Source organism: Chroicocephalus ridibundus, chromosome 3 (genome assembly GCF_963924245.1).
Source record: "Chroicocephalus ridibundus chromosome 3, bChrRid1.1, whole genome shotgun sequence".
Taxonomy (NCBI): domain Eukaryota; kingdom Metazoa; phylum Chordata; class Aves; order Charadriiformes; family Laridae; genus Chroicocephalus; species Chroicocephalus ridibundus.
In genome coordinates, this window is record NC_086286.1 from 126,196,190 (window position 1) to 126,308,800 (window position 112,611).

At 46.9% G+C, this 112,611-nt stretch overlaps 2 protein-coding genes and 1 long non-coding RNA gene across 6 annotated transcripts; 2 read left to right on the top strand and 1 right to left on the bottom strand.

Moving 5' to 3' along the window:
* Nucleotides 1-5,862: 5,862 nt before the first annotated feature.
* On the bottom strand, nucleotides 5,863-25,383 carry LOC134513662 (uncharacterized). Of its 2 annotated transcripts, XR_010070485.1 has the most exons (4): nucleotides 25,005-25,383; nucleotides 22,271-22,372; nucleotides 13,065-15,094; nucleotides 5,863-12,843 (listed from the first exon to the last, which is right to left on the bottom strand). It is a non-coding gene; the product is annotated as an uncharacterized LOC134513662 (long non-coding RNA). The 2 variants fall into 2 exon arrangements; XR_010070484.1 differs by having other exon boundaries at nucleotides 5,863-15,094.
* Nucleotides 25,384-25,700: 317 nt separating this feature from the next.
* On the top strand, nucleotides 25,701-94,352 carry PINX1 (PIN2 (TERF1) interacting telomerase inhibitor 1). 3 transcript variants are annotated; one of them, XM_063330694.1, is made up of 7 exons: nucleotides 25,701-25,752; nucleotides 30,881-30,990; nucleotides 33,350-33,442; nucleotides 34,166-34,244; nucleotides 37,878-37,970; nucleotides 40,668-40,744; nucleotides 90,219-94,351. In XM_063330694.1, the coding sequence occupies exons 1-7, from the start codon at nucleotides 25,734-25,736 to the stop codon at nucleotides 90,813-90,815; spliced, it is 1,068 nt and encodes a 355-aa protein (XP_063186764.1). In that variant the 5' UTR covers nucleotides 25,701-25,733; the 3' UTR covers nucleotides 90,816-94,351. The 3 variants fall into 3 exon arrangements, with proteins under 3 accessions (XP_063186764.1, XP_063186765.1, XP_063186762.1); XM_063330695.1 differs by lacking the exon at nucleotides 25,701-25,752 and adding an exon at nucleotides 25,777-26,887; XM_063330692.1 differs by lacking the exon at nucleotides 25,701-25,752 and adding an exon at nucleotides 30,419-30,512 and having other exon boundaries at nucleotides 90,219-94,352.
* A 6,270-nt stretch (nucleotides 94,353-100,622) lies between these two features.
* On the top strand, nucleotides 100,623-105,763 carry SOX7 (SRY-box transcription factor 7). The gene is made up of 2 exons (XM_063330696.1): nucleotides 100,623-100,973; nucleotides 103,391-105,763. The coding sequence occupies exons 1-2, from the start codon at nucleotides 100,748-100,750 to the stop codon at nucleotides 104,296-104,298; spliced, it is 1,134 nt and encodes a 377-aa protein (XP_063186766.1). The 5' UTR covers nucleotides 100,623-100,747; the 3' UTR covers nucleotides 104,299-105,763.
* Nucleotides 105,764-112,611: the final 6,848 nt, after the last annotated feature.

Below are 112,611 nucleotides of genomic sequence, written 5' to 3' on the forward strand. Positions count from 1 at the left end.
GGTCCCTGACAGCGGAGGGGTATGAGGGCAGGATTTGGTCCCTCCTTCATGAACGAAGGCTGGGTTTTTCCTCTGGGCAGCATGTGTTTTATCAGGATCACAGCAGGCATCCCCTGGGTTTTCTCCCAGCTCTCTAATGGATGAATTTGGCTTTTAGTGGCAGCCATCCAACACTGCTGAAATAACGGGGTACCAGCAGCGGAGTGTGGATGACCAGCCCTTGCCACCATGAGAAACACCATGAACCTCCAGCATTGGCAATAAGCTCCATGCTCCCTTCCAGAAGCACAAACCCGCCGCGTTCGAAAGGAGTTGAGTCTGGCCGATGGATGTGATGACATCCAGGACCAAACATCAATGTGGGAAGCACATGGGCAATGGTCACACTTCATTTTCACGTCTCCTGCCCCCACCACACCTCTTACCAGTTTTCTCCAAGCTTTGCTTCTGCTGAACCACCAGAATGGGGACGTTTCCAAGCCTCCAGCAGGAACCGCACCACCACCATCAAAAGTCACTGGCTTTAGTGACCATTAATGGCTCCTGGGACTGACCTCCTTGCACTGGTCAATGAGGACACGTTCTTGTCTCTTAATGCCTGAAAAAATCTCCAGTGGCCTTTCCCAAAAATAAGACAGAGCTAGACTTAGACACACAGAGCTATCCAATTTCTTTGTGTTCTTCATCCCCAAGGGTCTCAAAGGGCTTTTCCTGCATAACACGATTGTACTCGTGCAGCCTGTAAGTGGCAGAGCACTGTTACTAACCTGCAGCCACCTCCGGGGTGAACCTGCCTGACATCTGCCAGCCCACGGCAACTCTATGCAACAGTCTAGTGGAAGAGGTGTGGATCGCACCTTCGGGGCAACTTTTCAAAAGTATAACATGCACAAAGCCCAGCAAAATCCACTCTAAGACCAGAGAGGACAGGTTGACTCATTTAATTTCCTTTTCTGCGCAGATCCCCTCTTTTTTTCTGTCCTCACACAATGTTGGGCGTTGAACTCTCAAATAACCTAAACTTTTCCAGTTTGCTTTCATCAGCTTTTTCTTTCCTAAAAGCTTTTAAAATATTCTTTTCGCACGGGAGAACAGGGAACAAATCTGCCCCTCCTCTGCTCCAGAAATGAAACAACTCCATCACTCTCTCTTTCCTTGCCTCCCTTCTTTGTACAAAGCTATTGGCCAATTAACTTTCAGTCTTCTCTGATCTCCACTACTTCTTTTAAACCACAGTTACATTCTGATTTTGCTGCTTGATGTTCTAACTGGTTTAAATCTGGACAGAAATAAACAGCCTGACATTAGGCACTGGCAGGAATCTTTGCTTGGCATGCAGATATATGCACTGTCCCGTGGCCAAATCATACAGCTTGATGGATGCCGACTTGTGGCCTTGATGCTGACTACAAATCCTGTGATTTGTTGCAGGATTGGCTGCATCTCTGAAAAGCTGCTCGTGGTGGTCATCTCCCCAGCTTGGTAAGCTTTGTTCTTACTTTGTTCCAGATCCAGAGTTTCTCCAGTCAAATGGTGGAATTGCCCAAACACTGGCTCTCTGGCAAGAGGAGGAGATCACCTGGTTGATGTTTCATGGCATGATGCTCAGTGGATCTTTCTCTTTAAGAGTGATTCAGTCAGTCCTGAGTCCTAAGTGTTTTTATAGAAAAGCTCCTGCTGAAATCAAGTGTTGCTTTCAAAGGCTGTGAGATCAGTCTACTTCAGACCCATCAAGGTTGTCCGTGGAGCATCCGCAGATGGAGGACATCAGTATTCAGTCTCTTGCAAGAGCCTTTCCTATTAGTCAAGATTTGCTTCTGCAAAGCTGGCCTTTCGTATCTCCAATGTGTCTGGGAGAAGATGATGTGCCCTATTAGAAAAGAGCTCATTCCTTGACAGGTGCAATCTGGAAGTATGCTCATGTAGTGTCACCTTGCCCCTTGGTCTATCTGCCTCTTTGCAGCCCCACATACATCGAGGGGAAGCTGGCTTTTAGAGCAGCGTACTGCAGAGAGTCAGCCTCCGATGGTCGGTCCTCCCTCCCCTGTCTCACGGCCAGCATGAAAATGTTTTCATTTGAGCAATTAACCATACATCTGATGTAAATTATCAGAGTCCCACAGAAATAACTGGAGCTATTCTGACATGCACCAGCCAAGGGCATGGCACAGCTGTCTACCAGCTGCCAGAAAGATGTTCATCGTCTAGTTGCCTACCAAGCTTTGATTTGCTCAACGGGAGCAGATATTTGCTCTATCTGGGGTTAGATAAAAACCCTCTTAAAAAGTATTACACTGGTTTACAAGCTGGGCACACTGCTTCCCTCACCCTCTAACCTCACCCTCACTGCCAACCCATTGGAAGAATCTCTCCGTATAGACAGACTTTCCCCTTCCTGCCCTTAAGAAGAACAAATCTTAAGACCAGCTTTAATTTCCATCCTTGAAACCAAATAAGCCCTAAACCCTGAAAATATTCAGCAAAGTCAATATGAGGCTGAGATTTTGCAGGCCAGAGCTGTGGATTTATGCAGGACTTTACATGACTGTTTTATTTCCAACGCAATAAAGAATAACCAACTTATTGTAGCAAACCTTGTGCCAGGTGCTATCTTCCAAAACTTTCTGCATGGGACAGTCTGCCCTGTATTTTCTCCACCTATCAGCACTTTGCAGAATGTTGGAAGGGAAAACACCCCCTTTGCCTCTGTCCCAGCAGGGGCGGATTGCAAATGAGGAAAACTATGTGGCTTTACATGTGTTTTTTCTCTTTCTTTTTCCTTCTCTCTTCCTTTTTCCTTCCTTTTCCATTCCTTCCTTCCTTCCTTCCTTCCTTCCTTCCTTCCTTCCTTCCTTCCTTCCTTCCTTCCTTCCTTCCTCTCTTCCTTCCTCTCTTCCTCCCTCTTTCTCTCTTTCTCTCTTTCTCTTTTTTCTCTTTCTCTCTTTTCTTTCCTCCTTTCTTTCTTTTATTTTTCTTTCTCTTTCTTTCTTTTTATCTCTTTCTTTTTCCCTCTCTCAGGCTCTCTCTCTTTCCATTCTCTTTCTTTGAATTTCTCTCTTTCCTTCTTTCCTTACCTCTTTCTTTCTTCTGAGATGAGGAGATAGAAGCTTCACTGGAAGCCACCAGATCTGTGAAAGCAAATCTCTTTGATCTTTCCATCATAGTTTCAAAGTTCAGTTGAGGGTGTTATTGTGGAGAGCCCATAGATGTCCCTTTGGAGATATGTATTGGTTTTGCTTTTTTCATGCCATAGAATCATAGAATCATAGAATGCGTTGGGTTGGAAGGGACCTTTAAAGGTCATCTAGTCCAATCCCCTGCAGTGAGCAGGGACATCTTCAACTAGATCATGTCACCCCCTCTCAACTTGTTTTTTTACCTCTTCTGGATTATCTCTTTCATTGCTGTTATGCCCAGCATCCTTTTTTGACCTTTAACAAGATCAGCCCTGGACTTCAACCAGTAAAATCAATGTTGATACCATGTCCCAGGAGCTCTTTTGTCTGTCTCTCCCACCTTCCGGCAGCCAGCCACGTGATGTCTTCTTCAGAGAGGAAATGCTACTCAGAGCAACAGACTGGCATCAAGGATCCCTGGATCCTCCTCTTAGCTTTTCCTCTTGCTTGCTCTCTACTTTGTCTTTGTGTGCCTCAGTTTACCCACCCAGGTATAATAGTATCTACCTCACAGGGGTGTTGTGAGGCTCCGTTACTGAGATCCTTCTCTGGAAGGTGGGGTAGAAATGCCCCCCATTCATAGATTAGCACGTCAGCCTTCTCTGTACAAACTCTTTCTTGAGACATCGGTGTTGGCAGAAGTCAACATTGTTATGAGTTTTATTCATTGCTTTCATCCGGTGCCAAGGTTTGGGGCATTTACAGACTCCCCGCAGGCAAGGCTGGATATGACATGTGGAGGAGATCCGATATGGGGAGGTCCGCTCTTATTCCCGAGATAGCTGAAATCACCAACACAACCATGGACAAAGGGGTTTTTACCTTGTCCCAAGCCTCCAACAACCACATAATCAACTCTTTGCCACCACAAGCATTCTGTCTTTGGATTGCCAAATCTCACTGGAGAATCATGCAAGTGCACATTTTGGCTGTACATGAGATGCCAGCGCTTTCTGTGACACAGTCCAGGCTGTCCTGCAGCCCCGCAGGAATGCCCAGGGAAATGTTTGCTGGTTGCTATTTGAAAGGATTCACAGAGAAAAGTCATTTTTAAATCATTTCTCTGCTTCGCTAGGAATTTAGCACCCTGATGCACACTCTCCTTGACCGTACACACTTCAGTCAATGGATTCGGGCTCTAGCAGACAGGATTTATGACACAAATCCCAGCAACTGGCACTGGAGGAGAGGAAAAAATTGTCACCTTCCTAGCCTACCCCATAGTCAGAGAAGGATGCTATTTTATCCCAAGGTTCATCTTAACCGGAATGAATGGTTAACAGGATGAGAACCATTCTGTCCAAGTGCAGGAATTCCTGCTACTTCCTTTAAGAAAGCTGGTAATCCAAGGACCTCCATTGAATGCTGCAAGAAGATTGGATTAGGACACAAAATGGCTAAAAAAACCCCAAAAAAACCAAAGAAAAAAAGTGCAAATTACCCTCCCAGAGGTGGAAAACGAGCCCACAAAAGACCCTTCTTGTGCACCACGTGAATTTGGTTAAAGGACAATAGGATGAATTATCTCCTTTCACCCACACTGGTACATGGAAATTCCTGGAGCAGCTTCGGGTGGGTCACCCTCACTGGAAAGCAGCACTCAGAGATCTTCTGCTTCATTTGCCTTTGAAAACTGAGTCACAAACTCAAAAATACAGAAGCGGAGAGCTTTAGCTAAGGTGAATCAAGTTTTCTGCACAGGGGAGTTGGATAGGAAAGAACTGTTCCATCCCTTAAGAATTTTTGTGAATTTGTTTTTCCAACCCACATGGAAACCTCAAGGCTAACAGCAAACATGAAACAAAAATATGCAAAACAAGGCATATGCCAACAAAAACAGTTTGGGTATCTTGGAGGGAGATTGTTTTGATCTTTTCCTGTTTGCATCCTCCTTTAAATTACCCAGCATTTTGAAAGGGAAAGCTGTTCTGAAATAATCTAAAAAAAAAAAAAAAAAAAAGAATAAAAATGTCAAAGAAGATATCCAAGAGGCTCAAATCATGTCCTTCATTCCCCCACGGCTCTGGTATTTTTCAAGAGGAAGCAACTTGAAGCTGGCATTTTCCAAGAAGTTTTAACTGTGACGCACTGGCTTTTTGTGTGGGGGAGAGAAAACAATTTTTCCAAACAATACCCTTCACATCCCTTGACCCTTTAGCCCACACATCCCAAACCTTTACAAGGGTCTCTTGGGAATGGGATTGGCTTTGATACAGGAGCCCTGCAGCAACATTCCGAGCGTTGCAAACAGCTTGTGATAGCCGATGCTCCCCTCGCAGGGTGGGAATGACCAGGTAGCCGAGTGGAGTTGGTCCCCATCAGCCCGCAGACCACCAAGGAGAACCACCTCAAGTCCTGCCTGCCCTTCAACCGAGCCAGGATGGGGCTGTACATCCTTTCCATGGTGATAAAGTCTTCTACTGCCTTGAAAACGACCAAACAAAGAAAATCCGCTCTTTGGTTTATGCAGTTTAACTCGCCGGCAGCAATACAACCCACAGAACCAGTAGCAGGCACCGAGAAGTTTTACCTAGAGGTTGGCAGGAAGATTCTTTTTAATATCATTTTTAATATTAAGCATGTTTCTTTTCCCCTTTTGGGTGAAACTTGGAAATTTCCTGGAAATTTGGAAAAAGTCACCATTACCCAAGAGGGAAGTCCATGCTCTCACGTCTTGCCCCAACAAGCACCCCGTCCATTGCCCCACAACGATAAGCACATGGCAGAGGTTAGAGGGACCAGAACAGCCCACGGCTGCGGTGACAAAGAAATAAGCACACTGTTGAGACTAAAGCACACGAACAAGCCTGCTCCGCGATCCTGATAAAACCCGCTGCCTAGGAGTCAATTCCCCGCCGCCTTTTCTCAAAGGTCCCGGACCCACGTTCACACTCCCCCTCCTCCCGTCCCGCTCTGCGATTTCTCCTCTAGACATCACCCCCCTCGCCCAGGCCAGGCTCACACCAGTATGTTCTGCTTAGCGCGGCTCTCGCCTTCACCGCCAACGAGAAACGGGTCTCTGCAGAAGGTCTGCAGAAGGTGATTTTCCCGGGAGCACCGATCGGGAATACCCCTGTGAGCCTGAAATGACCCCGTTTCAGCAAACAGGTCTACGTTCGGTGCGTGCTGGTAGATCTCCGCAGAAGCAGCTGACCAGCAGGCTGCTCCTGGCAAAAAAAAAAAAAAAAAAAAAAAAGCTGTTTTTTATTAGACCTGGCTGAAACGCCTGGAGCTTTGCATCAGATCTGGGCTCGTGCACTTGCCTCTTCCCTGTCCCATTTGTACGCTTTGATTTCTGAGCTGGTTTTTTTTTGGTTTGGGTTTTTGTTTTTTTTTTTATTTTTTGCACTGTCGGGAATTTTTTAAACCGTGTTAATTGTAGTCAGCTGCATAATGTTTGTTAGGCCTCTCCACCAAGCTCTTTAAATGAACGTCAGTGGCTGTCTTCCCTTGGACAATAATGAATGTATATATCGTAAGTGCAGACTATACAGAAAAGTGGCTAAGTCAAGGATCAGAGGGTTTTGTAAAGCCTGTTTATTTTTTTAAATAAGTTTGAGCATTTATATTTTACCACCATTTACGTGGTTTTGGGGAACCCAGATTGTGTCAAGATCTCATGCCAAAACAAGCCAAAAGTTGTTTGATTTCAACCTTCTCTTCCATGAACCATATTTTAAATGATACTTTGTCATTTTAAATGTTTTATTGAAACATGTACTGATGAAAAAAAAAAAAAACAAACAAAATGTCATCTTGACAAAAGATTTATACATGAATCAGAAAGTATTTATTTCAATTTTGTACCTTTCCATTTTAATACATTATAATGTATTGACTCAACTGAGATAATATAAACAGTTCATTTTAATAACATGTTTGAAGTGTGCTGTGTCTTTTTATTCTTTTTATTCTTTCCTTTCTACTCTGCGCTGGACACACAGCCTACGAAACCAAAAGCAGACCTGCAACATTTCAGCTCGTGGCAATCCTGAGTTTCTTTTAAACCAGAGCAAGATTTTGTCTTTAGCAGGATGCTCCAGGAAAACCCAATGGACACTGGGTCAAACCACAGGACGAGGTAGCCTGAGAGTAGAAGACCTGGTGGGTAAAGAGGGTAAACTACCCAAAATAAAATACCGTGCAGCTGGAAACGTAATTATCTGCCGGTGGCTCTAGGTGACAGGACCTCCCTGTGGAGTCCCCAGGTAGGGGATGGCACCACCACACGTCTGACGTGTGCACCGCTGCAAGGGAAGTAGTTTGCGTCCTCTGGCAGTGATGTGGTCCCCACATTGAGCCTACCCACACAAGGACTGTGTGCCTGACACCTGTCCCGTCCCTCCTCATCCCCACTCACTCAATCCATCAGTAAGGATTGACTGTCTCCTCCACCAAACCCCCAAATTCAACTCCTAGTCCTGATTTGCTTCAGTCATCTGCCTTGTCACCTCCTGCTCCTCCACACCCCTGCCCAGGATGGTGCATAAACCCACCACGCACACGGAGGGAGACGTCTCTGTTGCTGCCAATGAGCTGTGCTTTGGCTTCTCTGCTCCAGTTTTCCAGCTTCAGTTTGTCCCTCACCAACCCCCTGCCGAACCTAAACATGTGTTGAGCCCAGTTAATGGTAACTGACCCCTTGATCCATCACTTCATTGAGAAAGCCCAAGTACAAAGCGGGCTGTGCAAGCCGTCCTCCTTCAGACGCAGGTCTATCATGCAATGGGTACCTCTTGCCTACGGGCACGGAGGATGTGCCAGCTGTAAGGAGAGAAACTTGCTCGTGAGGCCTCTGTATTGGTGCTGGAGGTTGGCCTTGCATGGAGAGCAAATCTGCTTGTCACCACGAGGTAAATGCTGACTACATCCTTGGTTCTAAGGCACCATCTGGCCAGGTCCATGCTACCAAACTCCCTCAGCCTCCAGAGCAGGGTGGTAACATCCAAACCACCTATTTGGGATGGCCTATTCTAATTCCTGAGCCAAGTCCAAGGATTATTTGTGACATTTCCAGCTGACCTGGTCCAAAACTGTGCTAAGGAGTGTGCTCATAAACTTGTCCAGGAGTTGTTCAATTTACTGCTGTAGACATAACCACTGAGGAACATCATGACAACTTGTTGGACCGCATAGCACATGAACAACAGGGGAGGGTGGACACTCATTGCAGAGGCCCAGTGGGGTGCTGATCTCTGGTGACAGCTGCTGGGTATTATCAGGAAAAGCAGATAATATTCTCCATGACTGAAATACATAGCTGTTCCCCTTCAAGAAACCACTGCTCTCTTCATCCTGGAGAGGGTTTTTGTAGCAGTGGGAATATGAACGTGCAATTTCTCCACCCTCATATTTCAAAGTAGAATGAACTTCAGCACAGACAGACTCCAGGAAAGTTCCTCATCAAACTTGCCCAGGCCGTTCAAAATAAAACTGCTTTGTGCTATCGGTTCTGTGGTCAAACACCTGACCCCTGGGAAGTGATGGGTAAAGTGGGCTTCTTGTACAGCGATGTCGCAAAATCTTGGTGATTTTCAGGGCAACCAAGATGATTATGGGACTGGAGCACCTCCCTTATGAGGAAAGGCTGAAAGAGCTGGGACTCTTTAGCCTGGAGAAGAGAAGGTTGAGGGGGGACCTGATTAATGTTTACAAGTACCTAAAGGGTGGGTTTAAGGAGGACGGAGCCAGACTCTTTTCAGTGGTTCCCAGTGACAGGACAAGGGGAAATGGGCACAAGCTAGAACATAGGAAGTTCTGTTCAAATACACGGAAAAACTTCTTTACAGTGAGGGTGACAGAGCACTGGAACAGGCTGCCCAGGGAGGGTGTGGAGTCCCCTTCTCTGGAGATTTTCAAGACCCGCCTGGATGCAGCCCTGAGGGATGTGCTTTAGGCAATCCTGCTCTAGCAGGGGAGTTGGACTAGATGATCTCTAGAGGTCCCTTCCAACTCTGAAGATTCCGTGATTCCGTGATTCTCCAGAAGGTATCACCTTCATTTCAAGAAGTCCATATGATACAAAGAGAGCAAGTCATTCTGACACATCTGTCATAGTTTGCAGCAGAGAGGACTCCAGAGCTAGCCCTACGCAGCTGGGAAGGTCCAGCATTTCACTGCATATTAAAGAATACATTGTAGGAAGAGAGGGGTCTCATAAACAATGATAGCTCAAACCAAACTTCCTTCTGCTTCCTGGATGCTCTGGGAAGGATCTGAATTTCAGGACACTGCCAAACTTTCCTTGGAAGGCAGGTCTGGGAGATATTGAATGGAGAAGGACAAAGCGGGCGGAGGACTGTGCAACCTCAATATTACACCTAAGGGACAGCAGAGAAGAGAGCGCATGGGTTATCGGGAGGCATCTGGAAGAAAAACAGGTGAGGGTGGGCACTCACTGCAGATAGTTACATTTATTCTGACTCAAATAATCCTCTTGGATTCCTACATCTCTGCAAACCAGTCAAGGACAGGCACTTTCTACATTGCATCCACTCCTCCCCAAAGGATGGGGCAGGTGCCATCTGGAAAGATGGCATGAGTTGAGGGGAGCCCTGGAGTCCACCCTCGTCATGACTCTCTTTAAGAAAGAAGAATGAATCTTACAGATTGCTCTCCCCAAAGGGGGTTGCTGGGTGTGCTGGAGTCATTTAGAGTCAGGGGAAATAGGTTACCACCAGAAAAGCCACATTCCAGGAAAAGCTGACTTATTTTAAGGAAGAAGGAAACCATGTCTTCTGGGGTGGATGAGCAGCATACACTGGCTGTTGTGGGGCATCTTCCTCTGCTTCCCACCAGGAGGGAGGTGGGATTTTCAGCACAGGAGAACTTGTGTTGGGGATTGGCATCCATGACAAACTTTCACACCGTTGCCCTAAGTTTGCGTGAAGGCAACGCTTTCCAACCACTGTACCCTGTACCTCACTCACTGTGGCCCCACCTGTCCTTTCAGGGGCAGAAAGACACTTAGCTGAAGGGAGATGGACCACTCCTTTCCTACCCTCCGCTATAGCCAAGCACATGCCACTGACCGCAGGACTGGAGGCATGATGACCTGTGTGCTGCAGCACAGGTTGTGGTTTGGGTTGGGAGCTACCAAACCGCTCTCTTGGGCTTGCTTAATCAACCCAAAGATGCAAAGAGGATCTCTTCTTACCCCTCCATGCTCTCAGCTCCCAAGTTGTGTCAGGAAAAATGAGATTCCTGCACTTCTCCACGTACAATGACAAGTGTGGCTCACGAACACTGGGCAAATATTTTAGCAATGGGGTTTTGAGCCTGGGATGGGGAGGAGAAGGGAGAGAAGAGTGGGAGGACATAGGGATGAGGCCACAGAGATCCCAGGACAGTGGGAGAAGCTGTGAAGGGACCCTAGTGGAAGAGGTGCTGAAAAAAACCAGCCAGGATACCTTTGAGGGTGGTAAGGGAGGCAGAAATAAATGCCAAGGGGTTTTAACCCACACCGGGGCCAGACCAGAGCAGCAATCCTGGACAGACCATCTTTCTTCTAGCAGGGTGGGGAACAAACAGGTGAAGAAATTGCTTTACACAGCTATATTTCCTCCTAATCCCCATCCCAGGATATCCTTCTCGCAAAATAGGCTCCCTGTTCCCTTTCATCAACCTGCCAAGTTCCCTTTTAACACTTTCCTTAGTACTTTTCCCTGGCTTCCTACTGACAAACAACTTCTGGAGAGGACAACTTCAGCTCAGTCTCTAACCTGACCATTTTCTATGCTGTTCCTCATCTGCCTGCAGAGTGGACTCCCGCTATGTTCTAGTACCAGGTAGGTAGCAGTTGCCTCCACCTAGACCAGGTTTTCAATGTGAATTTTCTGTAGATTTGCCCAGTTTTTAGTTCTATAAGGAAGTTTTGGAAGTAGCTTTTTTCACAAGAGTTGAGGCACAGACCGGTGGAAAAGGTCAACATGGCTATGCCCAAACTGCATGTTGGGACTGACGCATGACATGTGCTAACTCCCTAGTAGCACCTGGGGATGGTTTGGCTCAGTGCTAGTAAGCCTGGGTTGAAACCATGTCTAGAAACCAAGGCCAGTTGGCCTGGGTTGAAACCATGTCTAGAAACCCAGGCTAGCTGGCTTGGGTTGAAACCACGCAAATAAGAGTAGAGTTACAGGGACCAGACATCAGCACCTTCATCTTCACAGAGAAGAAGGCCAGGCCATGATATCGTTGTTTAATTGAAGATCAGTATCTTTATACAGTGCTTGGGCACAAGGGTGGCTTCGAGATCTTACTGTGAGAGGATAAACAGTCTAGAAAACAAACCAGTAAGGAAAAAGTGAACAAATGGACTTCAGGCTGAAAAGGAGCATGAGGTGAGACACCAGGAAAAACTTTCTCCTGGTAGGATAGATCAGCACTGGGTAGGTTATCTGAGTGGGAGCTGAGCATTCCCAAGTGGAGATGATCAGAGGGCTGATACGAGGGTTGGAACACCTGTGCTATGAGGACAGGCTGAGAGAGTTGGGGGGGTTCAGCCTGGAGAAGACAAGGCACCATGGAGATCTTATAGCGGCCTTCCAGTACCTAAAGGGGACCTACAGGAAGGATGGGGAGGGACTCTTTATCAGGGAGTGTAATGATAGGACAAGGGGTAACGGTTTCAAGCTGAAAGAGGGGAGATTCAGATGAGATATGAGGAAGAAATTCTTTATTCTGAGGGTGATGAGCCCCTGGCCCAGGTTGCCCCAAGAAGCTGTGGCTGCCCCATCCCTGGAGGGGTTCAAGGCCAGGTTGGATGGGGCTTGGAGCAACCTGGGCTGGTGGGGGGTGTCCCTGCCCAGGGCAGGGAGTGGAACTGGGTGGGCTTTGAAGGTCCCTTCCAACGCAAACCATTCTGTGATTCTATGAAGGGGTTAGACACCCTTCAGTGAGGACTGGCTTAGACAGCACTGATCCTGTGCTGACCTCTGGCAGCGCCCGCTTTCTAAGTACCGCTGGGAAGGTAGACACTATTCCAGGGTTTTAGAGGTACACCTCGCCAGATTAAACTGGGATTTTTTCCAACTCCATGCCTAAAACTTCACAAAACATCTGATCGCGTGTGCATGTGCGTTTTACCTGTTTGTAAATCTCTCTTTCTCTGTAGAACAAGCTGGGACCCGAGTGCTGAGTTAAAGCAGAGATGTTCCTTTCAGGCAGAGCACTTTCCCAAGTGCTTCAGAGAAGCTAAGCAAGCAATGGTATTTACAAGCACTATTAGTGCTGCCGTTTGCCCTAGATGTGGATTTGAACACGTCTGTGGGATAAGTGTGCCACCATATGTTCCCTGTCTCATTGACCCTACGGTGAGTGAACAAATGAACGCTCCAGCCCAGCTCCTGTTTTACGAGGAGCGTGTGGAAATTACAAAAGTTTGCAGTGTTCGAAATGGAAATGTCCTGAACAACGTGGTGTTTCCTGGCTGCTTGGGAAGCCGCAAGAACGTGAGATCGCTCAGTCATTCGTTTTATTGTTCCTGTCGTAGCTCAGAGAGTTGCTGTATCCCAGTTTGTCACCCCACTGAGGTACGTAACAGGGGCAGACACGTGCTGGTGGAGCAAGCAGAGGCATGGATTCAAGCAGCCAAATATGCTGTCAAAACCAACTGGTTTGTTGCTTTGGGGCTCCACAAAAAGCACCATTAACCTGTATTCAGTAACATCTGAAAAGAAGAATGACAGTGTTAAATCAAATTGAAGGTCTACCTAACCTAGCACGTGGCCCGAGACAGTGGCCAAAAGCTGATGTGCAGGAAAAAGTGTAAGACGCATGGCAAGTCTGGAGTGATCTTTCTGTTTTGCATATCTCTTTGTCTGCTGTAATCATGTCTTTAATGACTTCCTGAGCTGGGAGTAGCAGCTGGACCATTGTGTTTAATGGTACCTTATGTGTCAGACCCCTTTTCAACCCCTGAATCCTTCCACAGCATCATGCAGCAATGAGCACCACGATGGAGCAGTTGTGATATGGGAGGGAATGGTGGCAACCATGAGGCTCCTGTGTCGGCACTGCAAAGAGAGAAGCTGGTAGGTTGATGGGGGTCTTGATTCAGGCAACTCCAGTGAGTCCCCAACATAGGAACAATGAGGCTGGGTCTGACCTCCTCATGTAGGGAAGCACAGGGTTTATTCAGACTCCCTTTGCCATGTGTCCCTGGGCAGCTGAGCGTGGAGGTGCATTCCCTCTGCAGAAAAGGCCCTGCTACTTTGCTTTGCTTGATGAGCACACTCACACTTCTCCTCTTCCCTCTGACCTTCCCAACCCAGGATGTAAACCTCGGGGACAATCCTTGTGACATTGGCAAATGGTGGCATGAAGCTGCCTGTCCCTCTTGCTGCTCCAGAGGCAGCTCATGAGCCCTGTGTTTGCCACGGCGCCCAGCTTGCTCATGATACAGCCCCCTAGTAGCAGATGCAAGGCCTGTAGCAAGTTCAACAGATCTCAGTGTGTCACCAACCCTATCATATACCAGTCCAAAACGAGATGGCTGCATCCACGTTGCTCTTGGGAATAATGGAGGATGGATGGAGAGCAGCCCTGAGGAGAAGGACTTGGGGGTGTTGACAGATGAGAAGCTCAACATGAGCCGGCAATGGGCTCTGGCAGCCCAGAAAGCCAACCACACCCTGGGCTGCCTCAAAAGAAGCATGGCCAGCAGGGCGAGGGAGGGGATTCTACCCCTCTGCTCTGCTCTGGTGAGACCCCACCTGGAGTACTGTGTCCAGCTTTGGAGTCCTCAGAGTAGGAAGGACATGGACCTGTTGGAACAGGTCCAGAGGAGGCCACAAAGATGATCCGAGGGCTGGAGCCCCTCTGCTGTGAGGACAGGCTGAGAGAGTTGGGAGGGTTCAGCCTGGAGAAGAGAAGGTGCCAGGGCGACCTTATAGCAGCCTTCCAGTACCTAAAGGGGGCCTACAGGAGAGATGGGGAGGGACCCTTTATGAGGGAGTGTAGTGATAGGACAAGGGGTAAGGATTTTAAACTGGAAGAGGGGAGATTTAGATTAGATATTAGGAAGAAATTCTTTAGTGTGAGGGTGGTGAGCCCCTGGCCCAGGTTGCCCAGAGAAGCTGTGGCTGCCCCATCCCTAGAGGGGTTCAAGGCCAGGTTGGCCGGGGCTTGGAGCAACCTGGTCTGGTGGGAGGTGTCCCTGCCCAGGGCAGGGGGTTGGATCTGGATGATCTTTAAGGTCCCTTCCAACGCAAACCATTTTATGATTCTAATTCCTGGCCTTTGTTGACTCCTGAACTGTGCTCGAGAAGATCAGCGCTGGTTGGTCTGGGTGAAAACTAGGCCAAGAACCATGCTGACAACTGACCAGTGTGGAGAACAGCTTTCCAGAGCCTGAGCCCAGATTAGTGTAGCAGGACTGGTGCAGTTAGTAAGTCTAAATGATGTGGCAAGAAACATCCTACACACATCCTCTGCCTTGCCCAGTCTAGAGGGTCACTTTTGCGTAGACAATTCTGTAGTCCAGACCTACTTACTTGGGGTATGTTAGGAATATGTTATTCAGCCACACCTGTTGAAAAGGGTTTAAATCCAGTTGTCACTGGGAACGTGGGCACTGCTGTAACTGAAGCTTCGTGGGTGTCTGTTTAGGTGGACTCATGGTTCCTTCTTTAACACGTGCCTCCTATTGAAAACGTACCTGGATTTCATGTACCAGGACAGGCTCTGAGTACTTCAAAGGCTGTTATTGTCACTTCCCTCCCTGTTTTCCTTACGTTTTCCATTCCCTGATGCTTGTCTTATCATGGGCTTCATGGAGGGATCCCGTTCTTCCAATCTGTGGAAAAGGGAAGGATAGGAAGATGGACAGGCAGTGAACCATAGTGGTGTCCACCAGACCAAGGCAGCTCCTCGCATTCCCCAGTCAATGTCAGTGGTGAGATCACAGCACACAGTTGCAACTGTAGATGAGAGAAAGGAAAACCAATGTGTAATTAAAGAGCTAATGAGCCCTTGTTGGCTATTTTTAGTACTCTTTTATTTTCCAGTGGTTGCTCAGACAGCCCCGAAATGACAGTACTGGGTCAGCCTTGAAAGTGCAGCTACACTTTGAAAAGCGAGCAATGTCCTTGTGGGTTTCCCTCTTTATATCTGTTCAAAAGCCCTAAATCTAATTTGCAGTGTTTACAAAGCTGAACCCTGCTGAGACTGTGAGCAACGCCGGCTCTGAAATCTTCAGAAGTAACCTCCATCCTGCCACGAGAACTTCCCAGACAACCAGGTCTAATGAATAAAAAGAGCCATAAATGGGATGCATTAAAACAGTTTAAAAACTGTTGCAGATCTATTTGCCTTTTTTGCCTTTTTTTTTTTTTTTTTCACTGCTGACCCCTGTTTGCTGCTGCTGGATTTTGACAAGAATCCTCAGCATATAATTTCTCATGAATAATATATCAAACACGCTCTACTGGGCCTGGCATTTTCTCCTCCTCATGGAAAGCGACAAACTTTCCTTGCAACTATTCGCAAATCCATAAGTATTTAATATCTGGGGCAGGAATGCTTTTTTATTTCAGCAGTTGCATATTATTATATATTATATATATATATGTATATTGTATTTTTTGTGGGTCCTGTTGAGCTGAGCCATTGGAGTTGCTTATGTTGCTGCCTGACCAGAGAAGCGATTCTTGTATCTACAAAAGTATGATTTGCTTTTTATCTCATATATGTGGTAAGTAACACTTGAACCTGGCTGGCAACAAATGTCTTGTGTCAATGAAACTTGCTGCCTAGCTGCTTCTCAGAAAATGAACACAATAATGGTTGGAAGGGAATTAATTTTAAATTGTGAACGAGCATCCGCAGGAAATCTTTTTTTTTTTCCCTTTCCCATCTCATTTTGAACAAAGCAAGTGAGCGCTTCATAGGATTAAATGAGGCACTTTAATTTGCAGAAGAGTAAACTGCACTTTATGGAGGAAGAGTAAATAGCACGGGATTGGTTTTGTGGTTAAGGCATTGCATTGGACCTGAGGAAAGATGAGTTCTGAGAGTGAATTCTAAATTGATTCATAAAGTGATAGACATGGAGAACGGGATGAACAGAAGGAAGTCACTTAGCTCCTCTCCCCATTCTGTGGTCAGGCCAAACAGTCCATCCATGAAAAGCGTGACCATCAGAAAAGACAACCCCGCCACCCCTTAGAATCATGGAATCATTTAGGTTGGAAAAGACCCTTGGGATCATCGAGTCCAACCATCAACCCCACTCTACAAAGTTCTCCCTTACACCATATCCCTTAACACCACATCTAAACGAGTCTTAAACACATTCAGGGATGGTGACTCCACCACCTCCCTGGGCAGCCTATTCCAGTGTCTGACCACTCTTTCTGGGAAGAATTTTTTCCTAATGTCCAGCCTAAACCTACCCTGCTGCAGCTTGAACCCATTCCCTCTTGTTCTATTGCTAATTACCTGGGAGAAGAGACCAGCACCAACCTCTCTGCAATGGCCTTTCAAGTAGTTGTAGAGAGTGATGAGGTCTCCCCTCAGCCTCCTCTTCCTCAAACTCAACAGTCCCAGCTCCTTCAATCGCTCCTCTTAAGATTTATTCTCCAGGCCCTTCACCAGCTCCGTTGCCTTCCTCTGCCCTCGCTCCAGCACCTCGATATCTCTCTCGTATTGAGGTGCCCAGAACTGGACACAATACTCAAGGTGTGGCCTCACTAGGCTGAGTACAGGGGGACAATCACCTCCCTCCTTCTGCTGGTCACACTATTTCTAATACAAGCCAGGATGCCATTGGCTTTCTTGGCCACCTGGGCACACTGCTGGCTCATGTTCAGCTGCTTGTCAATTAGAACCCCCAGGTCACTGATAATGTTGTCCAGAAAGAAAATGGTCCTTTTGAACCAGCAGGTTCTCATCTCATTAGTGACGTTTTAACACTGCCCTTTCCTCCTTTTTTATTTTCCCACAGTGTTGGTGCCTTTTGGTCATTCCCAGTTTCCCTACACGTGATATTTCCCAGTTAGAGTCTTATCTTTCTTACTGCTTGCTATCTCATCTTTTTTAAGATATTCCCCCACTCCAAAGTGATCAGTTGAGTTTTCATCCTGCCTTCCATGCTGCCTGCAGCCCTTCTGGGCATGGTACATCAACAGATGGTCTGTCCCACACCAGGTTGTTCACAGAGTACCAACAAGACACACGGTGCACCCATGCTATGGCGAAGCTGTCTGGAACGTAGGTCTGCATGCGGGCTGGTCCTTAAAGTCTTTAAAGACTGTATTTTTCCATAGGAATGCTCAACCTGGGGCTCTTTGAGTTGCTGCCTGTGGAAAGGCCAAGAGCAAATCCCATACGGGAGCTTTGTTGCGTGACTGGCAGCTGCTGGGTTGTCTGAGTCTTTGTGTGTGGGAGGATGTCAACCGCTAGGGTCTGATACCTCCATGTCACCCTGGGACCTCGTCACATGTCTGGGGCTTCAGCCTGGACCCATCCCACATGAGGCCAGGGAACCGTGAGGAGCTCCAGTCCTCTCCCATCTGTGAATGACTCCCGAAGTTCCCCATACCCTCAGCACTGAGGTGTGGACCATGCACCTGTGGCTCTTGGCTACATGAAAAACCTTGTTCCCTTAGCCACCAAAGCCAGCTTAGAGACAAAAATTAGGTTGATTTGTTGAGGGTTTGTTGCGAACTGTTCCCAGCAAGTCATGTTGGAGGTTTTTCATCACTCCGTTGTCCTTCAGTGGTGAAATATTGAATGAATTATGTAAAAACTTCTGCAGCATTTTCCCAGGGACTGGAGTCAAGGTAACTCACCTGTGATTCCCTGACTCCACCACTGTCCTCTTTCTCCCACGATAACAATTTGTGATTCAGACTGTTTCATGACGTTTCTCAAAATTTCCAGGCTGAGCTTTAACCCAAGTTACAAACCTCCCAGCAGACCCGTCAGCCCTCTCTTCCTACCCTCGAACCTGCACTGTTAAATTGCACCGAATATTCGCCCAGGATTTGAGGGAAGACTAAAAGAAGAAACATGCAAATCCTTCAGTCTCCTGACAACACTTCTCATGGGCTTGTTACCACCTCATCTATGTTAAGAACTGGCCTATTCTCCTCTTACCTCTCCTGCACTGTATTTACAAACCCTCTGTTTGCTGACTGTCGCACCCTTTCCTGCTGATTTTACCTGTAGCTGATGGTTTCCAAGGGTGCATCTGTCCAAAGACTCCTGACCAGTTTATAGATTTTGTAGTCCTGCTCCACACCTTGGTTTCCAGCCCCCTCCCCAATCTTATCTTCTCTCAGGTCAGCCTGGTTCTTAATGGTTTCTGACCCTACCTCCCCCTCTCTCTTTTAAATCAACCTGCCTGAGGCTGTTCCCACAGCCTGAGCTGCTGTCCATGTCCTTGGGATGCTCATCGTCACCTCACCCGTGGATTACACCATGGGACCTGCTAGCTCTGAATTTTTGGCTTCCTGACTGTCATGGTTTCAGTTGGGGTAGAGGTAGCTTTTTTATTAGCAGCTGGTATAGCGCTACATTTTGGATTTGGGATGAGAAGTACTTTCAATAGCACACCGGTGGTTTTAGTTGTTGCTAAGCAGTCAAAGCCTTTTCTTCTCCTCACACCGCCCCACCAGCGAGCAGGCTGGAGGGCACAAGAACTTGGGAGGGGACACAGCTGGGACAGCTGACCCCAATCGACCAAATGGATATTCCCTACCATGTGACATGATGCTTAGTGTATAAAGCTGGGGGAAGAAGGAAGAAGGGGGAGATGTTGGAGTGATGGTGTTTGTCTTTCTAAGTAACGGTTACATGTGATGGAGCCCTGCTTAACACCTGCCTGCCCATGGGAAGCAGTGAAAGAATTCTTTGTTTTGCTTTGCTTGCGTGCACACCTTTTGCTCTACCTATTAAACTGTCTTTATCTCAACCCACAAGTTTTTTTTCTCACTTTTGCTCTTCTGATTCTCTCCCCCCATCCCAAATCGGGGGAGAGAACGAGCAGCTGCATCGTTCTAGTTGCCAGCTGGGGTCAAACCATGACACTGACCTTCTTTGGACTGGGCCACTTGGGATGCTCTGGTGCCTGGCCTCACCTTGCCATGACTGCAGCTCAGAGCAATGCTTCCAACCCACATTCAGCACAGCCCAGCCAGGGAATCTGATCACCAAAATATCATGGAATCACAGAATGGTTTGGGTGGGAAGGGACTTTAAAGATCATCTTGTTCCAACCCCCTGCCCTGGGCAGGGACACCTCCCACCAGCCCAGGTTGCTCCAAGCCCCATCCAACCTGGCCTTGAACCCCTCCAGGGATGGGGCAGCCACAGCTTCTCTGGGCAACCTGGGCCAGGGCCTCACCACCCTCACAGCAAAGAATTTCTTCACAATATCTCATCTAAATCTCCCCTCTTTCAGTTTAAAATCCTTACCCCTTGTCCTATCACTACACTCCCTGAGAAAAAGTCCCTCTCCATATACATCAGTCATAACAAAAAAAACCAACCCACAAACAAAAAACCATCATGTGCTCATCATCATGAGTCTAGTCTCTCAGTAGCACCCGACTCTTTTTAAATATCTCCATGAGAAATGCAAGATGCTAGCTGCTTGACTTGTACATCGTATCTGTGCCTCAGTTTCCCCCCTCTACAAACCATTTCTGCTCTTTCATCTGCTTCCTACCTCCTTTCTGTGTTTGGACAACGAACTGCTTACAACCGGACTTCAGTTTCACATCCCATAAAGCCCAGGCTGATGAAATAACAACAGCAGCAATAATAATAAAAACGCAGTGAGCTCATGGAATAGAAGGAAAATCATCTGTATTTCTGTCTGCTGCCTCTTTTGCCCACGCTCCCTCCAGCGTTCCCTGCCAGGCACTGCACGCTGCTGCCGAGCTTTTCACTGGCCGCATCTCTAGGAACATCACCCCCTTGCCTTGAGCCTGTTTCTGCTCCTCGCCTGCCCCAGTAGCTGTTCTTTGAACCCCTCGTCTCCTGGCTGCGGGCACTCGTTCTGACATCTTTTGCTCCGTGGGTCAGACGTTGTTAATCTCTTGCTCCCTGCCTGGCACTTGATGGGCGGCTTCTCTGCTCCGCTAATACAGCTTTATACCAGAGCTCACCTCTAATCCGCGTGTTCTCTCGAATCATTGTCCTAAATCAAACCTGTCTTTTCGTTTTAAGGTCTCCAGGCAGTCCTTGTCCCTAGCGCTTCCATCACACCTCTCCCAGGACTCCCTCAATAAGCATTTCCAGTCTGGCCTCAGGCCATTATCACACAACAGAGGCTGATTTGCCTCACAAATGACCTGTTGCACAGCCAGGACTCACATTCTATTTCTTTACTTGCATTTCTCCTCCTTTTTTTTCCCCACTTCTCCTCTTTTCTTTTCCTGGTCTCCTCTCCTCTCCGTCCTCACATCTTTCGTTCATGGGGCATTTGAATGGAGCATAGAGAGAGAAAAATGGGTGTTTTGACTGATGCTGTTTCTTCCCCATATGAACTCGGGGGCGATGCATTCAGATCTAGACATCTCTTGCAGCCATCTTGGGTTAGGTCACCCGAACCTGCGAGTGCCTGGCTCCCCATCAACTCCGAGGGGGTTATAATATCATCAGGGATCCCATCTTAGTGTTCTTAGGTGGCAAGAGACCGGTGTAGAGCTCTCCGCAGCGTTAGCCCATCACTGGTACTGGTGGCTGCCCTTCTGCTGGGCATAATTGCTGCTCATTAGCTGGGAAATGTAACTCTCTCCCTCCTCCCTTCCATAGGTCTTCTCTCTGGATGGAATGGGGCCGGCAAGGTGGGTAACAGGCTCAGACGCGCTTGCAACCCTCCTCCGTTCATCTGCCGTTTCAATTCCTCTGTATTGTTGGCTCTGTTCATCCCAGCTGGATCTTCTCCCTCAGACCCAGACACTTCAACCTGTGAGCGGCATCAAAGGAATTCCCCAAAGCCCGTGGGGACCCTGGAGCTGACGCTGACAGCACAATGCAGGCTGCAGCCGCCATGCGATCGATAATGACGTGCCCGGAGGAAAATACCCTGCTCAAATCTCTGAGCCCTAAATGATCTTTGCTGTGCTGGCTGTCGGGAAACACCTCTTTTCAAGTAAGACCCTTGGGAGGAATCACTGGAGAACTCTGAATGTAATGCCCACCAGGCACCTTTATCGCTTTATTTTTCAGACGAGAGCTACGTTTCAACCACTCCAAGCACACTGGAAACAGGATTTCAGGATATTTTGTTAGAGGGCTATAACCACCCATATCAGCTGTTCTTTCTCTTGGAAGAAAATATATATACAAACCTAAATATATATGCATACATATATTTTTCTTTCTGATGATGCCAGCTTTTCTCAGGTATGTAATTGTGAAACACAATAATTGACCCTGGACAGAACCTTCCCCTTTTGTGAGTATTACCTCATTTCACTGCCCCTCTGCACATTCATGTATTTAAATGTTTTTAGGATCAGCACCTTAAACTACTAATTTGCAAGAACTCTGTCTCCATCTGCGTAGAATAATTTGGACCTTGACCTCAAGACTACTGTTAAACAAATCCAGTCAGCAATAATTAAAGCAGGTACGATTTTATTTGTGTTTTGAGCTGTGATTCTTTGCAAGCAGGGGCGTGAGACAGATTTGGAAGTAGAAGTGCTCTGATGCAGCCAAATATTAAGTTTCAAAAACAAACCAGACACAAATTTCAGCCTCAAGAAACAAACCTCAACCTCCAGGCATCCTTTAACAGAAATTACTTCCAATCTCCCACCTTCAGTGATGTCTTTATAGCACAGCGAAGCTGACTCAAACGTGTGCAACCCTGCTACCTATTGGAGCAATAAAATATTACACTCAGTATTCGGCTAGAAGACTTAACACCTCTCCAGAATCAAAAATGGAAGCAGAATTTGGCTAATGTGAAACGGCTCACACAACTGACCATTCAGACACACAATGCATGGATGGCACTACAATTTAATTGAAGTAAAAGCGACCTCAGAGGGATAATTCATAGAAATCACTATTACTGCCCAGCAGGAGTAGTTTGTTCAGGAAACACAGATAAAAGGATGACGGACGGGAGGATACATCACCTTATAGTTCAGATCCAGGTAACAGGCAAAGAGCAGCCACTGCTGAGAATCCCTGGATGGTGACGAAAGGGGAGGAGGATCCCAGTGGGCGACCTGAGAGCACTAGAAAGCAAACAGGGTGTCAGATTGAGAACTAGCAGAATCACAGAGCTGGTGGTGTCGGGAGAGTTCCTCTGGCCTGTCCTCCCTTCGGAAGAGAGTAGGGCTGACGGGATTCAACTAGAACTATTCAGAGAATCCTCTGGGTGTCTAAACTCCCTCTGATTTAGAAGAAAGACGGGCACCAGGAATTCAGGTTACAGGCCCACTTTGTACGCAGTTATGGAAGGTGAGGTGGACCTTGTCCTAGACGGCCCAAGCAGGTCTCTGCTGTGTATGAACTTTGTTAGGGCAGGAAAAAAGAAAACAGAAAGAATGGTCTTCTAGGGTTGATTCTGATCTCCAGGGAGCTCCTCCTGGAGGAAAACATTAAGTGAAAGCTTGAAAACTACTATATACCCAGTTATTTCCAGGTGCAAATGATGGTTCTTCTTCCTAAGGCAGAAAGAACAGCCATAAAAACATTGACAGATTTCAGGCAGACCTCAGGAAGCTCAGAGAATGACCAGGCAGTCTCTTAGGAGTTTGGTTTTCAAATTAAAGACAGTCGTTCCTTAACCTACTGCTAATAAGCACATGAATGCATCACACATCTGCAAGCCAGCAGACAAGAGGCAGATGCACACACAGACATATAGTACAAGCATAAGGGACAAAATGAAAAAAATCAAGGCACTGAATGAGATACAACCTGCAATTGCCAAGCTTTATATAGCGCGGGAGGCATAAAAGAAAGACTGAAGGCAAGGCTGACCCACTACACAGCAGAGGAAGCAGGGCGTGATTCATCCATTCAGTCTTCCCTAAAAGGATTAGATGCAATCAAGTGGCTAAAACAATTAATGAGAGAGGAAAGGGGAAAAGATATCTCTCTCTCTCAGGTAGCGAAGGGTTGGGCCGCTTTGTTATTAAGCCTGATGAATGTGGCAGAGAGAACTGGCAAAATAAGCCTGGCGAGAGCACACACTGTGAGAATTTCTGATGGCTGGATATCAGCTTAGAAGACTACAAAAGGACCAGCTTGATACCCTTCTTTAAAGGAGGAAGTGGGGCAGTCAGAGCAGCCAGTTTAATAAGAACTGAATATAAACTATTAAAAAAAATCAACAAGCTATTTGCAAGTTTATAGACTTGCCAAGAACAAGCTCCATCGTATCAGTCCAACTTCACTGATTGACAGAATGGGTCTTACAGAGGAAAAGACACAGTTAACGTTTCTGTTTTCTTTGTTTATAAAGTCTTTAGAACAGTGTTCTCATAACCAAATAGGGAAATGCGATCTAAATCAAAAAGCACAGAAGCAAAGCTGAACTGGGAGAGCTGTAATCCAGTTGCCATCCAAATGGAAAGACTGATGGAGAAAGAGTCATGGTCAATCTGCTCTGATCCTGGTAGGACTCATTACGCCCACTAATGACCTGACTTAAGGTATAGAGTACACTTCCGACACGTGCGGGTGACTCCAAGCTGGGAAAGACAGCAGAGACACCAAAAGTCTGCAATTCAGAACAATCCAACAAAACGGAAACACAGAAGAATTGATTCAGTAAGGGCAAAAGACAGGATTAACAGTGTGTGAACACAAAATATAAAACCCTTACATAGCACTTCTCTGAAAGGGAGGTTAGAGAACGAAATATTACACTCAGGCGCAAAAAAAAACAAGAGAGGAGACTGGGGAAGCAGCCTACAACTCCAGTTAAGTGCACTGAAGAACTCAGCAGCAACACATGTCCTGATTTACGTGTTGTATTTCAAATTAAACAACTGAAGAGTTGTTAAAAAACAGAAAACGTGAATGACTGGGGGCTCCAAAATGTGATCTGCAAGAAAAGACTGCTAAATAGGGGTAGTTTGATTCAGCGAGTAAAGATCAACAAAGTGTTGTGCAAAGCCTTCAAATATATAAACTCTGTTGCAGAAAGGAAAAAAATATTCTTCTTTCCACAACTAAGGTGGGCAAGACAAGAAGCACTGAGCTGCTATTATAGGAGGGAAGATCTGGGTTCATCACAGAATCTTCAAAAATCTTGACAAGGAGAATAAATGTGCAGTTTGCCTGAGGAGGCTTCGAGTTGCTGCTGTTAGACAGTTTTGACCAGTTATATAGCAAGAGATGTCCTGGGACACGATCACGACAAGTTCAGCTGTATTACAAGAGGGCAGGCAGAGAATGGTGCACAAGGCATCTGAGGTCCCCCCCACCGCTCACCACTCTTCCACAACAAGCACTGATCTGGGTAATTTCATAGAATCATCTAGGTTGGGAGGGACCTTTCAGATCATCAGGTCCAACCACCAGCCCAACACTGACAAAACCACCATTAACCCATGTCCCAAAGCACTACATCTACCTGTCTTTTAAATACCTCCAGGGGTGGCGACTCCACCACTTCCCTGGGCAGCCTGTTCCAATGCTTGATAACCCTTTCGGTGAAGAATTTTTTTCTAGTATTCAATCTAAACCTCCCCTGGCGCAACTTGAGGCCGTTTCCTCTTGTCCCATCGCCTGTCCCTTTGGAGAAGAGACACACACACCCCCCCGCTACCCCCTCCTTTCAGGGAGAGAGTCGTCTCCCCTCAAGCCCCCTTTTTTCCAGGCTGAACACCCCCAGCTCCCTCAGCCGCTCCTCACCAGACTTGTGCTCCAGACCCCTCACCAGCTCCGTTGCCCTTCTCTGGACACGCTCCAGCACCTCAATGCCTTTCTCAGCGTGCGGGGTCCAAAACTGGACACATTTATTGGAAGTGAGGCCTCACCAGGAGTACAGGGGAGCGATCACTGCCCCAGTCCTGCTGGACACACTATTGCTGATACAGAAACGCGGTGATTTCAGGGACACTCATCCCCCTCCCAGGATTAAGGCTGCTCATCCCATTCCCCCAACAAGCGCCCCCTCACAACGGGCTCCGCCTGTAGGGACCGTGAAACGCCCTGAAGGGCCCCGCCACCCACTCGCAGCGGCTTTAGCAGCCCCGGAGCCGCCCGGGAGGAACCACCGCACACCCCCAACAGCGACCTACACTCTCTGAGGAGACAGGGGCCGCTGTAGCCTCCCTCCTCCCGCCCTCCCCGACTCTGGTGCCTGCAGAAGTGCCTGTCTAATATCCGCCAGGAAACGCATGAGAATAGCCCCTATACAACAGAACGCGTCTTTTGAGATCTTTAGTAGAATTTTAGCAGGTTCACACCCTCTGTTTCCGCTCGGGTGGCCGCTGCGCTCAGCTGCTTCGAGACTTTTTGATCAGGCATTTCTCTTGCCGCCTTTTTTTCTGCGCCCGAGGTGGCAAAAGCCCCCCTGCAGGGATGGGGGCGGTGGCGTCTCCTCGTGGCGCGCCGCGGAGGGAAGGAGGACCCCCCAAGATGGCGATGCTGGCGGAGCGTGAGTGCTGCTCGCCGTAGGGAGGAACCGCGATGGCGGGGCTCGGGGCGACCCCCTGAGAGCGGGGGGGATCGGGGAAAGAGCCGTTATCCTGGGGGGCGGCCCCAGGCACTCCCCGCCGCACTCCTTGATGGGGCCGGGGCCGTGCTGTCCCTCCCGAGGGCGGGACGCTGGCGGGTCTCCGCAGGCCCCGGGTAGCGGTTGGTGGGTCTCTGTCGCTTCTCAGGGCGGGAGACACGCACAGGATCAGCGGAGATGTCTCGCAGGCGCCTTTAGGGACCACATTTCCTTTCAGCGCCTCGGTGCTATCTCTGCGGCCGCGTGTTAGAGGGCGGACACCCTGAAGCCTTGGGGCAGGGGCTGTGTGGCAGCCAGGCGGGACTCGGGGGAGCCGTGTGTATGTAGGCATTGGTCTTTTGATCGCACCCGGGGTTGGTAGTTGAGCTCATCTCATTCTCTTGTCTGTACAGGGGACTTTAGAGAGCAGGTAAATTCTGGGTTGGGAAAGGTGAAAATGGGATGTACGGGATTTTAGGCAGGTGCTTCAGAAAAGGCAAGTAAACCCACTGAACTCACATGGCTGTCTTACACCTTTTGTGTAAGAGGGTTGCTGAGTGAATAATTTTTAAAGGCTTTATTATACGCAGCCTGATAACTTTGTTTAACCTTTTCCTGGTATTGGAATCCAATGGAGCTTCACTCTTACCTCTGAGGTGACCGAGGATTTGGGCTTGCCGTATCTAAAGCAATTGATTAAAACATTCGATGTTTTATCCTGACTGGTAACTCTTGCCTGGGTAAAGCTCTTCAGTTCAGGAAATAGAACTCTCTCGGGGTTGGACAAAGTGGGAACAAAAAATTCTGCTGCCTTCTCTTCCAAGTTAAAGATGTGTTTCTGTAAAGTAGCCTTTGCTAGTAAATGTAAAACTGTTTATGAAACACTGAACTTCTCAAGGGTAGATTTCTATGTAGCAGGACTAATATATGCTTGTGTATGATTATTGTTAATGTTCTTAGATGGTTTCGGTAGGCTTGCTGCTGTCAGCGCCTAATGAATTTGTTCGCTTAACTGAAGGAAAGATGGACCTAAGTATAATGACTGACTAGAAAATACAGTTTCCAGTGGGAAATACAGGTGTGAATTGAGGAAAGCAAAATTGTGTTTACATATGTAATTCTAATTATTTTTATCAGTTCTGATTATTTTAGATGTAAACTTTGTTACCTTTATTAATATAATTTGTTGATTTTTTAATTGGACATTGCGTGTTTCAGTAATCATGGAATGGTTTGGGTGGGAAGGGACCTTCAAAGGGCATCTAGTCCGACCCCCCTGCACTGAGCAGGGACATCTTCAACAAGATCAGGTTGCTCAGAGCCCCGTCCAACCTGACCTGGAATGTTTCCAGGGATGGGGCATCCACCACCTCTCTGGGCAACCTGGGCCAGTGTGTTAACGTAGCTTCTGTACGTACTGCATTGTGAAATAGATGCCTTAAAACACTAATCTGGTTGTTGAGGGCCACCTCAGTGGAGCTGTATGCCTTTGTTCATCACCTTCAGCTGCAGTTATAATTGTGAAGCCATGTTGCACATGTGCATTTTTGTTTGCAGTTCCAGATCAAGTTCTGATACTCTTATTAATATTCATCCTAAAATATAGTTGGGGGAAGTAACTGGTTTTACTACGGTAGTGAAAGCACGTGCATTTCAGAGCCTTAAAATAACTTCTTAGTGGTGCCCAGTGACAGGACAAGAAGCAGCAAGTGCAAACTGAAGCACAAGAAATTCCATCTTTTTTTTTTTTGTTACGATGGTGGCCAAACAGTGGAACAAATTGGTCAGGGAGGCTCTGGAGTATCAGTCTGTGGAGATACTCAGAACCAGACTGGACTCGGTGCCGGACAATACGTTTAAGCAGGGGGTTGAAGATCTCAAGAGGTCCTTCCAACTTTTGTGATGCTGTGAACTAAACTGAGAAAGGACAAACTTGATCATTCTATGCTTGTGTAGGGTGAATTTTAAAAACATGTATCAATTGCAGAAATGGCCAAAGACTTAGCTTTTATTTTTCACCTTAACTTCTTTTAACTTTTAATAAACTTTGATTAAACTGTCTATCTTATTGATGCTTATCTGGGAAAAAAAAATTACATGTTAATGATGGGTTTCTTAGCTTGGATTAAAAATAAAATCCCTTCTGTGGGCAGTGTATTTTTTTCACGTTTGTTGGAGGAATTTAACCTGTTTATTATTATACGTGTTATCACCATATATGGGCACACAGCGGGGGTTTGGATGGGAACTGTTAGGGAACTTTTAGAAATGATACTTAAACACATGCTCCAGGCCCAGAATTAGTCTTGGTAAAAGAGTTTAGTAATTGATCTTTTTTCAAATCGTAGGATATCTGAGTGAAGAAGTATCTAAAGAAATTATGCTTTTCTCCACTGGATGGTGCTGCTTGCCCAGAGTTGCGTTATTATCTCTAGCATCATTTTATGAGCAGCCCAGAAGATTGGTGTCAACTTCCGAGATGAATTTTTTAGATGGAATTTTTTAGCTGCTGTTTCCTTTCTTGCTCTTAAGACATAGGTGAACGAACATTTCTGATAAATTGTTGACTAAACGATCTTCACTGTTGTTTGTTTGGAAAGGAGAGATGATTTTATGGTTGTTGTATGTGGCATGAAGTTGTTCCTGGCTTTCTTACATACTTCCCTGATGAAGATGTAAGCAAATTTCTTTATTTTCCTGTGTCTAGTTTACCATATCTGAAAGTAAGAGTGTGTTAACCTTGCAGAAATGCGAGGATTAATCCCATAATGGTAGCTAAAAGGCTTGAAATACTTGGATTAAAAGTGCTGGGAAAGGGAAGGTCTCTTAAAATTTCAAGCTTGAGAAATCTCTGTATCAGGTGCCTTTGTGTTTTGTTACCAGGGTCCTCCTGGGAGTAAAACATCTTAGGGCTTCTCTTCAGAGACACATTCAGGAAAACTAATAGAAGTTAACTTTTAAAGTGGATTAGTTGAACTATATCAAACAACTCAATTTGGAAGTTAATTTAAATTCACACATTCAGTTGACACGGATTACCTCCACTGTGTACACAAATCCTTAGATATGTACGGTGGCTTTACAACTCTAAGAATTGCACTGAATTTAATTTTTTGGGATTTGCAAAGTCACCACCTGGGGAACTAGTTACGGAGGCTATAACAGAACATGGGCATACTTAAAATGTTGTAGTTAGATTTTAAAAAAGGCATTGAACAGATAGTTTTTGGTGACTTGAGTGAGGGCAAGTGGTTGTTAATTGAGAGATTTTAAACAAAGGGACAAATAAAGAAATATGATTGAAAAGGAGGGCTGCTGCTCAGCTTGGCAGCATAACCTCTATGAAATTGCTGCTTTTAACAGCCAAGGTGTCCCCTGTTTTTATAGGATTTAGCTTTTGCTGCGTAGCTTGATAGCTTTTTAGTTCATTCCCTCTGCAGACCACTGGAAGGCTGCGTCCTTAGAGATCATTTGCATCTTGGATATGGGGTGATGACAAAGCATGTTAATTGTTCCAGATTTTGAGCCATTTTGCCAAGGGAGCCAGAGTTTTTGTTCTCCGTGGGGCGGCAGGGAACCCTAATTTGCTCGGATGTTTAAAATCACAGCCCACAGTGACGCTTTACCACCTTTAGTTAGCAGCGCAGGCAGGGCTTGTAGTGGATGCTTCTCTGAAGACTTATCTACTGGAAATAAGTTGTTTTCCTGTAGAGCATTGAACCAACCGAAGGCTGTGTGGATTCCTCTCACAGCACTCAATCAGTTAACCTACTGCAAAATCTTTTTTTATGGACTGCTTGGGGTTTTCTGAAATTCTTTATCAGGCTATTACTTTTTATGGGGCTGCCACGCAGCACCTATTTTGAGCTTCAAAGCTTGGGAAGTATGTTAAAAAAAGCCACCATCATGCATTCTGACAATATTAGTTCTTCTTTAAAAACGAAACAAAACTAGGCAAAAAATGAATCAACCATTCCTGTAATATTTTGTCCCTCTGGCCCAAATCCTAAGTGTTGTACTTTAGGGAAAGATGACTTCCTGATTATGTTGAAAGCGCCTCAGTGGACTTGGCTTCTGACTGACTTCGTGCGGCCTTGGGTTAATTGGTCATTTTTGATCCACCGTTTCCCATCGTGTTTAATGAAGTTTTGTAATCTTCCTGTCTCCCATTCTTTGTTTGTCTTGTTTATTTAGGTTGTCTTCCTGCGTATGTTTAGGTGTACACTTAAAGTGACTGGTTAACTGTGCTAGCTTTTCTTCTTTGATTTCAATGAAGCTATTCCTGATGATAGAGGCAAGCGCACGCACATGGGCCTGGGGGACTGTAGTTTCTTTAGTTGTCTGCATAGGACAAAAGCGCCTTCATTCTCGTTTGAGTCTCTTAACACCTGCAATAATTTCCGGTGACTTTTCAGTTTCCGAATAAACCATTTTGTGGCGAATCCAAAAGCTGAAATCCCACTGGTTTTATGTTCTGTAATTCAGTTTCTCTGGTCATTTATGTTTGATTTTTGATTTGGCTTTTGTTATGAAGGCAAATATTAAAACTTCTATGTTATGGTTAAAAGGAAGACTGGCCAGTGGATATTGTCCAGAACTGGGAAAACCAACACTGAAGTCTCATCCCTTGTAGATTTCGTTTTGAAGCCAGATGTAAAGCGAAGTTGGAATAAATATGGAATTTAGGCCTCTACACCTAAATGGTAATCCTTAAAGCCTTCCCTGAATTGCAGCCCATCCTTAGGGACGACAGCTTCCATTGCAATTTTACTTTGGCATTCTTCACTTTAATAAGTAACATTTTCACTGGTCTTTTTTTCCTGATCTAGTGGGAGGTGTCCCTGCCCATGGCAGGGGGCTTGGAACTAGATGATCTTTAAGGTCCCTTCCAATCCTAACAATTCTGTGATTCTATAATATAAGATTTAGTAAATTAAATTCCCAAAGCGTGTTTAGTCTGGCATAAGTTCTGGGATTTTTGCAATGAAGATCTTTTCTTGAATTGATATAATACTGAGAACACTGTGGAAATGTAAATAGAGCCTGTTTGAATTTTTCCTTCCTGCTCCAGCCCGTAGAAGGCAGAAGTGGTCTGTGGATCCACGGAATAGCGCTTGGAGTAAAGATGACTCTAAATTTGGCCAGAAGATGCTGGAAAAGATGGGCTGGTCCAAAGGAAAGGTACGATCTAAAGGAGAGTTGTCTAGCTGAAGGGTAGAAGACTGCTGGGGGCACTCTTCATGTCAGTTTTTAAAACCACCACGTTCTTTCTATTTGATTTATTCTCTTAAACACGCAGAGAATTTGAGCGATGTTAGATTTTTACAGTTTGTTACAAAGGTACTCGTTTGCTTGTGTTTGTCCTGCTTTCCAGTTTCATTCCTCTCTCTTTGAGGAGGTAACGTCCCCAAGGGAGAGCAGGAATTGGCACATGAAATCAGGTGATGGTAAAAGGCTTTAAGTTGCCGTTATACCCTTGGTTCTCTCCCTGGCTTTTGATACTGTTTAAAGCAACTCCAGGACCTGCTTTAATCTTTCACCTGTTTTTAAAGATTACTTCTGTCTGTTCCTTGAATGGCCAAAATGCAGCGTTATGTGAGCTGTATTTCTTCCCAGCTCCAGCCTGTACCCGTGGGATGAGGTAACTGGTTCCTTGCACTAAGAATAATCTCTAGGTCAGTGCAGACAGCTGCAGACTTCTCAGCTGCCCCTTAAAAGCAGTTTAACTTCCACAAAGGTGTCTCAGCAAAGCTGAGATTTGGGCCTGCATGTCAGCGTGTTTAATGGAATGAATGCATATGCGAACCCCCCACAATATTTATTTAATTCTTCTCCTAGATTTCCTCTCCCAGCCTTTTTTTAAGAAGAATAAAATTAGGACTATTCTCACGTCTGTTAATATGTTAAAACTTAGAAAAATAAGCCTGCTCTTGGATTTCTCAGCATAGCTTACTGTTGCCTCGGTTGGCTTGCAGTCAGCACATATAAATCTGTCTTCTGAGTGCCTCTGATTTCGTGACCAAGCAGTGGTACCTGATTCAAAGGCTGCTGAAGTCAGAGAACTGGTATTGGTTTCACTAGGCTCTAGACCAGACTTAAAAGTATGGAGTTGAGTACTGTCTTTTTATGTAAATTGTATGCATATGTGTTTATGTGTGTAAGATTAAAATAGATATGTGAACCACAGTAGAAAAAAACGCTGTTAAATGTTTTGATTGTATTTTAGGCAACTGGCTCCTCTGACTATAGATAACACCTTTGCCATTATGCATACTCCTTCTGTCAGGGTGTGAAAGGAAGGCCTTGTGTTGTTTTCTGTCTGTCACCGCCCCCCACCTTCTTCATGACAATAAATTTCCTACTTGAGCTACCGGACCTTCCTTTACAACAGTTACAGCTGTACGAGAAGGATTTATCTCTTCATTCCACTGCAAACCCAGACAAATAGAACCTTAACTTGATCAAATTAATGGCCAAAAGCCCATCTGTGCAGTGAAATTAAGCTGCTTAACACTAGTCCTGTTATTAGTTGTATTGGAATTGGGTCACGGCAGGATGTGTAGCCAAGTGTCCTGCTTGCTTCCATACTTGTTTTAATTAGCAGAAGTTTCAAGGTAAATTGCCCACCCCACTGACCAAATAAACTCTACTGGATTCGTAATAGCAACAGCCTTTTTCAAATATGCCTCATTGCTTCAAATAGTAGGTATCCACAGAGCTTCTCTCCACTACATACATGTTTACTATAGCCATAGTGAGCTGATAGCTAAGAAGCTGATGATTTATTACTGGTGACCAATTAAGGAAAAAGTGGGTAGATGCTAGGAATAAAGTTTTAAACCAAATGCTTTGTCTTTTTTTTTTTCCCCCAAAGGTACAGGGAGGATGAAAGATAGTTAAGATATTAAGATAGAATATCTTAAGAAAGATAATTCTAGACCTAAAGGTTGCATCCCAGATTTGAATGGTTATGTTTTTGAGGGTAGACGAACCCAATGTTTATTTGCTCCAGTATCTTCATCAGTTTATTAGTGTGTATGAGATGGAAGAAGTTCTTAATGTCCTGCTAGCTCCAGTGTGACCCTTCCCCTCCCGCTTCCCCCCTACATAACTTCATTCTGTGTTGTACGTTCTACGTGGCATCTGTCTCACAGCCGTTATGCAGCTGCCTTCCCAGTCACGGAGGTATTTTTGGTGAGAGGCATGTTCTTTTTATGTAGCGTCTTGTTTTAAAATTGTAAACACTTTGGACTTGCCTAGGAATGTCAGGTGGCTTCCCGATTAATCACCCAACTACTTAATGTTGTTGCTATTTTAGTGTTCATAATACTTTGCTGGAGGCTTAAGTAGTAAATTAAAAAAACTTAATATCTCATGTGTGCTAATGCCTGCGAATGAATTCAGTTACAGACAAGCAAATAAATAGTAAGTTGTGGTTTCTTGCTGTATTTCATTGCAGACTGTCTTACAGTAGAAAAGCTCTAGTTGCTTAGTCACTGCTGTAAAATCCTTAAATTTTTTACCATTAAATCTTCCTTAGGGTCTTGGGGCTCAGGAACAAGGAAATACAGAACATATCAAGGTTCAGGTGAAAAACAACACGCTGGGGTTAGGAGCAACCATCAATTACAAGGTGAGCACGAGACCCAGGTAAGGAAATGTCTCCCATTTCAGCTAAAGCACAGTCTTTGTAGTGAGACGTTAGTGAAATCCGTCGTCCCTTCTGGTGGCAGCATGTACCTGTGTGAACCTCTCTGCAGAAACTCTTGACCTGGCGTTTAGTTCTGCTTTGTTGGGTGTTTTAGGAGTAAGTATCTGCTTGGAAAGGTTACAGTGAATTCTGGGAGCAGCCTCTTCTAAACTAGGATATTTTTTTTTTGGCTTCCAAGCAAATCTCTGAAATACTTGCTTTCTCCTTCTGCCTTCTGTCCCTTTTCCTAATACAGTCACCTTTCTGACTGGAGTTCAGGTACACAGGCAGAGCAGGACATGGTCCTAAAGGCGCTTGTCTCATAACCAACATCTTTAAGTTTGTTGCTGGAAAAAATCACACTAGTGTTTCCTGCCTACTTTTGAAAACATCTTGCGCAGACAGGAGACACGCAGAGCCAAGAGCAGCTCATTATTGTTTAAGGACTTGCAAACACAACCCTTATCTTTTCTGCATTTTGGAGTGACTGTAGCGAGCTGTTAGCGTTGCCACCTGTGGAGCTTCTGAGGGTCCCTCCCACCAACAAGGATTGAGTATATACAATTAAGTTACTTCTTAGAGTGCAGAGTCTTAATATCCATTTTAGCAAAACTTCTGTTTGTTCTGAAGACTTTCGCCTTATATTCACGTGGGTGATATTTACAGGACAACTGGATTGCTCATCAGGATGACTTCAACCAGCTTCTGGCTGAACTGAATGATTGCCATGGACAGGGTGAAACAGGTAGGTTCATGCTTTGCTCAATCAGATGCTGGAAGCTTAGCAGAGTTTCCATTCTTTGTCTTTAAAGGCTAGCTGAGGCCCAATCCTCTGGGCTGCTAATAGTCTCCTTGCTGAGGTTGACGACTCGCCTTTCTTCCCCTTCTCCCCCAAAATCAGTGGGAGCCGAAGGACGTGTTGGCATCCGTGACCGTGCTCAAGTTTGTTTGATCTTGGTGGATTGGTTTTTTTCTCAGTCAGGCCTCTATTAAAGGTTTTTTCTTGGGGAAAGTAGATATAAAATTTTGAACTTGTTTGTTTTATCCAGGACCACGACATGGGGGACCTTTTGCTGGGATGTACTACAGCAGCATTTATTTCTTTATGAAGCAACCAGAGCCGATGTGAAGGCTCACAACACAGTCACTCATCACTGCAATGCGTTTGCCTTCCTTTTACTAATGAACTGTCACACCTGGCTTCCATGCTCTGGTGGTTTCTTAAATACCTACTTTTCCTGTCCTTAGAGAGCTGCTTCTTAGCTTTTGACTCGGAGTTATGCATCTCTGTTTTGAGTGTGGTGTAATGTGATTTTTGTAGAGCACACAAGTGGGGAAACTGCACAGCTTTCCCAAAAGGGCTATTTATAAATAAGTCCCTTAATTTTGAAAAGCTTTGTACAGTTTGACCTTGATTTGTAAAAATGAAGGTATGCAAAACGGGTGGGTGTGACCTTACAGATAGAATTGTACGTGTCAAATGGTTTTTCATCTCGTCTTTAGTTAGACTCAAGTTTAAACTCTGATCTTATATCTAAGATATAACAACTCTGTGGAGTGCTGTTAAACCAAGGGCTCTGTTTGGACACAGCAGCCTGTCCATGTGCTGCTCACGGTAGAATCGCCAGATTAGTGAATTTAGCAACTATTCATTCATTCATTCTTAACATTTGAGCGCAGAAGGTTTTCTAGGAGAGGAAAGGTAGAAAGAGGAGGAAAATTGTTTAGGAAGAAAGATCAAACTTGCCTTCTAATGTTAGAATACTAGAATTAAAATTCTGAACCTGATGCAATTTTTTTTTTTAATTCCTATTTAAGTTATCCTTGTGCATTGGAGCCCTAATCATGGTTTGAGGCCGCACGATGCTAGGTGCTGTTGTTAAAGTCCTCAAGAGGTAGAATAGCATATCGTAGGGAAATTCCAAAAGTTCCTTTCTACCTTTATAACTAAATCCTGCCCAAGTTCCAACTTGAGCCATGGGAAGATCAGTTAGGTGTAACTGGTGGGAAACCTGCAAGCTGATGAGCAGAGAGCTGAAACGACTTGCCCAAGGACACAGTGAGTCAGCACAGAGGCAGGCTCGTTGAGCAAGGCTGTCTTGTTCCTAAATCTGCGCAGTATTCCCGGGGTCATCTGCGCTAATGCAAAGTGGCCCCTGAAAAACTTATTTCTCCTTATTTTTCTCCATTATGTTTCCTTGACCTTTTTAGGAGCTGGGACAAGAGTTTTCAATCGCTGAGGACAAATTTTGGGTGCGCATTGAAAATTCCCGGTCAGAATCGTGTTTGGTGATTTGCGGACTGCAAGCATTGCTCTGAAACTTGTTTTTTTGGCAATTGTTTAAGCTGGCAAAGCTCATCCAGCTAACTCTGCCTGCAGCTGTGCTACAGGATCAAATGTTACGTTACTGGCCATCGTCCAGTTTCAAATTGCATTAAAAGTCAGCTGAAAAACTTCATTGTTCTTAAATAACTGGTGTAGTTGCCAGAGTTGGATTGCAATTAGAGATCGGGAAGGAAGGGCCCCATGGTGGTTAGTATGCCAGCATTCAAATACCCTTGATGTACATCGTTTTAGCTTTCTTTTCTTTTTTTTTTTTCTAGCTGAGCACCTAGTGAAGAGTTTTGATTCCTGGCTCTCTTTCTGGGATACTAAGTGATGGTGATTGTCCCTTTGCCGTTCATAAAATGGGGCAACGATGTGCTGGTCGTGTCTGTAATATGCTTTGGAATAGTCATCTGTATCAGATTCGCGGTAGAAATGACACATGGCTTTATTGCTATGACTAAATTGCTTTAAAAAGGACATTGCTATTCCTGCAGTGCTCGCTCAGTTTGTCAGAGGATTTACCGGTCGCTAGAAGACACAGGGATGTACCTGCCTGTCCAGTGCAAGTGCCAGCACGTTTCTGCAGTGAAATTCCTCCTTGAAGGCACAAGGCGGTGCTGCTGCCCCTTTCGCTGTCGGAATGAAGTGGAGAGGAGGAAGCCCTGTGGCAATCCTTTGTGTAACGTTCCCTTCGCTACAAGTGGATGGGAGAGCAGGCTCAAAGTGCCTCATCCCTGGATATTTTAGTTGTGATGCTTACTTTCCCCATAGACCCTTTTTATTGAGGGTTTTCAAGTTGATGCAAACTTTCTAAAATTGGGTTTGCTGGTCCTTCCTCTTCTCCTTAGGGCTTAGAGTATTGATGGAAGAGTAGATCTCAGAGTGCTTTCTGGTAGTCACCTCTCCCACTGCGGGCTGCCGATTTCATTTTTAGGTCAATGACTCTATCATCAAGTGCCACTACCTATCAAACAGTGACGTGCTTTAATTCCAGTGTCAGAAAAGCTTGGTCTGCAGAGCTTTCAGGGGTGGGAGCATATGAAAAAGGTGACTCAACTTGGCCCTGAGGGTATGGGTTGATTTCCTTACCCATCCCGGTTGCCACTGGGAGGAAAAAAACCAACTCAGTGGAGTAGCCTTTTCCAGAGTTACAGTACAGAGAATCCTGTGGTGTCTATTTCTTTTCAGGACAGGATAATAAAGTAATTAACCAGACAGGAGGTTACCTCCTCCTGAGAGTTTTTTGTAAATTAACAGGTTCTGTGGATGCAAAGAGTATGTCTGTACCTGTAAAATAACCTGCCGCGGCACAGGAACTTGATATCTCTACTGCTAGCTAGACTAATCCTTCACATGGTTTTGACCTGCACAAGCTAACGTTCTCCCAAACAACTCCTGAGTGAATCTGGGACTCCAGAGACCATTCCCAGTGGCCAGTTTACATGCAGCCCCTCTTCTGGAAGCGAGGAAAATTAAATAATATGGATGTGGCAATTTCTTCTAACTGGCCTCAGGGACAGAAAAACTCTGCCGCCGTTTAATTTCCTTACATAGATGTATCAGACTATGTCCAGTTAGTGGCACTTCGTGTAGTGTTAGAAGTGGAAAGCCTGTGTGATGGGGTTTTTTTTTTCCCCTTTTTCTCTCTACCCAGTCGGGCTCAGTATTTTTGTACTATTTCGTACGTCTTTCTCAGACTCTGGCATTGGAGATGTTTTGTAGCAAACAGCACGATAAACCCTGACTTTTCTTGCCGTAGAAATGGTGTTAAATTAGACTTTGCCTTTGACCTGGAGTACCTGTATCTGCCATTTCAAATTGCATTGGACTGGAAATGGGGAGGGAAGGAGATGTGGCCAAAAAAATCAAGCAGTAACATGTCTCGGACAGAACTTACCATGCTTCCTTCAGTAATATATTGTGATAAGTTGTTGAGACTTGGTTTTGAGAGAGAAAGTTAAATACACTGATGTTTGAATTTGGTGGTTAGAGTGCCTCTAATAGGGTTGGAACCTGTTTGTTTGTTGTTTTTTATTTTTATTTTTTTAGAGTCATCAGTCAATAATCAGAAGAAGACATTCAGTCTTGAGGAAAAATCCAAATCTTCCAAGAAACGTGTCCATTATATGAAGTTTGCAAAAGGTAAGAGGCGTTTTGTTGTTTCATAAGCTCTAGCCAAGATTAGAGGGGAAAAAAAAACCACGTGTCAAGGTGATCTGTTGCCTTCTAGGGTCTAAATTTGGCAAATAAAATCTTGGTTTAGAAATACCCCTGCAGCAACTTATTTAAAGCTACAATATGCTGTTCCTCTTTATTTTGGACAATTTTGGATGGCTTCAGGCTGATATTGTTGAATAAAGCAATTTGTATCTGAAGGAACCATCAGCTGAGTAAAGGAACTGAATATTCTGAGTGATCTGTGCGTGGGCAGGGGCTGGGAGGGGGAGGAGGAGGCAAAGGTGATAACAGAGTTGCTTGGGCATCTGCACTGCACTATCCCCTGCAATCTCCAATAACCCCTGCTAAGGGATCATGTGGATAAGATCAGCGATCAGATTAAACCTGAACGCAGGAAGAGGAAAGGCCTCTTACATCTATCAGGTGGTTTATTGGATAAATCAGGACAGCGGTTGGTGGCCACAAAAACTATATCAAGAACTCATGGAGTTTAGTAATTTCTTTCTTGAAGTGATGACTTTATTTCAGCAATCCCTTGTTTTGGCTTTTGACCATTGTTGAATCCCTTGCTCTGTTTCTCTGTTGGTTGCGTTCCCCTTGCACACACTCGTGTGTGTATATATGTTTTTCAATGTATGGATAGGATCAGTCTCCAGAAATGGCTAATTTATTGTACTTAAAGCTCTGTGTAATATTTTCTGATAACAAATGCCTCTGCTAAAACAGAAGCAACTGATGTCCGAATAGAGGCCAGATTTTGATACTGGGGTTTGGATTTTTTGATTAAATAATTCAGCCTAGAAGTCAAACGTGTTAACGTGACCCTGCCACTTTACAACACTAAACAATTAAATTGGTTCAGGGCTTGCAAGTACAGAGGCCGTGGCCTGTTTGAGGTAGTAGCAAAGAGGATTTGTTTTGATTTGGATTTAACCTTTTACTAAATATAGCAAAAAAAACCCTGTCTTTTGAGCATGTAAAATATAGGCTTTCGTATTAACAATATCCCTTATTTGTTTGGCTGCAGTGTTTCTGTAAGGTAGGCCCCTGTTTGATTGTACCCTCCGTGGTCTAAAACAGGGAAATTGTCCTTTTTCAGGGAAAGAGGAAAAGTTATTTGAGAAAGGCTGATGTTGTTGTGGCCCTTGTTGTTCAAGTCCGATCCTGCTTCCTTTTAGACTAAACAAGACGAGCTCACACAAAAGCGGGAGAAGGGAGCAGCAAGGACACAAAATGCGGCTTCCGTTTCTGGTGCTGTTTTGTGGCCTCGCTGCTGGAGGTACATAAGCACCACACACAACCTCAGCAGCCACGCTTGGAGCTGGGAAATACACACCGATGTGAGATTAAGGCAGTGGTTCCAATTGCTTTTCTAGCAGCCGTTCCACCGTGATGCTGCAAAAGGTTTGGATTGGCAGCAAAGTTGGTTTTCTGTTAGAGAATGCAAAAAGAGCGGAGAGAAGGCATGGAAAGAAAGCACAGGGCCAGGGGAGGAGCAGCAGGGTTGTAAGTGTTGTGTCCCAAGCCTTAGCCAAGATAAAGCTGAAAACAGCCACCAGTCTCGTCCAGCTTGCTTGGGTAAAGACATGTAGAGGCTGCCCAGTGAGACACCAGGAGGTTGGGTCACCCTTTCTCCTCTAGGTTGATGTGTCTGTTTACCCTCTTAAGGATCCTGAGAAGAAAAAACAGGTGGAGTAGTCAGATTTATTTCGTTTTTTGTCCACTACAAGTGCTTAGTTTCACTTTGAGGTCAGCAATTTTGGAATCAGAAAATCAAGCGGAGTAAGACCCCAGCCGACTCCTGATAAGTTGGCCTACCAGTGTTAATTTGGTTTCTCTAACTTTTGCTGACTTTTTTTTTTTTTAAAGAATTTTCTGAGGCAAGCTGTGGACAGCTCAATATAAAGGCTTCTGCACTGTGGAATTGGCTAAACTTTTGCTGGCGTCTCAGAATATCACATCGCACCTTTTTGCGTCCCCCTCCCTGCTCCGTGTCTGATATCAGCCACGCGAGAGTCAGAGGGGAATGATGGTCCTGCTGGAACCCGGAGAAATCTTTTGCTTCACCCTTGAAATTGTTTTGAGTTGGAATAATCCGGTGTGTTGTGGAGATGGAGGTTCTGCTTTTCAGAAGCAATTTCATGAATCAAAGAAAAGTCCCCACTGAGTACAAATGGGTATTTTTTTTTTTTTTCCACTGTTTGGAGGAGCTCTAGGTCCCGAACTCTGTCAGAGATGGCAAATTCTCATGAGAATCTCAAGATGTGCAGCTTCTCCTTGAACTTCTCTTGTGTGTAGGAGGTTACAAGTCTTCTTTCCCTTTAGCGTAGTGCAGCCTGCTTCCCTCATCTTGCTATGACAATTGCAGCGTCAGGAGAGGGAAAACAGGCTGTTATTAAATATTTCCCTGTGGGCATCCACCAGCAGGCCGCGGTTGTCTCCTCACCAGCCTTTCCCTCTACGCACACACATTTCCTCCTGTACGTGAGCGTCACAGTCAGCTTTCGTTTAGTGTCTTTAACATTCTCCTCCTGATTTTTTTTTTCGCCTCCAAAACCAATTTCTCTACCTCTGTGGGTCACAGTTTGTGTTATCAAAATGTACCTGTCATCACCAGATGTGAAGGTTGTGGGTTTTTTTTCCTCCCCTTACCCCTTTCAGGTAAGGATCTCTCTTCGCGCAGTGAAGATGACCTGTCCTGCATATTTGGCAAGCGACAGAAGAGTATGAAGACACAGGTAAACAAGAGGCTTCACCTTTCTCTTGTTTCCTTGCATATTATTCCTTATAACAAAACCATATTTAAGTATCTTTCTGCTAATGGGATTACCATACGCCCGTCGAGAGCAAGGGGTGGTGTTCTGCCTGTGAAGTTCCTGTTGTTTCTGTGTGAAGGCTGCAGGTGGAGCGCTGTGCTCTGAACCGTTAGGCAATAAGAGTGGATTTAATACATATTTAATACACATTATTATGATGTAACTTCTTTGGAATTAGGAAACGTCAGTATTTTAATTTTACACTTCTTACATCACAAAGTGGATAAATTTTGCTTGATCTGAAAGATCCATAAATATCCAGAATAAAATGTGACATTGAGTAGCAGCTGTCCAATCTCAACAGACTGCCCTTATGTTCACAAGAATTGGGAAGGGCTGAACAGCTGCAAAGCCTTGCTCGTCTCTGAAGAAAGGATTCAAAGATGGCTTGAACACTGATAAATATTTTACGAAAAGATTTTTCCCCAACTTTGTGTAATGAGATCAAGGTTTGTACGAGCATTTATTGCATGTACGTATTCATTAGCATTTTGCGCTTGCAGAGAAGAGTCCTGCTATATCACTACATAAAACAACAAACTTATACTACGTAATGACTAATGCGTCCAGAAGAATTCTTTGGAAAAGATAACATGTGGAAAGCACAAATGAATACGTTGCAAAATTGCCCTTGTTGGTTCAGAGGTCTCTGAAGTCTCTTGTAGTGAGAGGGGAAGATGGGGCCTGAAATTGAATAGTAATTTCTGAAATTCCCTGGCACTTGAAAATCGCTCTGTAACTTCACTGTAGGCCACTGTGAACTTTGGGAGGAGAGGAAAAGGGGGAAGAACGTGCTAAGAGATCCTGGATAGCAGTGACAGTAGTAACATAAGGTTTGTAGCTGCGTAAATACTAGGCGGAATTACAAGGGAGCTTGTAAAGAACAAATAGTGATCCACTGGGGATTCTTCACTGGAAAAAACTCTTACTATAAAATAAAGAATACTTCAGAGGGATGTCTTGAATTGAGCGGTTTAAAGGACTTGGTCTTGCCATTATTCCATATAGTGTTATAATTTCAGTGAATGTGCTGTAGGTCTTAAAGTTATTGGTAGGACAGAGAAAAATGTCAAGTCTGTTTTCTGAGTTCTCTAAACTACGAAAATGCAGTTAATTAAACTGGGAGGTTAGATGAAATTTAAACAAATTAAGAACTGTCCTGTCTTGTCCGCCACCGTGAAAAACAGTACGAACCTTTGTTACAAGTCCCACGTTTTGGCTTGAAAGGTAAGAGCTCGGGAGGAGGCCGTCAGCCACAGCAGAACCCATCTCACCATTTATTACTTATTACTGTCTTGTAATAAGCATTTGGGGGGCTTCAAGTCCGTGAGAGGTCTCAAATGCTGTAGGTAAGCTTGCACCATCGGAGCCCCTTGATTAGCACTTCTCATCACCTAAATGTGTCATGGATCTACGTCTTAGCTCCCTTGCTGTCAGATCAATACGAAGCAAGACAAACTGGGATTTAATGCAAATCAACAGTGCTACGGTTAAGGGAGTAGATTTTGCCCACCCATGAGTTGTCCCAAACAGTTCATCTTGTTTTCTCTGCGTGTCCTGCATCTTTTGAAAGTAAAAATAAGTTTGGAAAGTGCTGTTGTTGCTTCTGGGACTTAATCCTGGAGAGCATTTGTTCTTTTGTTGATAGACACTGCAGATAACGTGCGTTTATGGCTGCTGGTGAAGGGTATGTAAGTTTGTGCACGCTTTTGCTAATTCCTTGACTGATGCGGTGGTTGGCTGTTGGCTACTCTGCAAATTTCCTTTTCCCCCTCACCGAACGCTGAGCTAATGGTTCAAGGTTCTGGCAAAAAGTCACGGGCTGTTCCCTGTTATGCACCCAGATTTCCACATGCAAATACAGGCAGGAGGTAATGTAATTTGGAGCTGCATTGTCGTCTTCTGGCCACCGTCTGCTGCTAAGCAGCCATGGGGACAGAAAGCCAGAGGCAGCACAATTGCTTCCCCCACCCCCCCGCTCCTTTTCTTCATGGATCAGAGATCTGTGGAGTTTGCACAGAACAAAAATGCATTGCTCAGGCCCTCCAGCTCTGAGCAATTTCATTTCATTGCACCCATGAACTCTCATGATCCCTTTCCATCATGTTCCAGAGCCTGGTCCTTAAGGTGGCATGAATGGAACCGCCCCGTGAGGAATTGCAGTACTGTTCTCTGTGTGTGTTCGCATTCAGTTTTGAAATCCCTAGGCTCTGGGCATTTCCCTGACGTGGCAGAGAGCGTGCTGCAGGGGCAGGAAAGTGCTGTCATTCTACTGGAAGTGAGTTGTTCATATCTGTACCCACGTAGAGATAACGTAGGAAGAGTCCTGGTGTCCATCAGAGCCCTGGGGTATGCCTTCAGGCAGGCTGTGGTAGGCTCCAGTCCCTTTTAATTGCAGCTCCTGCTCCCTACGACTGTTAGTAACAGTTGAACAGGGACAGCAGCGTACAAAGTGGATGAGGACAGCTTCCATCACTGTGCCATAGGTGCCAGAACCGCTGCTCTCAATCTGATTGCAGGTTCCCAGCTGTATTTGCAACTGAGATGATGCAAGGAAGTACCTGAAATGTATTGATCCTGTAGCTTTCAGTCCTATCCTTAAAGCTCTTTCCGAGGTATTAGATTCCTTCCCTTTTTTTCAGAGGTGCAGTCTGAGAAGCGTTCGGTACAGATTTGACTTGGACTGAATGACCTGTCCTCAGCTCGTAGTAGAGTTGTGGTTTTTTGACAAAGACGTTCAGCATAATTCTGTTTCTCGTAGTTCTAGTTGTTTCAGTCCAGGATCAAAACCATCTTGGGTATAACTTCAGGGAAAGATGCAGGAACTGCTTTTCATTGAATCACAGAATTACTGGGATTGGAGGAGATCTCTGGAGGTCTCCAGATCAACCGCCCTGCTCCAAGCAGGGTCAGCTATGGCAAGTTGCTTGGGACGTTGCCCAGCTGAGTTTTGACTGTCTCCCTCCAGTTTAAGTCTGTGACAAAATTCAGTGGATGGGTGGAAGAAATCGCTTAAGGAGCAGAAGATGGGAACATTTTGGAATAACATAACACGCTGTAAACAGAGTCAGTTGGGTGATCATTTGTAGTTCTGTAGGCATCAGAGACACAGTAGAAGTTACGGAAACGTTTACGTATGTATGCCATTGATGGGATTATGGCCAGGTTTTTCATCTGAGCGAGTTGCGGAGCTTCTCTTATTCCTAAGAGCTGTTGTACCCACGGCCTTTGAGATTTTCGATTTCTGCAAATGGCCTAACGTGCAGTAGATCCTGGCAGTGGTATTACATTGGTGCTCATCGGCACTGTCGTACTAGGTCTGGCTGGTTGGCTGGTGTTACACCAAACTGTTCTTAAAGATTAGGAAAAGGGAGAAAAAAAGCAAAACCCAGGAAACTCCATCTGTGCTTATGGTCAAGTAGTGGAAAGGCTCAAGGCTGAGTGACGTGGTCTCTAGACCAGCAAGATAATCCTGGCTCTTCTGAAGGGCTTGTCAGAAATATGTCACCTCTGAACTGCTGCTGGGATAAATGGTGTCTCAACAAATCAGATAGGTCACAGGCACCCCGTTCCAATTAGTCATGGTCAGTCTTTTTTAGTATGGTCATTAGCAATAATTTTATGATCTTAACATGTGGAGTCGTCTTTGGCAGAAGATGTTTTGTGCTAGCTTAATCTGAGCGGCTTTAACTGTGGAGCTGATCTCAGACTCACTTTTAAACGGTCTCGGTAGCCTGGGACTTATCTGGCTAATGCGTCTTTTCTCTTGTTTCACGCTGACACTACTGCAGTAAGTGAGGATGTTGAAATTTGGGTTATCTACCTTATCAAAGGAAAAGGGAGTTGGCCAGAGGATTGTAAAGATTGCGAAAGAGTGGAATGGCAAAGGATATGGAAGGAAATGCTGTTTGCCCCTAAGGGTCGAAAGGAGTTTCTCTAGAAGTAATAAGACCAAGATAGTTTAAGCCATTGTTTTGGTGGTTCTGGGGTGCGTGTTACCAATCTTAGGCACCTGCAACCTTTAATTCTCCTGAACGTTAAACATAACGGTACTGGGTTTTTTTTAATTATTATTATTTTTGATAAATCGTGTGTCCAACTAAAACCTCCTTAATAAACTACACAGGGACCTTTGTTTAAAAAAAAAAAAAGAATTAAAAAAAAAAAAAAGACGGGGGGAAGAAAACAATGGCTGGGCTTCAGAGTGGACCTAAATTGAAAACGTCTGCAGTTTTTTCCCATGGAGAGTAAGTGATCGAAAATATTGAATTGTAATTATGATGCTCTCTGGAGACCTACAGTGGGGACCTGTTTTGCAGGGTGAGATCTGCCAGACTTTTTTTGCCCCAACTTTCCCTCTGATTTTCTCACTTGCTTAGAAACACTGGGAGCTGGGGAGACAGAAAAACAAATTCCATTAGTTCCTATCTGGTTGAACTTCCTGGAACCCCCACTATTTTTTTTTTTTTTGCTTCTCAGAGTTTCCTTCCTCCATCCAGCTGTGTTTCCTGATGAAGCCTTATCACTGGAGAAAATGCTCCTGAGTGAGACTGAGGATTTGGGAATGAGTTACAGACAGTCCCAACTTGGTTGCTGAACAACATGATTCTGGCACTGATTTCGCTTTGGGGGCTGGGGGAGTAGCTCTCTGATTTGCTGGCGCGTTTGTAATAACTCTGTTTGAGATGCGTAGAAAACGGCATGTTTTGCATCCATCTCACTTCTGTGTCTCAGGCCATTTGATGAGTAATCTGCTTCCTCCGAATTTTTGTAATTTGGATGTGAACCTGCGTAAGTTCCCTTAAAACCACCTAATCCAAGTAGCCCGAAAGTCTCGAGTTCGTGGTGATTTCTTCCGTGTTAGTCATTAGAAATGTAGCTATCCACCCTGTTGCTTTTTCACTTTTTTTTTTTTTTTTAAATCAGGAAATTGTCTTCTGACACATTTTGCAGAACTTCCTCAACTGACTTACATTTCCCAGCACTTATCAGAAAAGCATGTTGGCTAATCTTAAGGGACATAACTGAAAATCCATTAAAGTCTGGCTCTGCCATGGGCTCACTGAAGTTGTGGGTAAAGTGATATAATTCCCTTCACCTCAACTTTCTCTCTGCAAAATACCAGTCATGGTATTGATGTTTGTGGGGTTTCACAGTTGTGACTTTTAGGCAAGTTGCGAGTTCATTCTGGGTTTCTTTTACCCCTGACAGAAGTCTCTGTTGCAGAGGTAGTGTATAAATTAGTTTTTGCTTCCTTTTTTCAGCACTGTCGGGGAACAAAAAACTACAGAAGAGGAAAAAGTAGTTAATAATTAACTTAGGTTTTTCACTGTTCTGCTTTGGAGGCCGCAACTAGCATGAGATATTTGGGACTGAGGGGCAGAGCAGAAAAAGGACATCAAAAACCTGGAGAGAGTCCAAAAGGATTTAGTAAAATGGGCGACAGGGTTAGAGGGCATGTCCTAGAAGGAGAGAGTGGAGGAACTGGATACGTTCATCTCAGAGAAGAGGCAGAAAAAGATGACCTCTCTGCCTATAAATATCTGGGGGTCAGGGGGAGGGAGGAGCAGAGGAAGGGAAGGGATAGCAATCAGGGTAGGCAAAAGCCAAGAATGGTACTGGGGGTGAGAACTTCAATTAGAGAAAGGAAGACACAGGCTTACTCTTCGGCAGGCTTCCTCACAGTGATGTCAGCGAGGCAGTGGAAGAGTCTCCTAAGGGAAATCCCAGCTCCTTAGTAAGTGACGCCAAGAAAAAAAAGTTAATTTTAACACTTTTAGACCCGTTGAAACGGGTAAAGGTGAATTGGTTTAAGTAAAACATCTCCCAACAAGGTGTTCTGTGAGTGGCTCCAGAACTGAAGCTTGGTTTCCTGTGGTTGTCCCTGGATTCCGTGGGACTACAGGAGACGAGGTCATGCTGAAATCCCTCTCCGTGTACATGCTCATCTCTTGGCCACCTCTGTCCAGCTGCCCATTTTCATGAAATATTTTAAAATCTTAGTATCTTTGAAATCGCTAAGCTTCAGCTAGGTTGGATTAAAAAGCTGTTGGAGAGAAAGGAGTGCATGATGTACACAAATGTCTGGGCAGAATGATTATGGAAACTTTGCTTCCTTAAGAAATCAGAGTGAAAATGTAATTGCTGTCAGCGTGTTCCGGAGGAAGACAGTAGGAAAACACTGAGATAGCGTCTTTAACATATTTCCCTCTTTTTTTTATTATACATTTATTGTCAGAGAGAATAATTGCACTTTTAGAGGCACTGAGAACCTTGTGCCTGGATATTAACTACAGAGTTTGTCGGATTTGGGGTTAAAATTTAGAGCTGTGCGGCGCTCATTGCTATATATGACTTGACCATTTCAGCACAGAATTCCGTAATGGGTGCTTTGGCACTGGGAAGAGTGAACATTGTGTTTGACCAAGAATCAAGGCAAATGAAAACATAGGTAAGAAAAGGTGGGATTTAATCCCACCCGACTTCATTGGTGGAAGATCTAGACGTCTTCTCTGGACTCCCTTCATAGTGATGAGGTGCAGGTGCCCAAACAGATGCATTCCCTGTCTCCAAAGATGGTAAAGATTTATGAAGCCAATCCTTTCCTAGAGATATTTGCCTCTTCACTCATCGTAGAGGACATCTAACGGCGAGGTGCATCCTATCCAAGAAGTTATATTCGGAATGTATTCTGTTTCAGTGCAAAAGCTGCCTGTGTTCTTGGAAGCTCAACCCTCTTGACCCATTCAGTTCTTGTGAAGGCTGCATTTTTTAATGCTGGTAAGTGGGAAGAGGCTGGTGACCCAGCGGCGGAGTCTGCAAGACAGCATAGCGGTGCTTTTAGGCTTTTGGTATCCACAGGAACCTGCTTCTGATTAGAAAGGTTTCCATCAGCCTCTAGTTCACTGCTCCTTTGCCCAGCGTGGCTTACTCACTGCGGATTTTTAGACTCGTGGTCTAGGAGGTGGTCACACTCAGCTCACGGTGGCTTAGTCCTCCTTGACCTCGATGGCAGCTCGCCGTGTTCTGCAGCATCACTGGTAGAGAATAGCATTAGGTTTGTGCGTTCATCTGTTTTGTTTTCTTTTTCTGACCATCTGAGTGAAATGCATTAGAGTTGCCATTAGCAAGGGCCAATGGACTTTTTTTTACTACATCTCTAATACTGTAGTTACTCCTTTGGCCTTTCCAGTTTTCACTGCAGCGTACCATGGGCATTAAGAGCCACAAGGATCACTTTCTAAAAAAAACAAGAGGGGAAACAAAAAGCCCTAAAACCAGATTCTGTCAGCAGTTAGCAGTACAAGGCCTTTGCCCACGCTTGAGGGACAACCAGGACAGGTTGGTGACACAAAGTCACAAGGAGGACAGTGTGACAATACAGCTGAAGGGCTGAATGCATCTTCAGTGTACACGAGTGGTACAGGTAGAGCAAACTGGCAGCACAGACTGGTGTAAAATGGGTCTAAAACTCTGTTGCTTTGAGCTGGTAACTTGTAACACCGTGTGTAGCAAGTCAGAAAAAAGATGAATTAGGCTCAAGGTGTTAATGTGGGCCATATTTTTAATACTTTTCCATGAAGACGAGATTGTTCCAGGAGCACCGGTAAAAATTACTTTACCCAGCATGATGTCCTGGTAGTGCTTTTGATAAAAGGAGGAAGAGCAAAGTATTGATGTTTTGTTGCCTATTCTATAAGCACCTTGTTAATCAACTGAGGATAAATTATTGCTGTTCAGGCATCAGCAGAGAGGGAGAGGAGGAGACATCTCCCAGTCTGGAAGAAAAGATGCTTTTTTCTTTTCTCTTCATTGGAGAAGAGTCTTGCCTCCAGCGTTAGTTCCTTGGGGGGGTTGTTAGGAAGAGAAACAAAACTGGGGGGAGCTCTTTTGATTTATCTTCTCTCCTTCCCTTTTGGTCACTTCGATAGGCTTAAAGAGCCGAGTTGGCTTTAATGCGTTACCATTAGAGACCGTGCATTAGCTGGAATAAACCATCATGCCTCAGAGTGAAAAATATCCCTTGATTGGCTAATTAATCAGTCAAAGGGGAATGACATGGCCCTCGGCTTGAGGGACTCTGCTGCACAGGTAAACAGGTCATTGATAAATGGTTTACCCACAAATTCATATATCAAGAAAACTTAGTCATTTTTTAACTATACTTTGTGTGAAAGCTGCGCTGCATTTTTTTTGGAGGCGTGTTTTTGCTGCCCTTGCTTTTTTGCATTGTGGGAGTTTTTTAGGTGGTGAACGTTTTCAAGTGGAAAAGCCCAAACAGAATTTTGTTACAATTGTCAGTCTTCTGTTTTCTGAATTACAAAAAAAAAAAAAAAAAAAAAGGCTCTTAGATTTAAAGAATTGTGGGGGGCAGAAATCACTGTCATGTGTTGAGATTGAGTGGGTCTCTAATCAGAACAGCTGATAGCTTTTTGTCATTTAAATATACTGAGACTTTTCAGCGGGTCTTATCTTGTCCTCGGGCACTGCGTGAGCACAGCTGACATCCATAAATGAGTCTCATGAAATAATTGGAGAAAATGTATGAAGTAAGATGCAGGGCTGTGTTGGTAAGAGACTTCATCTTACCCGATTCAGTTAGTACTGGCTTTTGGCATCTGTGTGCTGAATTTTGGCATCTGTATAACATCCTGAAAAGATGGTTCCCCAGTGGAATTCTTCACTGATGGTTTAAAAAAATAAAATAAAAAAAAAAGAGGGAGGGAGCAAATCCAGCTCTAAATGAAATTGCATAAAAATGTGATCCAGAACCGCTCTTAAACATGGGGTGTGTAAAGAAGGGTTAAAGCAGTGTAACCATGTAAGGAACCATGAAACAGTAATGTTCGGCATAGCTGCTTAACACAAAACGAATCCTAATTGTGCTTTTTTCAGTTTTTTCGTCTTTAACTGCGTGTATACTGTGAGAAAGTATCACGTCGGTACCGAAGAATATGGGCTTGGGTACTAGAAAATGAAGTTAACCTTATCTTTGTCATGTGTAATCCCTTCCTCCCAAACAGCCCTCGTCATAGGCCTGCGCTTTTATAGGACAGCTTTGTTTTGTTTTTCCTTTTAAAAATATTTGTGTGATCAAAGGGCTTTCTTCAAAAAAAAAAAATTAAAAAAAAAATAAAATTCCAGTGCAGTAGTTCAAAACAAGGAAAAGTACATTTTTTTTTTTGATCCTATCATAACAGGATTTGTATATGGAAGTGTGAACTAAGCAGGTGGCTTCCTGTTGATTTTAAAGCCAGGTGGGCAAGTTCTTGACAACGAGTTGATCTTGCAGGCTGCTACCTGCCCTGCTTTCCCTGGTGCAAGAGGATGCTGCGCGCTCTTTCCTTCAGCTGGTGTAGCACAGAGCCACGGTGACGGTCCTTTGCACAAAGGAGCTTATTATTCCTCTGGGTACAAGGAGTAGGGGTAGTGTGAGATGGGACTGGTGACTCGTGGGAATAATACTGCTGTGGGAATGAGAGGAAAGCACAGGAAGGACACGGAGGTGTTGGAGCGGGGCCAGAGGAGGCCCCGGAGATGCTGGGAGGGCTGGAGCCCCTCTGCTGGGAGGACAGGCTGAGAGAGCTGGGGGGGTTCAGCCTGGAGAAGAGAAGGCTCCGCGGAGACCTTCCAGCCCCTGCCAGTCCCTCAAGGGGCTCCAGGAAAGCTGGGGAGGGACTCTGGAGCAGGGAGGGGAGCCATGGGACGAGGGGGAAGGGTTTTAAACTGCAAGAGGGGAGATTTAGATTAGATATCAGGAAGAAATGTTTCACAATGAGGGCGGTGAGCCCCTGGCCCAGGTTGCCCAGAGAAGCTGTGGCTGCCCCATCTCTGGAGGGGTTCAAGGCCAGGTTGGAAGGGGCTTGGAGCAACCTGGGCTGGTGGGAGGTGTCCCTGCCCAGGGCAGGGGTTTGGAGCTAGATGATCTTCAAGGTCCCTTCCAACCCAAACCATTCTGTGATTCTATGAAAATAGCATGGGTTCTTGCTCAGAAATCAGTGAATAGTTCACATTTTATTTTATTACTATATTATTATATTATATTATTATCCAGCGGCTGCCGGATCCACTCAGATAGCCTGCAGAAGGACTGGATGTTCATAGCACAGTCTTATTTTTGCTGACTTCAGTTATTTAAGGGTGTCTAACCTTTCTCCAAGGGTGTCTTCTCATTTTTGGCTCATCAAAGCGATTATGAAATTGCTAGTTGGTTCAGATGGGTTAAGCAAACCAGAAGTTGGAGCAAAATAAATGATTCAGCCTGAGAAAGTGCATAAAATCAAAGCAACGAGCTTTTCCACTTCCAATCCAGTATTTTGACTTCTCTACTGAATTGTTCTTTCTTCAGCTGGGAGTATTTGCTTTTTTTTCCTCTCCAGTCAGGAGAAGTATCCAGTGCTGGAGTGTGACTTAATAGTAAACTTCCCCATCAGGGTAACCTTGAGCATGTAAGAGGTATTCCGTCCTCTCTCGGACCTCACTTCAGCTGCCTGACATGTTTGAAAAGTTTGGCAATTGGAAGTTAATTTGGGCTTATTTGAGTTTTCTCAAAGTAGTAAGACAAGGTCAAGAAATCCATTGTCTGTGTTTTTCCTACATCTACAGCTTCACTGTGCAAACTGTCATCGTTCCCAGTGTGTTTCCTTTGAATAGTTGTGTTCTTGCCATATGTATATATAGGCAAATGTGACCTGCTGACTAATGGCGCTAATTTGAGCATCTGCTAACAACTACATGCATCCCTCCATTAAGAAAAGAAGATAATGATGGAGAAGATGATCATACAGTGGGATAGTAGGTACCTTCCGTGCTCTGTTTGCTTTAGCATCATCTTTAAAATGGGAAGTCAGTTCCCATTGTCTTGATGATGATGGCATGCTCTTCTCCGTCACAGAATGCTGTTGGCGAAGGACCTCAGATTTTGGTGTTAAGGCTGGATAATCATAGAATCATAGAATGGTTTGGGTTAGAAGGGACCTTAAAGATTATCTAGTTCCAACCCCCCTGCCCTGGGCAGGGACACCTCCCACCAGCCCAGGTTGCTCCAAGCCCCGGCCAACCTGTCCTTGAACCCCTCCAGGGATGGGGCAGCCACAGCTTCTCTGGGCAACCTGGGCCAGGGGCTCACACCCTCAGAATAAAGAATTTCTTCCTAATATCTAATCTAAATCTCCCCTCTTTTAGTTTAAGACCCTTCCCCCTCTTCCCTTCCCTGCTCCAGAGTCCCTCCCCAGCTTTCCTGGAGCCCCTTGAGGGACTGGCAGGGGCTGGAAGGTCTCCGCGGAGCCTTCTCTTCTCCAGGCTGAACCCCCCCAGCTCTCTCAGCCTGTCTTCACAGCAGAGGGGCTCCAGCCCTCAGAGCATCTTTGTGGCCCTCCGCTGCTCTCCAATTTTGATTGCCAAGCCAGATCATCTGTGTTGAGAGAGCAAGGAAGCAAGGGTCTAACGGCTGAAGTCATCAACAGAAAAGGGAGCTCAACCAAATTTAAGTTTTGCTGAGTTGAAAAGCGTTTGGGTACCATACTGTACAGATTCTGAAGTTTCCATACATGTAACATAGAATGATTTAGGATGGAAGGGTCCTTAAAAATCATCTAGTCCAACCCCCTAACAGTGTCTCTGAATTCTTCCCTGCACTGGATTAAGGGATGTGACGTCTGGCTGTTGTGCGTAGTTTGTTCTTTCTCTCCTTAGGGAAAAAATGGTTGTACATTCAAGTGTTTTGATTTGGCAGACTCTCAGTAATACGAACCCAGTGGGTATTAGTGAAGACAAGTTGAAGTGTGCTCTGGCTTTGGAGCAGAAGATAATGCTGTTTATGATAATTAGTTTCTGTGGAAGTTTGTTGCACGGTCTCCGATGGACCTCCAGAAGGTTCTGCAGAGATGAGTTTTAACCTGCCGGTAGAAAATGCTCGTGTCCCTCAGGATCCAGGTTCACCAAGGCTGGTTTGGTGAGCAGCTCTCACCTCAGCTGATGTTAAGCACTAATACTGTGTTGCATGGTCCTCACGCTGAACTTTGTGTCCTACAAAACGTCCCACCAAAAGGACAAGACCAGGGTTGATTTTACCAGGGACAGCAGAGGGGACAGAGAGTGAGAAATGTGACCATCCATAGGGTTGAAGAGTTCTAATCGTTTAGTTCTGTCTTATTATTTCTGTTTTGCTGGGGTTTGTGTTATGTCTGCTCTATTCTCGCCATGAGCTGATTTCTTCTGAGCCCTGGGACGTGTTGTTGACAGCAGCAGAATCGAACCCAGCTCAGGCTAACTAGATCCTATGTCACCTGTGTCACAGGTTGTTTTTTTAACAAATGAAGAGAAGATCAAAAATATTGTCTGCCCTAAAATCCTGTTTTCCAGAATATTGAAGAATTTAAATGTCACTCAGTACTTCAATACTTGAAAGAAAATTATTTATTCTCAATACTTCTTTGCAAAGAAATTTCTGTAAGCTTGGGAGTAGAAGAAAGTTACTGTAGTACAGAGAGTTAGTCAAAGGCTAATGCTAATTAGGAAATGCTTTCTAGTTCACAGAAAATACGATCAATTTTTTTTAGAAAAATTCTAAAAATAATGATTTTCATTTCAGATAGTCAACTTGGATGTTTTGCAATGAATATTTGCAGTTGGAGAAATAGGAATTGCTGTAAACGTCTTGTTGTGGTCAAGTGCAAGCTTGCAGGTGCTTTTTTATTATTATTCATTAGACCACTGTATCTCATAATGGAGTAAAAATCTTAGATGAGAAAAGAAATAATCCCATTTTAGGTATTCATTATTTCGGGTAACCCTTTGTCTATATATATTTGATGTTTCGTTGATATAAATATGGTTCATATATTTTTTCAGAGGAAAAGGGGAACAGTGTAAGTAATTAAGCAGGAGGGGGTTTTTTTTTGATCTTTTTCACCTCTCATCTACTCTTTTAACTTTTAGCTGTATTCAAAAAGCACCTTAGTCTGTACCAGCCACTCCAAGGTGCCTGGCACGCTGCCTAGGTTTAGCCGTTATTCAGTAAAATAACTGTAAAGTCCTCTGGATAGCAGTAGATGTGGAATTTCTCTGCAGCTACTGATGTATTAAGACACTAAGACATTTGGTATGAAGAGTGTCATAGCAAGCAGCAGAGACAACTTCTTGAATTCTGTTTTGATTCATCTCATATCGGGGGCTCCGTACTCTTATGCCACTGCTGTCACATTCGAGCACAAGCTATTGCCTCCAGCGATTCTCAAATTATCTTCAAGCTTCAAATCCTTATTTACTTGCCTGGCTCAGCTCGTCCCAATATCAGGTCCTTAATCAGTAAACAACACATTTAGCCCAATGGGTTATTAAGTTTTCTAAATATCTTCTATGTTGTCAGTCTTTCCAGTGATGGCGTCAGTTCAAAACTCAAATTGTTTCACGAAGACCACTATAATAGTCTGCTTATATAAATGTTTTGGTGCTCCTCAGCTTGAATCTGGGGCAGTGATTTAATGAAACACATGACTGTCTAGTTACCCAGTTCTCAAGTTTGCTTCTACCTAAAAACGTTTCTCCTCCTGAATCGAAGAATGAATGTTCTGTGGGGAGCGACTCGGTGTTGGCCGAAGCGACCTAATTTCAGCCTCTGAATATCTGTGACCGCGCTAATGCTGAAAGCTTAGGCGTTCATTTACATTTCATCTTAAAAGCAGGGAGAATGCTGGGCCAAACTTGGAGGTGATGAGAGAAAATTGTGTAATCTTACACGTCAGCAAGCGACTGGAAGAGGAAGTTTTTTGTTGGAACTTGCACACCAAGAAGTCAGAAGGCAAAATGTCCCTATTTTAACTTATGCCTTGTTAAGCCTTCTATTAATCACTGCTTTTAAACTCCTCTCTCCCAGCCCCTTTGGATTTGAGGGTGTGATGTGTCTGTAGAGGACATCACCTGGCGGTGGATCCCAGGAATGTGGCTCAGGTGAGGCACAGCAAGCCTGTGGTCGGGGCTCTTTGGTTCACCTCCATCGTGGTCCTACTCGCATGCTCTGCAACCTTGGGTCGAGTTACTCCTCTGCATCCCAATTTCACAATCACTAAATCTGGCGAGGATTCCCATACCCCGTGTATTAGCCTAATTTGTGTTAGGTGTGTAGTTCTCCATGAAGTGCATTGAAATCTTTAGATGATAAGTGGGAACGTTTAAGCACAAAGGATATCGTACACGTTCAGTTTCTCGTGATGGTTGTTTCTGGAGAACTGGAAGAGCTGTTTGAAGTGTACCGTATGTGCTTACCTATTTACCTTTTAAACTTTACAGCCAGAGGTGCCTATAAAAGCGATATTGTGGTTTTAGGACGTTGTAACTTAATTAAACTTTCAGAGATTCGCAAAGCGTGTCTGTCTCTGGCTTTTTTGAAATCTCTGCGAAAGCAAAGCCGTTGTACGTGAAATCTGGATGGGAGGAGGGAGGGTGCCCCGGAGCACCAAGTTACTTGCTGAGGGCATGTAACCCTGTGGATTTGTGGTTATTGGAAAGCTGAGGTCAAGCAAGAAGTGAAGAAGTATCTACCTGCAGGAGCGTTTGTGTAAATGGCTGCTTCTGGTGAAGTGAAGTAGCAGCCCTTGTTTTGACAGCTAGTGCTTAATGTATCATTTGGGCTGCTGATTCCCTGAAATCCATTCATTACGGCAGACCTCCTCTGACCAGCGCTTACCGACCAGAGCGCTGCAGGCTTGGTGGGTGTTTGGTTTTTTGTTGGGTTTTTTTTTTCTTTCTTTTTAATAACCCTAGTGTTTCTCGGTTACCAAATGGCAAAGGAATGCTGTGTGTAGCAACTGCGATGGATCGCGTCCAAAGGCACAAAATATGGCCTGTTCCTTTTTCCTCCGTTGTCGTAGGGAAATGGGTGTCTCCAAGAGACGCCCGTCGGTATAGCCCTTGCTCTTCAGCAACAAAAGTCTGGGTGTTCTGATTTTAACACTTGCTACTAGAAAACAGAGGTTTTTCACTCCTGGCAACTGACTTTACAAAAACACTGATAACAATAAAGGGCTCCGTGCCCAGTCCTGGCTTGTGCTTGCTTTCTGGGAATCTTCCAGGCTAGTGGTGATGCTGCCCCGCTGCTTTAACCCACGAGTTGTCCCTGGATGGCAGAACTCACAGCATGGTTGGTAGAGCCTGTCTGGTCCCAGGTGCCTTCTGTACCTCAAAGTCTGGCACCTCCATGGCCTTGATAATACCTGAAGTCTTGCAGGGCTATTGTAGATATTGTTCAAATCACGGAATTGAAGTTCATTTAGTCTTGAAGCTTCTTTCTTTCCTGTATTAGTGGAACAAAATGCTCTTCACCTGAAGCACAGAAGAGCTCGGGTACATTTATGGGGATGCAAGATATTTCTTTTCCCGGGAACCTGCCCTGCTGCACTCGGCTGAAGACAAACAACATACATATGCCTCAGCCGCAAGTATACAGTGTGGCTTCTTAGTTTAACGTATCAGCAAGGTGGCTTCACACTAGATTGACTGCTTTACAGGCAGATATTCTTCAGTGCTGATTTTGCTCTATAGGGATGACAGTAACCTTCAGCGAAGAGATGTGCAGAGCTGGGTTTGCTGACATCTTCAGCTGCCGCAGTGAGAATACAGGTTGGGCAGAGAATGGCTTCCGAGCAGCCCTGAGGAGAAGGACTTGGGGGTGCTGGTGGATGAGAAGCTCAACATGAGCAGGCAATGAGCACTCGCAGCCCAGAAACCCCCCGCAGCCTGGGCTGCATCAAAGGAAGCGTGGCCAGCAGGACGAGGGAGGTGATTCTGCCCCTCTGCTTTGCTCTGGTGAGACCCCACCTGGAGTACTGCGTCCAGGTCTGGAGTCCTCACCACAAGAAGGACACGGAGCTGTTGGAACGGGTCCAGCGGAGGGCCACGAAGATGATCAGAGGGTTGGAGCCCCTCTGCTGTGAGGACAGGCTGAGAGAGCTGGGGGGGTTCTGCCTGGAGAAAAAAAGGGAGACCTTATAGCAGCCTTCCAGTCCCTAAAGTCCCTACAGGAGAGATGAGGAGGGACTCTTCATCAGAGGGTGGATTCAGATATTCCTCAGATAGGACAAGAGGTAAAGGTTTTAAACTAAAAGAGGGGGAGATTTAGGTTGGATATTAGGAAGAAATTCTTTCCTGTAAGGTGAGGGTGGTGAGCCCCTGTCCCAGGTTGCCCAGAGAAGCTGTGGCTGCCCCAGCCCTGGAGGGGTTCAAGGCCAGGTTGGCCAGGGCTTGGAGCAACCTGGGCTGGTGGGAGGTGTCCCTGCCCAGGGCAGGGGGTTGGAACTAGATGATCTTTAAGGTCCCTTCCAACCCAAACCACTCTATGATTCTATGATTTGCCAGCAATTGCCTGTCAAAGCCCTTGGACTAGCGCTGAGCCCCGACCATTGTTGGGTAAAGTCAAAAAATACAGGTGATATTGGTGATATTCTTGAAAGAAAGAGCATGGGGATGTGGCAAGGCTGGCTGAAGGGTTGGGAACTGGTAGCACTCTCAGAGGAAGCTTCCAAGGTTGGGAACTAGGAAAAATTATCTTGAGTTGATGTCCGGCAACAAAATATTAGAATTTTGCCATGACATCTGTAAAGTACTTTTTGTACTTTGTTTTCCAAGAAGCTTTTATTTTATGGTTAAAAGTTTTGAACTGAAGGCTGCAAAATCCTTTTATCCTAATAAGTAACCAATTTTTCTGGAACCTGTATTGTCCGGCTGGTAGGAAAATTCTCTCTCTTCCCTGGTCTGAAGTCCTTGAAAGAAAACATGAGATTGCTCTCAAGGGAGAGTCATGGGGTTTAATACCACTTAAGGGCCCTGACACACAATCATCTTAAGGGGTGGCATGCAAGAGGTACCCACTTAGCTTTCTTGGTTTGTCCTTCAGGGTATCTTGTTGCTGTGGAGATTCACTGATAATGATGGAGTCAAGACAGTATTCACCAATTGTTTCCGAGTTAAGCTAGGTGCCTAAAGTAGAGGGAGATTAATCCTTGCTGAGAGGTTAAATATAGTGATGTAACATGTAAGAAGCAGGGGAAGAGAAAAGCACCGGTGAAGGGCCATTTAACCCACTTAAGGTATGACCTGTGCATTTGAGGGTCACCTCTCTCCAATGAATATGATGATTTTGGCCTCCAAATTTAAAGCTTCCACTACATTTGGAATGGTCTGAGCTTGGGGTACAAAGCTTTTGATCTATATACATACATTGCAAATGTATAAAAGCTTTGTGTTATGTTCCTTTCCATATGGATGCTTAGGTGAGGCGTTATGTTTGCGACAGCTTCTGTGTTACAGATTTGGTACTATTCAAGTGGTTTAGTACATCGAATGCGCATACGACCTCAAGGAACCTTGGAAGGGATCGTGTATATACAAGTTATTCTGTAAACTAATGCCACTTCCTAACTTGACCGGAGACAAATGGTTCTTCTCTCCCTCTTTCTGAATCATTTTCCTCAACTTCTGCAAATAAAAATACCTTTATGTGGGAGATCCAAGCAGGAAACCTTCTTAAGGCGGTAGCTTTATACGTCCAGTAATTTATAGGCACCTTTTCCCCAGAGTGCATCACTGAATCAGTACCCGGTTCTTATTTAGGAGGATATATTACTCACTTTTCTCTAACATTTGGGAAAGCGGGACATGCTACTTATTTGAAAATCATACCAGCTCCTTTATCACTGCCAGTCACAGGCAGCAACGCTACATTCCCTGCTTGACGCGAAGGAGGAGGTTTGCCCTGAATAAATAGAGTAGATAAATGGTCTTTCTGTTCCTCAGAAGAATTTGGGCCACTTCTCAAAGTTGGTGCCGGGAGTACAGTAGCAGAGTGGCACGGTTAAAGTTAATTGCACTCAGATTTTAGTTAAAAGTCTAACTAGCTTGTCAGCTTTGAATTTATATTTTCACAGTTCACTAGGGAGTGATAATAGGGAGGCTTTGATGTAGCTTGCTGGTTTTTTGCTTTGTACCAAATGCTCCAAAGTTCAGTAAATAATTTTTTTTACTGGGGGGGGGTGGGGGTGGGGGGAGCATGAATGCCAGCTTAATGCCAGCCAGAAGGATCACGATAGACCCTCCCCGAGGGGCGGCAGGGGCATCAGTAGCTGCACGGCTGGCACGTTAAAGACGATTTGCGTGGAGCGCCAATGCTGAGCTCTCTAAGAAACAGCTCATCAGAGATTTGTTAATTAGGTGCTACTGGAGACTTGCTGAAACAGTGAAGCTGTGATGCACAAAGCACTACCTAATTAACTCTTTATTATTCCTATAATGCATTTGCTAGGTCTTTCCACTTGGGGAAACTGAGGCACGTTGGTTTAATTGCCTTGGTTTCCCAAGGCTTTCCTGAACGGCAAATATTTGAGACAACATAGCTACGAGACTGATTCAGAGCTCACAACACAACAATCTGGCTTCTAAACCAAGAAAAGCCTCTCTAACGTAATTATTTTGAAAGATGGTGGTTCTAGTTAAAGCTTTGTACCAAATAGTTAAAGCTAGAACCAAAGTCTCTTGCCCGTTTTATTTTTTAAAATTGCTGGAGAGAAAGGTTTGTGATGTATAGAGCTGTCCCCCCACCCTGTAACCAGCTGGGGAGGACCCAGCTGTTCAATCATCTTTCAAATACGTAAGCAAAAAGGCCCCTTTTAAAAGCATTAATAGGGTTTGCTGTATCTTATTCTAATATTATTTGTTAACTTTTTATTGAAGAGATTAGTAAGCTTCATACCTCCCAGGCATCTGTTCTCTGCTTGGAGGGTAGATCAACTTCCAAAAATTGGAGGGCTCCCCCTAATTCTTGTTAAAACCATTCTTGGACACTTTTAAAGCAGTTTAATATAGTTTTAATCATTCTTACTCATTAAATGAAAAGGAATAACTTATTCTCCTGTTTTACCCGGTGATGTGTGAACAGGTTGCCCAGAGAAGCTGTGGCTGCCCCATCCCTGGAGGGGTTCAAGGCCAGGTTGGCCGGGGCTTGGAGCAACCTGGGCTGGTGGGAGGTGTCCCTGCCCAGGGCAGGGGGTGGAACCGCGTGATCTCTAAGGTCTCTTCCAACCTGGACCGTTCTATGATTCTATGAAAACATAGAGCTCTTTGAAGGTGCCAGGGGGTTTCTTGCAACTGCAGCCCATTGCATTTTCCTGGATGGATGAATTCCATCACCAGGATCTTAGTGCAATAAAGACCTTGTCTTGCAGAAGCTTCCTTCCAGCAGCTAGGAGATTCCCTGCTGGAGACTAACTGCCACATATGCTTGATAGTGGAAATCATCTCTAAAATATTTGTTTGATACTAAGTCAAGCTTTTGAGTGGGAAGCCAGTGACCTTGAGCTCTCTCTTCAGCGGGCTGCCCTTCTTTGGAGACCTGTTCATTAAGCCGCTCTTTTCACCGCAGGTGGTTTTGCAAAGCAAGTTGCTGTATTCAGACGTGGAGATAAACCTCTGCCTTTGTACCTGAGGTTACACAAGCGTGGATTACCACCGCCAGAGTCTAGCAGGAATGCGGTCTAATCTCGTTCTGGCTAAGCCCAGTGAAAATGGGAATGTGTATTGCCAAAACTATCGGAGCATCCAGTTGCGGCGAGGAGTCCAACAGGCTACAGACAGGTTTTTACTGAGTGGGAAGTGACTTTCTGTTTTGCAAGCCCTGCAACATTGATTTCAGCACCTGTCTGGATGGTTCAGAGGTAATGTCATTGCCTGCAGGAATAGCTGCTTTATTTGAATCATAGAATCATAGAATTGTTAGGGTTGGAAGGGACCTTAAAGATCATCTAGTTCCAAACCCCCTGCCACGGGCAGGGACACCTCCCACTAGATCAGGTTGCTCAGAGCCCCGTCCAGCCTGGCCTTAAAAACTTCCAGGGATGGGGCTTCCACCCCCTCTCTGGGCAACCTGTTCCAGTGTCTCACCACCCTCACGGTGAAGAACTCCTTCCTAACGTCCAGTCTGAATCGACCCATCTCTAGTTTTGATCCATTCCGTCTAGTCCTACCGTTACCCAACATCCTAAAAAGTCCCTCCCCAGCTTTCTTGGAGGCCCCCTTAAGATACTGGTAGGCCACTAGAAGGTCTCCTCGGAGCCTTCTTTTCTCCAGACTGAACAACCCCAACTCTCTCAGTCTGTCCCCATAGGAGAGGTGCTCCAGCCCTCTCATCATCCTCGTGGCCCTTCTCTGGACACGTTCCAGCACGTCCATATCTTGTAGTAGGGGCTCCAGAACTGGAGGCAGTGCTCCAGGTGGCGTCTCACGAGAGTGGAGTAGAGGGGGAGTTTTGGGGTGGTCGCGTTTTGTCCATTCTGAAGTGGAAACCGTAAGACTAAAAATTCCGCTGTCTTCAGAAGATTCTTGAAGGGACATTCAACAAAAGGAATCCGTTCATAAGGCAAACAAGGAAATATTTCCTTGTAAAAACAATTACTGCTTTAACATATAGAGTGGCTTCCTAAATTTCAGTGCAGGCTACATTGTTTGTAGTGATATTTAACAGAGCACCCTTAGCTTCTGCGTATTTGAAGTGAGCTTTACAGTGGAAAGAGTCAAAACAGTCCAAAGTAATTTTCTTTCAATTAGTTTTTAGTAAAGTGTACATTTGAGTCTTGGTTGTACTCAGGGTTCTAAAATGTTTCACGATTACTGCCTGGTCTGAGAAGCGTTCTATTTTAAATTTATTTGTTTGGGGGAGAGGATGTTGCTCTTGGGTTTTTATGGCAGAAGATTCTCTAATGTCTTTAAAGGTTTGTGTGTATTTAATTAAGCTGTCTTGACAGTACTTGAATGAAAAAAATAAATCCATCGATTTTGGTTGTTTTGGTTTTTTTTTTTCCCCTACGCAGGACTCATGTGAATGTCACACAAGGAATTTCATGCTTGTATTTACGTAAGGTTGGGATTGTGTGTTCTCGCAGCCAGAGTTTGGGCTGGCTGCTGAGCGTGGGGGTGGGTTGAAGTGCGTCGAACGGCATCTCCTGAAGGCTTTTATATAATGCACTTCTTTTACAGTTAGTAGTTTAACGTTTATTTCATCCTTTTTTAGCACTATATAATATCCTTTCCCAATACAGAATATATTACACCTAGTTCAAATACTAATTTGTGTAAGTACTGAAAAACAAGAAATGCTGAATCTGAGATTGATCGTGTAACTTGACTCCCTCCAATTCTACAATAAGATAATTTAGACAACCACAATTGTTAATTACATAATTATGCACTATTCATTTCTCTGGAAATAGCACTTGCATAATGAAGGGCTGTTCAGTATTTTGTTTTCATTTAGGGTGTGTCCTTGGTCTTTATTTACTACATACAATTCAAATGCTGCTCAGAAGACAGAATTATGAATATTCTTGCTGGCTTTCTACATTATTTTGCTACAGTAGTATCTACACCCTTTCTTTTCAACATTTCCTCTGTGGTATAGGGAAGAGATCAGGTACTTGTAGAGGACAATTTGTTATATCCTGAAGTGCGATAAGTCGAAATCTGGAGGAGTCAGAGCAAGGAGAATTCCCCCTCACCTGTCCCAGTCCTCACAATGTTGCTATGAGATGGAGAGGGCACAATCCCAACCTTTTGATGGGCAAGGAAGCTCAAAAACTGTATTTTTTTAATGGTAAACTTAAAAGGCTGGGTTACCAACCCATTCACTGGCCTCCAGTTGTCCATGTTATTGAACTGGAAGCACAGTCCCTGGCCAAATGACAATTGCATACAATGCCCTGGCCTGTTCTAGGAAACTAGCACATGGCAGGATCTTTTCTTTGGAAGCAATTTGAGTGCAGCCGCCCCATTTTCTGTGATGCAGTACAGACGTCTACTGATTTTAGTTGTACAGCTTGAGATACCTGAGCTTTTTCTGTTTTCATATTGCATCAAATCATAGAGTTGCATGTATTCACAGGACTGCTACTCTTAGAATCATAGAATTGCCTAGGTTGGAAGTGACCTCTAAGATCATGAAGTCCAACCATCGGCTTAACACTGACAAAACCACCACTAAACCATGTCCCTCAGCACCACATCTGCCCGTCTTTTAAATCGCTTCAGGGACGGTGCCTCAACCACTTCCCTGGACAGCCTGCTCCAATGTTTGATAACCCTTTTGGTGAAGAATTTTTTCCTAATATCCATCCTGAACCTCCCCTGGCATAACTTGAGGCCGTTTCCTCCTGTCCTATCACTTGTTACTTGGGAGAAGAGACCGACCCCAAAGCTCTGAATGGTTTTCAGATGAAGGTTTTTTGACAGGCACATATCAAAAGAGAAACAGAAATTAAGGGCATGACTTCCTATCGGTGTGCTCTGTGGCTAAAGCCAAAGTAGGATTTAATTTCTTAGGTCTGTGTTCAGCTCGTTTAACCACAAAACTCTTGTTCGTTTGGCTCTGTGCGTTTTACATTAGGTGAGACGTGGTCCTGTGGAGTGCTGCTTCCTTCACTGCCAACCTCTGGTTCACCTCTGAAGGAGTCTGTCCTGCTCGCCGTGTGAGGGAAGGTCCTGTGCAAAACATAAGACATGGCTGCGTAGTTAAAGTGGTCTCAGAACGCAAAAGCATAAAAGGGCTGGAAGAGTCGGACACCTAAATATTCTTGTGGATCTGGGTTATAGTAATCCCTCCAGCGCCTATAGGCTTCTGTGACTGTTTACTGTTTAGCTTTGAAAATTGTCTCCGTGTGTAATACAGGCTTCGAAACTCTGGTTCACACACCTGGAGATGAAAAATTTTAGTTTTCCACTATTAGTCTCTGACAAGAACAACTCTGAAGTACCTAAAGAAGAGAGTTTTTGATGTCAGCCCCGCTGCTTTGTTGTTCATTGAAAAATGGTTATACATAGGAATGGGTTTTTTTCAGCCTTCCGTATATTCCTGGATTAAAGACATATGCGTTATTTCAGGTGATATTACTTGTGGCTGCGCAGTGAGAAGTTATTGTTTTATTAGAGGGCCAAATCATGCCTCGGGGGAATATGCTGGTCAAATCACTTTTCATTTAGAAGGCTATTCCGTATCCGACATGTCTGCATACAAACCAGGCAAATTTGGAATTTTATTTCCTATTTGATTTCTTTTTTTGATGCATTGACACTTCTGCCTTTTTTTGGGTTACAGTTTCGTATCACGAGTAGAGTCGGCTCACTCACAATGGGAGGGGATATAAATACCTGGCGAGAAACTCAGCCTCTGAAGTCGCTCTATTAATCCCTGCCATCGGGGATGCTGCTTATATATGTCACCTTGCGGTCGGTGCAGGTGAGAAAATGGAGCAGAAGAGCTTTCCGTTCAAATGGTGTTTTCTGTAAAAGCACTGGGTGGTATTTTTAGACGCCTTTGGCTATCTAACTCTTTATATGCAATGTTCTTGGGCGTCATGTACACATGCCTGGTGCTTGCCTACCGCCACGTCTGTGCCTGTATGTGCCTAGAAGTCAGCATGAGCGCAAATAGACAGACAGTCCATGTCTTGCTAGCATGGTTTATTAATTAGATCTAATTCATTGCACTCATTGGGAATTCCCTGTGAACACTTCAAAGCACTCGATGCAGATATTTGCTTGCTAGCGTGTGATTCCTGGTGTGTTAAGTTTGCTGTCGTGTGGCTAGAAGACTTCTTGAATCTGCAGAGTACCTCATTTGTGATGAATAAAGCTAGGCGGGTACTGGAGTCTTTAGATACTGATAGCTGATTGAGAACTGTGTTAATTGCTGTGTTACACTGGGGAAGGCAGAGCTTCTCAAGCTCTTAATCAAAGGCCCAGAGCCCCTTGGAGAGCAGCATCCTGCAGACTATCTCACTGCCTCCAAGTGTTTGGCAGCTGGGGGCGAGAGAGGTACCAAAGTAGTTTATATTGAAGTAAGCAAAACCATATTATCTTACAAAACCCTCATTTTACTCTTTCAGTTAGCTTTTTAATTAGGTACTGACTGCTGAGGGGAGTTGGTTCTTGCCTGTGTCTGCCTGCGTGCAGCGACTCGTCCCCGTCAGCTGAGTGGGAACGGATGGCACGCGGGGGGTTTTGCAATCATCCCATGGCCCACCTTCTCGCGCCTCGCAAACCAGCGCGCCACCGTCTTGGTTACGGAGCAAGTAAGGAGCCAAGCTCAACTTTTCATTCTGTTTCCCTTAAAAGAGCTGTTAGAAGAATAAAAAGGAATATCATCCCAAAGGCAAGATTGGTTGGGAAGGCAACAGCTTGCTTGGTGCACGTGGGTTACGAAGAGGAAAGTAGAGATTGCGCTCCCTCGATGCTCCAATTTACACGGTTGCAACCAAAACCCGTTTCCAGTTTCCTGCCTTCCCCACAAGTCGAATGTTCCAGTAGTTTCTGACTTTTGCATTTAATGTGAAACGCCTCACATCTGTAATGGAGCAATAAAATGGTAGTTTAGACCGCTCCGAAATATCTCAAAATGTCCGTGCTCGTGCATGCAGAAACCACGTCTGTATTATAACTGTGGAGTATTTTAAGAGTAACAGCAGGAGGAGGAGTACTTCCAGGTCAGGTAGAAACTTCTTGTGCCAGGGTGTAAAAGCATCAATAGTATGTCAGCGCCTCGGTGTTACAAGGTGCTTCTCCATCATGTCGCGTTCCTGTGACATACCTGATACTTCCATCCTCCACATTTCCGACTCTAGAGGATGAACTCTGGTCTGGGGGTGGATCAGGGCAGAAAGGGAAAGCTTTGTGTTTCTTGGAGAGCAGTTACAATTAATCCTGGAGAGCCAGAAGCTGCTTGGGTTTTCTTCCCTTCAGAGCGCTTCAGATACATGTTATCACACATTAACTTATCTTGATTAATTCTGCAAAAGATATGAGAGCAGTTCCCTCGAGTTCTTGTGAAAATGAGAGGGACGTACTATCTCGCCATCATCCTCTCTTGGCGTCAGAGTGTCTGTCTACTGGCATTACTTTAAGCCAAGGGAAATTGCTTGACATCACTTAAATTTCTGAATATCTCGACAGCGGGAGTTTGGCACTCCGAGGGTGAATTCTGAAGCCAATTTTATCCATCGGGTGGTATAGGTCGTGTTAACACACATTATGGCTTTTACTAAATCCTCAAGGTAGACTTCCCCAGGTGAAATAGCAGCAATTTCAAGGCGTGCTGCTAACCCAAGTTCAGGATTTGATTTTCTCCCCCCCCCCCCCGCTTCTGTTTTTTTGGCAGAGATGGGTGGATGCCACACTCCTATCTAAATGTACCACACTATTTCTGAGCATAAGTTTGTGATTATGGTTACTGTAAAAGACGAGATCCGGATGTTTTTCAGAGCCGGAGGTAAATCCTCTGCTGCGTAATATAAGCAAATTAATCTAAAAGTCACACGGTTTGAAACCCGGACTTCAGTAGCCTCGTATCAAATCCAGCTCGTGGGTATAGATCAACATAAACTGCATGTCTTTAAGACAGAGGTTATTAAAATGTGTCACTTTTGGCTCATTTTATTTGACGGAAACCTTTTTTTTTTTAAAAAAAAAATAAATCAAATAGCCTAGTTTCTGCTAGGGAAACTTTCTTCTGAATTGAGCGTGAAACGTGGTGGGTTTTTTTTCCTTTTTTCAAGAAAATCTTTTTCAGATGCGTTTCAGACTGTCGCTTTGATCAAAAAGCAAGTTGCCAATCAGACTCTTGAAATTTGCGAAAAGCCCAATGCTGCTTTTCCAAAGGAGATCCCCCCCTCCGCCCCCCCCCCCCCCAAAAAAAAAATAATGTTTTAGGAAGTTCATTCCGAGTTCTGTTTCTTCAGCCACCAGCTCAAAGCCAGGCTTTGCCAAACAGATTCCCCCTGAAATGGCTGTTGCCCGTCTTTTTCTCTTTTTTTTTTTTTTTTTTGGCTTTTCATTTTTGTTGTTCTTTGACAAGACTATCTTAGTCGTGTCAAAAAGGACCTCACTTAACCAAAACAGCAGCGGTTAACAATATCCAGTCTCTGATCAGTGTTTTCCTCCTGAGACTTGCGTAAGTTTATTTTGCCGTTCTTGAGAGGTGGTTGCTTTTACAGTCAACTCTGCCTTTGATATGACAGCTAAGTAAAGCTTCTAAATTTGTCCTGGCTCTGTTTGCTTTTTGAGGATTTTCTGGACAAGTGTTTCGGCTCTTCCTTTCCTGTTCTGTCTGATATCTAGGGATAAACACACCCGGACACATGCACACACACACACACACATATGTTGTTTTATCCAGAACGCTGGGCATAATGCTGTTTGGTTTCACGTCATTAGGGTCTTAAAATACTTATTTGATTCCAGTTTGGTTTTGCAGGAATATTTGACGTTTTTGATGCCATCCACCATAGTTCTTGTCTTGCCCAAGGATCATTTCGTTGTCAGACTTTTCCGTATTTTCATGTTATCGCAGGGGATTCAAGGGCGTAAGTTTTTCTTTATTGAGGTAGAACTTAAAGAGAAATGTCAGATTGACTTAGAGAAATGCTTATATGTCAACATCTTCCTTTTGAAAACTTCACTCGACAACAGTAACAAACTAAATTTGGGTACTCCATGGATGTAGGGAAGTAGTTTTTTCACTTTAATGAGGATACTGAGTCGGGTTTAAGGCTAAAATGTATCAGGAGCACATTAATTTTAAAAGCAGAATTTTAGAAGCTTTTTTGTTTGCCTAACAGGGAAGTCCTGCTTAGACTAAAGAATCAGTACGTGGATTGCAGCTTCAGTGGTTTGTGTTCATTCTGGATCTCCAGATGTTCTCCTGTGTAGATACGTAGGTAGGTCTATAAGTCACCTGGAAAGTTAATACGTTTGAGGATCTTGGGTGCTTTTAAAAATGAAACTGGGCTGTTCTTTTCAACTTTACCCAAAATATCTTGTCTTACAAGAAATTAGTAGCAGAGGTGAGTCTAGAAGTCAGGAGTCTTGAACTACCCAACGGCGTTCTTGTGGCTTGCCTTTCAGTGATATCTTGCACATTAATAAACTTCTCCTACATTTTTATGGCACCCCATGACTTCTACGATGCGTCTTTAATAGCTGCTGCAGTTAAGCGTGGTGTATTTGCTAAAATTGTTTAAATGTCTAAAATGACCGTGCTATTTTACTTCCTTTCTGTGGGCAAGCAGAAAGGCAATTATAGGTGGTCAGCAGTCATAATTTTAATAATGGTGTTTATTGAGGGTTGGGGAGGAGCATAAGAGCAATTGCTGATGTTTCTGATGTGGCAGTGGGTATACGCTAAATGGTATTTGGGTTTATATACATTGGTGGGTAAAAATGGGGCTTCTGGGGACTCGGTTTCTATCCGGAAGGTTTATTGACCACCTATATGTGCAAATTCTGTTTGAGGATGCTTCCTGAGTGGTGTCGACGTGTTAAAGGGGCACTTTGGAGGTGTTGGGACGATGAACGGCAATGCCACTTGCCATCACTTGGGCAACTGGTGTAAAGCTGGGGATGGTGGGGTCCGATTCCTGGACCTGCACTGCAGAGGCAGTTTGCACCATCCCTGGAAGGTCAAACTGATTGTGTTGGTAGATGTCAGAAACACAACATATGGAAGGATGTAGGATCCTGATACTGCTGCTTACCCACCAGAATAGCATTTAAGGAGAATTAGGAAAGCACAACCGCGTCTTCTAAAACATTAGGAAAAAACCTTCCCTCTGTTGGACCAATTGGCTGCTGCGGTGTTGAGTCCGTCTTGCGTGTGCATGACAATGTTTTAACAAGAACTAACACCAGTTTTATACAGGGTGGAGACTGAAGCACCCATAAATTAAATCATATGTGGGCAGGTGATGGAAAGATAGGAGATAAACCAAGGTCCTTGGAGACTCTGTCTAGCCTGTCCTCTGCCCAGTAAGAAACTGAGGTGGAAGGACAGAAGTAACGCAAAGAGAAGGAGGGAGCAGCAGAGAGAGATCGAAAAGCAAAGGAAACCACACAAGAAAAATTTTCATATATCAACATAATTTCCATATGGAAGGAATGTCCTTTTGCCGGCTAATTGGTTTTGTTTGCAAGGGGGAATAATTCTTTCATGTAGTAAAGACTGCTGTTTAACTAGTGAGAGATGTTTTAAAATGCAAGTCATCCTGGGTGTGTCGGGGGAGGAGGTTGGTTTATACTGAGGATACGGAAGATTTTAGGTAGTTTTCAGAGCTCCCAAAAATCTAACATGAATTATTTTTTTCCCAAAACGTCAACCTTTTGGATTGCAGTTCTGAGAGATACTTGAGTCTTTCTTTCTTTTTTTTTTTTTTTTTTGCCTTTTACTTAAGCAAGTTTAATTTTTACTGCCAGTCTTGGTGGTGTCTGTTCTGGAGAGTAGCAGGAAAAGCTGATAAGGGCACAGGACAGAAATCTTTGTGCTTATCTCACTGCAACACATGGAGCCGAGAGTGCATCCTTTTCCTGTCCTAGGACAGGAGACGTAAACTGACCATCTCCTGACAGCAGTGACTTCAAACAGAGCCTCTAACGTCTAGAGGGTATGAATCTTCTCTCAACTTCAGAGGCCAGCTAGGTGAAAGTGGGTCACTGGCTGTTTAGAAAGCTGTTTTTGTGCCAGCAAAACAAAAAAACCAACATATTTCTGATAACTGCTGGGTCAATAGACATCTCTGTAGACATTGTAGTGTTTTGTGTTGGGTTGTTTTTTTTTTCCCGAAGGGCATAAATCCAGCATGACTCCTAATTGTTTGTTCAGATTTCTACCAAAAGGTGAATTAAGTTATTTAAAAAAAAAAAAAAAAAAAAAAAAAAAAATTAACTGTTTTTTGTAAGAGAGTTTTATAAAAATCAGGGTTGTGCTATCAGATTTGGAACAAAGGTCAGACAAAAATTGTCCTCAAAGGAGGGGTTATTTGGACAGTGAGTGTCTTTATAGATGAACATCAGAGGTTTTCTTTTATGTATTGTCTTGATGTGACCTAGAAATAAAGGGTCTAAGTCAAAGGGAATGTGAATTGGAGCAAAGAGAACCTTCCACCAGGACTGCCTGTGCCTCGTGTGGCTGGACCTCAGGATCTTAGCCAAAGTCTGTGCTGACTCTAGGTTAGTAACCAATTCTTGGAAAAATAGAAAGACGCTTATGCGTTGATTTTACCAGCTCATTTCTGTTACACTAAATAGTTAGATTTTATTCCTAATTTTCGCCATTAAGATAGGCACAAGAAGCCCCAGCTTGCGGCTCTTCTTCTGGCCACATGTGGAAATATATCTCAGTGGCCAAAGCCCAGGGACGAAAAACCCAGGAGTCCCACATCAAACATTGATGCCGTCCAGTTTGGGGCAAACTGCTTCACTGCTTTCTGGGCCTTGGTGTCCCCATTGGTAGGAACAACCCAAGTACTCCATGATAATGCCAAGTTCAACACGGAGGATCAGAGTGGGAAAGAGACTTTGGAAGTGCACCGTATTTCTCTGCTAATTAACTGCCTGCCTGGCAACCCAGTGCTTTCCATAGTGGCTGCGCTCTGAAGTCTACCTTCAGGTAAGCGTGGCGCCAGCTTTTCAATTACCCGAGGATCCCGGGACTAATGCAGTTTGCCCAGGTTTGACAGCAGCGTCGTGCTCTGCCACATCAGCTGAAGGTGCAGCCTTATTATTTGCACATTTATTTATTGCTGTGACATTGGCATGCCTCGCTAACGCGACTCTCCTCATCTGTTTCGTACGTTAACTTTGAGACCTCACCGGGGCTGAAGAAATAGGTATGATCTCATCCTTTCCCTTTGTTTCAGGATGCAGAACAGTTTCTCCAGATTGATTGATTATTTTTTTTATTATTATTTTGTTGGGGTTTTTTTAACAGTCGCTCCTGGTAAATGTGAGAGCCGTATGAATTATTAGCATTAAATCTCAAAGCTTTTCAGCTCTAGTCTGGAATGTGAGGTTTACTACAGTCCTTAATCTCAGCTTGTGGTCACATAACTTTGATACGGGCTGGCTTTGATTGGAAAACCAGCAAACTTTTATCTCTTCCCTCCTTCCAATCAGATATGTTTCTATCCCAGCAAACCCCAAATAGCTTCCTAAATGCAGCTCAGATAGTACAAAGGCTCTGGGACCCTTCAGCAGCGGGATGAATGGGATCCCTGGAGTAGTATGATTAATCTCATTATAATCTCAACTTTCTAGTTCTCTTCCAGTCCCCATGAATCAGATGCAAATTGTACCCCGCAGAGTTGGTCAATCTGTCATCTCTAGTAGACTGTCAGCTACCTATCCGGACCTTCTCTTCTGGTATTTAAAAAATGATCTTGGAACTTTTCATGTTGTCTTTCTCACATGGCTATCAGCTCTCCAGGATTCCTATTATTTTCAGCTCTGCGTTAAAAGCACAACCGCTGGGGAAAGTTGCAAAATCTTTTCCTAAAGTGCTGTGGATCTGAGCCCGGATTAAATTTGTTGAGACCAGGGTTATTCTTCTGCCTTCAAACTTGGGATGGACCAAAGGCATAAATCTTGGCAGTTCGGGATTCAAAATCGAAATACAGGGATGGTGATGCCGGTCTTCTGAGAAGCAGAGCGGCTCGAGCTGGGAGTTCAGCTCCAAGCTCATACCCACGTCCCCTTTTCTTCAAGACGGGAAAACTGGAAACTGGTCTGAGCACTGGGTGTGGAGATCCCAGTCTGCGAGGGAACGCACCGCACCTTGCGCGCAGCTCACCCTTCCCCTAGACTTTGCAAAATTAGATCAGCTTCCTCTCTCTAAATCAGTTTTATTTTCTACGCCAGCACGGAGTCGCAGTGTGTCAGGCTGGATGGTGCGCTACGAACTGGGGCATAAAATGCTGAGCCAGAAATTTGGATGATAATTCTACCCACCCATTGTTACTCGTATCTTTATAACTTGTATTTCTTTGCAACTTTCCTTTATTCGCGGTAGTTTGGTCCTGTTTGGTCTAGCACCAGTAAAGCGTTTTGGGGCTTTCCTGTAGAAGGGATACTATCTATTGCTTTGTTACTTGTATTTCTTTAAAACTTTCCCTTGTTCACAATAGTTTGCTCCTGTTTAGGTCTAACACTAATAAAGCATTTTGAGGCTTTCCCATAGAAGCAATACTATTTATTGCTTTGATTTTTCTTAACCGGTTATTAATTCTCCTGTAAGGAAACTTGCCGTTTGCTTTCCAGACTAAAGAAAAAAATTCAAGTAACTGTTGGTTCTACAAAAATATCCGTCCTCTCACGAGGAGCCTGACCTGCAACCTTAATTTACCACCCATCCTCCACATCACTTGGCCACCGTCCCAAAGGACACGTTACCGAGTTTGAGTAATTCCTGTTGCGTATTGCGCGGCTCGGGGAGGCTGTCACTCATCTCTCAAACTACCCAGGCTTCAGCAGCGCGGTAGGAACCGTTGTTACGTGAGTCGCATCAGCTTTTCCGTGCCCCAGGACATTTGGGAAGCTAACTCCACCACCTTCCACCCGCCTGCCAGAGATTTCATGACTGTCGGTAAATTCCTTAGTTACTTGAGAAGCCGTTGCTATAGAAAATGTCCTTTTCTGCGTGTTTGTACTGGCTTGTCTAAATGAGTGTCAATACCAGCATCTGACTGGGCAAAAAAAACCTGTCAGTATCTGCCTTCTGATGTTAACATTGGCAGCAGCTTCTTGTAACTGTTGCAGGGAAGTAGCTCTGGTGGCCAAATTCTTTCAAAATTCAGATATTAACCTGTTTGCATGTTTAACTCTTTAACTCTCTGAATCTCACCCTTTTTTTGCTACCAAGCTGCCGTCCACCAGAGCTTCTCAGAACAAGATGCAAGGTGATCTGGAACCATTTTTCACTCACGGGATGCAGTTATTAATTCCTCTCTTCTGTGTTTCTGTGCATTAGGTTTCTTTTCATAGGAGGTAGGTTTGGAAAGGACCTTAAGGGCTCATCAAATCCGTCATCCCATCTCTAAGAGGGATCAGCTCTGCTCGCGTGAGTCTGGACAGATGTGTTTTGAAAAACGAAACATTAAATGGGTGTCTTTCTAAAGACACTAAATGGGTGCTTGACTAAACATGGGAAGGCTTTTCCAACTCTTAAAACTGCATCTCCGTCGCTGCTATTTAAGATTATTATTTCTTGACCGTGGGGAGTAGAACACGGAGATAAGACTGCTGTTCTTTTCTGACCTTTGACGTTAAGGTTGCTCTAGGAATTGTAAACCCCAAATCATGCATTCCTACTTGTAGCCTTGGTTAGGATTTTAATAGCTTCTGGCATGCCAGACAGAGAAGTGGCTGGCATATTTTTCGCTTTTTTCAAGCATGAGCCTCAATTACCATCTTTCTAGTTACAGCAAGTAGAACCTGGCCAGCCCTTAGTGTGAATCAGGGGAAGGCTCGGACTCGGAATCTGTAGTGCGGCATCTTAACCATTACCGTGACCCTAAACCAACACATTTTTGCTGTGTCTGGCCTTTCCTCTGAACGTATTTTAGGGTGTTAAACAATATTAGATGGCTTTTCCAGTTTAGAAACTGTGTGTGTGAAGGGGGGAGAAGTGGTTGTATTGGGTAGGGCAGGTTGAAAGGGAAGTTTGCTGTGGCTTTGGATTAAGTTCTCTTGAGTTACCGTGTGTGCCTTTGCTAATATCGTTCTGTATGCCTTTTCCCTCCTGTGTCCTGGTGACTAATCACCCACATAAATAAATTCCCTCCCAAGCTCTGCTTCAGAGTCTCACCAAGACAAACCCTCTCTGCACTTGTGGAGATAGTTCGTGGCAGGGACCCTTCCCAGTTCCACCGTATGGACAAGACTGAGCCAGATCTGGTTCCTTCCATCCTATATAGTCCTCCAGTACCATTCCTGCGGTCTTTAAACTCCCAGATGTGCCCGTATTCCTTCAGAGGATGTGTAAGAGGCATCGAGTTTCACATTGGGAAAGCAGTGATGCCATAGGAATGGCTTGTGCAATGGTTAACAGGGTCCTGGGTGGGCTTTGCGGCTTGCAGAGGACTCTGCTCCTGCATTTACGCTGTTCCTGATCTAAAGGTAGCTTGAATACACATACACAGAAAGTGTAACAAGAATTCCCAGGGCGGGATCCTATGGTGAACTCCTCCTGAACCGAAACACAGAGATAAATCAAAGTTTGTGCTTTTTAACTGCTACAGACACGCTGCACACACGGGCAAGACTATTAGAGAAGAGAGAATATGGTCTCTCTCCAGAGAGTTGAATCCGTCCTAGTGACTCCAGGCATAACGGGATATACAAATGGTTCTGTTTCGCTGCTTTGTTTTAATGTTGATTTGTTTGTAGTCTGCCCAAGATACTAATTGGTGTTTTACAAGTATAAAGACAAAGGTGTCTGCCCTGAAGAACTCACTGACGAAAAGCACTACTGTAGAGTGTTAACGCACAGTCAAATTTTCTGCCTAATGAACCAATCGCTTTGATAAAATCTCTACCTCCTGGTGAATTCTCTGCTTTGATTTTCCCCTCGACTCCCATCTTCTTGTACGCTTCACTTTGTATTCTTTTTCTCTCCGCTTTTAAATTTTGGGGGCAGTTTGCACTTTAATCAACATTTTACGGTGGAGCTCCTTGAAAGGAAGTGAATCACCTCTTTCGTTCGGAACAAACAAAGTTGGTCTGATGTTGCAACTGTATGGATATTTAAGCTGAGAAATTGGAAGACCCTGTCCTGGCACAGGATTTTAAGAGGAATGGTGGTGCGACGTTAGCTTTTAATCCCTTCAACACGCTGCGGTTGATAACAGGTTGTAACATGGATGTTAGTGCCTGCATTTGCAATGCTCACATCCAGAATAATAATTGAACAATTCCTCCTCTTTCATGATGTGTTGGCTTCTTACCACCTATGACTTAGCATGGATTCTTTTTTTCTTCAAGAGGTGTTGATTGCTGCAAAAATAGTCGCGTTAATGGTTGCCATCTGCACATTACCCTCAACACTTCCATTTGTATGTTATTGCCCTTTTTCCAGAGGTGATTTCCTCTGCAGCAGAGGTGGTGGAACAGACTCTGCAACTGCTTCTCATCTGCTTCAGCACAAAATCAGCCAGTTGCTCTAAATCGTCTTTAGTGGTGGTTTACGCCGTCATTATTGTTTTCCTATTTCTCGTTGAGCCTCGCTTCCATCTTAAATCAACACCTACCTTTTAGCACAAATCATGTTCTTATGAAGGAGATATGTCTGAGAAACCAGTTTAAAGGTAGTATGAATCATAGAACCATAGGGTTAGAAGGGCCCTCTGGAGATCATCTCGTCCAACCCCCTGCCAGGGCAGGGTCACCCAGAGCAGGTGACACAGGAACGCGTCCAGGCGGGGTTGGAATGTCTCCAGAGACGGAGACTCCCCCACCTCTCTGGGCAGCCTGTGCCAGGGCTCTGCCACCCTCACAGCAAAGAAGTTCCTCCTCATGTTGAGATGGAACTTCCTATGCTTGAGTTTGTGCCCGTTACCTCTTGTCCTGTCACTGGGCACCACTGGAAAGATCCTGGCCCCATCCTCCTGACACCCACCCTTTAAGTATTTACAAGTGTTGATAAGATCCCCCCTCAGTCGTCTCTTTTCCAGACTGAAGAGACCCAAATCCCTCAGCCTTTCTTCATCAGAGAGATGTTCCAGTCCCCTCATCATCTTGGTAGCCCTTTGCTGTCCCCTCTCCAGCAGTTCCCTGTCCTCCTTGAGCCGGGGAGCCCAGAACTGGACACAGGACTCCAGGTGCGGCCTCCCCAGGGCAGAGTAGAGGGGGAGGATGACCTCCCTCTACCTGCTGGCCACACTCTTCATGTTGCACCCCAGGATGCCATTGGCCTTCTTGGCCACGAGGGCACATTGCTGGCTCATGGTCATCCTGTTGTCCACCAGGACTCCCAGGTCTCTTTCCACCGAGCTGCTCTCCAGCAGGTCACCCCCAACCTGTCCTGGTGTGGGGGGTTATTTCTCCCCAGGTGCAGCACCCTACACTTGCCCTTGTTGAATTTCATAAGGTTCCTCTTTGCCCAACTCTCCAGCCTGTCCAGGTCTCTCTGGATGGTGGCACAGCCTTCCGGTGTGTCAGCCACCCCCCCACAGCTTTGTGTCATCAGCAAACTTGCTGAGGGTGCACTCTATCACCTCGTCCCGGTCATTGATGAATATATTGAAGAGGACTGGACCCAGTACTGACTCCTGGAGAACACCACTCGTCACTGACCTCCAACTAGACTCTGTGCCCCTGATCACGACCCTCTGAGCTCTGTCTTCCAACCAGTTATCTATCCACCTTACTGTCCATTCATCAAGCCCTCTCTTCCTAAGCTTCCGTATGAGGATGCTGTGGGAGACCGTGTCGAACGCCTTGCTTAAGTCATTATTTTATGTTTATCAACACTGAATTTCTTTGGTTATCATTTTAACTACTTAAAGTGCTACCTCATTTTAAGCCTGGTTTCCGGATCAGTTAAGCATAAAGGATTATTCCATTTGTCTATTCTGTCCTCTTCTTACTGATTTCTACCACGTTACATAGGCAGACAGCAGTCTTACAAATAGTAAGTTCCTTCTCTTTGTGAAAATAAATGGTCGCATAAAAAGGAAAGACAAATTGTTTTCCCAGCTGGGCTCAACTGTATTATTAGACATCAGAGAATCCACACAGAGGAAAGCCGTTACGAATGCCATAACCACAGGAACAGCTTCTATCAGAACTCGCACTTCATTAGATATGGGGTCATCTAGCCACAAGATGCAAAGCCACAGGAAGCCAAGTTGCTTTGCTTAGAGTGACTACAACCATCCTTTTTTTAAATGAAGAAAGAAGCTCAGGTCTTGGACCTTCATCTTGACCTTAACCTTCATCTGTGCTTGGAATGACTTCTTTAAAAAACTTCTTCAAAAACTCCTTGGCTCCACCCCCCTGCTTTTCTTATGGCATTAAGTGTGGGGTAATGAAGGGAAGAAACCAAAGGGAGCTGGCATTGCTGAGTCACTTGCCGAGATTTGAGGCTGGTTGACGTGGTGGCGGAGCTCCGCTCAGGGTGCGGGGACCACCCAGCTCTTGCAGGTAGCGGAAGGGATTAGCAGAGGGCTCAGGTAATGAGAGGAGAGCAGGGCAGGAGGAAGATTGACCGAAAAGGAGGTAAAGCAACGGTACAAAGCAGCTTTTAAGGGTAAATTGTTAAGGTGTAATTGGGGGTAAACAAAATCTTTTAACGTTTCTGCGCCCTTGCGAAGTGCTAGGCCACTCTGCTCTGTTGGGCAAGGGTCTTTTTTTCCTCTTTTCTTTACACCCTTTTAGTGCTCAGTGTAAATCAAGAACCACTGTGCTGTCTGGCATCTGGTTTCTCTCTGCTGTGGTACACTTAGGACATCTAGTTGAGCTGCTCCAAGCCTTCTGCTAAGGATTGGAGACCCCCAGCCAGCACCACTTCCCTCTCAACAGAACAGCTGCCCACGACACGGCCGAGGAACTGGAGACAGCGGCTGTGATTTACACCGTTTGCCTTTGCTTACCTGGAGACAGCGGAGTGTTAAAGCAAAAAAGACATGGGGAACAAATTGGTCTTTCCTTTAATTTGACATTTCCTCTGGAGTCTTCTCTTCATTTTGCTGCTTATTCCTGGTGCAGCGTGCTGTGAAGCTGTGATAAGCATGCCGTTCCCACTCCTTTTTCAAAGCTCCTGTGCCAGGAGACGTTCCGGCTTGGAAAACGCACGCTGCCTCCGGGATTGCCTACCTGGCAATTCCTCGTATTGTTTTGTACCCACTCATAGCTCTTAACCTGCACGTCCCTTGAGGCACAGGTTCTGTGTTTTGTGTGGTTCACTGGGCAACCATAGAGCACTTCATTCTCCTTAGGGCATTACATAAAGTGTTAATAATAAAATCCTAGGAAATCTATTTGGAATTACAGGCATGGGGATTTTCTCATTGTCGGTTTTTAACATTACCACTAAATCTTTATGGAGTACCATAAAGCTAATACTTAGCGTAATGAAAGACATATGTGTCTTTAAAACTCACCCAGGTCAAAATTATAGAAGCAACCATTAAAAAAAAAAAAAAAAAAAAAAAAAAAGTAAGGAGGAAGGGAAGCAGCAAAGAAAGAAGGGTGTGAAATGAAGGCTGTGGTTTGCAAGGTGCAGAATCACAGAATCATTTAGGTTGGAAAGGACCTTTCATCGAGTCCAACTGTTAAAGTCGAAGGGAGGCAAGAAAAGCAGAGCAGAAAATCAAAGGTCAGCTGTGGAAGGCAAGCCAAAGGAAATGAAGTCTGAGGAGGGGTTTGAAGGTGGAGAGTAAGGCTCTTGACTCCCAGGGGAGGAAAGTAATGTGAACCCAAGAGCGGTCTGGATAGATATGGTTGTGAAACGCAAATAAACCAAATGTTTTCACCTTTAATGCTTGGGAGATCAGAGCTGGATTCCCTACGAGCAGAAGAGCTGAGATAAGACCCTGACTGTGAGGGTACAAACTGTCTCAACATCATACAGCTGTCTGTCGGTTTTGAAACACAAGACCTGTCGTCTTCACTCGGGTAGTTAAGATTTTCTTGGACGTTGAAGCAGGCATTGGTAGGGTAGATGCTGTACATGCTGATCTAAGCTATTCTCTCCTCAAATGGCTTGCTTACCTAGGTTAAAACAGGTGAGTTTTGCAGGTTGGTTGAGCCAAAGTTCTGCCAAAGAGCGCAGATTTCACAAACTGACCATGAAAAGCCATGATCTTTGTTACCGGTCACAGCGTACATGCTCTGTCTTGCTCAGGCTACGAGGCTGCATAGGTCATGCTGGCACTTGTAGTCTCCAGGGATTACCCACGAAATAGTGCCAACTGCTTGATGACAAGTTTTCCACCTGCTTTGGGACTGAAACGTTCTGTTCACTGTCAGGGCCATGGAGATGCTGGAGGGGCTGGAGCCCCTCTGCTGGGAGGACAGGCTGAGAGAGCTGGGGGGGTTCAGCCTGGAGAAGAGAAGGCTCCGCGGAGACCTTCCAGCCCCTGCCAGTCCCTAAAGGGGCTCCAGGAAAGCTGGGGAGGGACTCTGGAGCAGGGAGGGGAGCCATGGGACGAGGGGGAACGGCTTTAAACTAAAAGAGCGCAGATTTAGATGAGATTATTGGGAAGAAATTCTTTGGTGTGAGGGTGGTGAGCCCCTGGCCCAGGTTGCCCAGAGAAGCTGTGGCTGCCCCATCCCTGGAGGGGTTCAAAGCCAGGTTGGCCGGGGCTTGGAGCAACCTGGTCTGGTGGGAGGTGTCCCTGCCCAGGGCAGGGGGGTGGAACTAGGTGACCTTTAAAGGTCCTTCCAACCCAAACCGTTCTATGATTCTGTGTTCTCAGTAGGGACCATGTTATTTTGGTGTTTCAAGACAAGATCAGCTATTGCCGGATCTAAACTCAGTATTTCAGAGTGCAGTCACCATTGCTGACGTACTCAAGGACGAGAAACGTGGAGATATAATCGCATACTTCCTCCCTCTTCTTTCCTGAACATTGTTCCTCCTCTGTACATCCCAAGTGCCATCTTTCTTCATCCCAATAACCACTCCAAACTGATCCTTTCTCCTTTTCTTCCCTTCTTTCATCCTTCTTTATGCATCCTTAGCTTCCCTTGTGAAGTGGGAAGTCTGCTTCAGGCTTATTAGAAACCGGGCTTATTAGCAACCTTTGCCTAATTGCTTTGGCCCCTTAACAGCCATTTTTCAGTATGGAGGGGACAGAGGCAGCATTGAAGGGATACCCAGGACTCTTCACACTTTCTAGCAAGCGTGCAAGAGGCTGAAATACCTCTCCTACAGTAGGAAACCTCAGGAATGGGAAATATTTTGTTTCCTGATGAAATAAGAGGGAGTTTTTAGGCATTCCCTATTAGGACAGCAGCAGTTGCTGCTGTTCCCTGCTAGCTGTTGGGGAGTGCGGGGATGGATACCCAAAAGCAGCGGCTCTGTCCTTGCCTCCTCCAGCAGTTTTTCCATGCGAAATGATGTCACTTAAAGAAGTTTGTGTTGCATCTTGCTCACGGTTACACTCATCCTGTCTTTCCTTCCTTTGATAGTCTTGTTGCCAAAGTTAATTTAGAGGCAAATTTATCAGCCTTTTCACCTCGAATTCTGAAATCTGTTAACTGCAGCGTTCTGCGTAAATACTTACTCCCGGTAATGTTAATGAGTGTGGAAAAATAGCAAAGCCTGTAAATCCGAATGAAGTCTTATGTCTTCTTTAAAGCACAGTGTTCACCTTTGCTTTTATGCTGCTCGGAGCATAATATGTGCCTCCAGGAACTTGGAAGCTAAAGCTGCGAGTGAGTACGGAACAATACAAGTCTCTGCAGAAATGTTGCTCTGTTAACTTTGCTTTTTTGGCCTACATTTCTCGGTGGTTATTATTTGTTAATTATGTTATATAGTGCTCACATGTGGGCTAATTGCTTCCCCAGAGAGCTTACAATAAAATGATGGACAGAACAAGGGCAGGATGTTACACATACCAGATAGTAAAAGGGTAAGGTAGGACATGGGCGATAGGGTTAGTTAAACACCTCGGTCTGTCTTTGAGGACGGAGTGGCGTTCTGAAGCATGGTCTAAAAGAGTTGGGTTGGTTTGCCGGGGCGGGGGGGGGGGGGGTGGCAGGGGGGGAGAGTTTGTGGGTGCTAATTTGAAGTGATCTGAGGAGCTGACTTGTCAGAGTCGTTGTGCAAGGGAGCACCAAAACTAAAGCAAAATGAAGAAAAATGCGGAAATTTATGAAAGGCGGCTGCAGGGGGTTTGTACCTGGCTTGGTTGTAGCTGCAGGGCTGTACTGGCTGAATTCTTGAAAACAAGAATAAGATCCATATGAACAGTAGGTATGCTGCACGAGCGATATTCCTTGAAAAATAAAACCCTTTACTCAGCCAAACTCTTTTCTTCAGAGCCCTGTAGGCGGGAGGGAAGGAAAAAACTGCGCATCCGCATCCGTGCAGTTATATTTGGGATTTCAGTTCTCATTCTTGCTGCTTGTCTTGTTCTGCTGCGTCTGTCTTTCAGTCTGCACGCTTTCAGGCAGGGGGGCTCCGCTGGTATTTATGGTTTATGCTGCTCTAAATTGTAGTGTCCTGATTCATTTTCCTGTGTTCCGACTACTTCTTCACACCTGCTTAGAGAAAAGGAACCAAGTCATGATGAGGGCACACTTAACAAGTAAGTGACTAAAAAGTGACACATGGTATTTCTCAGCAGCTCCTCGGCCGCTGCTTGTGCTGAAAAACAGGAAATTCTGTACCCTCGCACAGAGGTCTGACTTGATTTTCATGCGTGGATCAGCTCTCCAGCATATTACCCTCTCGGAGCAAAGAAGCGGAAGAGTTTCAAGTGTGTATTTTCCTTTTGAGAAGCATTTTCTTAAGGGGAAGGGGAAAGGAGCGAAGGTTTGGCCATTTAAATTATCTGTTTCAAATGCTTCTAGAAGCACTTTTATTTATACACAGATATGCCTTTCTACATTTGTTATTAGAAAAGAGATAGAAGTGAAGTTTTACATAGGCAGGTGTTATTTTCAGATTTTGAAGGACGTGGAGTTTCCTCCACCTGAAGCCAAGCTGTAACGCTGACTGTGTTTGCTCTCGGATTCGCTACCAGAACTCCTTTCTCTCCCCTGGGTATTTGCAATGATTTTTATCGCGTCCTTTCTCTTGGTGGCTTGTCTCAGCATCTTAAATCTTCAGAGCCCTTGTTCACACCTTTGCTTGGACAAACCCACTTGTTACTTCTCCTGTAGTCCATTCAGTTTCTTCTCGATCTGTGGCTATGGGGAGAAATCCTGAACTCGAGAATCGAGAAGGATTCGGTCTTCTGAATCCTGGTGAGAAAGGATTAACAGCAGCTGCCTATTCCACATACATTACAAAGCAATAATAAGAAGTGCCCAGGGAATGGCGTGACAGTAGTAAAATATTATGTGAAGAAGACTTGGATTACTTCTGAATGTGCCTTACAGTGCTACGCCACGTGGATGATACCTACGCTACTGGGATGACTGTCCTGGACGTTGGCATTAGCATTTAGAGGATGGGTACAGGACAAAAAGACCACTCGGCACTGATTTGGTTATAATCCTGCCCACCCCTTTAAAATACTACGAGTGAGAGTCTCTTGATGATTTGATTATATATGGGTATGTCAGAGAACAGACAGAAATTGCGCCGTGCCTGTTCGCTGGTAAGCGTCGCAGCCGCGCAGCGCTGTCAGGTGGGAGGAACGGCGCGGTTGTTTCGGAACTCGCGCAGTGCCCTGCACATCTGGGATGCCTCTCTGAAGGATCTCAAAGCACTTCACAAGCACTTAATGAAACTCTTAGCTCTGCTGCGAGTCATCAACTGCATGAATGCAGTTGATAAGGCATGTTTTGCGCTTTGATAGCCTTGTACCAGAGCTGGATGGAGTAACCTCTTCTCCAACTTTTCTCACCAGCTCTGTTTTGTAGCCGGGAAGAGAACTTGGGAAACGTGACCTTCCCAGTCCCGCGCTCGCTTTGCCGGACCATATTTCCTCTGTTATTCAAGGTGAGAACAGAACGGTTAGAATTGATTTAGGTGCTTCTGGGAAGATGAAGTCACTGTGTTTGGATCTCTGTACCGTGCCAATAGAGAGATCCTAGGGGAAATCTCTTCCTTTAGTTTTGTTTATATTCAGTCTAACGCACAGATGTAATTTGCAAGGAAATGCAAAGGAAGAGCGGTTTTGCTGGCCTCAGCACTGTAGCTGGAGTGAAATGAGATGTCACAAGGATATCTAAGTGTCTCTCTTTCGAGATACGAAAAGGATTTTTCTTCTCTGCAGCGTGCTGATTTTTTAACTCTTTCCCAACATGCCTTCAGTCTTCTGCACCTCTTGTGTCTTATCTCAATGTTTGTATTCATAGAATCATGGAATGGTTTGGGTTGGAAGGGACCTTCAAGATCATCCCGTTCCACCCCCTGCCCTGGGCAGGGACACCTCCCACCAGCCCAGGTTGCTCCAAGCCCCGGCCAACCTGGCCTTGAACCCCTGCAGGGATGGGGCAGCCACAGCTTCTCTGGGCAACCTGGGCCAGGGGCTCACCACCCTCACAGCAAACAATTTCTTCCTCAGATCTCATCTAAATCTCACCTTTTTCATTTTAAAACCATTCCCCCTCATCCTATCGTTCCACTCCCTGATCCAGAGTCCCTCCCCAGCTTTCCTGCATTCTCCCTCAGCTTTTTACAGGCTGCCTTCTGCTCGTGGATTTTACTCGCTGCCTTTGTTTGCTAAAACTTAATTGAATGCTTTTTTTTTTTTTTTTTTTTTTTTTTCCTGAAAAGTGTAAGAACAGTAGGAGGAAGTTTGTGTGCTCTGGTCAACACGGTATCGGGGTTCCCAAGCTGACGTTAGAAATACAGGTGGTGTAACTGCGAGTATTGTAACTGTTAGTGCTGCAGGACTGACCGGGGTCTGACAGTGACAGCTGGAATGAATCCCCAGGACTATCATTGTAATCAAGTCTCTGGCCAAAATTTAATCCCTTGCACTTTTGCAACCCTGTTGCTTCCTGTTACGCTGTTGTTTTCAGGCTGAAGGCAAAACCCGGCTGAGTGATTACAGCTTATTGTACGGCTCCCGTTTCATTGATGGAAACAGGCTGGGATCCAATACGTCGTACAACAGTAAAAACAGATTGTTTATATGACAAGCACATGGCATTTTGGATACCTAGATGTTGCATTCAGCAAGAGAGATGGTGGCTTTCTATTTTAGCGGTAATAATGGGTGAATTATAAGAACGAATGAAAATGCTAAAATTGGCCGCTTTCTGAAGCACAGGATGAGCTTTTGGCAAAAATATAAAACAGAATTAGAAGACGGCCTGGGAGAGTTTGAATGCAGTTTTAATAGAAACACATCGCCACGGAATTTAAAACTAAAATTAAAAACGGCATCAGCAGATACAGTGTAAATGTACTTGAAACCCACGCACCTATAGATTTATACAGTAGAATGAAACGGGTGCTGTTCTGTGGCAATAGAACCTCCTCGCTGGGATGCGGTGCCGCATTGGAACGGGTATCCTGAAGAACTGTGGAACCTTCGTCCTTGGAGGTTTCCATGACTCTGCTACTAGAAGCTGACCTGGTCTAGCATTGGAAGTAGTCCTGCTCCAAGCCGGAGGCTGGACTGAAGACCTCCAGAGGTCACTTCTAGTCAATGATTTGGTGAATAACCCCAAAATTATTCTAGGCAGAGATTTGCTGCAATAAAAGTCCTTGCCCTTTTTAATTGCAAGAAGAACAACCTGACTGCCCTTCCCTTTGTAGTTGCAGGTGGAGGCAGGTGTAGCAAAAATGCATCTTCGTAATTCCATGAAGAAAACGGTTGGATTTTTTTTTTTAAAGGCTTTTCCTTGTCCCTTTTCCATTAGCTACTTCCTAACCTCTATCCTTGTCCTCGCTGGGTAAGAGGCAGAGCTGATAATTCGCGTGGAGTATATAGTAGTTAATAACCAACCGCAAGATAGCAGCTGATTTTTCAGTGTATTTTAGCACAGGATTAATTTTAATGGAGTCAAACAGGAAAGTGCTTCTCTGTAGTAATTGGAACTTGTCCTTTTAAAAAGTGCTGTCATGTCATACAGCCCGGCCAGGTATTAGACTTTCAGAATTTTCATTCCATTTCCCGTAAGTGGATTCCTCGCTATATTGGCACTCAGTATAAATAGTAGTAAAATTAAACCTTGCTATGGTTATGTGAGGTATCCTCGTGATTAGAATACCAGGGTCAACAAAAGAAGGAAGTTGCGGGTGACCTGAATTTTTACCGTTTCTTACCAGGTTTAGTGTTCCTGCTTTTCATCTCTTTCATTAAACCCTCTTTTATTACGAGGAGGTCAGATTGTATCCCTGTTTAAGATTTTAAAGCATTACAGGGCTGGAAGATGCTTCTAGAGTCCAGATCTTCTATTTTCCATCCCAAGCAAGGATTAACTCCTCCTAACACTTTCCTGATAGTTGTCTGAGGTGCTTTCAATGCCTGAGACTTACAGTGGTTGTTGAGGCTTCGCATATATACCGATGGATTTCTCCTACCAGCAAAGTTTCACGTTGGTAATTTACATTTGCTGCTGCTCATCCTCTTCCTCATAAGCGGGGGGGAAAATGGTCCCTTTTTCTGTTTGCATCAGCCCTTTCTGTGTTGGAAGTCTGTTATCATTAGTTCTTCCTAAGATGCTGTCTGCAGTATACCAATCTTAATCAGGTAAATTGAAAACATTAGAGCCTCCTGGGTACCTGTCCTTATGCCAGAATCGACTTCAGAACTGATGCTACGTGGCCTTATTTATGCATGTATTTATTTTAATCCTGCTTAAACTCATCAAGCTACAAGTCTTTGTTCCCTCTCTTGCCTGTTTGATCCCAATCCAAATGTTTATGCTCATACTTCACTTTAAGTTGTCAACTCCTCAAAGCAAGACTCTCTCGTCCTTAACGTCTGCAAAGCTCCGGAGTGACTCGTGGTGAGTAATCTGCTGTGCTTCTCCCCAGCGCAGCTAGACCTGGCTTAGAAAGAGACAGGGATGCCCTCAGTTCTCGCCTGTCAGGTTCCGTGCGCCGCGTGGGGGTCATTCCGACGCACCTCTGCAGCGAGGATCCGAAGCAGCAGCAACAGAACTGGACTATACTAATCTTATTGTTCTGGTTTCTCAACAAGAACGTGGCTAATCGCCGCCGTTCAGCCCGACTGCAGAAAGGGCTTGCTGCATCTTAAAGCTATGAATGATCGCGCGATTGCCTTGTAACTCCTTACTTCATCTCGCCCCTTTTTCTGCAATTTAAGTGAGAATCTACTGAAATTATAGTTTAGCTTTATTCTGCCTTTATGCTCACCCCTTCCGTACTTCTGTGTCATTTCGGGGAATTTGAGCAAACAAAATTGCTTGTGAATTAGTACCCCCTCATTTGCAAATGAGGAAGCAAAGGCTTGAAATTACTTGAGTGACTGTAGTTCGTATGCGGCAGATCTGAGACTGTATAGTAGATATTTTTGATTCCCCTGTTCTAAGCTTCAAGTGCTAAGAAAGAAACGCTTGCAGTCTGAAGAGGAGGGAAACTTCACTGAATTTTAATCCAAGCTGCTTCTGTTGCTGATGTACCGGCCCCCTTTTGTCTTTGCTGATGGGTTATTTCTCCCTTTTCCTCCCAGAGTAACATGCGGATGCACTTCTTCTTTTTGGATTTTAATTCTTCAGCCTAAGGTCTTAAATCTCCAAAGATATTTGGGTTTCAAACCCGTTTGATTTCATCAGGTGTCTAAATGCTTTCCACTTTGGGCTTCTACTGTTGCCAAACTGTTTTCGCGCTGTGAATTGTTTTCTTTGTATAATTGACCATAGTCATAGTCCCCTATTTTTTTTCTTCACTAAATAACTGTGGTCGAAAGGTGCTCGGAGAGCGTGATGCCTTAAAGATGCAATCCTGATCCTGCGGGAATCGAGGGAACCGGGATTTCACTCTCTTAAATTTAGCGTGTTAACGTAGTGACGAAATCAGCGTTGTGTGTCTCAAGTGAAGAAAGCAGGCGGAAAAAAAACCACGGTGGTGTTTGGTGTGCTTTATGTACTTCAAATTATTTTCCATACATTCAACTAATTACATAAACAGATGATATTTACAGGGGACTTCTGGCTATAATTGACCTTCATCTGTTCCTGTGCACTGCCCAGCCTCTCCTTGAATTTTCGTATTATTTCCTCTTAATCATTCCACATCTAACACCGTGTTTCAAGCAGTCCTTTTCTCTTGCTGGGACCATCCTACCAATTCCCTAGAGGCCAGTATTCCCAATTCCTTTTAACTTCACCTTCTCAGCCCGATTTTCTTGGCAACTTTGGAACTCCCGGCGTGGCCGCACATATCTCTTCCAAAGCCCAACCTTCAGGCCTCCCACCAGTTACAGCATGATTGGTCTTATACCTTAACGTGATCGTCAGCTCTTTGGAGTAGGAGCTCTTTTCTTTCTTTTCTCTTGGGTAATAAATTGCTTTTCAGAAGTTACAGCAACACAGTAAACATTTAAGTATGTATATCTTATTTTTCTTCGAAATTTATGTGCGTGTGTTGGGGCAAGCAGGGGAGGGATTGCATAAACCGTGAGTCTCCCGTCGAGAGGTAAGAGAAAACCCATGTTTAGGAGCTCGGCAGCGTTCCCATGGCTACTAGGACAGGTACATCACGGGAGGGGGAACCCTTCTGGCACTTAACAGCCTTTCCAGGTGATTTATGGTTTCACATAAGCTTTTCCTAAACCGAGAGGTTTTCTAGGGTTGGCACCTCTTTGCTTGTCTCCATGCCCTGTTGGTTCTGTGTTCAGTGGCCCATGGTTATTAAAATTCTTATCAATAAAGGAGTTTCTGAGCAAGGTTCTTATTTTCTGGGATCATGCATACCTTCTGAACTCCTCAGCTTAACCAAAGGAACGTTTTTTTTATGTCTGATGTATTTTATAAAAGAAACGTGTAGAGTTCAAGTAGTATTTGCCTTCAATTACAGTAATTAAGTTGTCAGGACTTGAAGTCACCAAGGGAATGAGAAAATCCTTTCCTGGTTGGCCAGGGGGTAAATGGTGTTCTGGTCGCAAGTAGGTTTTACATACTGGGGTGAGGAGGGAAACTGTTCCGGCTGGCATCGGCGGCAGAAAACCCGGGAGACCGTTGGTCATTTTGCAATCCAAGGCGTCCAAATGCTGCTGTGGGTAGAAGGAAAAGGAAAAGAAAGTGACCCGTTTAACTCCGCTTGAGCAGGGCATCTATTTTTGATCCGCTCTAACGCCGCCTGCTCGGGTTGGGAGGTGCATCTTATTAAAAAGGCGGCAGCTACAAACACAGCTCGGTCCATTTAGTCTGTGTTGTCTGTCTTGTCAAACTCCTGCTGCAGCTCCGCTTTCAGATGGAACCTGTGTGTATAGATGTAGGTTGGGTATTTTCCCCCAGGTTCAACATCTCTTCTTTGCCAGGAGTCAAATAGTTTCAGTTACTTCATGAACTTACCTGAAGGTACACTACAAGGTATTCCTCCAAGAAAAGTACCTAATTTTTCTAAGTGCCCACACAAACATTACTGGAATCTCAAGTGTAGCGTTACTTTCGTTCCACTGGAATAGCTCTCTTGAAAGCAGATGTATGAGGAAATCGCTACTCGTAATGCATCACTAATGACACAAATTTTTGCATTCCTGCTCGTGTGAGGAAAGGTTACAGATGCGTAAGGAGCCAGACCTGCAAAACCTCACTCACAAACCCGAATAAACCCCGCTTCAGCTAGCAAGTTTAACGATGCCCTGAAGAGAGCCAGATCACTTATCTGCACCATCACGCAATAACTGTGAAGTGTTGAGATAAGCGGTTTTATATCTCCCAGTTTGCTGCTGGCCTTCGCCCTGTCTATCAGTTTATGCCAGTGAAAGTGGCTATGAAATATTACTGCTCTGATTCGGTGGCGTTTTATAGTCGCTTCCATTCACCTCCAGGGTGGATGGGCTGGGTGGATGCTCTTATCTATCCCCGCATTTATGAATGGAAAATCGGGGAAGTATCTCTGTCCTACTCACCGCGTTTGACGGCAGTGACCTCCCGTTCCAGAGCCGTGGTGTAGGCCTGATGGTGCTACGGTTTCTACTCAGTTCTCACTGCTCAGCCTTTCCCGTTGAGGGAGGGGCATGTGCTTACCTGCAGGTCGCACAAGGCTTTAACAAAAAGGAAAAAAAAAGAAAAAAAAAACAAAAAAAAAGGCAGTGTGAAATTCGGGACGTTTCCAAGAGTCATTTGTGACATTTGCCAAGCGAAAGGGTATGCCACAAAGGGTTGTTTTTTACTGTTTCAGTGTCCCAGCAAATGAGCCTGAATTTCAGCTGCCTTTTGGGGCTGTTTATTTTGTAAGTCACAGGTAATTTAACAAGTTATGTGTTTTCATCTTGTTGCGTTTGTTGCTTTTTCAGAGTCAGTTCTCTTTGTGCCATACATAACATCCAGCTCCAGCGCTATACTTCGCTTTTTGTTTAACTTTCAAGATACTAGACTCTTTTTATAGCTATACACCTGCGGCTGGGGTTCAGCAGCGATTTATTTTGTGTATGCAGAAGCCTTGTAAGATCTAAACCTGTGATGTTGGTTTTGCCATCTGATAACGTATGATCAAATGGAGCATGTTTAAATAACAACATCTAGGACACAATGACAGTAAACCAGCTACGAAACAAACATTTCTAAAGATCAGATAAGATGGAAGAGATGCATCAATGCCGGATTGTGCCGTATATCATAAGTTCTTGCACTTTGCTGCAGAGGTATTCCAGGCATGGGATTTCCTTTATGCCACAGGCTAATAGATCATGCTGTGTTATTTTTCATGTTGGTTTATATCTTGTAGAGACACGTGAGTGTAATAACGCCGAGTATGATAGTATTATACATAATCTGCGTGAGCTGCACAGGAGTAGGTAAATCGTAAGAAATTCAAACCAACAGAGAATTGACTTGTTCTGTATTCTCTTGCTGCCTTCCATACTGCCAGCTCTTCTCCCTACACCTACACAGTCTTTGGCATTAAGGGCTGCCTCCTACTTCTGCCCAAATCTGGACCTTTCGTAGAATCATGCAATCACAGAATGGTTCGGGTTGGAAGGGACCTTGAAGATCATCCAGTGCCACCCCCTGCCCTGGGCAGGGACACCTCCCACCAGCCCAGGTTGCTCCAAGCCCCGTCCAACCTGGCCTTGAACCCCTCCAGGGATGGGGCAGCCACAGCTTCTCTGGGCAACCTGGGCCAGGGGCTCACCCCCCTCACACCAAAGAATTTCTTCCCAATATCTCATCTCAATCTCCCCTCTTTCAGTGTAAAACCCTTCCCCCTCGTCCCATGGCTCCCCTCCCTGCTCCAGAGTCCCTCCCCAGCTTTCCTGGAGCCCCTTGAGGGACTGGCAGGGGCTGGAAGGTCTCCGCGGAGCCTTCTCTTCTCCAGGCTGAACCCCCCCAGCTCTCTCAGCCTGTCCTCCCAGCAGAGGGGCTCCAGCCCTCCCAGCATCTCCGGGGCCTCCTCTGGCCCCGCTCCAACAGCTCCGTGTCTCTCCTGTGCCGAGGCCCCAGCGCTGGAGGCAGCACTGCAGGGGGGTCTCCCCCGAGCGCAGCAGAGGGGCAGAATCCCCCCCTCGCCCTGCTGCCCACGCTGCTGGGGATGCAGCCCAGGCTGCGGGGGGGTTCTGGGCTGCCAGCGCACGGTGCCGGCTCCTGTGGAGCTTCTCACCCACCAACACCCCCAAGTCCTTCTCCTCAGGGCTGCTCTCCAGCCGTTCTCCCTCCAGCCTGTGTTTGTGATTGACAATTAATTTTCAAAGTGCCGTATTATATTTTAATATTTTTTATTAGCATGAAGAAAAAGAACCTTCTGTTTAAAATCATTATTTCTGACTCTCACCTGCAGGAGGATACGACCGATCCTGAGTCTCAGGAAGAGAAGCAGAGAAACGGCTGGGTCTCTGAGCCTGCAGATGGTTACAATACGGTGAAAAGTGTTCTCACTGTACAGGAATATTTCGCCAAGCGCATGGCAAAACGGAAGGCATCCCGGAACGAACCAGAGGCAAAGGTAGACAATTCCTGCTCAAACGCTGACGAAGCTTTGGAGCCTTCAGAAGAACTGAAAACCAAAGTCAAAAAGAAAAAGAAGCAGAAGAGAGCTGAGGCAGAGAGTACAGAGCACTGCGAGAAACCAAAAGTGAAACAATCCAAGATAGGTAACTTGAATGGAAAGGAACTGGACGCTCCGTTAAATGAGTGTCACTCAGGGAAAAAGAAAAGGAAACATAAAGAGCAGCACGGAGAGGAAAGTTGTGATGAAAATATGGGCAATGGAGAAATTTATATGGGAGTATCTGACGGGGAAGATCCCAGCATAAAGGACTTTGAGGCAACGCAAAAGAAACGCCATAAGAAGAAACACAAAAGGCAAAAAGAGGAGACAGAAGAGCGTATGGAAGGAGCGCAGAGAAAGAAAAAGAAGCACGGCAAGCACATCTAACCCTTTAAGAATCAAGCTGGGACTCTGGGGTGATTTGAACTTTGGCGTGTTAGAGGAGAAGGCTGTGCAAACACACCAGCCAGCCACCGCTGTAATCCAGTCGTGAGCACGCTGCTCTACCTCCAGCTGAAACCAGGGTTTAAATGTAGCTTTTTTTCAAGGCACAACATGGTGACGGGGCCAACGTGAGCTTCAGCGCCATATTAAAAAGGTGTAGGGCCAAGACTGGCATGTCTGCAAAGCGAGACTTGATAAATACCGGTGAGGTTTTGCCTCTGCCAGCCTGCTTCACCGTGGTGGCTTTCCAAGAGCTACGTCTTAACAGAGCAGAGCCTGTGCTGCCTTCAGCCCACGTTCCCTCCGCTGCAGCTCCGCTCAAGTCAGGTAACAGCAAGCAAAATCAGGCCTGGTTTTAACCGCTGGGGTTAAGAATGCGAAAAAGCAATGAATTACCGTCCGCTGCTTCACACCGACTGTGTTTTTCTCAATCCACAGGGAAAAAAAAGTCGCCCTGCTACTGCCTGTATTACTAAAGCCACTGTTGTTTTCACCTGCGATAGCCCAGCTCTGCTTCTGGCAACAGGAGGGGTTTTACAAAGCTCTATGTATTTTTTCACTGATTTTTGCAAAGTCGTGTCTAATTTTTTCATTGATCTCCTTTTACATCTAACATGAATGTTGTTTCTTCCCAAAAATACTTATTCGAATGAAAGGTTTACGCCTGAATACTCATTCAAATTCTGTGTCAGTTCTACAGAATGAAATAAAAATACCTGCCTTTGTTTCCTAGCCGGTCGTGAGCTATTGTCAAGCGCTTGTAGGTTTGCAACCAAGCAAAAGGAGCTGTGCCTTTATTACCCATATCTAAACCTTTGGTTCCCAGGCAGCATTCCGGTTACCTTCAGTGGTGCATCTGGAAATCAGAAAGTTGTCTTGGATGGAGCAAAGTTTTCTGTGAAATTAGGAGACCTGACAGATTTTAAAAGCAGAGCTGATGCGATGTGTTAGTATTGAAAATCTGCAATTTAGATTTATAACCAAATTAGAGCTTGTTTCTATTTGCAAACCTGGAAATAAGTAATGCTGGAACTCGGCGGCTTAAACATCGGGGGTGGATTTTGGCATCTGAGTCTCTCTCAGCCAAGTGCTGTCGGCAGAGATGGGTGAGCTTGGAAGTTAAGCGGTGGAATGGGGAAGAAGCTTTCACTGTCACGACACAAAGCTGTGGGGGGGCGGCTGACACACCGGAAGGCTGTGCCACCATCCAGAGAGACCTGGACAGGCTGGAGAGTTGGGCAGAGAGGAACCTTATGAAATTCAACAAGGGCAAGTGTAGGGTGCTGCACCTGGGGAGGAATAACCCCCCGCACCAGGACAGGTTGGGGCTGACCTGCTGTAGAGCAGCTCGGTGGAAAGAGACCTGAGAGTCCTGGTGGACAACAGGATGACCGTGAGCCAGCAATGTGCCCTTGTGGCCAAGAAGGCCAATGGCATCCTGGGCTGCATCAAGAAGAGTGTGGCCAGCAGGTGGAGGGAGGTTATCCTCCCCCTCTACTCTGCCCTGGGGAGGCCGCACCTGGAGCACTGGCTCCAGTTCTGGGCTCCCCGGTTCCAGAAGGGCGGGGAACTGCTGGAGAGGGGACAGCAAAGGGCTACCAAGATGATGAGGGGACCGGAACATCTCTCTGATGAAGGAAGACTGAGAGATTTGGGTCTCTTCAGCCTGGAAAAAAGACGACTGAGGGGGGATCTTATCAACGCTTGTAAATACTGAAAGGGTGGGTGTCAGGAGGATGGGGCCAGGATCTTTTCAGTGGTGCCCAGTGACAGGACAAGGGGTAACGGGCACAAACATGACCATAGGAAGTTCCATCTCAACATGAGGAGGAACTTCTTTGCTGTGAGGGTGGCAGAGCCCTGGCACAGGCTGCCCAGAGAGGTGGGGGAGTCTCCGTCTCTGGAGACATTCCAACCCCGCCTGGACGCGTTCCTGTGCCACCTGCTCTGGGTGACCCTGCTCTGGCCGGGGGTTGGACGGGATGATCTCCAGAGGTTCCTTCCAACCCCTGCCACTCTGTGATCCTGTGACTCCTCGAGTCTGGTTCTGATACTGCTTTGGCCACAGCAAATTGACGGCACAGCCCTGAAAGCCAGCCAGTTTTCATGGCATAATTCAGCAGAGCTGACCAGAATTCAGACCCGTTAGCCGCTGGTTTGACTTTGGGCCTGCCTGTGTTTCATCAGTGTAAATCTAAAACATCCCATTGCCCTGCTCTGCTGAATAAAACGGGGACGTTGTTTTATTGTCTCAGCTCAGTTGAGTTGCTTAACGTGGTTTGAAAAACATTGTCAAGATGCAGATGTTAATACGAAAAAATTTCCTTAAGCTGCCTTTATTGTCCGGGGGGAGAAACTTACTCGGAAGCAGAGAGTCCACACGCCTTCCGATGTTTTAGCTGCAGCTCAACTCTTCGTTTTTAAAATATCTTGGTGCACCTTTCTTGCCCTCAGGACGCGCTCATTCATTGCAGCGAAATTACTGTAGTTTTAGGTATTGTAAGGGAAGAACAGGATGCCTTTCTCTGTGCTTCACGCTGACGTGCCAGTAGTTTTTAAAGCTTTTAAACCTTTAAACCTTGCTTTTCGGCGCTATACAAATATTAGCCGTTACGATGCCGCTGTGGCTGGGCTTGTTCCCTGCCTTCCTTAAACGAAATACCAACTAATGCCATGAGGTTGCTGTAGAGTTGAGTAAGCCTCATGCTCAGGGTGCAAAAAATATTCTCAACGGAAGCAGACAGCAAAATATATATATATTTTTTTTAATGCTATATTGAAGCATCCTAAGTTTTGTGGGTGCCCCTCAAAGCAGCTTTGCTCGCTTCATCCCCAGTTTGGATTTTTGTTTGTTAGTAAAAGCCAAAAGCTTGACTGTTTCCAGTGATTTTTATTTTTTTTTTTTTAAATCTTAAGCAGCTGAACTTTACAGTCTCTCTGGGATTTCAATTTTAAAAGGTGCTAGTCAAGGAATAGGGTTTCTTTCTCCAGATACTGCTGGGCTTGTTTGTTTGTTCTCCGTATTAATCGCCCGTGAGTTTCTGTGTGCTAATTCTTCGGAGTGTTTGGCCAGCTTCCAGCGTTAGTTACGGAAAGAATAAAACCAGGAGTAAATCTTGAAATTTACGGTGTTGCTGCGATTAAGCGCGGCGTCCCTACGACCTAAATCTGGCTCAGCTTGAAATCTCGGCTACAAATAGAAGATTCTCGATGTGTCCAAGAAGTGGGGATTTCACTTTATGCCGGGAAACGTGGGACTTGGATATGCCTCAGGCTCAAAGAGAAGTAGCGTGTGCAGAATGTGAGTTTTAGGGGAAAAAAATAAGAGCCTAACGTTTGAAATGAGAAATTCACTTTGCTGCTCTGCTCTGTGTGTGTTAGTGGTTGGCCAACTTTGCGTTACTCGACGAAGAGCTCGTCTTACCAGATACTGTCTAGTGACATGGATGGTGGAAACAAAAGGAACACATTTCAAAGTAATAAATTACATTTTTTGTTGTTGTTTACAGTGGGTTGTGAGTCCGGTTTCAACCAACCTCTGGTTTGGCAAGCAGGTCTTTTTTCGAAAGCAGAAGAAAAAGAATTACGTCATTACCCAAATGGTGAAATTAGCAGAATGTAAGCACAAAGAAATCACTTGGTTTCATTTCAGTGAAAATAAGACTTTTAAACAGCAGGGTCTTTTGTTATATATTTGTCCATTGTACACCCACATTGCAGCACAAAATTATGTACCTCCAAGTGAAATTACCCAGAAACCAAGCAAAATGAGAGTTGCCACTCTGCTTTCCCTTCCAAATCGAGAACGATGCGCACGCAGCAGAGATATTAAAATCTTTCCAGTTCTGGTAATCCCAGGTCACCAGTGACGTAGAAGAAAATTTGCCTTTTCGCCCTGGGAGCCTTACGCAGGTGATGGTTTCTCAGGAGTTTCTTTGATTTTTTCTTCCATTTCTTTCGCATTTTTCGAACGTTGAAATTCCCTGTCGGTGCAAAGGCTGCTGCACACCAAAGTAAGGGATTTGCGATTGCAATTTTGTGAACAGCAATGTATATGCTGACTTCTGTGCGTACAGAACCAAACTGGAGCCTGGAAAGTAGAGGCCATGGAAAAGTAAGTCTGTTACCAGCATTGGACCAAAGTGTGTGAGCTTTATGGGCTTCAACTCGTTTGATTGTGCCGTGTCCGACTCTGCAGAGCCTTCCTTCAAGCCAGGGATGGGACGGGACAACCCAGATCTGTGGAACAGGCACCGTTCCTTGGATTTCTTTCCAAGAATCACAGAGTAGTTTAGGTTGGAAGGGACCTTAAGACCACCCAGTTCCACCCCCCTGCCCTGGGCAGGGACGCCTCCCACCAGACCAGGTTGCTCCAAGCCCCGTCCAACCTGGCCTTGAACCCCTCCAGGGATGGGGCAGCCACAGCTTCTCTGGGCAACCTGGGCCAGGGGCTCACCACCCTCACACCAAAAGAATTTCTTCAGAATATCTTATCTCAATCTCCCCTCTTTCACTGTAAAACCGTTGCCCCTCGTCCCACGGCTCCCCTCCCTGCTCCAGAGTCCCTCCCCAGCTTTCCTGGAGCCCCTTGAGGGACTGGCAGGGGCTGGAAGGTCTCCGCGGAGCCTTCTCTTCTCCAGGCTGAACCCCCCCAGCTCTCTCAGCCTGTCCTCCCAGCAGAGGGGCTCCAGCCCTCCCAGCATCTCCGGGGCCTCCTCTGGCCCCGCTCCAACAGCTCCGTGTCTCTCCTGTGCTGAGGACTCCAGAGCTGGACGCAGGTGGTGTCGCAGATGTACCAGCTCTTTCCTTTACACACCACCGGTGCAACGTAGAAGTAACAACCCAGCTTATCGCAAAGCATCGGTGTGTGCTACTGTTAAGGACAAGTTGCAAGACACCCCCATTTCCAATGGGGTTCAGATTTCAGACCCCCGTATCCTTACGTCTGCGTGGATTTTGGTCCTTTAGACAGGATCCGAGACGCAGCTGCTTGGTGAACCTCAAGAAATGCACTTGGGGGCTCATCACGTTCAGCATCGCCTTCAATTAATGCCGTTGTCCTTTAAGCAGAAGGTGGTTCTGGTGCTGACTTCTTTCAAATAATCAGCTCTCGGCATTGAAAATGAGCTGAACGCCCCAATGTAATTAACCCGTTTTCTCCTGTTTAAACACAAGATTGAAGTTCTTGAAGCATCCACCTTCAAAAGGCACAATTTACGTCACGAAACCTCCAAACCTGCCGGCACTACGAGGAGGAAGGAAGCTCCGAGAAGAGAGGAAAACCACACAAAGTCTATTGGAAACACGGCGTGGCATCACGCCTGGCTTCAAAAAAAGATCTTGGAACGGCGCGTCCTCAAACAGCGTGAGGATTGCTCACATCTGAAGTGGTTCTTTGCCTCGTTCCTCCTCCTTCCTGGGCAGGAGAACCCTAATTACGTGAAGGTGTATCAATCTCACCTCATTCCTGGGCAGGAGAACCCTAATTACGCGAAGGTTTATCAGTCTCATCCGCGTGGTGTTAGTGGCCGAGGATCTGAGCTCACGGAGTACTCGGACACTGACCGAGGCTCCGTACCTGTCCCGTGCAGGGATAAACAAACTATAAAGAAACCTTTAGTGATGCAGGACTGGGGAATATGGTAAAAATAAACTTTTGTGGTGGCAGAAGCGGGTAAATTGCTCCGAAGCCAAATTGAAGCACGATTTCTCAGCAAGTCAGAACTTAAAATTCTGCTTCTGAGTCACTCGATTTTTTTTTTATTTTTTTTTACTAATCTTAATCCGTTTTTATTAATTTTGAAGTGCAAGAGGGAAATTCCGCTAGCCCCTTTTAACCTAAAGGCACTAAAATACATTTATTTTTCTCACTCTTAAAGCCACAGTTTAAAAATAATAAGAGCAGAAGTAACTAGTGCCCTGAGTGTGCGCGCTCTGAAAATTTTAGCTTTTTTTTTCGCCTACATTTTTGGTTGCGGGGTGAAAAGGGGAAAACTCTGGCTTCTCCTCCAAATGGTCCCAGTAGGAATCCCTGGGGAAAGGCTGGTGGACACGGGGAGGACGGGTTGGGTCTTCTGTCCTGGGTGGGAGCTGCACCCCCCGGGACGCGGCTCTTCTGCTGGGAACCCCCCGGCTGCCTCCGCGAAAACTGCCCTTGGGAGACGAGGGCTTCATCAATAATTAAGGAACATGTGAATATTGGGCTAATTTCGGCTTTGCACTTTTCTCACACATTTTAATGTCTCCGAAGCAGGAGCAGGGGGGAGGTTATTTAGTGAAAACAGCCCCCGCCGTTTGCAAACCGAGTCAAACTCCAGGTGTCAGACCCAGGCTAAAAGGGGATGTTTTTTCGGGAGCGGGGACGGTCTCGCCTGTACGGCTTCGGCCGGGGATTTTTCTCCCTGCCCCAGGGGAGTTGCTGCCACCGTTCCCCATCCGCGAAAATGGGGGAGAACAAAGCTTTTCTTCCCCTCTTTGTCTGCTCGGTCTATTTTAGCTTGTAGCTTTTAGCCGTAATTTCCCCGCTCTCAAAGCCCTGGGAGAGCTCCGCTTCTTCCTGTGCCCCAGATACAGGTAAGCGTTCCACCAGAACGGGGAAGGGAAGCATGAAAAAAAAAAATTAAAAAAAAAAAAATAATAAAGAAAAAAAAAAGCCAAGATGAGTTCTTCCAGGCTGCTGCTAATTCCCCTCATGCGGTCGCAATTAAAAGGTGGCATTTTCACATGGCCCCGGCTGCCTTTATGTAAGGCGGGAGCTTCCTACAGGACAGGTTTAACCAGCATTTTAGGTCGGGCAGCGGAGTGAAACCCGTCTTACTAATGCGATCAGAATGCCAGGTGCTAAAGGAGAGGGGGGAGAAAGCAAAAAAAAAAAAGAAGAATGGGGGAAAAAAAAAAAAAGTGTTGTTTATTATTATTATTTGCACTCACAATGTGGCGTGGCGGGGGGCTGTCCCTAGGAAGGCGCTGTCTTCCAGCTGGGGTGAAAATCCAAACGAGAAATATTTTTGCGGTATTTTCACCCCTTCCGAAAAACCCCCTTGAGTTTTCTGCCCCCCCACCCCCCCCACACCGTGGTACCCGGGGGAGGTCAATCGATGTTACCCCCCCCAGCCCCCGCTGGAAGGGGGAAGAGCGAGGACCTGGAAAAACCCACCGAGGGGCTCCGACAGCCCCCGGGCACCCGCGGCGGAGGCAGGAGGTTGAACGCAGATCCCGTCCCTGCTTTCTCCTCGCCCGGAAAACCCTGGGAAAAAAATCTCCCATCCTTGGAAAAGCGGTGCCGCCTGTCGTGTAAAAGGCCTCGGGTGGAATTCGTCTCTCCCTTTTTTTGTTTTTCCCCTTGAGGGGATATATTGTACTACTACTACTAAAAATTTTCTGGCCTCCAGGGCCTCGGCGCGTAGAGGTGGTTATTTTTATAATAATGACGATATCCAGGCCCTGTGCATCCCCAGGGTTGAAAAATAACACTGCCGTGTTCAAAATAAAACCTTGCGGGGTTTGGGGGGTTTGGTTTTTTTTTTATTTTTTTTCCCGGCTTCAAGCCTTACTAAAGGGAAATCAAAATTAAAAACAAAAAATAAAAAGGATGCTGCGGGTTTTCTTCCCCAACCTCTTGCTGCCAACTGCAAAATGCACCCGGGAGACTTGTCGGGGGCAGGACGGGGGCAGGGGGGGATGTGGGTGTTTGGCGTCCTCCCTCCCTGCCCCATCCCGGCGCTTCCAGGCGTGATGGGATGGGATTTACGGAGAGAACCGGGACGGCACGGGATGTATCCGAAACCCCAGATGAAAGGCAGTTGCTATGTGCCTGCCTGCGTGTCCGCCTGTGGAAAGGGTTTATAAATCTGTCCCGAGACCAGGAAATCTCCTGCGCCTTTTAGATTTAAGAGAAGTTGCCTTCCTGTTGTATTCCCAGATAACGCGGCCCTGATGGAGCCCACTTGTAAATAGCTTAATAGATTTAATCAGTTCCTTTGGAAAATGTTGTTGCTTCCGCGGGGTTTTAATTCGGTCCCGAGGAAAAGCTCGGAAAGGGCAGTTGTCGCTCCGGCTGGAAGCGAAGTTGGCAGCTTCCAGCTCTCCGGACCCCCAAATCGCCGTAACCCGCGAGAAACCAGAACCGCAGGGATCCCGTTCCTGCGCAAAGCGAGGGGACAGACCAGGAAACCCGGGCGGATCCGGCACCCCGGCAGCTCACGTTTACATACCGCGCTCTCCATCACTCGTAATCTGACAAGAGTCAATAGGAACACCCAGGGCACGTGGTAAATCGCTGCCGACCTGCACAAACGTCCCCCCGCCACCGGCTTGGGATCCGCGCTGGGTGGTTTTTTCCCCCCTGGGTGGATGGGTTAGACGGGGCAGCGGCCGGCCGGCCCGAGGAAATGCCTTCCCATCTCTCGGCTTTCTGGGCAGGGCGGAGAGGAAATCCACCGTCGGTCAAAGAGGAGCCGCTGCAGCCCATGTCAGGGGGTCAGAATCATAAAGGAATCGAGCCACTAAATATATTCCTCGGGGCAAATTGCAGGGATGAACTGGGCAAAGGGGTCCGGGTGGGGGTTTTTGAACCCACCGCCTTCCTGGACATCCTTCGTCCCAGCTGGGGGAACACTTCTTCGGGGGTGACGTTCCTGCCCTCAGGAGCACCAAACTGGGGGTTAGTGGGAAATACCGTTGCGTGACGGTGGTGCTTCCATCCCAGCCGGGCTGGGGTGGCTTTGCAGGATGGGGCAGCGCTCCATAAAATGCCGCAGCGAGAAAAAGCATCAGACCGGCCTTCCGCCTCCCAGTGTTCCCAGTGTCGGGCACTGGGGACCAACTGGGGATGTTGTAGCCCCTCTGGGCTCTGCCCAGCCCCGCGTCCCCTGCCCCGCGTGGTCCCTGCAAAGCTCACCCGGGAGCCATCCAGGCTGGACGAGCACCCACCAGCAGTTCACCGGATCCCAGTCTACCTCCCATAGGAGGGGACCTGGGAATTCGGGGTAACTGGGTGAAAACTCACACGGGGTGGCAAAGCCCAGCCAGGACTAGCGGTTAAAGCAGGGGGTGTGGGGGGAAAGGGGGACCTGCAGGACCCGTACCTTGATTTCCCCTTGCGAACAGGCACGTCGCAGCTTGCCGAACCCTGGGGAGGGGACTGGGCAGGGGGGGGAATCTTTTGCACCCTTATGGGGGACCTTCAGTTTGGAACCATTTTGCTTTTCTTTCTAGACCATCCTAAAAAAAAATAAAAAAAAAAATCTCAGTGCCCTCATCTCCTCTCTCTGTGTTTCCCTCACCCTTGAAGGTTCAGGGTGTGAAAAGTTGCGGGGGGGGGTGGCGAGGAGGGGGCTGTGCAGGGGTGGCAGGGCCGTTTCCAGCTCCCTCCTCCCTCCCCTTCACAAAATAATAATAATTAATAATGATAAAAGGGGGAAGGGGAGGGGGGGGAGAAGAATTGGGTCGGGGGGGGGGGGGTGTTGGGGGGTGCTGCCTCCCTTTCCCCTCTCCTGGAAGAGGTGGGGGGGGGTGTGTGCTGGGCAGAGGGTGGGGAGAAGTTTTTTTCTCCCCCGCTCCATCCTGGCCGGGGCTCACGGAGTTTGCAAACAAGGAGGAGCAGCGAGTCCCTTCGGTGTCATTGGAGGAGGTGTTGGGTGGTTGTTTTTTTTTTTTTTTTTTTTTGGTGTGGGCTTTTTTTTTTTTTTTTTTTTTTTTTTTTTTTTTTTTTCCTTTCCAAGGAGCTGATAAATACGGGGGAGGCCGGGCGGGAGGCTGGGATTGCGCGGGGACCCCCGAGGGCAGCGCAGCGCGGCGCGGCGCGGCGGGGCAGAGGCGGGTCGGGGTCGGGTCGGGGCTGGCGGCGGGTCGGGGGGCGGCCGCGGGGCCGGGCCATGGCTGCGCTGCTCGGCACCTACCGCTGGCCGGAACGGCTGGAGGGGGACGCCAGCGAGGGGCTGCCTCCGGGGCCCCCCCAGCGTTGTCCGGCGGGAGAGAAAAGCTCCGAGAGCCGCATCCGCCGGCCCATGAACGCCTTCATGGTGTGGGCGAAGGACGAGAGGAAGCGGCTGGCGGTGCAGAACCCCGACCTGCACAACGCGGAGCTCAGCAAGATGCTCGGTGAGGAGAAGGGAGGGGTGCGGGGTTTTGGGGGGGGGGGGGGGGGGGGATGTGTGTGTCACCCCGGGGGTGGGCGCCCCTGCATCCAAACGGGCATCCCCGGGGGTGCGAAACCTGTCCGGATCCAAATACGCCGGGGATGGGCGTCCGCGCACCCCCCCCCCCCCCCACACACACACACACACACCCCGGGCATCCCGCGGGGGTGCAAACCCTCTCCGGATCCAGTGCCCTGGGGGTGGGCATGCACGTACTCCCCCGGGCATCCCCGGGGGTGCAAACCCTCTCCGGATGCAGTACCCCGGGGGTGGGCACCCACGTACCCACCTGGGCATCCCCGGGGGTGCAAACCTTGCTCCGAGTCTGGCAGCCTGCGGGGCGTGCACCCACCCGGGCATCCGCAGGGGTGCGAATCCTATCAGGATCCAATACCCCCGGGGGTGGGCACCCAGGCACCCATCCGCCATCCCACGGGGTGCAAACCCTGTCCGGATCCAATACCCCTGGGGTGGGTACCCATGTACCCACCCAGACATCCCATGGGGTCCAAACCCTCTCTGGATCCAATACCCCTGGGGTGGGCACCCATGGACTCATCTACCATCCCATGGTGTGCAAACCCTCTCCGGATCCAATACCCCTGGGTATTTACCCGATTTAACGGGAGTGGGCATCCATCCACTATCCCATGGGGTGCAAACCCTGTCCAGATCCCTGGGGTGGGCACCCTTGCACCCACCGAGACATCCCATGGGGTCCAAACCCTCTCTGGATCCAATACCCCGGGGTGGGCACCCATGCACCCATCGGCCATCCCATGGGGTGCAAACCCTGCCTGCATGGGGACCCGTGCACCCTCCCTGCCACCCCGCGGGGACCCCTGTGAGGGTCTGGCACCAGCTCCTTGGGGTGCCTGCATCCTCCCGGCCTCCCCATGGGATACAGACATGTCCGGCAGGCAGGGGGTGGGCACCCACATGGCCACGCTGCGGGGTGCAAAGCCCGGGTCCGAAGTCCTGCGGCAACATCCACCGGGCTACCTTGTGGGGTGCAAATCCCGACGGGGTCCCGCACCCCAAGGGAGCGGGCACCCAGGGCGCAAACCCCAGCGGTGACCCACACTCTGGGTGCGTGCAGCCCCCCCCGGCCACCCCTCACAGGGTGCAAAGCCTGGTCGGTCTCCCACACCCCGGGGGACAGGCACCCACCGAGGGTAAAACCCCCCCGAGGTGCAGACCCCCAGGCTGCCAGTGCCTGGGATCCCCCGGTGCAGCGCAAGGAGGGACCCTCAAATTTCCCTGGCCTGTCTTTGCTGTCTCACTTTGTCCCCGAACTTACTAGCCCACCCCGATATTGCATGTCCAGGGGGTGGTGGGGTGTTTCTGCTGTTTCTTTTTAAGGGATCACAACCCATTTTGAATACACATTTGTCTCCCGCTCCCCATCCGGTTTCCCCCTTATCCCAATCCCTAAATTTTATGCAAAACCAAGCGGGCAAACAGAAACAACCAGCCCAGACGGCCTGAGAAAGAGCTGCCGGAATCGCAACACAGCTTTGCTGTCCGGCCTCTCCCCCAAAGTTTCTGTTTCCCCGCACAGTTTTGTGGTGTTTTCTTTGCTGCTTTGGGTTTTCTCCTCGCTGCTTCGCCACGCAGCGTCTCTGCTTATCCCTGTCATTTCTGCTGTCCCTTCGGCAGCGCGAAGGCATCCGTATCCTCATTTCTCCCTCTACCCTGAGGGACAGCCCTGGGGCAGCCCCACCGTGGGATGCGACCCCACACCCCCCCACACCCCCCCGGCCCCGCCGCTGCTTCTCCGTCCTGTATCTTGGGGACATTTTGCGTATCTCAAACAGGGAGCAGCGAGGTCACGGTGCCCGGGTCTCGCCGCGTCCCGGTGCGTGTCCCGGCAGGGCACAGGCTGGGACGCGTCCAAGGGACGCCACGTCCTGACCCCCTGCTCAGCCGGGCATGGCCTCGGCCGTCCCCGCTCAGCGTCGGGGCTCTCCGTCCCAGAGAGGCACTGCAGGATCAAGCCGTGGAGCTGGGGGGGAGGTTTATTTGCCCTGATTATGGTCCTTTCCAACCTAAACCCTTTTCTGATTCTATGATTTATTTGAAGCGGGGCTCAGCTAACCCTGACACCTCCCCCCACCCCGGTTCGGGGACTTGGGATGGGGGACTCGGTGGACCTATGGTGGCTTCAGTCCCCCTCTTCTTCACCCTCCTGCTGCTGTCCTGTCCTCCCACGGGGTGTGCGGGCTGCGTCCTCCATGCGCCAGCTGGGATATTGGGAGCCGCGACTTTGTCCTTGGGTTGCGTGCCTGCCAATTTTGGGAGGGAGCACTCTTCCCCCCCCCCGGCTCCCTCCCCCAATACGGCCTCCGTGGGCGCTAAGGGGAGTTTTCTCCGTTTCAGGCAAGTCCTGGAAGGCTCTGAGCCTCTCGCAGAAGCGTCCCTACGTGGAGGAGGCCGAGCGGCTGCGGGTGAAGCACATGCAAGATTACCCCAACTACAAATACCGGCCCCGGCGCAAGAAGCAGGTCAAGCGCATCTGCAAGCGGGTGGACCCCGGTTTTTTGCTGGGCAACCTGACGCGGGACCAAAACGCCGTGCCAGAGAAGCGGACCTGCGGCCGGGCCGGGGGGGAGAAAGAGGGTCCGGGTGAGTACCCGCCTCGCCCGGGGCTGCCGGCCGGCCGGGGATACCGGGAAGCTCCGTGCAGCAGCAGCGGCAGCAGCACCAGCGTGGACACCTACCCCTACGGGCTGCCCACCCCCCCGGAGATGTCTCCGCTGGACGCCATAGACCCCGAGCAGAGCTTCTTCTCCTCGCCCTGCCCCGAGGAGCATCACCGCTCCCACCTCGCCGGAGCCACCTACTCCCCGGAGTACGCGGGCAGCTCCCTCCCGTGCAACCACCACCCCCTCAGCCCCATCCCGCAGCCGGCCACCTGCATGATCCCCCCGGCCTCCAGCTGCACTCCTCTTCCTCCTCCTCCTCCTCCTCCCAGCTACTACACGCCCGCCTTCCCCTCCCTGGCCCCCCCCAGCCTCCATGCCCACCTGGGCCAGCTCTCCCCGCCACCCGACCACCACGGCTTTGACACCTTGGACCAGCTGAGCCAAGCCGAGCTCCTGGGGGAGATGGACCGCAACGAGTTCGACCAATATCTCAACAACCCCGGCCACGGCGACCACCACGGCGGCGTCTTGGTCAACGGACACGTCCCGGCGTCCGGCAGCTCCCACGCCTCCGAGACCAGCCTCATCTCCGTCCTTGCTGATGCCACGGCCACCTACTACAATAACTACAGCGTCTCCTAGACCCCCGGCCGGGGCCCAGGAAGGACCCGACACAGTATTACCAGGCGTTGCTGCCCGGAGACGTCGCTCGCCACCACCCCTCAGGGTGACCGAGTCCGAACCGTGAGGGCTGCGGAGTCTCCTCGGTGGCGTAGGTAAAGGATTTCGGTCGTCAGCTCACCACCGGTGCAAAGCCTGGGGTGCCCTGCTCCCAGCGGGGCCGGGGAGGGCATTTCCCAATGCCGAAACCCTTGGGCGAAGTCCCTCTTCCAAAGCAGAGATGCTCCCGGCAGCGCGGGAAGGTTGCCTGTCGTTTCGGGGCACCCCCAGCTCTGCTTTGGAGTTGGGAGGACGGCAGCAATCTCCCCCCCACCCCCCAAAACGGCAGCTCTGGAGTCTTGTCAGGGGCAAAAATCCCCCTGGAAAGGGAAAAGGCGAGGGATGGGGCAGGGGGGAAGGGAAGATTTTGGTAAAGGGTCTGCGAGCCGCTCTCGGCTGCTGGCATCGGCGTTGCGGCAGCCCGTGCGCCGGTGGGGGCGAAACCTGCCTCGTCCCCCCCGCCCCCAGACCTGGAGTTGGGGGCTTCAATCCCAAAGGGGAGGGGACACCAGGGATGCTGCCGGGCTATCCCTGGGGATGCGCGGCGGTGGGGTGGCAGGGGGGCAGCAAGCCCCCCGGGGCGCTCAGCTTTGCGCCTTCCCGAGGAGGGTAAGAGCAGGGCTTGGAAAAAGCAGGATGCGGCCAGCATCCGCGTCCCCCGCCATGGCTTCCCCTCGGCCCCCCAGCGGAGCCGCCCTCCCCGGAGCGCGGCCTGGGACGAGCACTTGGGGCAAAGAGGTGATGATGTAGCAGACACGTGTTTTTATTTTTTGAATCAAACACCCTTCGAAGGCGAAGGCTTCACGTTTCGAGCCGCGGTGCCCAATGCCTCTTCTAACTCCGGCGTATTATTGCTTGTAATAAAGCTGTACATTGATTTATTCCTGCCATTATTCCTCCCCCTCGGATTTTGTATTGCTCGAGTTCTCTTCCTTTTCATAAAGATGAAGCTTTATTTTAAATCAGTTATATGACATGATTAATCTTAGTGTTTACTGTATGGCACTTGGTAATGATTAGTTAGTAGCGTGACTATGATTTTCTGGTTTCAGTCCCAAGCGTGTATTAATAATAATTGCAAATAATACTTTAAAAAAAAAAACAAACCAAACCCACAACTTCACAGGTTTTTAAGCTAATACATTCCATCTTTTTTGTGTGACTCTATGCATTTTGAATGAGTGTAGATATGAGTTTGCATAAAATATTTAATTTAAATAAATGTTTTTATACAATGATTGTTTTATGATTTAAATTGCTGTAGCTATTGACAAAGTTTTCAAAACAGAAACATTTCCTGTGCGAGTGCTATTTTTTTAATTTTGTTTTGTTGTTGGTGGTATTTTCAGCCAAACTTTTCTACTTCCTTTTTTTTTTTTTTTTTTTTTTTTTTAAAATAAAAAAAGATCTGTGGTTATCTTTACAAATCGTGGACTGCTTTCTAACAAACCCACTCGAGGCAGGATGCGCGCGTACCTTCGCTTTTCACGGTGTGTCTCCGGGGAAGCAAGTCACTTTGATGGCCTTGATCCCGCTTTTGCCATCTCCTAAATACGGCCTTTTCACACTCCTAAATACGGCCTTTCTCCAGCCTTTCTCCTAAATACGGCCTTTTCACACCAAGTCCCATGTAGTCATTGCGGTGAAGTTAAGGCAAAGCTTTGTCTTGGGCGTGTTGATGAGCACAAACGATGTTGCCTATTTATAGGGCAAGTGCCAGTGCCTGGAGCGGGGTTTTTATTCAAATTTAAGGCTGTCTTTCACAGTTTCGTGCTGATGGACGGTTTAAGATGCTCCACAGTGCAAGGGCCACCTGAAGGGTCCTTGGCGCAAATGCGGATCAAGGCAATGGGGCCTCAGAAACAGAGCGTGGGTCAAATTTGGGGTGCTGCGTGATGGGTGGTCTTGTAGGGTGAGGGGTGGCCTTCAAGCGTCACTAGCGAAGAGAAAAGCTTAGTCCTCCTTGTGGCCCATGGACCAACATCACGGCCTGCTCTTGCCAGACATTAAATCAGGCTGTGTCCTTGCCACCCTTGAGGCTGACCCACACGCACCTCACAGTGCAGTGTCCTCCCAGGCTGCGTTCTCCTGCTTGGCCCTAAAAAGTGGAGGAGAGAGTTTTTTAATGCACTTTGTGATGCCCGCCTATGCGTGTTGGCTGGAAGGGTTCTCCAGAGGTCACTCAATGCAACCCAACCCAACCCAACTGGGCTGGCTTGCCTCCCATAAATGACTTATCTCTGACTCAGGGAGCCCGTGGTCTCAGAAGGTGGAAGGCTGTGTGAGTGTTTGGGGGGGCACCAGTATGCCCCTGTCCTGTGCTTATGGTCCTCCTCCATCCCCCACGTGCCACCTCTTCCTTTGCCCATCGCTTGGCCATGCGCAACTGGTTTCCCTTTAAGGGGGGATGAAATGGAGGCCTTTGGGTGTCCTGCTGGCACCGTGGACTGTGGTGGCTCTTGCACCATCACAGCACAAGGGCATGGTGCTCGGTGCGGTGCTGGACGGCTGGTGCAGCAGCCCAGGTGGGGCAGCGTCGCTCTTCCAAGAGGGTTTGTGAACCAGCCCGATGGGGCTGGAGGGATGGAGGTGCCATGTTTGGCCTCTCCGCCCAGCGGCGTTGACTCACGTGGGACCATGCCAGGAGCAGGGCCGGAGAAATCCTGCTCCTCCCACCTCCTGCTCTGCCCACGATCCCTGTGGTGCCCCAGGCCCGGGGGATGCTCGCAGAGCTCCAGAAGCACATTAAACATTGTTCATACCAGGGGTGGCCTGGGCGCCTGTGCCCAAACCTGGATCGGCCTTTCGACCAGCAAATCAAGGGGACTGCTCCCTTCCAAGCAGGCTCTTGTTAGAGGGGCACCCACCCCAGGGCATCAGAGGGTCACCCACCCCAGGGCATCAGAGGGGCAGCCACCCCAGGGCGCTCTGCAAACATCCCTTTCTGCCAGCTCTGCTGCAGGGACGGCTGAGAACGGTGTAATGAGTTTTCAAACCGCCTTGGAGAAGAAGCAGAGAGCTTGACCGTCCCGGCCCCTCCAGTAAGATCAGCTTTGGGTATTGCCACCAGCGTGGTGATTCGGGCTCTTGCATTCATCCCCCAGATGGGACCCCCTCTCCGGGACGTTGGCTGCTCCCTCCTGTCCTGCCCCGAGCCCCGAGCAGCGATGGGATCGACTGAAACACCCCGCGAGCCTTTTCCCTGCTTCCATTATTGCAGAGAGAATCACGTTCGGGGTTGGCGGAGGCAAAGCCCACACCGAGAGCTCCCAGCGGCGCATACGGTGGTGTCCAGGGACTGGTTTCTCCGGGAAAAGGGGTTTCTCCATGAATCCCAGCCCCGAGCAGCTGGCTGGGCTGGGATGCACAGAGACTCCCATGAGCCGAGCCTGTCCCCGCTTGCTCAACCTGGAGCCACGTGAGGAGAGGTGAGAGCGTGTCCCCGTGCTCTCTGCACGTCAGGAACAGCTACAGGCCCCAACCGGGAGCCGGGGCCCCCCGCGGGCGTTGGGAGCCGCAGCCAAGGTGAGGTGCGGCTCCCTGGGAGCCAGGGCTCGCCGGCCGGATCCGGGCACACGCCCAGCGCCGGGAGCAGCCGGCTCCCACCTCCCAGGACACCGGCAGCTGAGATGAAATTTGGGAGCGGAGCCATCCGTCCCTTCCCCGGCGGGATGGGAAATGCAACGCTGCGGGTTGCCTCCCACCCCTCATCGCATTTTTGGGATGCAGGGCATCGCTGCAGGGACCAGCGGGAAAATAAGTGGCTGGCAGAGGTGGGAAGGAGCCTTTTTTTGCTTGGAAAGCAGATGTTCCTGCAGAGGATTTATGGTCATGGTGGTTTATGGATGTTGCGGGGGTCTCCACCCCGAGCAGGGGTCATTCTGCATCAGCCCTGGTCATGTTTCTCCTCCCTCCCCATCCCAAACCCGCAAGCCCAAGGCTGTCTCTGTGCACGCCAAGGAGCCTTGTGGTTTGAGGGTTGCTTTCTCCAGGCTGGGACGGGCTGGGAACCAGCAGGAAGATCAAGTCAGGGCTGCAGGAAGGGATAAAATGACCTCACACCATGTTCGGGCTCCCACTCAGGAGTGTCAGGTTGGGCCAGGGCAAGGTTCTCTCCTTGCCAGGAGGTGACCGGGGTGTGAGTCCTCTGCCCCCGGTGTCCGGTGGCCATGGCCAGCCCTTGGCCCCCGTGGCTGTGTGGGTCACGGTGCTGGGCGTCGGGAGCAGGGATGAGGTCACCCTCCCGGATAGTGCTGGGATTCGGGCTGGCCAGGAGCTGCGGTGTGTGTCATGCCCTGTCCCTCCCGGGATGGGCAATTTCCTTTGCTTCCCTTGAGCAGGTGGTGACTCCTCTCCATCCTCACTCCACCAGCCACGTCTCCTTGTCCCAGTGCCACCGAGCAAGGGTAGACCCCAATGACAAGCAGACAGGTGGCTGCTCTGTGCCTCAGTTTCCCTGTTTGTAAAATAGAGATAATACTTCCTTCTCCCTTGCCCTTTTTCTGTCCAGCGCTGGGCCATGAACTGTCTCTTACCAAGGGTTTGAGCAGGACCAAGTGCTTGTGCTGCCCTTAGCACAAAGGGTCTCTACCCCATGCGAGGGCTCTGGATGCTGCTACTAAATTATCTGGGAGATGAGTATTTCCCCTGCATCGCTCTCAAAGCAGACGGGGAGGGAAGTAGAGGCTGAGAAGGGGGTGAGGAGACTCAACTGACGTCACCCTGCAAATCAGTGGCAGAGCCTAGGCGACACCCTCGACACCGCCAACTCCCCAAAAAACCCTTTTGCCCCCATCAACCCCTTTCTGCTGACGAGTAAACACCTTCTCCTTCCACCTCTTTTTGCCTCCATCCCACCCCGACTCCGAACCCCACCGCACCGCTCCACGCGGGGAGGACAGGATCAGGCCCTCCCTCCCGTCTCTCCAGAGGAGGGAATGAGACAAGCTGCTGAGTGGTTTCCTGCCCGGCACTGCCAATGGGAGCTGCTGGGGTGCCGGGAGCAGGGGAGGATGTATCCGGAGCTGAGTGTTTCCTGGCAGATAAGGCCAGCCCCTCCTGCCGGATGTTATGAGTCCAGGTCCTACCTCCACGTTTCAAGCGAAGGGGCCGAGGAAAGGCTTGGATGTTTATGTCAAGGAAAAATAACTTCTCCCTCTGTGTACAGTCCTCCGGCTCCCCCAGGGCTACGTGTGGGAGGGTAAATGCTGGGAATGTGAAAACAGGGGCGAGGGGATGGAGGTGGGTGATGGGGGAGAAGGGTTTAGCTGCCAGGGCAGGAGGGCTGTGAGTGGGCTGGGGTCTCTCCCTCTCAGCTGGGGCTGGGGTGGGAGGGTGCCAAGGCAAAGGCAGGGGGAGTTGAGGAGAAGAGCCCGGGGCTGGATAGTGCAGGCTCAACCCCATTGGGCTCAGGCTCAGCGTCAATTCAGAGTCGTCTTGGTGGCAACCCACTCGGCTGGATTGGGTACGTCACCTCTGGTGCCCACCGGGAGGAGATCCGGCCCCCAGGAAGGACTTGCTCAGAAGAACCCCTTCAAGGCAGGAGCCAAGGCCACCCACACCAGCCTCCGTGGCTGAAGGTCCAGTGTTATCTCCTGCCCACCTCTGTTACCCAAGGAGCCAGAGATGTTGAAAGAGGGAGGATGGTGGAAGAGTTGGGTCCAACCGCCCAGCAGTGCCCAGCTGACTATGGAGGAGGGAGAGGTTGCACAGTGGGTATGGAGAGAATGAGGCAAATAGGGATCTTCTCCATCTTTTTGCAATAAATACAAGTGAAATCCAGTGCTGGCCAGACTCTCCTCTTTTGAATACAGCTTGTGTGCTCCTGCCACCCTTCTGGCACCATCCACAGGGCTCAAGCCGAAACCTCTGCACTGCCTGAAGGCTGGTACATGTTCAGGGTCATCTCTGGACAATGGAAGGGACATGGAGAGACCTGCACTAGGCTCATACCAGTCAAGAAACCAGGCCAGGGAAGATCCTCTGCCCTCAACCGCTACCATCCAGACTGAAATTATCACAATCCCCAGCACAGTGGTGCCCAGGCCAACAAGTCCTTCCCCAACCCTGGGATGGGGGTAACAAGGGCATCCATAGGGAAGGTTTGGATGTGGCCGCCTGGTTTGGAAGTGTCCAAACCAACCCGAGGGCCTCAGGGTCAAACAGCTGAGTCTGGGCACTACCAAAGAGTCTAGAGACGTTTTTTTTTGCTAGCATTGAGCATTGACCAACTTCTGACTGAGAGTTTTGTCTTTGGCATTAATAGAGAGAAGTTTGAAAACAAAGAAAATCTGGCAATCTCCTGTCCAGGGTGGTTAACAGGAGCTGAGCTGCCTCCCCACCCCTGTTTACTCCCATTTCAATGCACGAGGGACTGCTGGGGGTCCTGTTTCCCACCCAGAGGGGCAGAGACAGCACTGGAGGCCCCCCTGAACCCCTTCCCTTCCTCCTTGGAGCTCGGGGAGCCCATGAGGGTCCCTGCCAGCAGCCGAAGGGCATCCGAGGAGCATTGCTGTGTGCAGGGAGAGTTCGGGGTTAAGAAGGCTCATGCTGGAGACCTGACCCGTGCCCTCCTTCCACCTCTCTTCCCTCAGCACCCCGAATGTCCCCCCCCTTCCCTGGCCAGCCAGGACGCACCCCGCCTCGGCAAGCCCAAGATGTTGTTCTTTCCCTTTGATTTCCAGGAGCTCCTGCTCAGCCCCCAGAGCTTCACTGCGAACAAAACATCAGAAGCCCGGGCTGGCTGTGCAGGAAGGAAACCTGCTCACATGGGGGCTGAGTCACGATCCCGCTGCTCCCTCCCGGCATTCCAGGGAGCGGGGCGGCATCGGGTACCAAGGGACAGCAGGTCCCACTGTCCCCCTGACCAGCTAAGGCACCAAAATTCCTTCTTCACCACCACCACCCCTATCTTCTTGTTTTGAGAAACAAAACGCTGCTTTTGGGGTCTTATTTTTCTGCGGCTTGAGTGGGAAAGGCTGGGTTTGCTTCCCCGTCAAATGAAGAGTCTCCACGCTACCCTTTTGGGCCTCGGCCAAAATCCAGGGAGGATGCTGAAAACCTTAGTTTAAAACAGGCTTCTCGGCAGCCTTGGCCTGGGGCCAGCTGTTTGATTCTCTGTGGTCAGGGCCAGGCTTCTTGTCTTGAGCATCATCTTGAGCATCATCTTGAGCTTGGGGCAGTGTGGCTGGAGAGCTGCCTGGCAGAAAAGGCCCTGGGGGTTCCAATTGACAAGAGGCTGAACATGAGCCAGCAGTGTGCCCAGGTGGCCAAGAGGGCCAATGGCATCCTGGCTTGTATTAGAAATAGTGTGACCAGCAGAAGGAGGGAGGTGATTGTCCCCCTGTACTCAGCACTGGTGAGGCCACCCCTTGAGTATTGTGTCCAGTTCTGGACACCTCAATACGAGAGAGATCTCGAGGTGCTGGAGCGAGGGCAGAGGAGGGCAACGAAGCTGGTGAAGGGCCTGAAGAATAAATCTGTTGAGGAGCGACTGAAGGAGCTGGGACTGTTTAGTTTGAGGAAGAGGAGGCTGAGGGGAGACCTCACTGCTCTCTACAACTACTTGAGAGGCCATTGTAGAGAGGTTGGTGCTGGTCTCTTCTCTAGCGACAGAACAAGAGGGAATGAGTTCAAGCTGCAGCAGGGTAGGTTTAGGCTGGACATTAGGACAAAATTCTTCCCAGAAAGAGTGGTCAGACACTGGAATAGGCTGCCCAGGGAGGTGGTGGAGTCACCATCCCTGGATGTGTTTAAGACTCGTTTAGATGAGGTGTTAAGGGATATGGTGTAGGGGAGATCTTTGTAGAGTGGGGTTAATGGTTGGACTCAATGATCCCAAGGGTCTTTTCCAACCTAAATGATTCTATGATTCTATGATCACACGGTACCACCAAGGTTGTCCCCACTCAGCCCTCTCCACAGCAGCAAAGACCTGAGGTCTAATTTGTCTCTGAACCGAGGTGCACCATGAGCTCTGGTCTGGAGGGGATGGTATTCCCAATTCTACGCCTCTCATTTACAGGTGATATGAGATAGATATGTGTATATACACATACACATAGGAGATATGACAGATTGACATATATATATGCACACAGAGACCACACCTGGCCAGACCGAAGGCTGATGCAGCCCATGATTTTGTTTCCAACTGGGTAAGCAAAGCACATGTGAAGATGAATATAAGAACGGGACAAGCGGAGCGATCCACCCCAGCCCCTCTCCATCTTCAGA

Coding starts and splice junctions, on each gene's coding strand:
- PINX1 (XM_063330692.1), top strand. CDS start 30,485: ATGGAATTTAGGCCTCTACACCTAAATG. Junction 30,991..33,349: donor TGGGCTGGTCCAAAGGAAAG/GTACGATCTAAA, acceptor AATCTTCCTTAG/GGTCTTGGGGCTCAGGAACA. Junction 33,443..34,165: donor GAGCAACCATCAATTACAAG/GTGAGCACGAGA, acceptor TGATATTTACAG/GACAACTGGATTGCTCATCA.
- SOX7 (XM_063330696.1), top strand. CDS start 100,748: ATGGCTGCGCTGCTCGGCACCTACCGCTGGCCGGAACGGCTGGAGGGG. Junction 100,974..103,390: donor GGAGCTCAGCAAGATGCTCG/GTGAGGAGAAGG, acceptor TCTCCGTTTCAG/GCAAGTCCTGGAAGGCTCTG.